Source organism: Kryptolebias marmoratus, linkage group LG4 (genome assembly GCF_001649575.2).
Source record: "Kryptolebias marmoratus isolate JLee-2015 linkage group LG4, ASM164957v2, whole genome shotgun sequence".
Taxonomy (NCBI): domain Eukaryota; kingdom Metazoa; phylum Chordata; class Actinopteri; order Cyprinodontiformes; family Rivulidae; genus Kryptolebias; species Kryptolebias marmoratus.
The window spans coordinates 6,125,994-6,267,689 of record NC_051433.1 but is presented as its reverse complement, the minus strand read 5'-3'; the positions used below and the strand labels follow the sequence as shown (position 1 = coordinate 6,267,689).

General features: G+C 37.1%; 7 protein-coding genes across 31 annotated transcripts in view; 3 read left to right on the top strand and 4 right to left on the bottom strand.

Moving 5' to 3' along the window:
* Positions 1–29,150, top strand: part of nav1b (neuron navigator 1b) — a 63,663-nt gene extending 34,513 nt beyond the window's left edge. For 2 of the 14 annotated variants that reach the window (XM_037975412.1, XM_017408712.2), the window contains 29 exons: positions 9,869–9,946; positions 11,211–11,361; positions 12,326–12,626; positions 13,240–13,999; positions 14,215–14,628; positions 15,407–15,448; positions 15,538–15,698; positions 16,168–16,341; positions 16,790–16,842; positions 17,198–17,221; positions 17,716–17,793; positions 18,536–18,544; positions 19,532–19,615; positions 20,031–20,142; positions 20,239–20,360; positions 20,783–20,791; positions 21,355–21,530; positions 21,725–21,881; positions 22,091–22,289; positions 22,661–22,761; positions 22,846–22,941; positions 23,152–23,320; positions 23,946–24,181; positions 24,301–24,455; positions 24,557–24,628; positions 24,813–25,009; positions 25,105–25,223; positions 25,698–25,895; positions 25,983–29,150. In XM_037975412.1, coding sequence (XP_037831340.1) covers positions 9,869–9,946; positions 11,211–11,361; positions 12,326–12,626; positions 13,240–13,999; positions 14,215–14,628; positions 15,407–15,448; positions 15,538–15,698; positions 16,168–16,341; positions 16,790–16,842; positions 17,198–17,221; positions 17,716–17,793; positions 18,536–18,544; positions 19,532–19,615; positions 20,031–20,142; positions 20,239–20,360; positions 20,783–20,791; positions 21,355–21,530; positions 21,725–21,881; positions 22,091–22,289; positions 22,661–22,761; positions 22,846–22,941; positions 23,152–23,320; positions 23,946–24,181; positions 24,301–24,455; positions 24,557–24,628; positions 24,813–25,009; positions 25,105–25,223; positions 25,698–25,895; positions 25,983–26,078 — 4,543 coding nt within the window. In that variant the 3' untranslated portion in view covers positions 26,079–29,150. Of the gene's footprint in view, positions 1–8,429; positions 8,664–9,868; positions 9,947–11,210; positions 11,362–12,325; positions 12,627–13,239; positions 14,000–14,214; positions 14,629–15,406; positions 15,449–15,537; positions 15,699–16,167; positions 16,342–16,789; positions 16,843–17,197; positions 17,222–17,715; positions 17,794–18,535; positions 18,545–19,531; positions 19,616–20,030; positions 20,143–20,238; positions 20,361–20,782; positions 20,792–21,354; positions 21,531–21,724; positions 21,882–22,090; positions 22,290–22,660; positions 22,762–22,845; positions 22,942–23,151; positions 23,321–23,945; positions 24,182–24,300; positions 24,456–24,556; positions 24,629–24,812; positions 25,010–25,104; positions 25,224–25,697; positions 25,896–25,982 lie in introns of those variants that run through there. The other 12 variants (XM_037975419.1, XM_017408719.2, XM_017408721.3 and 9 more) reach the window with 11 other exon arrangements.
* Positions 29,151–29,703: 553 nt separating this feature from the next.
* mybphb (myosin binding protein Hb) lies at positions 29,704–41,330 on the top strand. Of its 5 annotated transcripts, none has more exons than XR_001808422.3 (14): positions 29,704–29,975; positions 30,973–31,035; positions 31,192–31,248; positions 31,336–31,470; positions 33,037–33,204; positions 36,420–36,508; positions 36,591–36,786; positions 36,862–37,001; positions 37,140–37,299; positions 38,924–39,060; positions 39,954–40,140; positions 40,259–40,323; positions 40,855–40,886; positions 40,973–41,330. XR_001808422.3 is itself a non-coding variant. In XM_017408785.3 (13 exons), exons 1-12 carry the CDS (start codon positions 29,774–29,776, stop codon positions 40,288–40,290), a joined length of 1,566 nt encoding a protein of 521 aa, XP_017264274.1. In that variant the 5' UTR covers positions 29,704–29,773; the 3' UTR covers positions 40,291–40,312; positions 40,973–41,330. The 5 variants fall into 5 exon arrangements, 2 of the variants coding, with proteins under 2 accessions (XP_017264274.1, XP_017264275.1); XR_001808421.3 differs by having other exon boundaries at positions 29,705–29,975; positions 40,259–40,312; XM_017408785.3 differs by lacking the exon at positions 40,855–40,886 and having other exon boundaries at positions 40,259–40,312.
* Positions 41,331–44,671: 3,341 nt separating this feature from the next.
* Positions 44,672–66,838, top strand: LOC108231660 (synaptotagmin-2). 5 transcript variants are annotated; one of them, XM_017408874.3, is made up of 10 exons: positions 44,672–44,753; positions 44,926–45,028; positions 56,945–57,173; positions 57,282–57,442; positions 61,025–61,159; positions 61,321–61,488; positions 61,871–62,038; positions 62,154–62,271; positions 62,519–62,652; positions 63,362–66,838. In XM_017408874.3, exons 3-10 carry the CDS (start codon positions 56,969–56,971, stop codon positions 63,575–63,577), a joined length of 1,305 nt encoding a protein of 434 aa, XP_017264363.1. In that variant the 5' UTR covers positions 44,672–44,753; positions 44,926–45,028; positions 56,945–56,968; the 3' UTR covers positions 63,578–66,838. The 5 variants fall into 5 exon arrangements, with proteins under 5 accessions (XP_017264363.1, XP_017264361.1, XP_037831401.1 ...); XM_017408872.3 differs by having other exon boundaries at positions 44,675–44,827; XM_017408876.3 differs by having other exon boundaries at positions 44,676–44,827; positions 61,034–61,159.
* A 581-nt stretch (positions 66,839–67,419) lies between these two features.
* Positions 67,420–73,173, bottom strand: LOC108231545 (protein phosphatase 1 regulatory subunit 12B-like). Of its 2 annotated transcripts, XM_017408631.3 has the most exons (7): positions 72,854–73,170; positions 69,894–69,910; positions 69,619–69,757; positions 69,221–69,322; positions 69,078–69,128; positions 68,953–69,003; positions 67,423–67,821 (listed from the first exon to the last, which is right to left on the bottom strand). In XM_017408631.3, the coding sequence occupies exons 1-7, from the start codon at positions 72,953–72,955 to the stop codon at positions 67,735–67,737; spliced, it is 549 nt and encodes a 182-aa protein (XP_017264120.1). In that variant the 5' UTR covers positions 72,956–73,170; the 3' UTR covers positions 67,423–67,734. The 2 variants fall into 2 exon arrangements, with proteins under 2 accessions (XP_017264121.1, XP_017264120.1); XM_017408632.3 differs by lacking the exon at positions 68,953–69,003 and having other exon boundaries at positions 67,420–67,821; positions 72,854–73,173.
* Positions 73,174–76,215: 3,042 nt separating this feature from the next.
* LOC108231471 (immunoglobulin-like and fibronectin type III domain-containing protein 1) lies at positions 76,216–90,824 on the bottom strand. Its single transcript, XM_017408533.3, has 24 exons — positions 90,691–90,824; positions 88,668–88,756; positions 86,149–86,271; positions 85,906–86,045; positions 85,620–85,719; positions 85,495–85,521; positions 85,199–85,244; positions 84,896–85,091; positions 84,440–84,553; positions 84,189–84,351; positions 83,830–84,102; positions 83,216–83,671; positions 82,023–82,147; positions 81,759–81,900; positions 81,383–81,676; positions 80,988–81,284; positions 80,524–80,700; positions 80,286–80,414; positions 79,852–80,160; positions 78,828–78,913; positions 78,514–78,706; positions 77,925–78,221; positions 76,518–76,844; positions 76,216–76,407 (listed from the first exon to the last, which is right to left on the bottom strand). Exons 2-24 carry the CDS (start codon positions 88,702–88,704, stop codon positions 76,403–76,405), a joined length of 4,056 nt encoding a protein of 1,351 aa, XP_017264022.1. The 5' UTR covers positions 88,705–88,756; positions 90,691–90,824; the 3' UTR covers positions 76,216–76,402.
* Positions 90,825–95,019: 4,195 nt separating this feature from the next.
* On the bottom strand, positions 95,020–107,895 carry LOC108231589 (immunoglobulin-like and fibronectin type III domain-containing protein 1). Its single transcript, XM_017408676.3, has 24 exons — positions 107,210–107,895; positions 105,368–105,435; positions 105,109–105,231; positions 104,880–105,016; positions 104,687–104,786; positions 104,559–104,600; positions 104,425–104,470; positions 104,136–104,319; positions 103,924–104,037; positions 103,617–103,779; positions 103,203–103,475; positions 102,529–103,041; positions 102,280–102,404; positions 102,054–102,195; positions 101,219–101,512; positions 100,822–101,118; positions 100,556–100,735; positions 100,333–100,461; positions 99,931–100,239; positions 99,765–99,850; positions 98,985–99,177; positions 98,414–98,710; positions 97,488–97,814; positions 95,020–97,400 (listed from the first exon to the last, which is right to left on the bottom strand). Exons 2-24 carry the CDS (start codon positions 105,417–105,419, stop codon positions 97,396–97,398), a joined length of 4,131 nt encoding a protein of 1,376 aa, XP_017264165.1. The 5' UTR covers positions 105,420–105,435; positions 107,210–107,895; the 3' UTR covers positions 95,020–97,395.
* Positions 107,896–108,027: 132 nt separating this feature from the next.
* Positions 108,028–133,193, bottom strand: LOC108231588 (immunoglobulin-like and fibronectin type III domain-containing protein 1). Of its 3 annotated transcripts, XM_017408673.3 has the most exons (24): positions 133,006–133,190; positions 126,559–126,641; positions 121,361–121,480; positions 120,141–120,283; positions 119,929–120,028; positions 119,762–119,806; positions 119,586–119,619; positions 119,257–119,440; positions 118,984–119,097; positions 118,723–118,891; positions 118,120–118,392; positions 116,822–118,003; positions 114,428–114,552; positions 114,178–114,319; positions 113,718–114,011; positions 113,284–113,580; positions 112,592–112,771; positions 112,372–112,500; positions 111,961–112,269; positions 111,566–111,651; positions 111,267–111,459; positions 110,885–111,181; positions 109,187–109,513; positions 108,028–109,075 (listed from the first exon to the last, which is right to left on the bottom strand). In XM_017408673.3, the coding sequence occupies exons 2-24, from the start codon at positions 126,605–126,607 to the stop codon at positions 109,071–109,073; spliced, it is 4,797 nt and encodes a 1,598-aa protein (XP_017264162.1). In that variant the 5' UTR covers positions 126,608–126,641; positions 133,006–133,190; the 3' UTR covers positions 108,028–109,070. The 3 variants fall into 3 exon arrangements, with proteins under 3 accessions (XP_017264162.1, XP_017264163.1, XP_037831029.1); XM_017408674.3 differs by lacking the exons at positions 126,559–126,641; positions 133,006–133,190 and adding an exon at positions 125,384–126,547; XM_037975101.1 differs by lacking the exon at positions 108,028–109,075 and having other exon boundaries at positions 109,268–109,515; positions 110,886–111,181; positions 133,006–133,193.
* Positions 133,194–141,696: the final 8,503 nt, after the last annotated feature.

Below are 141,696 nucleotides of genomic sequence, written 5' to 3'. Positions count from 1 at the left end.
TGAAAGCCAAGCAAGAATCCAAGTGCTTAAAGAGTATGAAACGTTGGAAGATGACAGAGGTAGTCACGTGTCAGTGCAAAAATCAATAAGTGGAAACATAAAGAAGGAAAGAGTTAGCATGTCGCTACCGCAACATGCTACAATGAATGTTCATGCACCAAGACAAGTGCAGCGTACACAAATACCACACCTAGCATCGCCAGTTTCAAACCAAACTTCTAGAACACAAACAGGGAATGATATTGTGTCAGTCATGCAGAAGCAGAACGCAATAACTGAATTGTTAGTAAAGCAACAACAGCTTTCGCAGCTACCAACAAAGGACATTTCTGTGTTCAAAGGTGATGCGCTGCAGTTCAAGTCTTTCATGAGAGCATTTGAACATGCCATAGAGCAGAAAACAGACAATGACCAAGATAAACTATATTTCTTGGAACAGTTCACAGATGGTGAGCCGCAAGAGCTCGTTCGTAGTTGCGCTCACATGACACCATGCAAGGGCTACAAAGAAGCCAAGCGACTTCTGCATAAGCATTATGGAGATGAGCTTCGGATCGCCAGTGCGTACGTGGAGAAAGCTCTCAAATGGCCACAAGTGAAAGCAGAGGATGGGAAGGCATTAAATGCTTACGCAATGTTCCTGATAGGATGTCGTAACTCTATGGAAGATATTGAGTTCTTGGAAGAGATGGATAATCCTACCAATCTGCGCGCATTGATATCCAAACTGCCCTACAAAATGAAAGAACGTTGGCGAACAGAAGCTTTCAACCTCAAAGAACAACGTGGTCACAGGGCCAGATTTACTGATTTGGTGAACTTCATAGACCGCCAAGCTAAAATAGCAATTGATCCTCTCTTTGGTGACATATCAGATAGTCGCTCACCCATAGCTGCTAAGATGAACCAAAAGGGAAAGCAAGCGGTGAAAAAGGAGTTTCGTGGAAGCAGTTTTGCAACCAATGTAGTTCCTGAATCCAAAGAGCCTCAAGAAAGAACTGCCAAGGTCAAGCCTGCGAGCAATGGAAAAGCGGTGAACGCCTTTGATAAACCCTGTCTGTACTGTCAGCAGTCACATGCTCTTGCTTCATGCAGTAAGATCAAAGGCCAGTCTCATCAAGAACGAGTGGAATTCCTAAAATCAAAGGGTCTATGTTTTGGTTGCTTGATCCCTGGACATCTCAGTAAAACCTGTAAACGAAAAATGGAGTGCAAGGAATGTGGATTTAAGCACCCTGATATTCTGCACAAAGAAAAAGATTGCAGTTCCGCCTCATTAAGAAAGAATGATGGCGTTACTGGTGAAGAGTTGCTAGTTGCTGAGGTTCCCATCACACAGGAGTCTTGCGCCCTCACAGGGGCCGGAGAAGCTGATTGTGTGCTGTGGATAGTACCGGTGAAAGTCAAGTCGAAAAACAGTGAACAGTATGTAGAAACGTACGCCTTTCTAGACCCGGGAAGCACGGCAACATTCTGCACGGAAGACCTGCAAAAGAAATTGAATGTGCAAGGGAAACCAACCAAAATACGTCTCAGCACCATGGGTCAAGATGCACCAGAAAACCAGAAGCTTATGGATAGTCTGGTTCTATCAGAGCTCAAAGTGTGTGGGCTGGAGGACAGTATGTACGTAGAGTTGCCCAAGGTTTTTACTCACAGCAGCATACCTGTTCATGCCGGAAACATACCCAAGCAGTCTGATATCCAACAGTGGCCTTACCTAAGTGAAGTGAACTTGCCAGAGTTAAAAGCTGATGTAGGCCTACTTATTGGAGCAAACTGTTCAAAAGCGATGAAGCCCTGGCGCATCATTAACGGCCAGGATGGAGGTCCTTATGCCATCAAGACAACCATAGGCTGGGTTGTGAGTGGACCTGTAAGGAGAAATGAAGTGGAGAGTGAAACACCTCACTCATTCGTGAACAGAATCTCATTGGTGGAGATAGAGAATCTGTTGATCCAACAGTACAACACTGACTTCCCGGAACGCAATTATGAGGACAAGGAAGAGCTGTCTCAAGAAGACAAAGCTTTTTTGCAGTATGTGGAAAAGACAACAGTTTTTAAGAATGGGCATTACTGTGTCGGATTGCCACTCCGTAATGAGAAGCTCCAGATGCCTAACAATCGTAGTGTGGCGGAGCAACGCATTGCGTCTTTGGAAAGGAAGTTCAGGAAGAGTCCTGAGTTCTTTGAAGATTACAAGAACTTCATGGAAACAATCATTACCAAGGGCTACGCAGTCCGGGTTCCAACAAACCAACTGACCCGAGAGGACAACAGGGTGTTCTATATACCGCACCATGGAGTCTATCACCCGAAAAAGAAGAAGCTTCGGGTGGTATTTGACTGCACATCCTCCTACCAGGATCGGTGTCTGAATAGTGAGTTGCTCCAGGGGCCCGATCTTACCAACACATTGGTTGGTGTTCTCCTCAGATTCCGGGAGGAGCCTGTAGCAATAATGGCAGACATTGAGTCAATGTTCTACCAAGTTAATGTGCCAGAACAAGATGCAGACTTACTCCGCTTTCTTTGGTGGCCCAACGGCAGATTAGATGAGCCAGTGGAGGAATTCCGAATGGCAGTGCATCTTTTTGGAGCCACTTCTTCTCCAAGTGTGGCCTCATATGCACTGAGAAGAACTGCGGAGGATCACAAGGACACTGTATCTCCAGACGCAGTTCAGACAGTCCTGCGCCATTTCTATGTAGACGACTGCCTGAAAAGTGTAGCTACAGAAAACGATGCAGTGAGACTGGTCAAGGAACTTCAAGCTTTGTGTAGCAGAGGAGGGTTTACCTTAACAAAATGGATGAGCAACAGCAGAAAGGTGCTAACGTCAATCCCTGCAGAGCACAGAGCCACTGAAGTCAGTGACCTGGATTTACGACACGACACTTTACCAGTGGAAAGAACACTTGGTGTGCAGTGGGACACAGAATCGGATACCTTCCTGTACAAAATAGAGCTGCAAAACAAGCCAGTGACCAGAAGAGGTATCTTGTCAATCGTCAACTCCATCTACGATCCTCTTGGCTTTCTGTCGCCGGTTATTTTGCCTGCTAAACTTTTGTTGAAAAATCTCTGTAAGGAACATCTCGACTGGGATGAAAAACTGGATGGAAAGCATGATGAAGAGTGGAGCAGATGGCTTGAAGATGTCACCTACCTCTCCAATTTCCATGTGAGTAGATGTTTGAAACCCATCAACTTCGGATGCACTACTTCAGCGCAGTTGCATCATTTTTCGGATGCCTCAGAATACGCCTACGGCACTGTGTCTTATCTACTGCTGGAGAATGAACATGGCGAGAAACACTGTGCTTTCCTTATGGGAAAAGCAAGAGTGTCCCCACTGAAGAAAGTCACAATCCCTAGGCTTGAGTTGACCGCGGCGGTTGTAGCAGTAAAGGTCGACAAGATGTTGCACGAAGAATTGCAAATACTACTGCAACAATCTGTCTTCTGGACAGACAGCATTACGGTGCTTAGATACATCGACAGTGACACGGCACGTTTTAAAACGTTTGTTGCTAACAGAGTTTCAATGATCCGAGAAGCAACCAAGCCCTCACAATGGATGTATGTCAGAACAAATGAGAATCCTGCAGATCAAGCCAGCAGAGGCCTGAAGGCAAAGAGCTTGGTCGAAGGAGGAATGTGGTTAAGTGGACCAGACTTTCTGCTGAATGAAAAGGATTGGCCAGAACAGCCTGTGCGAAAGAAGGAAAGTCTAGAAGATGACCCGGAGGTCAAGAATACAGTCGCTGTTCACATGGTCAAAGTTGAAGAAGGTATGGCACCAATGAACCAGCTACTTACCTATCACTCGGATTGGAACAAACTGAAACGATCAGTGGCTTGGATTGTAAAGGTAAAGGATGCTTTGAGGGAGCATAAAGAAGAACGCAAAGAGGCATTAAGAACAATCAGCCAGACTGAACTTGACCCTGAAAAACAAAGAAAAAGGTTAGAACAACATATGAAGAAATTTCAAACTAAAAAGACAATACTCACCTTGGATGATCTGGACGCTGCTGAAACAGAAATAATACAGTTCAGTCAAAGACAACACTTTGAGGAAGAAATCAAGGTCCTGAGAAATGGAAGCCAACTCAGCCGCAACAGTGTGCTGTATAAACTTGACCCGATCCTTCAAGATGACACCTTAAGAGTAGGTGGAAGACTTAACAAGTCTGCTATGCCAGAAAGTGCCAAACACCCAGTGATTCTTTCTAAACATAGCAAAGTTGCCACTTTGATCTTGAGAGACGTACATCAAAGAACAGGCCACTGTGGACGCAATTATGTGTTGGCACAAATAAGAAAGAAATATTGGATTCCACAAGCCAATTCCGCAATCAGGAAAATCATTGGTCAATGCGTGGTGTGCCGTCGGATGACTGGCAAGGTTGGTGAGCAAAAGATGGCAAGCTTACCTGAAGATCGCCTTCTTCCAGACCAACCTCCTTTCACGAACACTGGTGTTGATTACTTCGGCCCGTTTGAGGTTAAACGGGGCCGGGGTACTGTCAAGAGATATGGGGTAATGTTTACATGTCTCACTCTCCGAGCTGTGCACATTGAAATTGCTGACAGCCTAGATACGGACTCCTGCATAAATGCCATCCGCCGTTTTGTATGTAGGAGAGGTCAAGTTACCACCATGAGGTCAGACAATGGCACAAATTTTGTGGCGGCAGAACGAGAGCTAAGGGAAGCCATCCAACAATTGGATAATGAAAGGATTGAGAGAATCCTACAACCAAAGGGGATAAAGTGGATATTCAACAGCCCAGCTGCCTCTCATCAAGGTGGGGTTTGGGAGAGGCAAATCCGCACTGCACGAAGAATCCTCAATTCCCTACTGAAAGATCAGTCAGTGAATGACGACGGTCTACATACAGTAATGTGTGAAGTCGAGAGTATAATCAATGGCAGGCCGCTCACAAGTGTTTCAGACGATGCCAATGATATTGAGCCTTTAACCCCGAACCATTTGCTACTTCTGAAGGCTCAACCAAACCTGCCTCCAGGTGTCTTCAGCAAAGATGACATCTATACCAAAAGAAGGTGGAAGCAAGTCCAATATCTCGCAGACTTATTCTGGGCTCGTTGGACACGCGAGTATCTTCCACTTCTTCAGGAGCGGCAGAAATGGCTGACGCCCAGAAGAAACTTCATGGCAGGCGATGTAGTGCTTTTGGTGGACAATTCCTCCCCCCGCAACTCCTGGGTCATGGGAAGAGTAGTTGAAACACTGCCAGACTCAAATGGAACAGTGAGAAGAGTAAAGTTGAAGACCAATACCAGCACGCTGGAGCGACCAGTGAACAAGCTATGCCTGCTTCAGGGAGCTACGCTAGAGGACTAATAAGGAAGACATGTTAATGTGTGGACATTCTTTTGTTTAAGGATTTTGGCTCTTGATGTTTTAAGTTTATAATTGCTTAGTTTTCCAACCTAACCAATTAGGGGCCGGGTAATGTAAGAGCCAGTTAATGGGGAGTTCATATAGAATAATAATTTAGATTAAAAATGTATAAATATGCTTAATTTAATTTTGAGAAATTCATGATGAGTATATTTTCTAGAATGTATAACTTAGTTAATGTAAAAGGATGCTTTTATTGTGAAAAGTAATTTGGCTTCCACTACGTAATGCGTAACATTAATATTGGCCGTATGCACGTTTGAGTTCAGATTGCAGTTGGATACGGTGGAAGCAGCACAATTTTTTGACCGATCTGTACCGAGCCTTTCATTTTTTTTTTGTAAGTGTACTTTTTTGAATTCCTTAAGTAAACATCATAAAAGAAGACTTGGTTTCAGTCGAGTGATTCAAATATTGGTTGTTAGACAAACTGCAAAGGTGGTACAACGAACTATTGGGACGCAGAGTGCCACTATATTCTGCATTTAGAGCTTCTAAGTATCCCACAATGCAGTGGGGCAGCTCAGATCATACAGTACATAAACAAATATACAGAGGATGTCTCCTACATGAACCTTTTGCTTATCAGTGTGGTTCACTTGTTACTGTACAACACAAACAGGACTTGAAAGGTGTTTGGAGGACCTCTGACTTTGTAGCAGTGGGGTCTGGTTGAGGTAAACAGGATGTGTGAACGCCACAGCTCAGTTTTTGTTTTGTAAACATTCCAGGCAAGAAATTACACACATACATTGAAATTTGACTAAATCTTTATGTTTTTTGGTGTAATTTGTAAGCAAAACAAAACATTTGCAACAGAACTCACTGACAGCTATAGGAACTTGTTCATTTTATCAAACAGCTCTGAAGCTACAGACACTGGGTGAACTAATCCTGACTGATGATGTGGACGAGGTGTGGGGCAGCCTTGGCCCGGAGCGTTGACCTCCTGGAGTGTTTTACTGAGCTGAGATCACCAGAACTCACAGCGAAACTGTTCCACTGCTAATGGCAGGGGGAGGGAGACTTTCCAAGGCTACTCATGCACCACAGGAGATCCTTGTCTCATCTGTGGCTTTGTGGGTTCTCTTGCAGTAATTTAGATTTTTACTTTGGACTGTGTTTTCTTTCCAGCCAAGGCACAGATGATAATTAATAAAAGTAGAAAAGGCTTTTTTTCTTTACCCAGTTCATTATGACAAACTACTTCCTAGACAAAATTAACCTGCAATGACACCATGTTTTTTTTTTATGCAAGACTTTAACATTCTTTGTTCTTTTCTGGTCTATTTATAACATTTATCTAGCCTTAAATTAAGGTTTTAAATCATTATTGTTTGTTTTACAGTAATATTTAAAATAAAAATGTAGCTGAGACCAATAATTAGATCTTTTTTTTTAAGTAATTTTGGACAACTGAGAAAAGAGAGAACTGGCACAGAAAAAAAAAAAAAAACATGGAGTAGAAATCTTTTTTTATTATTATTTTATCTTAGAGCAATGATTCAGAATGTATCTAAATACATCAAATATTTGACAACTTTCTGATAACCCAACAGAGATTTTTAATGAAAATTATTATCACTAATGTTCCAGTCTTACTCCAAAGAGGTTAAGAACAGGAAACAAATGTGAAATAATTAATCTAATTGGAATAAACGCCTAACATGGCAAAAACCTCTGCTCCCCGCAGATTGTTATGAAGGTAAATAATTGTTTTTTATATTGCACACTGTTTTGTAATATAACTTTATTTAGATGAGTGAGTCTCGTAGGCGAAGACTAATTTTCTCTAAAGAAGAGAAAGATTGTAAACATGTTGCCTAATGTGACCAGAGTTTGGGACAAAGTGAAAGAGACTTCTCTGTGATTAATGGTTAGGGTAGGTTGTGCATTTGTGGCAACAACAAATACAATCTAGTACCAGCCACAAATATGGTTTCAACCAAAACCTACAATTTTGGGTTTCGTTTGGTTCTCAACAACAAAATAAATAAAATAAAAAAATATAAAACACCAATGCTGGGAAAACTGTCTTCACATCAAATACCCTCTTTCAGAATGCTGATTTGTTAAAACAACTTACTGCAGCTACAAGACATAGTTCTGACTTGCAGAGGAGTTGATCTTCAGATGATCTTTATCTCACACATGCTGCAAACATGCAGGTACCGTCAAGGCAGGAGAAAACGTCAAAACAGATGTAAATCTAGTGTTTACAAAGGGCGCTGTATCTCAGGATTTATTGTAATTTAAGTAAATCATGCAAGTGTTTTATCATGATTTTTTCTCTCTACATAAAAATAAAGCATAAAACATACTAAAGTCCTTCATTTTTGTATGTTGTAACCCAAAAGATATTGTAGGGAACACTGCTAATATTTGTATTATTAAGCTATTATTTATAATCATTTGTTTAAAATGGAAAATGGCATTTTTGCAATATATGTAACGATCCCCTTAGGTTTTACTTTCATGTAAAGTAAACCTTGTTAAAAAAGTGATTATTTTAAAATCCTATTCCTATTTTCTACTGATATTTATAAAAATAAAAATGCTCTCTTCTGATGGCAGCTATGTCCATTTTTCATGGGGCTTGTAGGCACATATTTTGAGACTGTGGTCTAGCTATGAAAGACAAAGAAGCTTTAAAATGCTGTTTTGTTCTGTTATTAAAAGAAAGCTGTAAACATATATCAATTAAAGTAAAATGATATAGGTTTTGCTCAGACATCAAGTGATCTCAAAGTGTCATCGGTTGTTTCATTAAAATTTATTAAATGAAACTAATAAAACGCCGTTTGTTTATATAATTGCTGATAAAACCGACTGCAAAGCTTTTTAAACACCTTTTCAGTCAGCTGGTATGAGCCTGTTGATTACGTCACTCGGCAGCGGAGTGATACGTGTTGCCATGGTTACCACGCAGCTCAGCGTCACAGCTCTCAGCGTCTCGTCCCTTCGTCCTTTCCTCCCTCGTCTTCCTCCTGGGATGGGAGCAGAGAGGCAGACGGTTTCCTCTCCTCCGGCTGAATAGGTGGTGAAAAGGAGTCCTCGCTCGTGGCGGATTTAAATGCCTCCCTCGCGCGGATAACCACAGGAAGTTGCGTTCAAATCAAGCCAAAAAAAACGGGGAAAAGTCCGAAATGAGCGGCCGGGTTTTAATTGGGAAAGTGTCTCCGCTTCAGTCGAGGACGCGACGGACTTTACGTTTTACACCACAGAGGTACATCTGTTTGTTGACTGTTAACCTTTGGACTTTCTTCTGTCTTAGTTTAGACTCTAATTTGTAATTTAGTTGATTTCAAAACTTTCCGTATAGCTTACTTTATAATCCAGTTATTCACTGACGTTTCCAGGATTAATTTCTCAGTTTTCTTTATTTAAACTTGAATAGTGAAAGTTTATTAAGAACAAAAGGCATGCTTTTCCATTGTAACTTTTTCTAGAGGTAAAGAGTGTGAGAAAAATGAAGACTTTGGAGACACTTTGGAGACTCTGTTATCTTAATAATAAAGTTTGTCTTCATTATTCAGCTGCAGGGATTCACTCCCAAAAGCTAAATTGTCTTTCAAGCAGAAAATACAATCTGAACTTCAAGATGCATTATTTTATTGTGCGAATAACCTGGTTTTAAAATGAACAATAACACATTTAGTACAGGGACATGCTTGGCAAACCATAACGTGGTGCCTTGTGTTTCTGTTAAATTCATTTTTGCTTTGCTTGGTCCGTTTCTCTGCGGTGCCTTTCAGGGCTTTTGGTCTCGCCATTAAAAAGAGTGTGTTCAGTAACAACCAAGTCTACAAAAAATAGAAAAAACTCTGTAAGCCCACACCTTAGCCTACTCCTAACCTACACCTAACCCCTCAAACTTCTTAAATCAGAAGGAAGTTGGAGGTGTGCCATAAAAAATAAAACAATAAAGCACTCAAAAAAAGTTAATTGCCACTCTATAGAAGAGGTATGGACTTCGTTGTTGTACTCCCACACTTGCTCTGTCTGGATTTTACCTCTGAGAGCAGACAGGCTTGTAATATCAGCAGCCCACAAACCTTCCCGACTCCTAGGCTGACATTGCTGTGGGGGTTATTCATGTCGCCTCTGACAGAGAAGATATTGTTTGGGAACACCGCAAACATCTGCACTTAGTAAATATTGCGAAACTACACTGATCGTGTTGCTGGTATTCGGGAACTTTTGTACAGATTAACTGAAGTCTGCGTTTGAATTGACGGGACTTCTACAGATCAGAAAGCTGAAAATCAGCACTTTAGGCCAGCGTTACAAAGAAGTAACTTTCTGTTTTACAGCTTCAGCTGCCCCTCAGTTGGAGCCATGCGATTACACCCAGTTCAGAGCGTTTCTAAGCCATTTTCGTCCCTGTCTTTTCCTGTGCTCTTCCATGTTCCGTGCCTTGGCTAATTGCAGTCTTCAGACCCACAAAGAGGATGTTCAGCTCAGTGGGGAAAACCAAAGAAAGGGAAAAGAACTGATTCAACTCAGGCAGTGAGTCAGCTTTAAAGCTTTACATTAATTTACCTTTTCCACTGCGTTATATCTTTACGTGCCAATGCAAATGTAACAGCACCTGTGGTTGCCGGTGGTAATGATGGGGAGCATAATTACACAAAATCTGAGCTGGACATCCTTTCAGCTCTTGAAACCCAACAAGACATTATTGCTCCTTTAAAGCACATATAAATGTTTATTCTTCTATTTTAAAATGGTATTAGGTGGAATAGTTTTGTACTTCTGTGTTGTTTTAGGTGAGTTACCAGCTTTAAAGTGTATTTAGTAATGAATAGTTCTGGAAATTTGATGCCCAGCAAAGACGTTTCTCCTGGCTGTGCTGGGTTTGCCCGTCCCTGCCATCCTCCCAAGAGGGTTTTTTTTTTAAGCAGCAGTGGTTTCAGAGAATGAAGGGTTTTTAGACTCTGTCGCGCTGCCTTTTCCTCATCTTACTGCGATAAAACAGAACAGAGCACAATGCATTTCCTGTCAGATGTCAGAGTTTTTGTTGAAGATAATTTAGCAGCACATTTTGCCAAGCTTCCCTTGAGGCTACAGTTTAAGATCAGGGTGGGTTGTTCTTTGTTAAAAGAAAAAACTTTCTCCGCTGTCGTTGTGATTTATTAAGACATGAGGGATGTATTTTCATATTGTAAAATTAGCTTTCCAAATTGACCATATTATTATGACTGCAAGAAGGGAGTTTCCCACAATTTACAGCGGTTCGCTAAATGACATTTCCTTTTTGGAAGGTCTGTAAATGATTGGGTTTACGTGGTGAAAACTTTCCAAGCGAGCATTAATTTTATGAAAAAGCGAAGAAAGGAAAGGGGATAAGTTATGATGAAACAAAAAAAAGCTGTGCTTTTGAAAACCCTGGATTTGTCATGATATGTAAATCACACCGTCTTTTCCACGTGCATTTAACTGCAAATCCTGTTTTCAAGCTTAAAACTTCAAAGATTTACAAAACACGAAGGGAAGAAAAAAAAATGGCCCCGTTCCTGAGGATTTGACCGTTATGCAGCTCTCTGCTCTGATGTATTAGCTGTTTCAAAGCAGCTGCTGCCAAATTTGAATTAGCTGCTGGTTTGACTCCAGAAACAGTCAAAACCATCCATATGGAGATTACCACTGTCACTTTCTGCCTTAACCCCCACAATTTAATACTCTGACTTGTAAATGTTTTCGTGGTATGCGTTCAGAGGGTGGATCGTTAATGAAACATGTTTTACAAAGTGAGCGTGTTTTGTTGTTTCAGTTGGGATGAGAGCAGCTCCATCAGCAGCGGGCTCAGCGATGGAGATGGTGACGGCTCAGAAAATCTCAGCTCAGAGGAGTTTAACGCCAGCTCGTCTCTTAACTCGCTCCAGAGCACACCTTTGGGATCAAGACGGAGCTCTTCTGTTATGGTATGCTGAAAAACCCGAACAATCTGGCATATTCTTATCTTTAGCTGATTTATGTGTATTTTTGTACAATTTAAACTTGCATCTTCTGATTATTAAACTGTGGATGAATTTTACTTTCACTCAAAGACATATTTTGCTTCCATTTTTACTGGATGTGAAGTTTTGCCAGGAATAATTAGAAACTGTAGGTGTGGAGTTTGTTAGTTGGATTGTACCTTAAGGCTTAGTTTATGACAAATATAAAATATATAATGTTGTTTGTCACATTAACTGTTTGCATGCAAACTTCCTCTTGATAAATGATGTATGAAACTAGTCAAAAAAGGATTATTAGGGGTATTTTGTGTATTACATGTATAGGAACATTGTTTTTATTATTATGTATGATTAAAACCATACATTGTTTTGTATATATTTAAATTTGATCAAATGTGTTTATTTTTTCACTTTGCTTAAGTGACTGCTACATCTACCTTTTTCTGTACATGAACCCTATATCTTGTTTTTACTCACCAAAATGCTCTCCTGGATGAAATGAACATTTGTGGTACACAATGAGCCATCTGTCGCTCTATATTACTTTAATAATGTGCCAAGAAACAGCATGCTCAATTTTGTCTTTAGTGCCACCTCCACACGCACTGCATGACATCTATTAATTTGTAACTGTCAGGACTTTCTCTGCAACACTTCTATATATTACATTATACCACTTTCTTCATCATTATTTGCTAATTTAAAACAGAAAGTGTAAAACATGTAAGCATTAAACTTTCTTCTTTTGTCTTTCCGTCTGTTCTTCTTTTATGCTCTTGGGGCATATCAGTTTATCTCTTTCTCCTTCCGGCTGGAATGCAGCTCCGATGGAACAAAGATTACACAGAGCAGTCACCTTCATAGATAATGAAGACTGCATCTGATGCTTACCCACGATGTGCCTCTCCTCCCTCCTTTTTCTCTGCAGCTCCGCACCGATGCAGAGAAGCGCTCCCTGGTGGAAAGTGGCCTTTCTTGGTACAGCGAGGATGGCAAAGTCAGCCACAAACTCAATAGCTGCAGCTATGACTCAGGAAGTCTCAAGACAGAAGCTCCAAGCAAGTGGAGAAAAAAGCCTCCGAGCCTCAGTGAAGACTTGGGGATGAAAGGAGAAATAAAGAAGCCTCAAAGTTTGGGTCAGCCAGGTAGTTTCAAGAAAGGCAGAAATCCTCCAATCGGCGTGACCTCCCCCATCACCCATACCTCACAAAGTGTGCTCAAAGTTGCAGGTAAGATCTGATGGAAAATGTTTGTTCTTATCAAGATTTTATTTTTTGTTAGTTTTATTTTTTTGCTTTTTATCATCTAAGAAAATTGTGACATTTAAACTTTCTTTAACTTTTCTGTAAACTTGAATAAATTGAAGTAAAGGTTTTAGTATTATACAGCTGCAACATTCATTATGATTTAATAGCATGAATGATTGAAAAACATTTTTTGTTGAAACAAGACAATCATCTTTAACATTACTGAACCCATGATTAGGCTGTGGTTTTCTAAGCAGTTTGTCATGTTTTAGCATCATCATATAATGAAAAAATGTCATGAAAACCTATTATTTTCTGTGTTTAAGTTTCATTTTGTAAGTCGTTGTTTCCTATAGCAACAGGGTTTTAAAAAATGGTAACACGTAGGTAGTGGGAGGAGAATACATTATGAAGTGTGTTGCCAGTGACAGTCTTATACAACAACCCTACATAATACTGACACTTTAACACGTTTGTTAAACATCTAAAAAGACACAGTCAGCAAGGCCAACGGCAAAACAAAAATGAAGCATCATATGCACATCTAGGTTGCTTGAAATGATCTCTTATAATGTTCTTTCTTTTTTTTCCGTAGCTCCAAAAATTGAGAAGCCTCTGGACAAAACCAAAATGTCTGTGAAATCTGCTGGTCTGCAGCGGAGTCGTTCTGATGCTGGCAGGGATTATCATGGAGAGCATCGCAAACCCCCATCAGGTTTGGTCAAACCATCTGCAGGGGGCACCTTTGGATACAAGAGACCGCCAACAGCCACCGGTACTGCAACAGTTCTGACAGCAGGGGGCACCACCATCTCCAGTGGCTCTGCTACTGTGGGAAAAACCCCCAAGTCATCTGGCATCCCCGTGAAGCCTGTGGGGGGAGGAACAGCTTTGGGTAGGAAGAACAGTTTTGACGCCAGCAGTGAGCAGGGCTTCCTGGGGCCAAACGCCCGGAACAGCATTCAGTATCGCAGCCTGCCTCGACCAGCCAAGTCGAGCACACTCAGTGTCATTGGCCGCCCAGCAACTCGACCTGTCAGCAGCACCATTGACTCAAGTCTGTTGAGCTTAAAACCTGTACCCCTGGCCTCTACAGGGCCCAGGATTAAAGAGCCTGGTAGCTGCAGCATTAAAATGACTAACAGGACCTGTACAGGCCCAGTGAACCAAACAGACAGAGAGAAGGAAAAGGAACGAGCCAAGGCCAAGGCTGTAGGCGCTGACTTGGACTGTGCCACTCTGAAAGGAGAGAGCAGTCAGTCTGAGTCCACAGGAGAGCCTGCTATGAAACTGCACGGCCTGAGACGGACCAGCAGCAGCAAATACCCCGAACTGTCCTCTCCCACAACACCAAGGTCTCTCTTTAAAATAGTGCTAAATAAATTACAAAAAGAAATTATTTCTGACTTGTAGTACCACAGTATGTTAAATTAATTGTAACTGAAGCACCTACAGTATTAAAAGATTCATAGTTATTTCCAGAAACAGTGTATCAATTACGTTTTGTAAACAACAGAGTTGGGTTTTCCTCCTATTTTTTGATATGTTGTGTTTTCTGCTTGGTTTCTAGGATGCTCAACACTAAATCTCTTGGCCGTCCACCCAGCTTGGCCCACCTGGACAAGGTCAATTCTAACAGCCTTGACTCCTGTGTGACCATCCATGATCTTCCACCCAAAGTACCCCCATATTCTAAGCTCCAGGACCTAGCAGGTTCCCCCACAGGAACCCGTCTCACCCCGAGCCCAGCACCTGTCCTCCACATCGATTCTCACAGTTACACCAGTGACAGCCTGAGCCTGAGCGGATCTCCCATGCTCTACCCTAAACTGTCTGGCATGCATCGCAGCATGGAGTCCCTTCCACTCCAAATGAGTGTGCCCTCCAGTGCCAGGTTTGCCCCAGCAGACCTGTGCAACAAGGACGAGCGGGGTGCAGGAACCTGGGGCGGGGGGACCAGAACGTCTCTCAATCTCTCAGAGGGGCAAGTGTTATACATATGTCATTTACAGAATAAGTCAAGTTTTGTATTTTAGGCAAAATTGCAAATGTTACTTTGTATTTTCAGTTTATTTTGTCAGAGAATTATTATAGGGGCAAGACACATACAGTATGAAGTGTTGCTGTGTCAGTTAATGTACAGCCAGGTGATGAAATGAATTGAAAATGTAAAACCTTCACTCAGTCTCTCTTAAAAACTGCCCCGAATATGTTTTAAACAACTCAGATACCGATGTGCAATAAAAACTAAAAGCAAATATAAAAGGCAAAACAAAGAACTATGACAAATTTACTGATTTAAAACAAATCTGTTTTGCTTTGTGGAAAAAAAACTGCTTGTCTAAGCAGCAGCTAGTTTGTAACACAATGTTTAGTTTAGTCAGCATGAATACTGGGTCTGTTGGCAGCTGACATACCATCCACTCATATTTTAGGTGGCTTTTCTGGGAACGAGAAGTGTGAGCTGTCGTTTTGAATAAGTTCTGATGGGCTGGAGTCATTACAGATTTCCTGTTTACCTCGGTGGAGATGATCCAGAGCCAAAGAGCTGCACACTTCGGAAATCCCATGCTGTGTTTTCCAAAGTGCTTTGTGTAACAAAATGAAGAAAAAGATTGAAATACAAACACAAAGATTAAATATAGATATGACAAAACCAAAACCTAATGTAATGATGGCAAATCTGTAAGACCTTCACAAAACTGTTGTATTTTAAATAAATGAATGAAAACCAGTAATCTTTTTTTTCCTAATCTGTACAGCTTGCAAACAGATCGGAATACTTTGCCGAAGAAAGGCTTGGAGTGAGTTTGAGCAATTTTTGCATTTTATTTAGAGTGTATCATTTATTGTAACCTCACAGCTTTCAGTTAAATCAGTTTGTCGTTTTCAGACGCTATGGCTCAAGCCTCTCAGAGAGTGATGGAAGCAAACCGGGAAGGCGCCACTCCCACAATGTAGTGAGCATGACAGACAGCGATAGCCCCCCTCAGCTGCCTTCGCCCACTCGCACTCTTCATCCTTCCTCCTGCAAAACTCCTCTCACTAACGTGGGTGAGTGTGATTATTCCACATGGCTACCAGGTTCTAAATGCTCTCACTGCCGGAGCTTCAAAGGTAATGAGGATAGATCAATCTCTAATACTTTTGAGTTTCTGAGGGAACAGAGATATTGAGTTATTGAGAGAAAAGTCCAATTAAGAGTTTGCGTTTTAAGAATCCTAATACAAATGATCAATAATAGATTCAACTGAGTGAAAAAAGTAAGACTTTTCCATGTGAATATAAACTTATATTAATTTAGACTTGTGTTCAGGGCTGAAATTTGTAGAAAATGGTGGAAATAGGAAAACAAGTCCGACTATATTTGTCACTTTGTTGTGAAACTGTAGTGTTACCTTTTCATCCATTCATCAGAACAAGTGCTTTGCATTCTGAGGGTAGATCTGCTGGGTGCTTGTCTGTGTGTATACAGTATGTGGTACTGAAGTTTACTGATTTATTTGTGTTTTTTGTATGATAGTTGCCCCAATTTCTTGTGGCACCCCGAGGATCTCGCGCTCCAACAGCACAGGCCCCTCCAGTGACACAGCCTGCGATCTGTATGGATCCTCCCCCCTGGGCAGCAGTATGTCCCTGGCTGACCGGCCAAAAAGCATGATGCGCTCCGGGTCTTTCCGTGAACCAGGGGATGATGGTAAGCATTCTCTCTTCTTCTTTAAGCTGGGCAAGTCTTCCATTAGAACCTCAAATGAAAAACAGCTGTGTGTTTGTACAACACAAAGTCCTTTTTAGTAAAATGTTACAGGCATTTGGTTTCATGCTCAAGCAAAGTGTAGAGGTGTCTCGCTGCTTCTGTTTTATGCTGATAGTGAGCTAAATAAGAAATCAAAGTCATATCTATAATTGAAGTTTGAACTTTCTGTCCTTCAGACTATAGGCAAGCAGAAAAACTTCATGCTTTTATGGGTTGTTGTGAGTGGCTTTGGCTTACAAGGGCAGAAATGGCTCATTGATCATTAAGACCATTAATATTTCCTAAGTGTCTTGTGTCTGTGTGAAATAAATCAACATTTATTTTAGTAAAACACAGCTGCTGGTCCTTAATGAGTTGTGCCTTTACCGTTTTTTTGTTTTTTTTTCAGTGCATGGCTCTGTTCTCTCTTTGGCATCCAACGCTTCATCCAACTACTCAGGGGTGAGTCTCAACAGCTTTTAGTGCAAAAATAATACTGTTTTATTATAGATGTTTTCTGAAGTTTAGTGCTTTAGGCTTACAGTTTACAGACACTTCATTGGATTTTTTTTTTTTTTACTGTGAACGATTAGTTTCCACTTTACAAAATTAACAAAGTTACATAATTATAATAACAGATAGAGCTTTGTCCATTTCATTGCAATATATCCACCTTACTACTTGGTTAGTAAGGTGGATTATAAAAAATTAAACCTTTGATGCTCTTTATACTGTGGAGAAATATATTTTTTAAATATAAATGCTATTAGAGTTGATCCTGTACCCTATCCCTCTTGCTGTCTCCATGCTTCATAAGAATGAGGAGAGGATACAAGGAGAGGTAAGGCCAGTGTGCCATAAATCTTAAACTGACATTTTTCCTGTCTTCTGTCTGTTAAACTCGTTGAAATGTGTCCAGTCATCAGCTGAAGTTTTCAGTACCCCGGGAAGACCAAAGATCTTTGTCTTAAGGGCTCATAACCCATTTCATTTTGTTTTATCTCTCATAGTGTGTGTTTTTCAGCAATCCTGTCCAACATTTAATAAAGGCAGTCAGACCTCATAACATTCTCAGTGCATGAGAAACATGGCAAACATTGAAACTCCTCCATACTCTTGTCTTGTGGTTTGGAATGCATTCACTGTGATTGTTGATTTTTACTATTATTGTGGAGCAGTAACCTTCATGTTTCGTTGCTTGCGTATTCTGGTTGTAAATAAACCAAAGCAATGCATTTAACACAGTCCATCACTGCATTATCATAGTGGGAATCTGATTTGTCTCAGGAGCAGTGTGTCAAAACCTCTCAAATCTGATTTGCAATTTGTCTGCAGCAAATTCGCAAGCTGAGAAGAGAGCTGGAATCCTCCCAGGAAAAAGTCGCCAACCTGACCATCCAGCTTTCTGCCAATGTATGTATATTTCCTATTCACTTTTAGCATTTTGCTTATGTGTTTTTGGCTTAGACACATTTTAAACATATGGTCTTGATGATTACTGCAATATGTAAATATAACTGACTCCAAGTTATCAAACAGTTGTCCCAGAAAACAATATTGTGGAAAACTTGTATGTCTAATATGTTTAATTGGTGTTTGAGAATGAAATATAAGATGTATGAATGGTAAAAATCCTTTCAACATTTAAAATTAAAAAGCACACTAGTCAATTTTAGTTTCTGATAAACATTAAACATCAAGTAAAAACACCAAAGGCCTTTTAACCTTAAACCTATTTATGGACTTGCTGCCCCTCGCTTTTACTGTCTGAGGATGTTTTATTATTTATCCCTGCTTCTTCGAGTTTATTTCATTGTAAAGCTCGTGATGCATGAATCTGGCAGGTTAAAGTGTCACAAACTCAGAACTTTATCTGGCTCACCATGTACAGATCTAATAGAAAAAAGTCTTTTTTGCACATTTACTAACTTGTTTTGCTGTTGGTGTCATTCTAAACGTGTGTATGAAATCCATGTGTGTTTGTTTGTTTCTAACTGTGCAATTTTTGATTTACCGACTCTTCTTTATATGATTGCATAAGTTTTTTCCCCCAAACCTAACACCACTGTCCCTCTCTTTGCACTCTTGGCTGGACTCACTGCTGCCCCCTGCCTGCTTCCTACTGTCTCACACCTCTGGATGCTGGGTGTAGCAGCTAGGCCAGGTTTGTTAGTGTGACTTCAGGGTATTTTGTGACAAACAGTAACACTCGTGTTGGTGTTGTGATGTGGTAGAGCTCAGTGAAGACCTTCAGTATCAGTAGTTTTTAGAATGTAAGTTTGGCTTTATTTTCTTTTAGTGAAGCTCATGTTGTCCAAAATATAGCAGTAAAATACAAATTCTCAGCATTTTTGTTTTGCAGCCAAAGTGGCTTCTGACCTTATTAAAAAAGCAAAACAGTTTACTGATATTGTAGAGTTTGCTAGAAAATATGGCACGTTTTACTTTGTGAATTTCTAAGTTTTTTGACCACTCAAAACTATTTATTTTAGCTCTAAGATTTGAGTAGTTAAAGTTAGAATGCGTACCACATGAGCCCACATGCTCTGAGGACTTGCTCCTTGTAACAGTTTCCACATGGTCTGACTCTTGTTCCATTTCTTCCCATCGTTCTCTTTCCACATTTCCTGTCTTGTTTCCATTGTTACTGTCTATGTGTTGTCATTGATCTACACTACAGAGGAATCTTAAAGTACAGAAAAAAAATAGCTGTCAAATTGACATTGCCTGGTTAGAATGATCTCCTGAAGTAACTACTTGTTGTAAGACCCCCTCTTCTAAACAAATTAATTTTTATAGGATTCCCTTGGTGTCTCTGAAATGTCCTTGTTGCGCTTCAGGAATCATTAGAAATCTCCTCGCCTAAAAGTTGAAACATGCTACATGAGACTGATGATATTGGCTCCATGCTGCTGCTCTATCTCACCACCATTACTCTAATTTTCATTTTCCACTCTGACATCATCCGCAGCTGTTGACGACTCCATCCTTTCCTTTTTTCTCCCAGCTGACACAGACTTGTTTTATGTGTTGTGAGTGAGTCTCCAGACCAGTTTGATTCATTGTGACTCAAAGCTGTTTCCTGTCCCCCTCCACCAAACCCTAAGTCACTTTTTTTGCAGTTTACCTCTGTTTCTTTTCTCTCCTTTAGGCTAATCTGGTAGCTGCGTTTGAACAGAGTCTGGCTCTGATGACTGCACGCCTGCAGACACTGTCAGTTTCCTCAGATCAAAAGGTATCTTGTTGTTGTAATGATGCTAGTTCTTTACTCTGCCTCTGAAATTGTTGAAAGTTGAACTTGCATAAAAGAATGTAAAAAGAAATGTTTCTGTCACTGAAGAACAAACCCTGAACAAATCAGTGCTGCTACATATTTTACAATTATTGACAAAGATAGTACTTTATTATTTTGACTGCTCACAGTTGTTTTTTTTAGCAAACAAGAGACTTTCTAATGACATATTGTTGCTATCCTATGAATGAGATGTGGGTCAAAGGTTTACATGGTGACATTTTCTGTTTTGTCATTAGAACTTTATCACAACCTAACATCCTTAATGAAAGCTAATAGACATTTCATATTCCACAGAAAAAGAAATTATAGTTCAGCACCTCAGCCAATATAAACACACATCGTTTTCCTTCTGCAGGACTCTGAGCTCACTGATCTGAAGGACACCATTGAGATTTTGAAAGTCAAAAATACAGAAGCCCAGGAAATCATTCAGGGTGCTTTGAGTAATCCCGACATCACACCTAAAGGTACAGAAAGTGACATGGATGTGTGATGTGATTTAGGTCCACAGCAGGCTTTTCTCTTGACATTGTAGCTGTTCTGTTTTTGCTTTTGGTATTCAGAGCTGCTGATCAATCGCCAGAATTCCTCAGAGAGCATCTCCAGTCTCACCAGCACAACGAGCCACTCAAGTATGGGAAGTCTCAAGGAGCAGGAGGCCAAGAAGAAGAAAAAGAAGAGCTGGGTAAGAAAAATATAGGCACCTTGTACCTTGATTCCTTAAGGAATGTCAATAAGTTCACAAAAAGTGTGAAAATTACACCATCAAGAATCTTGATATCTATAACAAGGAAAAGTAAAACAAATGAATTCAGAAAACTATTTTCCTACTAAATTGTTAGATTTATTCTTCAATTTCTGCTTGTCTAGAGTTATTTAAGTATGACAGAGTGTACTTTAACTGCTTGACTGATAAGAAAAAATGAATCGCTGCTGTGGAAACCTCAGGAAAACCTGAACTTACAAAACAAAAATCCAAAAACCCAAACCAGTCACTTTTCCCTCTGTACCCTCTTGCATGTTTGTGATTCTCCATGTCTGTTGTTCCACATGTGTTATTAAGTATGACTCTATTCTCTCCTTTATGCTCCCATCCTTTAAATTTAGGTGTATGAGGTGAGTGGTGTCGCTCTAGTCAACCTTGATTCTTCCTGAGTCTCCACCCTGTTTGCTTTAAATGAGTCATAGTGCTGAAATGTTTGTAAATTTTCTATCATACATGTGTTTGTAAACTCATCTGAAGGGTCTGTATCATGTTCTGAACTAATTATTATACTCATGAGAATAGTGTGATATTAGGACGAGAAACTAATCTGAATATCTAAATTGTTTAAGACCATATTTAATTTTTTTTTTGTTTAAACAGACTTTTTCAGGAAGTTTATTTTATTTTTTTTTGTTTTTAAATTTAAAAAAATCTAACTTCTACATTGCATCAACCTTACATTTTATGTTCACTCAGTATTTACTCATAATTTACTTATATATGTAAAATAAATTTAACAATACATTTCTTGTCATACATTCACCATAAAACAAGCATGGCTCATCTAATTTAAGTCGTTTAACACATTGTTTTGGGGGTTTTGTTCACTTATTTTGTTATAATAAGTGTATATGCTCACTTAGTTTTGAAAGCTTTTGCCTATTCTGACCTGGATTCTGTCTCCTCTGAACAGCTGCGTAGCTCCTTCAACAAAGCTTTCAGCAAGAAGGGCACCAAGTCTGGGCCATATGCAGACATCGAAGAGATTGCCACTCCAGAGTCTTCAGCACCTTCTTCTCCCAAGGTCACCATTGTTGGAGATAACCCTCAACAGTCAATACAATCCTCAACCTCTGCATCATCATCAGGGTAAACCTTCCAAACACTGAGCTTTTTACAGTACCATAAATGATCGAATCACAACTTAGATTTTAATATAACATGAATTAAGTTCTGTTGTCAAAAGGAGAGGTTACGATAGATCAATACAAAACCTTACGGTGCAGTTTCATTGTAACTGTTTCATTTTTTAATACTGTCTTGTTTGATCTGATGGTTCCCAGACTTTGTGAAGGAGATGAGGAAGGAGATGATAAGGTTGTAACAGACCTGCGTTCAGAGCTGTGGGAGAAGGAGCGTAAATTAACAGATATTCGTCTGGAGGCTCTGAACTCTGCACATCAGCTGGAGCAGTTACAGGAGGCCATGATCAATATGCAGGTTTGTGTTTTTATGTTTCTGAGAACAAACCAGGTTTAATGTACTGTATGTATAAATGTAGGCATGTGATGTTTTTATTCTCCAATTCAATCTCTCTGGATTTGTTTTTCAGATCACTTGTTTTTATCTTCATAGTTTAAAAAAAGCTTCATTATTTCAAGCCATTTTACCTTCAGTACCAGCAATGTGTTTTGTGGTTTTGTTTACAGAGAACAGTGGAGAGTCTGAAGGCTGAGAACGATCATCTGAAGACAGGTAGTGTGTCTCCCTGCCCTTCTCCTGGACCTTCCAGCTCTGCCTCCCAGTCCTCAGGTCTCACAGCTCTGGCAAGTTCATCACCTCGACAGTCTGTAGCCATGCACATGCCCAAAAGCTACAGCAGAGGGCTGAGTGAGGGGAGCAGCTCAGGTACAGTCCAATCTCTGACACTCTGAAAATCAAGAGTAAAAATAGAACAGTGTGGAGAACAGCTAAACTTAGCAGATGCAGAGAATTATAAACTACACATCAGTTAAAAATGCATCTGTTTTAAAATAAAAGCAACCATTTATTATTGAAATGGCAAGTCACATCACTTTTTTTCAAGTTATGCTCTTGAAACACAGTTTTTATTTTGAAGTTTAGAGTCCTCAGTAAGATTGCAAATAAATTTAACTAAACTCCGACTGTGAGTCACTAATCTGTTTAATATTATAACATTTTAAGGAAGGTAAATAACACAATTTAACCAACTTGTCACATATGCTCATGTGTTGTATTTGTATTTATTTGCTTCTCAGCAGATGTCCACTCTGCAGATTCCCTCAGCCTTTCTTCACAGAGAGATGATCATCGCGTTAGAGTGGTAGTTTGTGTTGCAGATTTACGCGTTTTTAAAGATGTGAGTGGGGTTGGTTTTTTTTGTCCTAGTTATGTGTTTTGGAACCTTCCATTTCAAACTGATAATTTCCTTTTGTCTCTGCAGGAGGTCAAACAGCAGGATTTCTTTATCGGCACTGTGAGGGTGAATGGTAGGATGGATTGGGTCATGCTGGATTCTGCTGTCAGCCAAGCTTTCAAAGTGAGCTATCATCCTGAAGAAACACAAGTTAACAGTAGTCATTCAGTCATTATGTTAAGTTTATCACGTTAATCCTCTAAATGATATAGTTGGTGGAATAAGGCTATGAATGTTACTAGTTTAATGAGTAGGGGCAGGTGTTATCCTTTTAATGTATTTTCTACCTGCAAACAGCATCGTGTTTTCACAGTTCTGTGTTCTTCTATCCAGGTCTACATAACCAAGGTGGACCCCACCTCCAGTCTAGGTCTTTCTACAGACTCAATCTACAGCTACAGTATGGGCCACATAAAGAGAGTGCTGGGTGGTGAAGCTCCTGAGACACAGCCATCTCGCTGCATGTCTCGAGGCCCCAGCGGCATCACCGTGGCTCTGAAAGGTCTGAATAAAAGCTCCAGTGCATTAAATTATACAAAAAAAAGGAATTTGTTGTACATTAACTTAATTCTTGATAGCAAGAATCCATCAAGTCAGTGTTTATTTCAAACCTTGAATACAAATCCTCATTTAGTTTGTTTATCAGAACTACATTTGGGCATTATATGTAGTTTTCCTCCTCTCATCACCTTTGCATGCAGGGTGCAAGGAGAGATGGAAAGTAGCAGCAGCCCAGGCAGAGCTCTGAGCAACATGATCTGAGCGCTGTCAGGACCAGCTGGTCAACCAACCTCAGAAACATGGGCCCCATAGATGTTAAGGCAGACTGTACTTTTGCAGCCTGGGGGTTGGGTGTACACTGACTTCCCACACTTGAAGCAAAGTTATTTTCAGAGTGAAGTGCTTGAGCTTAGTGTTGCTTCGGAGGTACATACGGGGCGATAAGACTATGTTTGCAAAACATCTCTCACAAGCACATCCTGTTTGTAACCTGTATTCTCTCAGAAGTCTAATCAAACACTTAATTCTTAAGTATCAAACCAAACTTTACCACTTTTCTGATATGTTCCACATAATAATCTACTTTGATTTTTATCACAGCAGTTCTTTCTTTTCAATATGTTCAGGTTTGAAAGAAAAGTGTGTGGACAGCCTGGTATTTGAAACTCTCATACCCAAACCCATGATGCAGCATTATATCAGTCTTCTACTCAAACACCGCCGTCTCATCCTGGCTGGTCCAAGCGGGACAGGTAAGTCCTACCTTGCATCCCACCTGGCTGAGTACCTGGTGGACCGCAGTGCCCGTGAAGTCACAGACGGCATCGTGATCACATTCAACATGCACCGCCAGTCATGCAAGGTGACAGAAACTGATGCTTTGTTAAAATCAGTGCCTCACTGAGTTGATTTAATCTGTCATAATATCTGATTTATTTTATCCTTTTGTGCCAATTTTTGTCTTTGCCTCTTTTCCCCCAGGATCTGCAACTTTATCTATCAAATTTGGCCAATCAAATCGACCGGGAAACTAGCGCATCAGAAATTCCGCTGGTGGTTATTCTAGACGATATTCATGATCCAGTTTCCATCAGCGAACTTGTTAATGGTGCTCTTACATGCAAATACCACAAATGGTAAAAACGCCCCACATAAACTGAAACTACATGCACAGATGTGTAATTTATCTGAATGATAAAAAGTAGTCTAAAGTATGTAATGTTGTGTCTACATTCAGTCCTTACATTATTGGAACAAGCAATCAGCCGGTGAAGATGACAGCAAACCACAGCTTACATCTCAGCTTCAGGTTGGTGATAAGTGAAGGTTCTGACTGTGAATCTGTCTCAGCAATTATGTCATAATGTAGATCTTTTTGTAAAATAGTTATGACAGAGTGCTGTAGAAAGGATTTTAGCATAAACATTCCAGTATGTGGCTTTGAACAAGGCCTACTTGTGATGTGATTTCATCTGTATCTTCTTTCTTCTCAGGATGGTGACCTTCTCTAACAACGTGGAACCAGCCAATGGCTTCCTTGTACGGTATTTGCACAGGAAGCTGATGGAGTCAGAAGATGAGAAAAACTTGACCAATGAGGACCTCATCAGGGTGTTAGACTGGGTTCCCAAACTGTGGTATCATTTGCACACCTTCCTTGAGAAGCACAGCACATCAGACTTTCTTATTGGTATGAAAAAGGAAGAATAGGACACCACTGTAAGGTTAAAAACTCTATATTTGTGTGATTTTATGTAATGTTTATTTTCCCCTCATACTTCGCAGGCCCTTGCTTTTTTCTGTCCTGCCCAGTCACAGTTGATGAGTTTCGATCTTGGTTCATTGATCTTTGGAACCACTCTATTATTCCATATCTGCAGGAAGGTGCCAAAGATGGCATCAAGGTGAGATCAAACGTTCTTCAAGGATTTTACTGTGAAGTATTGACATTAAAATGTAAAGTGCATTGAGAGTATTTATTTTAGGTTTGGTAAATGGCAACTAAATTTAAGTAAAATAAATATTTAATGATAATATCAGATATTTAAACATGATTATAATTAAATAAACAAAAGAACAAAAAGTTGCTTTTTGAGGACAATTTTTCTTGCTGCTGACTGGAATATCAGCCAGAAAGAACCTTATGAAAATGTTTTGTTGGTAAATATTCTGGCGAGAACATGGTGTCAGAGCAGCAAACAAAAATCTGGTGTTCTAGCATTTGTTTATTCTCACTTTGTTTTCAAAGGTTTTATAGGTCAATTTGATTTTATTGCATTCTTCACTGCTATCCAGAGCTAATGTGTAAACAACACAGCTGGAAAAAGAGCAAGAATTGTTTCTGTTTTTTTCATTGCTGCCATGTCATGACTCTTCAGGTCCATGGTCAGAAGGCAGTATGGGAGGACCCGGTGGAGTGGGTGAGGGGCACTCTGCCGTGGCCGTCTGCACAGCAGGACCAGGCGAAGCTATTCCATCTTCCTCCTCCGAGCATCAGCTCGAGCAGCCCATGTCAGGCCAGTGAGGAGAAGCCTCACAAGGAAACTCCACCCAGCTCCATGGAGTCTGATCCTCTGGTAAGAAAAAAAGACTGTCATTACTTTCTTTCTGTTTTTTCTGTGGGATTTGAATTGCTTTTCTCAACTCGTTTTTCTTTTTTGTAGATGGCAATGCTTCTGAAACTCCAAGAGGCTGCCAATTACATTGAATCTCCAGACAAAGAAGACTGTCTAAACTTTGAAAGCAAAACTCACATTTAACACTCGGCACTTCTGATTGAGCAGTGCACAATCTAAAAGCGATACGCCCTTATAAATGATTGTGGGGTGACTTTAATTGTCATTATCTACAGTGGGGGGTTGTGAGTATGACCACTGAGTTCCAAATTATTGTAACACATACAGTATTAATATTAACAAAGTTCACAAGAATTAAATGAAAAGCCGTATTATGCTACTTAATTATAGTTCACTTTATCACCATATTAGCACTCAGTACTCTTAGATTGGTGCTAACAGTTTACAATGAAATCCATTGTTTGAGCACTTTGACTTCAGGGGATTTCTGCAAAAACATGCACCGTCCATCCTGTTTTCTCCTCAAGTGCATCATGGGATGTTGAGTCCTTATCAAATAGCGCTATTCTTGATGATGTGAACTTGTTTTGGAAAAGAGTATGACAGCATCACAGACACTGTTTACACGTATCCAGTGTATAAATCTTTGAAGCCTAAATGTTACACATATGCAATCCTTAACTTTACAACTCAAGCAGGTAAAATATGCCTTAACAGTAAAGACATCCTTGTCAACTCAAGCTAAGCAGAATTTACTGGTGCTTTCATTAATTTCATCTGAGCTACTCACTCAGAATCTACTTATTTCTTCAGCTCTCTATTTTATTTAAAGTAGTTCATGGTTATTCTTTAAAACAAAAGTATTGAACTCTGCAAGATCATTTTTTTTTCACTTTGTTTTTTCACAGTTGACAATTTCCAGCTTTTATAAGTTTAAGGGCATAATTTGCTGTCATACTCTTTTTGGATAAAACAATTTATCAGTTTTGATTTGATCACTTTGTGATTTTCAAAGTATTTAACTTAGTTTTATTTTATATAAGGCAAGTGGCGCCACCGATGCTGCCATATATTTCAGGTATTAGATACTTACTATACAGGGATATTATATCTAACACCCTCTTATAAAAAACAAACTGAGCAAATGCTTACCTAATCCAATTCAGATTGTGATTTCATCATATTTATCTAAGAAAGAGCACATTAGTTTCAAATCTTTCCCATAACCATTCTGTATATAGTTTGTACATACAGTCAGACTACATTGCAGTTACTTTTATCTGCATTAGTTGGTGCAAATATCTGAAATACTAAACCAAATATTTTAAGTTAGCATTTTGACTGTCAAGTTAGGAATTTAATTTCATCTATGAATGTATATAGAACACTTTAAAACTGTATAACAGTAACATGTAGTAGGTGCTTTTAAAAAAAGCCTTATCAAAGTACCACTGCTAAACACTTAACTTTGGGTGGGCAGAGGGACTCTAAAGCTATGTGTGACAGTTTTACTGGCTACAGCTCATTCATGCCACAAACTAACTGAACAGTCTCTCAATAGTCATTGTTTAGATATGTATGGTGCTCTTTAAAAAAATGCTGTTTTAGGATTGAGCAAAAGTCACATAGCTGTTCAAAGTAGGTTAGAAAAGAGTATGGTGTCATTTCTGTGAAACACAAAAGAAATATGGCATAGATGTGACATAGAATGTTATTTAGAGACAGTAAAGTCATGTGAGATGTGTGTGGAGTGTGTACCCATGTTAATGTCGTACAGTATTCATTTAGAAAACTATTTGGGTACACGACGCAAAACAAACAGCTATAAGTGAGAAGTAAAAAAAAAAAAAAAAAGCAACACATTTAAATACTTTATAAAGTGCTCTGTGGAGATTTTTTGTAAAGAAGTCTTTGTGGAGTAAATGAAAGATAAGGTACGTGGTTGTGCAATATCCCAAACTGGTCATCAACACTCAGACAAAACTTTACATTAAGTAAATGTTATAAATGAATGTCTGACCACTTTAATAGCAACTAGATAAGGAATTATAACCTTTTAGATTGTTTTTTTGTTTAGTTTTGTTTTTTGCATCAGCAGATGTTATTGCTCCATGTGCATAGGACTAATATACAGCTCTGACTGGTATTCTAAAAACATTTAAAAACAAGGTGAATGAATGAAAGACGTTCAGGAGAAAACTAATGTTAAATGGCTTCATTGCTGTAAATATTCCCGGTTTCAGATGGTATGACTGGCCACAGTCCGATCCATTCTGCAGGTTAACTAAAGCCATCAGGTCCAGCTTCTCATCTCATTTACTGGTGTTTGTGCCTGTTGCTCTGTATTCACTGTGACTTGTGTTTGCTTACTAGTGTATCAGGACTATGCAGCAACTTTTACTGGTGTCAGCAATTGGCAGATGTTACTGCACTGTTTTCGCTTGGTCTTAAGTGATTGATCTGGACCAAAATGCACCACAAGATTAACGTGTAAGCTGTTTCAGCCAGTGAGACTTAGCCTTAAAGGACAAAAGATTTGAAGACAGGGTTTATAAATGTAGTCAAAGCACCTAAAGTGTTTGATGTGTTTTGAGTTTATGAATGGAAACAGTAGAAATGTAACTTGAGTTGTATGTGGTCAAATAACTTTGAAAAAGGAAATTTAAAAAGCCTCATATTTGGCATAAATTTGTTTTTCATTTCCATTGTTGGTGTAGTTGGTTTAGGACTAGAATAAGAGATAATTCTGATAACTTTGGCCAATACAGGTTGCTGAATAGTCATATTTTTGCAAAGCTTGTTGTGGACTAAACTAAGATAAAAAAACAAACTGTTATGCTGTATCTAATGTCACATGATGTGCAAATGTTAAGGGTTTGTAAGTGTTGTAAATGCATGTAAACTTGCTGTGTGATGAGAAAAATGTTCACATCAACATATTGTTTAGGAAAATCATTCTAGATAATGTTCTCATTTTTAATACGCAGATATTTGATATTTCTTTTTTCTAAAAAAAATCCTTTGTAAAACTTAATTTCTCTACTTTGTACAGAACATCACTGTAAAGACTGTAAATACAGCTGGGCAGCATTCTGGATGCGGCAACAATCATTGGTGGAAGGGAAAAAGCAGCATCTTTGGGAAAAAGATATATTTCATTAAAGTTGGGCCGGATACACAGAGAAGATGAGTTTATGGAGGCTTTCATCCCACTTATCACTGTTTGTTGGAAATAATAAAATACATGTCATCTTATTTAGTTATTCTTTTGCTTTTTGTGTTCAGATTTACTGTTAACCTCTTACAAATGTGGCAGTTCATTGTTAAGCTGACGTCTAAAGGGATATGATTAAAGGTACTCATTGCAAAATATGGAATCAAACATAAGAGGTCATCGTGAACTATATCAAATGGTGCTGTTTGAAGGAGCAGGAACACGCTCAATGTAAACAAAAAACTTTTATCTGCATACTTTACACTCAGATTTGTTGAGTAAATATGTATTAATACATCAATATTGTTGAGCTTCTCAGTCCCACACAGCCCTTTTTAAAGTAACACACATCTAACATGGAATGACAATTAACGTCCTTTTAAGTACATTAATTGGAATTACTTACTTGCCAAATTGGATGAAATGGCTATTAGCAAAGATGAAGTCAAAGAAGCATTTCTAATGTTACTTCAGTCTGTGTTAATGAGACAGATATGATGGTTGGAGTCATCCATGGTGTTTAGTATCTATTACATGTTGTTCATTCAGGGGCGGTGTCTGTCCCTGCTGAGCCGTATATAAGCCTGGTACTCCCTCAGGAATGATGGCATTGGATGCAGTTTGAAGGACTTAACTGAGTTGGGAATTAGCTGCGACCTCCAACATGCCGTCCAAGCCTGCCCCGATCAAGAAGGCGGCCAAGAAGGAACCAGCCAAGAAAGAGGAGAAGGCGCCGGAGCCGGCTCCCCAACCCGCCCCGGAGCCCGCTCCTCCCGCCGAGCCCGCGCCTGCTGAGGCGGCCCCGGCTGAAGCGGAGGCCCCCGCGGCTCCAGCCGCTGATGACGCTGCTGCTCCGCCCGCAGAGGGTAAAGTCCGGCGCGCAGCTGCGCCAGAGCCCCCAATTAACAGGGAATGAAGGTTTATGTTAATCAAAGCCTGGTTTGTTGGTTGGTGTCAGGGGAAGCACGCGGTTACCTTTACGCACGTGCGCGTGGGGGGCCCTAATTATTTGTGTGAAGTTTTAGAATTAAAGTCAGGTTTGAAAACTGCTTGATAGACGCACTAACTCCCTGCTTTCAGATAATCACGCTTCAGTAATGACCTTTAACCTTTAACATCTCACAATGCGACTCCTGGAGGCTACTAAACTTTACATTAACGGACCAAAAACTTCTTTCACTTTTTCCTGATGGGTGACATCATTTTTACTACTTATGGCTTTATAACAGTTTAGTTTCTAATATTTAACATATTTGATGCACCTATCATTGTAACAACTATAAATTTTAACTCATAACTTTATTTTTACATTTTAACATTTCTTTTAAAAGATCTCTTGATATTTCTAATAACAACTGCTGCACATACCACTGAGATCTCTAATAACAATAATTAATTTAACATTTTGTGAATTTTCCAAATCTTCTCTAAGATTTGATCATTAAGAATATCTAATAAATAATTTCCTAATTATTATCCTCTAACTTAAAGCATCAGATGCTGCACCCGTTACTGACAAATCAGCAACAGTTGTTGCTGAAGTCTAAACTTCTCATCCAAACTGTCCTTTTCTTTCAGAAAAACTAGTGTTTTATTATCTTCTCTAAGATATAAGATCTTATTCTGTAACGTCAGCTGCCTCTTCTACTGTAGATGAAACATCATTTGCTGCTGCTGAAGTCTCTGCTGGTGGTAAAAATAAAAAAAAGATTTGTAACTTCACTATCTTTTAGTAAAACTTTTAGTGCAAACTGACTTTTTATGATACTTTGTAGAGACTGCAGTCCCAACAAACACATTTTTATGTGTAAGAACATCTGCTTCATCTGCTTTTAATCATTAATATCTAACATTCAATAATAGCTGCTGCCGCTCCAGCCACAGAGGAAGGTGCTCCTGCTGCAGACTCCGAAGCACCCGCTGATGGTAAACCAACCTGCAAAAGTTGAAATTGCTTCCTTTTCTTTTTGGGATAACATTTGTATTACAGTTTAATAAGAGTTCCTCTGTGCTGTGAATTACAAATTTGCTCAGTGATAATATTTTATTCTAGTGATAATATATCTGTCTGTATGACATCAGGTGAAGCTGCACCTGCACCAGAAGAACCTAAACCACCCACTCCTCCACCACCCAAAGGTAACCATTTCTCCTAAATGAAAAAAATAAACAACTTTTGTTTGTTTCATTTCTAGTAACTGACTCAAATGTTAACGGTTATTCTAGAGCCTACAAGTGCTCCTGTGGATCTGTTTGTTGAGGACAAAAATGACACTTCAGTCACCATCATCTGGAGCCAGCCTACGAACGTCGGGGCCTGCGGTCTGGACGGATACACAATTGAAGTCTGCAAGGATGGAAGTGAGTCCTGAATTGTGTGCAGCGTATAACAGCATGAGCACGAAAGGGGTCAAGTAGAAGTATTAATACACCGTGACAAGCAAGCTGACCTTTAAATTCTTTGTTGAAAGATTTCCCGTTGACGGCTGCTTTTAGGTCTTGACATGTGCAGCTCTAACCATATGTTTGTTTTCAGGCCGATAGCTAATAGTTTTTGTTTTAAAATATCTCAGGGAAATGTGAAATTGCTGTTCCAATGTGGGTCAGCCGTATCAGTTGCAGCTGTCCCTGAAGTGTCAGTCGGAGAGTTATATCTTCAGCTGCCTAACTTCTCCCTAGAAGGAAAGAGGCATTTCAGGAGCTGCTCTAGTCCTGCTGGAGGTCCTGCTTTTAGACTTACAGTGCTAAGCTAATCTCAGCAGTGTTTAACTGCAGGCTTGTTTGAACAAATGTTCACCTAGCAACTTTATGTCAAATACACAATATGTTTTCTATTTTACTATTTTCATTACAAACCTGCAAAATACAACATGTACAGTTCTAGTCTATTCATATTGGGTCCTAAATTCACTCTGAAAACAGGTCCTAATAGATGGCTACATGAGATTTATGGCATGTTCTTGAAGTGCAGGAATGCTCATGATGGTGCTCCTGAAATAGTGAATTTCATCTTCTCGTAAAATGAAAGCATGAGTCAGATGTTCCTCATCACCAAAAGAAAACAGTGGGGTGTTTCCCATAAAAGGGCACAAGACTGCAGTGCTACTCAAACACAGATATGAGTTACATTTAGAAAATTAGTCTAAAAATCAAGGAAGAAGTCAAGATTGCCTTAATAAAAATAAAGAAAAAAGAAGATGGCGGCTCAGATCACCTCTGTGTCAGTTGTGGTTTCTGTCACACTCAAGATATGTAAATCGGCTTTAATTATTCAACAGTTTTTAGTTTTCTCCCACTAAAAATCTAACATTAAGTTAGTAAATACACAGAAACTAACTAATTACTTAAAGATGCAACTAGCTTTGCATTTGCAGCAGCTTAACAAATGTGGTCATGTGTGTTGTAAAGTGTGCTATCTTTGTGGAAAACAGAACACCATGTTGTGGCATGAGGATTGTGCTGATAAAAAGTGTTATTTATGTGGGTGGGATAAAATGAGGCGTTAATATGAAGATGCTGATGAAGCAGCAAAAAAATATGTCATTGTGCAAGAAGATGCCTGATATTTGCTCTAGCATTGTTGTGTTTTTTAAATAATCTAGAATGATGATAATTTTATGAGATGAAGCAAATAAAAATGTGACTTTATTATACAAATAACATTTGAATTACAATGTCATTTACAATTCTGGAACTAAAGTAAAAACATAATAATCATTTTGCATGTTAGCACTGTTTCAAGTTTCTGTGTTTAGTTAAATAGTAGAACTCTAATCAGAAAACTATGATGGCATATTTTGAATTAGTGGGTTTAGGAACTCTGATCACTAGAATGGTGGGTGAAAAAGGATCAACATCTTTCCAAATCCGTGTTTAGATCTCTGCAAAAGCTCTGTAAAGTTGACCATGTGTCATGTTCCCATCCAGCTGAGGACTGGAAGGCAGTTAATGAGACTCTGCAGAAGTCCAGTCGCTTTGTTATCAAGAACCTGACCACCGGTGACCGCCTGAAGATTCGTGTAGTGGCTGTGAACGAAGGAGGTCGCAGCCCCCCTGTTACCCTTCCCGAGCCTATTCTGGTCAAGGAGGTTGCTGGTAAGACATGACATTATCACCATTTTTCAATCCAGATTTGATGTGTAACAACAGTTTACTGCATGATAAGAGTAAACAACAAGAAAATAATATGTACACAAATATAGTAAAACTAAATAAATAAATAAAATTGATGGGTTGAGACTTTTTGTCAGATGCTGAAGTATTTAATTACCTCAACCTATTCCAAAGTCAGGTTAAAAAAATATAGAGTGTAACTATTTGGTCTTAATGTTTTAAAGTCATTAAATGTAAGTAGGGGGGTTGTAAAGTGGAGGAGTTAAACAGAAAAAGCTTAGCAGTGTTTTCTTCTCAGCTTTCCCTGTCCTGTTGGCACATACCTGCAGCAGTAATGGTATAAAAACTGTGGTCCACCCACTTGTTTCCACTTGGACGTGAGACAGCAGTCCACCCAGTCCAAGTGTGATAAGTAGGTGGATGGTGATGCTCCACACCTGACGGTGTTAATCACTAACAGTATAACTCAAGTGATTTGTGGTAAAATGATGATTGGACCCTGAGGGCTTTAAAAGGAGGAGCAGTGTAACTCTCAGATCATCGTTATTTGGAAGGAAAGAGAAGGGAGGGAGGAAAGGCAACTTGATCCCAGCTTGACTTGCAGTCTTTCAATAGCTGCGTCCATGTTCAGGGTTCAACCGCAGCAAGTGGTCCACGTTTAAAAACAATCCGTGAAGGGTTTCTGATGGAATGTCTGAATCTTTGGAAAACAGTGACGATGTTCCTGCTTCACAAATACTTTTGTGAGAGATCCCTGCTAAGAGTCATGCTGAAGGAAGGGTTAATTTCTGCAAGTTAGATGGTGTCAAGTGATCCGACTGCAAGCAGGTGGGGGCTGTGAAGAAGCGAAGAGAGGGGGCAGGTGGTGAATTCCAGTGGGTCCTGTCTCCGAAAGAGGGGGTGGCAGTTCTGAGTTCTCAGATGACACCCAAATCTAATGACAGCTCCTAAAACTCGCTGTTTATTTTCCAACATATAACAGACTTTACAGGGAGAGTGCTTATCTGAATGAAGTGGTAAACCACTTAACATGTAACATATATTCTACATGTAATACAAACAATATAAGCCTTTTTTATAGCTAAGAATTTACTTTAAACTCCTTGTTATGCCTATAAATTAGCCTTTAATAAGACTCAAACTGATTCATTCCAGCTTAATTCATGTATGATTGTGATGCATTTTGATGTAACTGAATCCTGCAAATCTCATGTCATGCAGAGAGCTGACATAGTGAAAGCTACAGTATGCCTTCTTTATTTAGAGTCCTGACAAATGTTGCCATGCTGCTCTCAGCAGGTGGCGAGCTGCAGGAAGATGCTTCCAAGTCCTTAACAGAGGCTTCAGTATCACGTCCAAAGCCACAGTGGCTAACTATCTGTGACATTTTAATTAGAATTATGAAGTACTTTGAGATTTTCTTGGTAGTCTTGAAATGATCCTTGGTAGAGTGAAGAAGTAAGCATTAAGGGAATACATAGTCGTTTCCAGCTAATATTTCTATTTTTCTGGTTTCTCTAAAAAGCTCACTTTGTGGCGCTGCTCTGTCGTGTCTGTATCTGCAGTCACTCTTCTTTTTTCACTCTCATTTCCAAATGTGTTTTTGTTTCGTCACTGTCGAGCAAAAACCTTCTATCTCCAAAAATACAACTCAAAGGAGTCCTTCTTTTCAATTAAATCAACTGTGGTCACAGGTTCACAATCTTCTGGACACTTTTTATTGATTAGTTTTCCACAAAACCACAAACAGATGTAAAGGATGACCAATAGATAGATTTATGCAAAACCATGAAAACGATGAGAAATGAAGATTCAAGGTATTTGTTTGACTGTGATTGTTTGTTCTTCTGTGTGGAAAATCAAATGTTTGGTACATTGGCTGTAAATCTATCAAGAAGTTGGCTCAACCTTTTGTTAAAAAAGAACAATAACTTAATCAAATGTGTCAGGAATCAAATCTTAATGTAGCCGTTTGCATTTCACCGTGTTTTCCTGTAATGATGAGCATTTGTTGACGTGTATTTGAAGCGTATACCCCTTTTGTCTTGAATAAAGAATAAAACTGCACTTGAACTCTAAACAACAAAAAAAATTGAACTCAAGGGAACCGTTTGTTCCAAATGTCCAGATTTGTCCACCATGTCCCGATCAATCATACACCACCTAAAACTGGATGCAGACTTGGTGTGTGTCTTCATCTACTGGAACCAGAAAGGGTGTAGCCTTTTTTTCAGTAGCATATTTATGTGAGGTTTAGTTTTTTTCACTGAGTAACAGATACAAGTTTTTTGTAGACAGTCACAGCTGTCATTTTTTAACAATGATTACATTTCAGGACACAAGATTTAAAATAAGCTGTGTACTCTGTAGCATCAAGCTGAACTGATTAAAACCAACATCAAGTAAAATGTCGAGTCCAACAATTTATTGCTGAGCCAAGTTTCTGTCATTTGAAAGTACAGTATGTGCTTGTGTTTGATTGTGTGCTCCGTTTCAGCGAGAAAAGGACTCATTTGTAATCCAGTGGATGAAAGTTGGCCAATAAAAGTGAAGAATTAAGCTGTCTGGTTGTGCCAGCCTGACTTGGTTGGATTTCTTTCCGCTTTCTGACTCCACTGACAGATCTTGTGGCTGTGTCCTCGCTGTTTCAAAACTCTGCCAAGCATGCTCAAAAATAAAGTTCTCCTCTAGCCAAGAAACACAGTGGCAGGACAGTCATTGCATTATGGAAGGTAGAGTGTGTGCAGTATCTGTCGTCCAAGGACAAATCTGTGTACTATCAACATAATTTTGAGTCTGTCTAAAATAAAACTGCCTAGAGTTTGCTAAGAATTTCCAAACCCTGTGTTTGTGCAAAGGTGGTGCTATTAAATCTTTAGATGCGTTAGTCTTTAATGTACTGGTTTGGGATGAACTAGACAATAAAATTGAAGTAAAAATTAACCCTCCTGAAGCCCTCCAAAGAGTTAATTTGCACTGAAACGAAAAGGGGGAAAATGTGCAGACATGTACTGCATTTTATTAATCTTTACAAGAAGTAATCTAACTTGCTTTTATGTCCTGTTTGCAGTCACAGCACCACAAGATGTGGAGAAATAAAAATTTGCAGGGAAAAGGGGATAAGAAAACTTTAGAAAGAGCAAAATCACCCTGAAATAGATCCCTCAGAAATTGACACATTCTTTTTCATTGTTTAGACCGTCCCAAGATCCGTTTGCCTCGTTTTCTCAGACAGAGGTTTGTCGCTCGTGTTGGGGACAAGATCAACTTGACCATCCCTTTCTCAGTAAGCAGAATACAGCTGCATGTTTGTCACCATGTAAAATAAACACAAGTAACTCATTATATGACCTTTTTTCCCCTCTCAGGGCAAACCTAAACCTGAGGTCATTTGGACAAAGAACGGTCAGGCCTTGGACATAAAGAGGGTCAACATCCGCAGCACCGACAAAGACAGCATCCTGTTCATCCGTGCAGCCGAGAGAGATGACTCCGGAGTGTACGACATGTCCGTGAAGGTGGAGGGCTTTGAAGACAAGGCCTCGGTCACTCTTCAAATTGTTGGTGAGCAAAATGTTCACACAAAGAGGTAACATTTAAAGTGTATCTGATACCTAATTTGTTTATGTTGACTCACAGAGCTGCCAGGGGCTCCTTCCAGCGTGAAGATTGTGGATACCTGGGGCTTCAATGTTGCTCTGGAGTGGACTCCTCCCACAGACAATGGAAACACTGAGATCACAGGATACACAGTCCAGAAGGCCGACAAAAAGACTGGAGTAAGATCCTCATGTTAAACAGGGGTTACTTACTGTGGATTATTTTCCATGAGTATCAACAGAAAGGTGAATTATGTCTTTACAATGCTTTGTCAGATGACCCTTCTTGTCGTTGTTGTGTGTGTTGTGTGTTTGCAGGACTGGTTCACTGTGTTAGAGCATTACCACAGGCTGAACGCCACCATCTCTGACCTCATTATGGGCAACACCTACAAGTTCAGAGTCTTTTCTGAAAACAAATGTGGGATGAGCGAGAATGCTGCTATTACAAAGGGAGAGGCCAAGATCTCGAAGACAGGTAACTTTTCTTATTTTATAAAATTATTTTTGTTATGAAAAAATGATTTAAAAAAAATCAAGTTCTTTTGCAAAATACCAATCCGATTTAAATTTATGTTATCCGCCAATTTTACACCCTCTGATTGGAGCGTACAAGTTGTTTCTGGAATTGTTTTATCCTAACTAAGATGAGATCTGGTTTTTCAGAGGTATTTGAGAGTGTTACTTCATTGATTAATATGCCAGGGGTTCTCTCAGCTTTTCTTTTTGACATCTTCCTCTCCTTTTCCAGCATCACACTATAGATGGAGGGGTTGTGAGGCTTAAGGCATTTAGACAAAAAAAAACATAAAACTAAATAACAAAATCTTTACTTTGAGCCTATTACTTTAAGTCAACATACTAAAAGTTAAAAAAAAAACAAACAGGCTACACAATGAAACAGTGAGTTAGCACTTTTACCTCACAGCCAGCAGGGTGCCACCACGGAGTGGCCGGGATGTAATTAATAATATTAACTGTAAAATAAATATTGGAGTAAGAATTTTTTAACTTCACTATTCCAGTTTTCATCTGGGACCTCTCTGTGTGGAGTTTAAATGTTCTCCCTGTGCATGTGGGGCCCACAGTCCAAAAACATGCATTTTAGTTTTATTGACGATTCTAAAATCCCGTGGTGAACTGGCAGCCTGTTCAGGGTAGACTCTGCCTTTTGCTGTTTACTGCTGGGGATAGCCACCAGCTCCCTGTGACCCTGAGCCAGATCAAGTGGGTGTAGAAAAGGAATAATTAGATGAATGTATAGAAATTAAAAGGCTGAGTCATCTGTGCGCTGTTATGTTATGGCTTCTTGTTGTATTTTGTGAATTGTGTCACTTAACGGTTCTCATAAATTGTATACTGTATTTTGTTCATGTATTTATCAGTGCATGTTTATTTTTTTAAATTTATTTCAGATACATAAACAACCTTTCAGTTTTAGAAGATTTGAAGGATGATGGATAAAAAAGTCATACATAAACAAAAATAATTAAACAAATAGAATAACATATTCAGCTGTAACACAAAATAAGAGTAGCAGTAACTCAGTGTGTGAAAACAAGAGTTCATAGACCAAAGGATTATGTGTCAGTCATTATGTTTGTGGAAATGCACCATGGCACAAGGTAAGGAAATTTCTGGGAACAAAGATAAAAGAGCCTTTAAAGACTTTTGTCTCCACTAGTCTGCAGTAAGACGGGTATTAAAGGACAAACAAGAACAGGTTGGCCGTCTTTAGGAATGTTTAAGCACTGAAGATCAGTAAAAGATGGCTTTCCCTAAAAATACTTACAGCTTGTAAAGTTTCAGAGGCATCAGGTAACTTCTGAGCACTTCTAACTGTTAGAAGAAACTTAAACATGATATGGAAAGTAGTTCTGGAAAAAGAAAATCATTCCAAAAACATTATAGCTGCCGGATAAAAGTCAACTGGAAAAGCCAGAATTCTGATAGATAAAGATAATTTGTGGATGGATGAGAGCAAAGTAGAACTTTTTGATTGAAAGTATACTGTTTGGAGTCAGGAAACCACTGAACTTCTTCTCATCTGTGAAACAAAACAGTCAAAGTCCTGGGTTGTCTGTTTTGACACCAATCTTCAGGTATCGAGTACAAACCTCCTGAGTACAAGGAACATGACTTCAGTGAGGCACCCAAGTTCACCACAAATCTGTCCGACAGATCCACCACCGTCGGCTACAACACCAAGCTGTTATGCTCCGTCAGGGGATCCCCTAAGGTACAGTACCGACTCGTCATGATGCATGTCTGAGCTGACAGTTTCAACAGAAAGGTGGCACCAAACTTTTACAGTTTTTACTACTGTTGCTTTAGTTTTATCACAATATTTGACCTATATTTTATAGCACAAAAAAGCACTTTAATTTATTTTAAGAAATTTAATCTCAACTACTTTTATCGATGTTTAATACTGCATCTGTCACTTTGCTTGATATATTTAATACTGCATTTTCAGCCACTGACTGTATTTACTGAATATAAGTGTGTTTGAATAGATTATCCAGTCACTGGAGAATAGACATTAGCTACTGTTTATAATCTGAATAAAAGTTATTCTCAGTACATAACCAAATATGTTGTTCAAACACATTTCTACATTAGGTCACTGGACATAATTTGTACGTTTTGAAACAGAAATGTGCCTTCAGAAATTGATTCGACTCAAAGATTAATAGGGCAAACTGCAGAGCTACCTGTCAGCAGCAACACATTCCCCTCGTCGTTCATGCTGTGCTGCCGGTGTGGCGGCTTTGAGCTGACAACATGGAGGATCTTCACCTGCCTCTACTGGACTCTCACCTTCTCTCCTGGCTCACAAGCAGCCCGGTCACCAACCGGACAGAACGTCAACAGAATTCTTTTTTGAGGCATGGGAAGACGAGACGTCTGTGATGGGGAAGCTGGGTCGCATGTGTAACATTCTGTGTGGGGGCCCAAGGGCTTCTCACCATGTCGCTGGCATTAAAACTCCCATACCAGGACACTACCGTGTGTCTTCTTCTACCAACATGTGTTTGTGTTGGAAAGAATGGGGCTTCTCATTTGTTTTATTGTTTGTTTTCTTTAACTGACATTGCGCTTACTTGTTTGTTTGTTTGTTTTTTCCTACAGCCTAAGATTCAGTGGATGAAGAACCAGATGATTATCGGAGACGACCCCAAGTTCAGGCAGATCTGCGTCCAGGGAATCTGTTCTCTGGAGATCCGAAAACCCGGTAACTTTGACGGTGGCGTGTACTCCTGCAAAGCCATGAACGATCTCGGAGAAGCCACTGTCAGCTGCAAGCTGGAGGTCAAACGTAAGTTTGGTTCTTTAAATTTGTAACATCTTAAGTTTGCTTATTAGTGAAGTATTTGCTTTGTTTGCCAGTTTTTGAGCTTTTGATGTAACTCGTGACTAAACGTTCTGTTTAACAGAGCCTGTGAATCCAGACGGGGACAAGAAATAGGTGAACATCTTCTCATTCACAGGTGAACAAAAAGTATGTACTTTAAATACACGCAGTGCATTGTGTTTCAACTCTGATTTTGCACAAGATGAATTTATTTAATTAAATTTAAAACAGTCAAAAACCTTTACTTGGGCCTACTCATGTCTTTCAAGTAAAAACGTTATTTCATGGGGTTACATATAAATGAGCTCTGAGTCAACAGTGGTTCCTCCATGACTTACATGGTGGGGCTGCCCATACATGGAGGTGACTAAACTTGGAAAGGTGGCCTCCACTGCTGAAAGGGTCCAAGTAGTAGCAGCCATAAATTAAATCTGAAATAACTCCTGCTGCACACAGTCAGGTGACTTAATCACATTTCCTCAACTCAGCAGCAGCTAATTCTCTAGAACATCATTTTAACATTAGAGTACTTTCTTATTATTAACACAATATAAATTATTAGGAACTATTATTTGTGTATGGGATATTTAATGAGTTTTATTGTAATTCTGAACTGCTGTAATTGTTTTGATTTATTTTTTGTAAACATCTATTAATCTGTTGCAATCCCAAAATTAGGAGCAGAAGGTATGGGATGTTTGTTGAATAAGGTGTGTGACACTTTGTTTTTCTGAAACATTTGACCACAATAACTGAACAAAGCTTTAAAGTCCTAACAATTTTTCTGCCACCACAGGAAGGTGTTTGATTCCTGGAAGAACATGTAAATATGGCTGGTGATCGCACTACAAACGGTTGTAGCCTGTGACCTCTTAACAAGTTGGAAGATCTGTTAAGATGAACAATTGTTGCCGTGGCTTCACGCTGAAAACAACATTAAGTCCAACTCCATGCCCACAAATTTCTTTTTTTTTCCTTTTTAGGTTTTGTTTTCCTGAAACACCCTCAATAATTACTCGACTGTCACATGTTCAAATCTTGTTCTCGCCGACTTAAACATCTTGTTAGTCTTACTCGAATGAATGTACTGTTCCTCATAAGAGAGCTACATGTAACATCTATGTGTTTATATCAATAAACAGTTTATTTCTGGTTTTGTTTTGTTTTTAATGCAGTAAATTTATATCACTGTTGGTTTACTTTCAAAAGGTGAGTGCATACAAAGAATTAAAAAACTTTCTTCAACATGTCTGCATGGCGTTACACTAAAAATCTATCAGTTGGGTCAGTCATTTCACTTTATTGTTAGTTTATAGTTTAAGTGCATGAAGATTTTGTATATTGTAGGATAAAATTGAAGTTGTGTGATGGGTGCAGCAAAGTAAAAAGAGCTGAGGATAAAAATACGCACCCATCATGCCTGGTGCCGATGGTAGAAGCCTGAGGGGGCAGTGTTTCAATCTGTGGTTTCTTCATTCTAACAAGATCAGCAACAATATTGGTTAAAAATGAGATGACTATTTGAATGATGAGTTTTTCTACTGTGTTATATTTCTTTTTCCCAATTTCATTAAAAGTTTGCAGCATTTCCTCTGAAATGGTTCAGTATGATAAGTTAAAAAACTGAAAAATTTAAAAAATGGCCAACGTCTGCTCATGACCACTCTAAAAGACTATGAGTCAATCTAGCTTCTAGAAAGCAATATATATATATATATATATATATATATATATATATATATATATAACACAGTGCTGCCAAAATCTTCATTTAATTATAGAATTTGAACGGGAATCTTTGAAAACCCAAGTGTATAAAACACTGTTTCCGAAAATGTATTTAAACAGAGCAGACAAGCTAACAGCAGCTGTATCTTCAGACTGGTTTTACTGTATCTGCAGAATCCCTGAAGCGTTTTGGCAGAAGATCAAGTTTAAACTGGAGATGGCAGCACTATTCATTTGGCTCTTACAAACTCAAGAGCCCATCGCAGTATGCCAGGACTTCCATAATAATAATACCAGTCTAAAGTACTGATCTTGTAACTATTTCTTCTTAGAGTTACTTGCATAGTGATAGGGGCAGGATGCCAGGGATATCCAGGTTAAAGAGACACATGGGTTCGCCCAGAGGCTGACAAAATTAGCCCTGCTGCTCCATCTTGTTCAGGTTATTTTAGGAACAAGTGGCTCAACCAATAAGATGAGCTTCTCCAGTGTTTGTTACCTTAACCGATTTTGGAAATGAAAATCAAAGATGAAAATGAAAACAAAATTGGAAGCATGATGTAGTTATGGTCATAATTTAGGATAATTAAAACCCTGTTCTCTCAAAGCTTGTGCCAAAGTAATCATGAGTAAATAATTCAAATTTTTTTGGTGCTGAAAGAGTTCAGATGAGCGTTGACAGGCCTAATGCAGAAAGGGTTGCCTACATCTGCAGACTGAACTAAAGAAAGTCAAAAGTCTGTTTTTGAAAAGGTCAAACCTTTTGGTTGTGGTGACCTCTTGTGGTCTAATCAAATAATGACAGTTGCCTACACAAAAATCCTTATTGGTTGATAAACATACATTTTCTGATCTAAAAGGTGTAAAGATGCATTTATCAAAAGTATGAGGATAAAACCAGCAGCTAATAGCCCATTTATTTTTTATGTTTTTTGTAAATATCCCACACTGCTCCTTCCTTCTGTAAGCACCTCTAACCTGTGGAATATGAGCAATATTGGATCTCAGCCCTACTTCCAGTGGGTCCCTGAGTGCTGACACGCTGAAAGGGGTCATGAAGTGAGACACTTTCTATTTTAGATCCTGCTCAAAAGAAGACTAAAACCCCACATTAAACCCATTAATAAATGAATGAAATACAACAAAAACTTTGAAGTTATATTTGAATGTATTTTCAGTGCCTTTCAGTTATTATAGTTCTTAGTCTTTCAAATATCTACTATAGATGAAGAAAGAACCAAATTCTCCTGAAGAGGCTGGTTTAGAGAATCTGGGAATTATAAGTTGATAAATTGTTGATAAATTTCTCCTGAGTGGTTGAAGGACTGCAGGAGTTTTATTGAAGTGAAACAGATTAAATTAGACAAACATAATTTGTTCTCCATGATCAAGTCAAGGATGACACTTTTGTTTAGGATTACTTACTGGAAGGATCAGCAGCTCAAAGTTTTTGACTGTTAGGTGAAATATCTCAGCATCTAGTTGAAGCACACAGTCTTCACAATGAAGTTGTCAAGTCATTTAGCTTCGTTACTGTAATGAAGCTGTGAAAATTATTAAAATTATAATATATAAGAAACTCAAACTTTTAATGTCCTACCACATGTTCTGTTTGTCTAATTTATCTCAACATTCAGCTGTGTCTGAGTTGCCACAAGCCTGTTTTTCCTCTCAACATAGATTCAAAGAAATCAATCAATCAATCAAGATGATTCAAAGTTCACATAAAAGCAGGTTATCTCGTGACGCAGCGTCTGACTCATCTGGTGGTGTAGCTGTTGTTGTTGGCGGTGCATCGAGCGCTGCCCAGTCACTGATTCATCAGGGTGACTCCAAAGGCAATGAAATGGTGTCTGTCTCTCTCTCCTAAAAGGAGCCTGGTTGCCTTTTTGCTGCAGAGTTTTGGCAACTCTCCCAAAACTTCTAATAAGTGTAATGGTGAAACTGGCACTCACCCCAGTGTCCTGTTGTTGTTTTCCATTAACAAATGTTCCACTTCTAAATCAGTTGGATAGACTGTCAAAACACACTTATTTGCCTCATATTTGCCTTAATATTCCCTTGGTTTTCTAAAACATTTACTGCTGTAAACAGATAGTTGTAACTTGTGATATTAGATAACAGGGTGAATGTTTTACCTGCATAGCTCTTAGGTTTTCAGATGTCTTTGATTGATTGAAGTAACTAATAATGATGCAGCAGAAATGATCTGTGTCACTCCAGCAGGTTTATCCCATCCTATCATATAAATTATTTGCAAGGTATATGCTGAATGTGCACCAACAGGAGAGAAAAAGATATCATTCTCACTGGACTTAATAATCAGGAAAAAGAAAGAGAGAGAGAAGAAACTTTCCATCTTCCTGCTTTAATACTGCAGCAAAAGCAGCCGGGTTCTCTGCTCCTCGTGCCTCCCTGTACCTCAGAGCTGCAGAGTTCAGGTAACCAGGAGGTGTGGGACCTCAGAGAACCGCTGCAGACTGCTGCTCACCATCTTTACCTCTCTTTTCATCACTCATTGATTCCTCCTGCTTTTACACCTCCCTCCTTTTTCTCCTGCGTCTAATTCTCAGAGCTCAGCACTCGTCTCGGCCTGTGCTGAGAGAGGGGGAAAAAAAAGAAGTGATAGTGCAATGGAAGAAAAGAGGAGGAGCGCCGTTGTTGGTGCACCAAAGAAAACCCGGTCCCCTCCCTATACCCAGTTGATGACACAGAGGTTTTTTTTTTTTTTTTTCTCAGTGAGCAGCTCCTCAGCCAATCAGAGAACAGTGCCGGGAAATACAGCAGTGGAACTCCAGCGGTCCTGATGCTTGCACTGATTTCAGTGCTGGAACTATATGTTAATCTGCGTGAGTGTTTCCTGTCCTCCCTGCCTCATTTCAGCTCACGTCAGCAGCACCTTGAGCCAAGACATTCTGTTTGTGTGCGTCTGTTTGGAACAACTTCCTAAGTGATAACTGGGACCTGTCACTACTGAGATTTACTTATTTATTTTTTCTCAATTTTTAAATATCTTTTCAGGGAGCGATGCAAGGAGCAGATTGTTGACATTTCCTTTCTCCTATCAAGAGCTTATTCGACTGCTTTCACTTTTGGCTGAGAAAGCAGAACATTTCTCCTTAAGGTAAGCAGCTTTTTTGTTTTCTCTTCCTCTCTGTCTATGACAGTAACATCTATTACAGCAGCTCTGCTGTGTGGTGGGTCATAACAGAGCCTAGTTTCATTACATCCTGCCTGGTTGAGGGTTAAAAAAAAAGCTCTGCAGAGAGAAACAGAGAGAATAATTGGTCCAGGGATAATGAGAGCAGGCAGTGTTTCCCTTTATTTTAATGCAGGCAATCTTTCTGTGGGAATTCTGCCAAAGTGGAACTTTGAAAACCTGCTGGTCAGCCCTATAGCTCTATGCGTAGCCTCATGTAGTACTGCAGTATATTGTTACATAATAAAAACAAAGATATCTGAGTATGGTTACAACTTCAAATGGAAAAATCTAAATACCAACACAAAACTATCCCTCACTGGCTGAAAACGAAGATGGAACATTGTAAAAGTGAAAGCTCATCATCTTTCTCATGAAAATGTAGCTGCTTATAGATGGAAGAGAATGATTTTCACTGCTTTTATTCTTGAATTATTTACAGTGTGTAGATGGATGAGAGAGAATTAGCTCAGTTTTAAAAGGCAGAACGTGAATGCAAAGTCAAAATTGCTGAGCCAGCAGGGTTGGCCAACATGAGCCTGCAGAGCTCTCAGTGGTCAAATAAATCCCTGTTGTCCTGTTAAACAAGTCCAGTGAAACCTCAAACCTTTTACACTTTGGTAAAATATCCATTTCACACATTTAATCAAAAACAAACAGTATTATGCATCATTTTGTTCCTGATTTACTTGGTTATTTACAGCCTTTAATGTAGGTTAAACTGCAGAAATTGAGCTAAAACACCAGAATTAGTTTGTCCCTGTTGTCAGATACATCTGGAGTTTTAATCTGATAGAAAACAATTTTTTTTTCTCTACCATAGTTTTGGGGAATGGTCAGCTTTTGTTCTGTTTCAGTAATTATAATCCAAGTCAGGTGATGCAATAGTGATTTTGTTTTTAATCCTGGGGGTTTATGAGTAGGTGACTGGGACACTCCAGACCGCCCTCTTGGCATCAACAAAGGTGAATTTGGAGGCGAATAGCTGCAAGATGTGTTTTCTTACTCAAATACGCACATACAAAACACACACTGGTGCATTTTTGGCTGCAGCAGATATTCAAATATTGGACACATCTTCATATATCTGGCACTGAAAATGAAAAGTTTGGATTTAATCTATGTGCTTTATTAGACAGCTTGCTTTTATTTGTTCTTTGTTTTATTGTATTTATTTTTGGCCATTTAAAATTCCTCATGAAGTAGAGTTGTATTTAATTAAAATAATTACAGATGAATCAAAATTTAATTGGAACAAACTGAACTGGATTACAATAAAACTGAATTAAGATGTAATTTATTGGACTAAATGCAGCTGCAGTATATATTTTTTATGTAGAATTCTATAAAAGGACTACTACTGTGAAATTTACCTTTAGACATCAACTGATTTGAGCTGAACTGATATATAATGAACTAAATTCAAAAACAGCAATGAAATGCATCAATAGACATAAATTTGGCTCCATATTTCCATTAATTAACACTACCATGATTGAGCACGGTTTACTTTTAAATCATGTCACATGAATATTTTTCAAGCAAATCAAAAGATTGTTGCACTGACAAGAAAAAAGAGAAAGAAAGAAAAAAAAGCCACACCTCAGGCTGTGTGTTTTCTGCTGAATTTGCATTTGTCTGCACACTCAGAGAAGATTATTCATACGGTTTTGCAAGGAGTAATAGCTTTCCTGGTGATGAAGTCAGCACTACATCTTTTAGATCTGATTATATAGTTTAGTGTCGCTTTTTAAATGGAGCAATGTCTGTGAGCCAGTCAACTTGAGCTGTGCAGCTGCTTCACATCACTCAACATGCAGTACATCAAATGTACATTGGCAATCTGTGAGCTCTGTGTACGCTGGATTTATTATTATTATTATTTTACTCGGCTGCTGTCTGCTTTCCTTCACCCCTCCAATGCAGCAGTGACATTTAGATTCTGGGGCAGAGATAATCTCAAACACCATGATTTATAGAGGAAATATGTTAACAAGAGACGAAGAGATTGAACTTTAGACATCAAACACTAACTGTATTCTGTGTTAAACATTTGTAAGCTTTTTGAGCATTTTCTAATCGAAATAACCATTCAGCAGCTCAAACATTTACACATTTGATAGACTGCATAGCAATTGTCTGGATGAAGGACATCGCAACCCCAATGTGTCAAATATTACTCATTTTATGAAAAATTTCAGTTTTATGTTGGTTGGTAAGAAAGCAACTGGACTTCTTTTGCTTCTTGAAAATGTTTCACCTCTCATTCAGAAGAACTGAATATGCTTTTTAAATGAGAGATGAAACATCTTTAAGAAATAAGAGAAGAAGTCTTGTCTGACCACTTAAGATTAACATTTATATGCTAATGTTGGTGATTCAGTGGTGTACAAGCTTTATGTTTGCAGTTTAGAGTAAAACGTTAAGAAGCTTTTAAGTGGCTGGCCATGTGGTTTCATACAAGCATTTGGTTGTTTTCTCTGCAGTGAGTCTTTGTAATATTTTAATTGTAATCTGACACCAGTGTTGGTCCAAAACGTCACCTTAAACTTGCATTAGGACTCTGCCACCATGTGTTTTTGATGCTAGTAACAGTTTCACATGCTAACTAGCTAAATGATGACATTAGTGAAAACAATTTTGTTTTACACATTTCTATTTCTTGGTCTAATTGTTCACGGTCACAACTGTGTCCTGTTTTCGTGAGTTAATCAGGATTAACTCATTCTCAGAACTGCTAGCATGTCTGCAGATTTGTTGGTTTTGTTCTGCAGACAAAAGAGCCTACATCAATCAGTGTCCTGTCTCAAATACCTATAGTAGATTTATGTGGGACCCCCTTGCTCGTAATGTACTGATACATGTTCAGTAAATGTGAACAGAGATATAGTAGATGTTCAGCTGGGGAGGGATGTTTCAGCATCTGCAGGGAAACATCTCTTCAGCCTCTCCTAAGGAAAGCTTTGCATGTTCGGATCGCTTCTGCTGCTTAATGGTTCATGAAATGGGAGGCTTCACTGCTGCCCATATTTCTATCCTCACCATCCTCATTCACAAACTGCTGAGAGCATCAGTTTAGCCTACATAGACACTGGTCAAAATGATGTTCAGACTCTCCACACGTTCACGTTTGAAACTTTTACCACTGCGTCGAAAGCCAATTCAAAAAATGAACATTTGATGATGTTTCTGAGCTGATGTTTGAACAGCTACTGGAGAAGTCATGTGAAGGTTTCTTCAGACGTTGATGTTCGGCTTGTGGAAGCTGGTAAATTGATGGCCTTGCTTTTTTGGTTAGATGAAATCTGAGCCGCTCGTCTCTCCCAGAGGACACAGTACAACAGATTTTTTATATATGGCTGGCCTGTCAGGAGGATTGCATCAATACCTGTAGCTCAAATAATGATTTTCAGACCTCTTTTTTTTCTGAACTTCATTCAGTCCTTGTGCAACACAATCAAAAAAACCATTAAATTTTGAACAAGAGTGAGATTTTTTGTGGTCAGCTGGGGGATAGGAGGAGATAGTAAATCTTTTTTCAGTGCACAAATAGGATAATTAAAATGTGTTAATCTAAATTACAACACAAAAAGGTGAAGTATCTGTAGAAGACAAAAGGAGCTACAACAGTCATAAAAAAATCATCATATTCAGTAAAAACTATATAAATAAAAAGAGCAATTTTGATATTTTAGGAATGTATTAACAGTTGTTTTCCTTCAAGATGTATTTAGATTTGATTGTCTTCAGTAAACAAGTCTAAGAAATTTGGTTTTGGTTAACACGATGAGCCACAAGAATCATTATGTATGATCAGGGAGATGCAGCTCTGATAAACATACTGAACACACAAACAAGTAATACCACATGGAGTTGGTAATTAATGAACACAGATAAGTGTTTAACCTTTAATTCATCACTTTAAATATATTTCTGTGTAAGTTTTTTTTGCTTCGTGTATAATCTTTCTGCATGATTTAGTGACTGTTTTATTCCATCCTGAGCAGTGTGATGTAGGAAAAGTCGTATTTTTCAGCAGATCAATTCTGAGTTCTTCAGGGACAGATTAATACGCTCCAGGGCTTGATTAACTCTCAGCAATCAGCCGGTCAGTTTGTGTTGGGAATGGGTGGGTTTGTTCACGTCAATTGAGATCTAATTTCTGTGATGGTCAACTGAATGTTATTAGCTTGAACAAAAATGGATATCAAAGGAGGTAAAAGGTTTTTGCATTTTAAGAGAATTAATCAGAAAAAAAACTTGTATTGTTTAATAGCAGTAAAATCTTCCTTGTGGTGCATATTGGTACAACTTACATACTTTTAATTAGGAAATGTCATCGATATTTAAAATGTCTGACCAACAATATAAAATTTTACTTTATATGAAATAAAATTGATTATCGTAGAAAATATATTCCCATTTGAGGGATAGGACACTGATGAGTTACTAATAGTTGAATGAGCCAGATAAAGAATTAAAATAGATTATAATGTGAATAAACCCTCCTTTAGACTAAAAGCAGGAGTGCTTTAAATTCTTATCAGAATATTTTGATGCCTAGGGGTAGAAAAAAAAGATGGTTTTGTAACAATTGCAGTTGGTTGTTAGTGGTGAACTTAAAGGTGCAGGTGAGAGGCAGGTGGAAATTAAAGAAAATGTTATTTAACTGATAACCAAATAAACAGATGACCAGGTGTGACAAAACCAAGTCTGATTAGGTAAGTTATGTATGAAAATCTGACAATGATCAGGAAAAAAACAAAACAAAAAGACAACAGTATAAATACTGAGCAGGGTGATGAGTGAATGGGAACAGCTGGGATGATTACAAACTAACTGCAGGTGTGTGACACAGGCTGAAGGGAAACTATGGCAGGAAAACAGAAACCTATTACTGCCAGGCTGGACAGGTAACAGAAACAGAATAACTAGGAAACAAAAACACTGGCAGAAAAAAAACTGATGTTTCTGACCCCCAGACTTTTAAATCAACCTTTCTGAGAAGTTATAAAGTAGAATTAGTAAAATCTTAATATTCTGTTGAAGTATCTCATAAACATTTTGATTTACATTCTCAAAGCTAACAAGTAATTATTGCTGTCTTACAGGCAGTGGGTACAAAGACATAAAATAAAAATCTTCAAATGAATTCTAGCTTAACATTTAAACTAGATTTACAACTTAAGATAGTCATAGGATTCAGAACTTAATATTAATATTAAACCTAATCCATATTAAATGAAAAATATATTAGACAACTATGAGCTTCAACTCGCAGCAATCAGGACTTACCTGCTTTCTAACAGTTTGAGTACACCTCTGTTTGTCAGGATTTGAGGACAAATATCTTTCATAATTACATCACTTTATATTTTCCTGTCACATCATTGAATACTTGACTGATTTCAAATGCTAAATAGATGGGATAGAGATGGAAGTAGTTAGTTTCTTGCCAGCCTTTTGATTTGGTACTTCATTTAAAGTTATTCCCATAAAGTATGGAGTAACATCTGTGATTCAGTGAAGCACAGAAAGTCTTTAGAGAGCTCTTTTTGTTTATTTAGCTAAAGTCTCCAGGAAAGTCTAGCCAAAAAGTGTTTTGGGGCTATAGAAAAAACTTCAGGACAGACCAGATTATTACTTATGGAGCTGCTGCTCCCAATGGCTTCTCTTTTCTTTGTAATACTTTGTCAAGTTGTCCCAGATGAGCACAAAGGGACAGTCCATCCATCCAGTATCCTCTCCTTGTCTCGTCACCCTCCCTCCTCTTTACTTGCACCACAAATGCAACAATATGTTTCTTAGCCAGGTTTTTTCAGCTCTTTTAGGTTCTAAATAGTATTTTTTTATACATTTGTCATCATCTACAACATTATTGTGTGTAAAGACCGTAATGGAGTGGTTGGCAAAATGTTGTTTAACATTTACACATTTTATATAAAATCTGTGTTGCTAACCAGGAGGCTACAGAGACTATGGTTGAATTATTAAATACATTTGAATGTCATCTACCAATGAAAAGCTGTGTGCTTGATTCATGTAAACATCATTGTTTTTCTTATTTTACCGTCTTGATAAAAAGTTGTTTCTGAATGCAAAATTAATCCAAAAAAATATAATCAGTAAAAGTGTGCCTAAGATTGTAATAGAGATTGTGTGTGTGTGTGCTATGAACAATAAAGGAAACTGAACATTGAAGTAAAAGTAGAAATCAAAAAACATTATACTGTGAATCACAAAGTTGATTGTTAAAATTGACAATCAATTTCCTATTTTGTAATGAACAAGTGATCATTTTATGAACAAATGATCAGGTAATAGATTATACTTTACCTTTTAATCTTATGTGTTTAAGTTGACTATGGAAATCAGATATGGTGGTGAAATAGTTCAGACGTCCTGCACCAGACAGAAGTATTTTAGTACAAGTTATAATCAGTATTAAGTGAATGTTGTGTGATTGATGATCAATTATATGTTATGATTCTCACTGAGTGATTGTTATAAAACGTGCACTTTAAAAAAGTGCAAGACTACAAATGAAAAGTAAGTGACAAAATTGGAAAATTTCAAGTTACTGTAAGAAGGGATGGTTGGAAAATAGAGAAGTCACTGGCTGTCTCCAGGCAGGTTACTGAGGTAACTAGGAAAATGCAATCCATTTTGGGAGACAAATGACATTCTCAGTTGATTTTTATAAATGCACGCAGTCATGTTGTCGCTGACCTTGTTTGTATAGCTTTTTGTTTCTTCACTTAGAAGATTGATTTTGTCCTACATTCCATCATGCCAGAGAGTGAAAAAACTGTCAGAACACAGAAATACTTTTAAATAAATCATAAAACGCTCCATAAAAAAATCTTCCTGTGTTCAAAATCAAAACTAAGCTAAAAAGTATCCTAATCTCTGCAAGTGATAGGCTTATATGAAGCCGACTGAAAGCATGGAGAGCGTTTTGTTTACTGCTCTTTATGCTGCAGTAATGAGCGACCAGAGAACAACCACTGACTTAACTGTGCATGGAAGTGTGCTCCGTGTGGCTGCTGTGGGTGTGAAAAGTACCCCCAAAAAAGAGAAATGGCTGGGAGAAAAGGGTTAAAACAATAAAAGTAAAGAATCAGGAATAAAAGAAGGACACAAAGAAACAAATAGTAGTGGGAGTCTGAGTGAGTGACTTGTGGACAAACTGCCTCCCAGCTTTGTATTTCTCTGATGCTCCCCTGCATTGCAGCACTCCCTGCAGGAGCAGTGAGAGGTGCAGTATTTTCCACATGCCTTTCTGCTGCCTCAGAGGAGACATGCCATCCCAACCAAATGTCCCAGCACAATTCAGTGCAGGCGCTCGCTGGCTGTTCTCTGTGCAGATTTGTTAAACGGGGGCTGTGACAGCGGCGGTTTGTTATTTTCTATGGCGGCTGGGAGGAATCTCTTTCCCTTTCCTTTTTTTTTCTTTCCTGATGCATTTCAGAAAGTGATAACGCCTCAAAAGGCACAAACTTGGTGGGACCATTAACGAAACTTGCAACTAAAATATGTAATTTTTCAAAAGGTTCCACAAAGCAAAATGCAAACTTTGTGTTCATCTGCAAGAGAAACATGTTTTTCCAGTTGTTTTGACCACCTTCAGAATAATCATGAATATTTTTGTCTGACGCAGCAGCTGATTGTTTTATTTTAATGTTGTAGGCTGCGTCATTTAAAGCCCTGCTAAATGTTTCCAGAGGGTGAAAGCAGACTGGGGATAAACATGGAAGATAAATGTCTTCAACTTTCCGCCTGTCCATGAAGGTAGTGCAAAGGGACTGCTCTGTGATGCAGCAGTTTTGTGGGACATTACTGCCTTCCTCTGGCAGAAGGAGCACGCTGCACTGTAATCTAACATGACGCAAGCCACCTCAGAGGTGTCTGCCAGCTGTCAGCTGAACCTGAGCACACAGCTTGGAATTTCCCAAAGGAGAGCAGGGAACAGAGAGGAGTTTTAGAAAAGAAGGACAGGAAATAGATTGAATGTTTGAACTGAAAAAAAAGGATCCAAATATGTACAAAGTGACTAGGCTGGGGATGCTGGACATTTGTTCATATTTTATTAGGTGGAAAAGATGCAAGACTAAACAAGGATAATTTAAAATTATATCCAAATTGTTATATTTCAGCTTCATTTACTGATTATTCATTCTATGTTATATGGTAATGTTTTAGCACGACACTGTGGGATAAATTTTGTGTATGTAGGGTTTTCAATCAGCTCACTTTCAGTCATCATGACAAGTTGATTTATTGGTTTGATTTATTCATTTTCTTTCCTTTATTTCAGTTGCTTATAATGACTGGATTGACACAGAGGATTCTCTACAGAGGGTTAGATCTCATTTTATCCATCCTTTGTTAGGATCTAATGAGCTTAGTTTAATACCATTTGCTGAACTAATGTAAAAAAGTCATCAGGGCCTAAAGAGTTTACCAGCCTTCCCTGCTCAAATCTTACTTGTTTATGTGCGAACTGTGGCTGCATTCAGAAACCCCTCAAGCTGGGAGCTTGTGCCTATTGATCTTTCACAACTGCTCTCCAATTTGAGGCAGAAGTGGCGTGCTGCAATCAGCTGTGTGAGCAGCATCCCAAATGAGGCTGGGGGAAACAGAGATGGATGCAAAGAAAGGCGTAAAGAGGTTGCATGCGTGAGTACACTGTGGGAATAAACGGAGTGGAGGTATAGCGAGGTGTGTGACGGGCGGGTGGAAGATGGGGGAGATGGTGGAGCACTGGAAAGAGGAGGGGGGTTGGGGGGGGGGGTGTAGTGCTGCAGTGGAGAGAAGTGAGAGGAGACTGCAGTCTCTGGTAATGGGAGAGCTCAGACTATGTAACTACAGCTCTGAGGAACTGTATCTCAAACAGTCATTGAATGGGCCACCTCACAGAGGGGAATACCTCGTCTGACTGGTGAGTTCTTCTTTCAGTATCTTTGCAGATTTACAAACAAAAAGCGTCCTCTGACATGACTGTCACCAAAATGCATGACAGCAGGGTTATCTTACAGCATCTTCTCTGCATTTTTAAAGTAACTGAGCCATAAGAAACGATTCCAGTCTCGGTAAACCTGAACATACTTGTTAATGAGGATGTTTCAGAGCCTTTTTGTTTTCTGAGTGACGCTGGCCAGTGATGAGCTGCAGAAATCAAAAGCAGATATGGACTCAGTGTTATCTAGCACGCAGGTAAAATTAGGCTAAAACAAGAGAGGAGGACATTAGGTTATTTAACTCTATTTGCTGCCTTTTTATCAAAAAGCAGACAATTTAAGTGATAGAAGTTAGAATATACTGGATTGTTATTGCACTAGATTATTTAAACAGATGTTGTCTTCACTTGTATTTTTACAGCTGACATTATGTGACAAAGATGGTATTCCTGTAGTAGCTAACAAGAAAAATATACAACAAGTTTAGAAAAAACCACAATCGTATTGAAAACTTTATTCAGAGCATCATGCAGAACAGCTCAGAGATGGCAGTCTGTGTTCGTTTCGTCTCCATGCTTTGGTTATTTACAGGCTGGTCACCTCAGATATAGACAGGTTGTGGACAGTTGTGGACTGCTGATGGAAACTGACAGGATTGCTTAGCAACAATGATCTGTGGAGCCAAAGTAGAGGCCTTTACTGTATCAAAACAACACGTATCAGACCTCAAGTCCTGTGCTACAGTGTGGGAAACTCTGCAGGGGAAACACATGTTGGAAATGCTCCACTCATTGATCTTTGGTCTGTGAATCAATGAAGACAAAGTTGCATCATGCTTGTGTCTGTCACATGTTCATTTTGTGTTACAGGTATCCCCTCACAAAGTACAGTTTTTGTGATCAGGTATATTATAACACTGTTTTAGTGATGTCCTCTGTGAAAACCCAACACAGTTGTTATTGTATTTCAAATGAAAATAAATAGTTTTTCAGCTTAATACAGGTTATTTCTGTTAGGAATACAAAAATTAGGTGTTAAAAAGTCAACATTTGACTTTTATAACTGAAATGATGCACTCACAATCGTGTTCTTAAAATCAGCCACATCCACAGAACATGTTATGTTTTTTTTATTACAGTTTAGTTCATTTTCTTTGTTTTTAAATAATTCTCCTACCTGAACTCAGCAGAAAGCTTCGCATCCATACTAATTACATTAAACAAATTACTTTGAAATGAAATAGGGTAATCCAGATTCTATATTGTTTTGTTTTGTTCAAAATTCATTTTATTTTATTTTGTTTTGTTGAAATACTGTTTTAACTTCAATTATTCACTCTAAAGCAGAAAATAACCAGCAAACATGTACTGACTGTAAAACAAACCACCTAAATACTCTTTAGCACTATGTTGAACCAATGCTTTAAACAAAAGCTTAAAAGGTGACAATCAGACTGTTTAATTAGACTGTTGGGATTATGTTTCATATGACAGGAAAATAAATAAATTTCTAAAAGTGAACCATCAAACTGTAATATCATTGCTGTCTGTTTGAATGTGTTCACCAAGAAAGAAAAAGAAAAATTCTCCTCAACATCACATTATTATGCATTAATTTTAGTTTTAATTAAAGTGAAGGGATAACACCAGATGCTTTTAGTTATGCTTAGCAACAATTCAACAATCATTAATTAGAGTGGAACTTGGGCACCTTCATGCCCAGCTGTAAATATTATTAGGTGATGCTGCCACGTACAGACATGATCAAAGAGAGTAAATATTATCACAGTCGACAGGAAGCTGGGTGGTAAATTGATTTTTGTCAGCTTTTAGGAAGTAGCAGTAAGTCCACTGTTATTATATCAATCTCTGACCAATTTGGACAGCAACTTTGTTCCAATTTATTCCTCTTTAGGCTCAGACTGGGTAAATAACTTGGAAGACCATTAAACATAAAGAATATATGAGACAGGAGACAATCTTTAATTCTTGGACAACTCTGTTAGGAAGCTTTTTTTTTTTTCACAGCAGCTCATCGTGTTCAGTGTAAGGGGAGTAATTTCCCTCTGCTTCTGCTTATCTTTAATTTTCATAACATACTGTGGCTTTAGATTTCTTTATTGGTGATTGAAAACTAACGTCTGTTGAATCTCTTACATAAAAAGGAAACATATTGATTGTGATCACTCCAAGAGCAAGAGCTTGTGTGCTTATCAGTTATCATGGAAACCACCTTTATCTTTTAGTTCTTTAGTAAAAGAGGAAATCCTCTTGATCCGGTAGTTTTCAATGTAGCAAAAGCAAATAAATAAATACAATTAAAAACAGTGACAACTCAACAAAAGATCCATCCATCCGTCTTCAACTCCTTGATCCTATTCAGGGTCTTTGGGAGCTGCTGCCTGTTTCCAGCGGTCAATGCACGAGGGGCGGACATGTTGCTAGTCCATCACAGACAAAAGATCCATTTACTAGATTTCCAAGTATGCAGCCTAAGTGACCATGTAGATCAATACTCGCTACTGCACTTAAAAAAAAAGACAATGTTCATCCTAGAAATGTAGATAGAAGAAGAGTGAAATGAGGTTTTGGATCTGAATATCTGAATTAGTAAAGGCTAGACTGCACGTGTTGTGGTGACAAACACAACCTGAAAAAGATCAATAAATCTTTGTATTTGACTCCAAAATCTCTACATAACACCAAGAAGCACATTTCGTTTCCTTTGTTAAGCAGAAGTATCTGTTTTATTTGCTATTCAGAGTAAAAAAGGTGCAAAAATATTTGGTTAGGATGAGAAAAATGAATGGCTGGACTTATATAAAACTCACCTTTTATTCATTTACAAAGCAGTTGTTTGTTGTGTTTCCTTTGGGTTTCAGGGACCAAGCCCCTAGTCTTTGACAATGAAGTTCAACTTGTTCAAAAAGCCTCAGGCTGTTGCGGCTGCTGAGCCCACCAGTGCCACCACTGTGACCATGGCTCCCACCTCCCCTTCGATGTCCACCTCTGCCCCGGACACTTCAGGCTCCAACAACACAGAGATCAGCAAGAATGACATGTTTGAGGAGATCAAAAGCAAATTCTTGAATGAAATCGATAAGATCCCTCGTGAGTAACTCTGCAGTGAAATGATCTTTGTTTGATTAAAAAAAAAAAGAAAAAGGTTTCAAGTCATTTTAATGTAAATATTTTATAATTTTCTTTTGAAACTGACAGTTCCTCCATGGGCTTTGATTGCTATTGCTGTGGTGGCTGCGTTGCTCGTCCTCACGTGCTGCTTCTGCATTATCAAAAAGTGCTGCTGCAAGAAAAAGAAGAACAAAAAAGGAAAGAAGGGCAAGGATGGCTTCAACATGAAGAACATGCAGGGAGGCGAGGTAAGGCTTCCTAAAAGTCTGAGTAACAGTATGTTTACTAGAATTCTGACCTCTCCTTTTTAATAACACTTCATAATTCAGTTTTATTATCATTTCTGAACACCTTTTTGCTCAGATTCAATGACTGTGGCTAAATAAGTTTTGATCTTTCACCAGCAGCTCCTTTAGCCCTGGCTGTAGAGGACACAAGGAGAGCTTTCTTCCCCTCCTTTTATTCGATGTTACTGTTTAAATGTGTGACATATTCCATTGTGGCCCGTTTTGAAAAATGACACACGTTGTTATGAGGTGGCAAGGAGTAATGAGCACTATGCGTTATTAGTTAGAAACGATTCTGAAGTAAATTGATGAAGGTGAGAAGCCTTGAAGAGCAACTGAATGCAAAGTAAATAAGATATTCAGTCCCTGCCCTCAGCCTGAGTGTGTCATTTCTCCTCATGACTGTAGTTGTGGTGGTGTTGATCGCCTCTCTTTTTGTCGTGTGTTTGGTGTCTCGTGAGTTGAATCTCTTCCTCTCTCTGCTCTCCTCTTGTTTCCTGCCTTGTGTTTGTCTTGTGTGTGCCTCGTGTTTCTTGACTGTGGTGGACCCCTGCTCTACGGTAGGTGGATAGCTACCCTCTGCCCCCCCGCAGGGCGGAGGGGGGTTTCATGGAATGAAAGTCGTAGCTTCCTTTGCTTTCTTTTTTGTTTTTTTTTGTTAATTTTGTTATGATAGCTTGAGAATGTTACAATGGGAAAGCTATGATGTCCTCCATAAACCCAGGAGAGGAGAGTCTAACCATCTAACACATTGTTCCTTGGACAATATCACTGTCCCTTACACCAATATGGAAAGTATTGGATAACAAAATGATATGCAAGACACTGTTAACACTAGTTATCTATGCATGTGATAAAGGGCATGGTTGGTTGTTTGGGAGACATGGAAATGGTTATGACTAAACTGCATGACAAGAAAACATAAAACAAAACTTTGCTTTTGGGTTGCGGTACACAAAGAAGAGGTAGAATGTGAAAACATCTGGGCCTAACAAACATTACAAAACCTATATTATTTTTCATAGGGAGGCTCCTAATAAATGACAAAAAATAAGTCTGAAACTACAAGACTTTTCATTATTCAAATAGCTGGCTGTGCCCTTTATTTCCAAATATTTATTGGGATAATGATGAGCTCAAAAGCAGGCATTTTTAAAACTGGTTATGTAGGATTTTCATGATTTATCCTCAATCATAAAAGAGTGAGTGTTGAGTTTACTTCTGCTTAATGTAATACTTAACCCTCTCAGGCTCAAATTAAGTTTGAGTAATCTACTTACAAAAACCTAGTCTATAATCACAGTCCAGCTGCCTGAGTAAAACATTGTCACTCTACATTAGTAGAAACTAGGGCTGTGCGATATATCAAAAATCTATCGTGATTGCAGGATCAATATCACAAAGAGACTGCTTGGACTACAATAAATCATAGGTTGTTGTAATTCAACTGCTGTGTACGCATGCTCTGCATTTTAATAATATATTTGGCCAATCCAATTGACTCTCACTGCCCTTGATGCCCACACTTGATTTAGATAATAAGGTTGTGAGCATCATGATGACAGAACAGAAGATGAGGGGGGAGGAAATTATGGATTAATTACTGCTACCACATTGCAATAATCAACAACAACATTCAAGTGGTGTTTTTTTCTGAAGTTGTACAACCCTTATATTCATAAACCATGAATCTGTAAATGGTCCACGTTGCCATTAGTACATTAGAGGCAGGATGCTGTGGGTCAAAGTTGAACTGAGTCGATAAGAGACATGTCAACACAGCAGGGAGTGAATTACAGCTGTTAATGTAAGGCAGATATGGAAGGCCATCTTAACATCTAAATAAACCACCCTTCCATCCCTTTTTTATGTCAGTAATGTCATTCCTTTCAATCCAAAATAATATTCTTACTGATACAAAATAACATTCAGACAAAAAAATGTGTCATGGTCTTCACAGGGAAAACAAAGTTCAAGATATTTCAACATTTCTACAAGTTTTAGGTGGCTGCTTTAACATTTAGATTAATCTTGAATTAAATTAAAGTTTTATGTGGCACACAGAACAATGATCTTTTAAATATTCAGTCACAGCCGGAATAATAATATGTCTGTGGGAATATACAGTAGGTTTATGCTGTCTCTAGAAACTCCTAAAGGCAACGTTTCCTCCGACAGCTAGACTGTTAATTTATCATAGGAGTTTATTATTTGAAATATATTTCTTCTTTATTGTCTTTTTTTGCATTTTATTTTTAAATATTAATGGGGATATGCTGTTATCAGTTTCTTAGGGGTTCTATTCTAAAATATATCTCCTTGTTCATCTGGTGAAATCTAACATTTAACCATTTGACAAAGAGGAGAAGTATTTTATTTTCTGATTTCATTGGAAGGTTGTGACATTTATCAGCCCTTTTAAGGGAACTAGCATGCAATGCCTCCACTGACTCTGGCTGCCACTGCACTGCTCAAGCATGTCGAAGGAATTGCCCACTGATCCGAAAAGAGGATGAGGACTGTCAAATGTTTAAAACGTAGGAGCAACTATTTATGTGAAACCAGAATAAACTTTATTTCCTTTTAAGTTTGAAATCCCTGGTTTTGATCATGAGGGGGTATTCCAGAAAGGAGGTTAAACAAACTCTGAGTTTATTCATAAACTCTGAGTTTCCAGTTCCAGAATGGCCGATAACAATGAGTTCAATCAACTCTGATTATATCTGCATATTATTTATATAATAACAACTAAACAAAAATGAAAAATTCCACTCACTCAAAAATATTTAGTTTTTTATCATTATCAGAAATATAGAACTGATGCTATAATCACATCTACAGTAAAGCAGTTATACAGGCAGAGACTAAGATATTAAAAAAACATAGGAAATTATCGTTTTGCACTCCATAATCAATCAGGAAAGTGGACTTAGAAACTATATTAGAGGAGCGTTAAAGTGGGTAGATTTTCACAGATGAAGCATGTTAACTGTGGAAAAAATTAACAAATCTTGTTGCACTTGTAGGGAATAAAGAAAAGCAAATTAATGTAAATTATTTGTCCTTATTTATAAATAAATGATTGAATTTGAAAAAAAAATTATCTGAGAATGAGAGCACATCCTGTCCTGATGTCAGTCATGAAGTAAAATCTGCTTTAATATCCGTCAGATTGTTTAAAAATGAACTCATGTCAGACAGTTTGCTTCAGGTTGTGAAGGACTGAGAGAAACTCAAGGTTTCTTAGAGAAAACGTGTCAGTTCATCAAGTCTGTTACCATGGTGATAGACTCAGAGTTTTGCTTTTTTTTTTTTCTGGAACGATAAACAGAAAGTTTCCCTAAACTCAGGGGTGACTTTCACATAACTGGCTTTCTGGAATACCCCCCAGGTCCTGCAGGTAAGCAGCAACCAAAACATGTGACTCCCGTGTAAAAACCATCTGGAGCTCCAGTGTTTGTGGCATGTTATTAGAAGTCCTGGAGTGCAATTTGGAATCACGCAACCTGTTATTTAATTCGTTTTGTTACGTTTGCACTACAGAAACAACAGGATGATGATGATGATGATGAAGGAGAGACTGGAATGACAGAAGAGGAGAAAGAGGAGGAGGAGAAAGAACAAGAAAAACTGGGGAAGCTGCAATACTCTATAGATTATGACTTTGAGAACACTAAGGTCTGTTGGTGTTACTTTTAAATACATTGACAGCTATCAAATATTAATAAAAAATATATTGCTTTGTGTGGAAACTAGTAACAATTCATTTGATCAGTCTGACACAAATTTTTTCTTATCACTCCTGTTTTACTGATGCTTTGATGTTCCTCTGATCGCAGCTGACGGTCGGCATCCTCCAAGCCGCAGACCTCATGTCCATGGACTCGGGTGGAACCTCTGATCCTTACGTCAGAGTCCTGCTGCACCCTGACAAGAAAAAGAAGTTTGACACCAAAGTTCACAAGAAAACGCTGAACCCTGTCTTCAATGAGACGTTCGTTTTCAAGGTAAGCTTTTCATGATCACCATCTGTGTCAGGAGCTACAGCCATTGACACGACAGACACTCAGAGCAACTTTTCTGTTTTTATATACATGTGCTGCAAATTTTCAGCTGAGAAAAACCAAAAAACCAACTAAAAACATAAATTCTGTTTGATTTCTGTTTGCTTGTTTGTTTTCTCAGACAAAGACAAGACTGTCTTGTGTCAGTGTTTCTTGGAAGTTTGCAACAGAGAAATTTATCATGTAAAACATGTTATTATCTTAGGATTTGGATTATTTTTTTTCCTTTTCATGTAGTTTTTCTTCATCTTGTTAGTGGTTGCTCAGCTGTGAGATCAGTTCTTCTCAGGTCACAGGTTTTGTGAATCTTTACTTCCATCATCAGGTGCCCTACGAGGAGCTGGGGGGGAAAACGTTGATGATGTCTGTGTATGACTATGACCGATTCTCCAAACACGACGTCATCGGAGAAGTGAAGCTGCCCATGAACACCATTGACCTTGGACGTCCCATCGAAGAATGGCGGGACCTGGAAAGCGCCGACCAAGAGGAGGTGCTGCTCAGGATCACACTGATCAAAGCCATATTTCCAAAGCTTTGGCTCTCAATATAATAAATTCTGTCTATTATCTGATGAGCATGTCTGCTTGTCGTTTTTTTCTGCTCAGCCTGAGAAACTCGGAGACATCTGCATCTCTCTGCGTTACGTCCCCACTGCTGGAAAACTCACTGTCTGCATCCTGGAGGCAAAGAATCTAAAGAAGATGGATGCCTGTGGCTTATCTGGTATAAAACATTTTACATTAACTATAAAAGTTGTGCACATTCATCAATAAGAGTGTTTAATATTAATTGAAGGCTGAAAAAGAAAAAAAACAGTCACATATAAATAAGATTTTTAAAGAAGCTTCAGTTATTTCAGCATGAATAAATCCAAACATTGCATATACACACTTCACATCTGAAAATCAAAGTAGTGCAATCTAAGCAGAAAATAAAAACGTCCTGATGGCTGTTTTGATGTTTCCTTCAGATCCGTATGTGAAGATCCAGCTGCTGCAGGGAGGAAAGCGTCTGAAGAAAAAGAAGACAACTGTGAAGAAGAACACGCTCAACCCATATTACAATGAATCATTCAGCTTTGAAATCCCACTGGAACAGATGCAGGTATGACATGTTTTATACTCTGTTTTCAACAAATCTGCACTTAGATTTTAATGATGGGCTGCCTAAAAATAAAAGATTTTTCTTTTTAAAGTGACACAAATCAATAGCCTCAAATCATCAGCATCATCAGTATCAAACTTGCAAGTGTTTTCTTTTACCTTACATAGATGTATTAGTTTTTTTTCTCATATTGAAACAAATAATAAAATTTACTTTGCTAAAATATGGTAGACACTAGGTGTTTCCAGTAAATAAAACAACAAATCGTCCAACCAAAAATCAAAGAAACCTACCAGTTTTCAGCTGCTCTCAGTGCACCGAGCTCCTTTTGCTGCAGAAGTAACTTTAACCCTTTACTCCTTTTTGCTTTTTTTTTTTTATAGTCATGTTATAATGAGCTTGAGCTATGTTTTTTTTTTGTTGTTGTTTTGTTCGTTTGTTTTGAACATAAAAATCTTGCTGATAATTTTATTTCATTTTAAAATCCTACAAAAAGTTAATCAGTAAGGATTGTATATTTAAAAAGGTCCCTTTCACGATTTATGGAAAGTCTTTAAAACCATTTTGCGTTTTTGTTGTTGCTCTTTTATTTGTTTTGTTTTAAGTTTTTTTTTCCCCAGAACTTAGGAACCCAAACATGATGATGTATTAGGATAAATGGCATAAAAAGAAAAGAAAATAACACCATTTTCTTCTGCTTCCTTCCCAGAAAATCTTGGTGGTCGTCACAGTGTTTGATTATGACAAGATAGGTAAGAACGACGCCATCGGGAAGATCTTTGTTGGCAGCAAGGCCACTGGTTTAGGTTTAAAGCACTGGTCAGACATGCTGTCTAATCCCCGTCGCCCCATCGCCCAGTGGCACGCGTTGCAGCCAGAGGAGGATATTGACGGTCAGCTCGCAGCCTTGAATGCAAAAAAATAACAAGCTCCATCCACCAGCTTTGTGTCTACCCTGAAAATGAACCTCCCTGATCCTGTTTTGCATGAATCCCATGACTTAACAAATGACTCATAAATCCTGCTCAGCAAAAAAACAAACATGTTAGAATATCTTCTCATTCAAGTTGAATCTGAAGAAATCTTTTTAAGCATCAGATCTCAGCGTATTCTGTGAAGAGGGTTGTTGACGTATTCGGTGAGCAGTTCATAAATGATCAATTTTTGGTCTTTTTGATTTGAGGAAACTGATTTACAGGGTGCTTTAACTGGATGAAATTCTTAGTGAAGACAAAGCTGAGTAAAGAGCTTTAGTTTAGTTTATAGAGCATGCTTTTCTTAATTCCTCAATGCTCTGCGCACACCTCACCCAGTATTATAGCTTGCTGTCAGTGTGCTATAACCTGCAATAGAAAGTGCTGAGCAAAGAGTCTGTTTACATCTATAACAGTTAGCAGCTTTACCTAAAAAGTGAATCAGGTTTAAGTCACTCAATGCAGCAGTTATTGTTGCAAAAATATTTTCAAGAAAAATATCTTTGTTTTCTCAGCAGTTAAGTAGGGCTGATCTTTGTTGTCTCGTCTTGCCACATAGGCACGTCTATGGATTTAAGGTTCAACGCAAATTTCTTCTGTCAGCTCTAATTTAGGACAAGTATAAAAAAGGGTGCCTTTTTGAAATGACACTTTGAGATGTATGCTCGGTTTCACTGTTCAGCTCAGAAGCTGTCGGGGAAACTGTGAATGTGCCATTGGGTTGATGTTACACCAGTTAAATTCTAGGCAACTATTTTACATCAAATGTAACTTTTGTCATTTGGTTTGCCGTACTTTTGCCAGAAACTGGTTTTATGTTGTCCAACAGCCAAAACATTACTTTTAGTACAGTTGATTTCAGTTCATCTTGCTTAGATTTTGAGGTTAATCTCATTAAAATATCAAAATTCAACACAGAACAACAGGATGTAGGTGAATAAAAAAACATTTTGTGATGAACTTATAAGCAGGAATCTGCTTCAGCCCAATGAAGGAATGAATTAATGAATAAAAGCCACATCCATTAAATGAATTCCAGGAAAGGCATTTTTATTTAACATAATTACTATTGTAGTTTATAGAGAAGATACTGTGGGTTAATTTTTTCGTTTTGGAGTTTTAGTGAAAAGAAAACAAACAATCCCAGAATATTTTGATGGTATAAGTACATTTACTGGCAAAACAAGCCCCGCAAACAACAAAGAATTACATTTCGTTAAAAGACAAATGTTTGAATTGCTTGGCTACTTTTGCTCCGAGTGGTAGTTTGACCACATCTATCGATCATTATGGCAGGATTCATACTTCTGTGATTTCATTTTAACAGCTGATCGATTGTAATGGCAGTCGTGCTTTCAGTCTGTAATTTGATTAACTGCTCAAACTGCCACTTTTCTTAACTTTCCCCTGCAAATAAAGCTAGCAAAGACCCTGCCTAACCGTATTAGACAACATAAATAATCTAAACTCTCACTAACAACAAATCTCCAGAAAAATAAAAAAAAATTAACAAAGACATTGAAACTGGTTTGCGATTTTCAGTGTAAGTTTTCAGTAACAGAAACATTTTAAACTACGAATCATTCATTTTCCTCTGAAAAGTGCTGAAGAATTTTTGTGCTTTCATGCCATTAGAGGTGTCTAAGTGAAGCTGAACGGCAGCATGCAGACAGCTTCATCCACAGTCTTTCGTCCCGTTGTTCAACTTATGCATTGCGCCGACTTGTTCATAGGCTACAGCATGTAATTACAAGATGATGTAAATAGAAGCATGTTTGAAAGAGATACTATTATTCTGTTGTGTATGTGTGTTTGTGTTTTGTGTCATTTTGTATAATAAAACAGAGTGAAAAAGAAATTTGCACTGACTGAGAAGTGTATGTATTTTTTCAGACTGAAAATAAATGTATGATTAAGAAGTCCAAGTTACGATTCAAACTAACTGATTAACAGACGAGTTGCTCCAAAAATCCACTTAGTTTTCAAAATCTTGCATGACTGTATTGTTTTGTTGTTTGTCTGTTTGTTTTCTCATTGTTTGCGTGTTGATATGTTGCATAATTGTCTGGCTGAAAGTCAGATAATTATTGTTTATTCCTGACTGTAGGAGACTGTGTACATGTCTCAGTGTAACTCTGAGTGTTTCCTTTATTTATTCCTGCCAAATGGGTGTTGACTTATAGAGACTTGAACCCCACAGCCCCCCCCCCCTTTTTTTTGGTCCACCATATATTTTATATTTCAATAATATACAAACCTGACTGACTTTTTATTCTTTACACAATATTTTTTGTGAATTATTACATCATATTGATGCTGTTCTCTTCTTCCTTGATCTGAAAATCACAACTATTTTCATTAAGAATGTCACTTTCTGAAAGAACCCATGAGCTGTTGGTGAGATACTTGTGCATGTTTTAATCTAGGGTTGTCTTTCCCCTCATCTCTTTTTTAGATACATATTTCTTTTAACTTGCACTGCATACAGAACAACTCTACACTTCATTGTTGTCTGTGTTTTTGATACTTTAGTAATTTTTCTGCATTTCAGAGGCTAAGAGGTACAAAAAAAAATTATATTTCACAGTCTGTCAGAATTAGGATCTCTGTGTAAAGCACCTGATTAAAATGTTCTGTATAATATATGTCAATGCATCTTTTGCTGAAGTAATTGAATTTAACCTCACTGTTTGTGCATTAGCAATAAGAACCAGTTAGTTTATGTTCTGTTAGGGAATTGAATGAGTTTTTTTTCCTGCAGTGCAGACAACAGAATCTGTCTTCCTGGGTTTGTCAAGCAAAGTGCGTCTTAAACCGTACAAAAATCAACGTTTGTGATGCAGCGTTGCCAGCCCCCTTTTTACATCATGGTTTCTCTGTAGTCCTGATGCTCTTCTGTCAACAAGGTCACGGTGCAGAACATCCACAAACATTAACATCACTCTCTTCACTACATTATTCATTGACCAAGCAGCATAAACAAGGCCAACGCTTTCCCCTTTTTGACCCTGATTTTGATCTGCCGTGTAGGTGTGTCACTAGTTGTGCCTTTTTGTGAAATGCATGATTTATGTCCTTTCAAAGTTTGTTTTCCTGCAACAAAAGACCAAAAACATGTACACATACATAAGTCTGTGTAGAAATTAGATACTCAAGGGAGCATATCTGTGTTGTCAAACTGTAATCATAGAAAATAAAGACATTTTCAAGTAGCCAAGTCTTGTGTTGTTTTATAGAGGAGGCATTTCCTCTTGTGGTCAGTAGGTGGCAGTGCTGAATAACCTAAGTTTGTAATAAACTCAAAAAGGCACTTGGATGCCAAAATAACCAAGATGCTCCACTTAATGAATGTGATGTGATTAACAGCAACTTCTCTTAATTTGCTTCGACACCATCTTCTCTTGCAACATACGTGGAATTAGTCTCAACGATCATGTGACTTTATATCAGAGGATCATGTGACTTTATATCAGAGGATCATGTGACTTTATATCAGAGGATCATGTGACTTCTCTATCTTTGCTTTAAATGCCAGAGATGCTCCCTGTTTGTTCTCACAACTGCTGATTGTGATTGGATGAACCTCAGAATGTCCTGTAACCCTTTTCCTATTTTTTAAAAGTTTTATAAACAGGTTTATATTTTTTTTAAAGAAATTTACTATCACCTACATGACTAAATAAACTTTCATAGACACATTTGCATTTATGTGACAGCTTTTTAGTTTTAACGGTATGATGGAGTTGAGTTTTTTTTCAATAACTAACAAATGTATGTTCTCAAAAATGAAGTAAAGACAAACCTGTTAACTTAAATTAATTTATTTTGTGAATGTACAGTACATTTCAAACTTCTTTAGTGTAAAAAATATATATTAAGCATTCTAAAATGTGTCTTCATGTCACTGAATAGCTAATACAAAAGCAGAATGAAAGTCTCACCTTTAATTGTTATTTTTCACATTAACAACAACTAGAAGAAATCAAGAGTTTGTGGAGAGCTAGTGCTATCACAGAACCTATTTCAAAAAAATTAATGATTTCCTTGTACAAAAACAGATATAAATATGGCTTTTCATTGTCTTCCTCTCATCCTTTTGCTACCTGGTTTACTTGGAGAGTTTAGTGATGACACGAATTAAAGCTCCGTTTTCATCCTTTAGTCTCTGGTTCTCCTGCTTGAGCTCTGCTTTAACCTGAGGAGGAAAACAAAAAAAAAAAAACTAAAAATCTACAGACTTTAAAGCCATCTGAAATGTTTGTTGTTCCACTCAGATTCATTCTAATAATTGTAAGTTTTAAGCAATGACTACAACAATAAACTGTTTTCCCCCTGAGATCCAGTTTCATAGAAAAAAAGACAACTTCCCAGGATTATAACAAGAGAGTTTAACAGGAAACACATAAATGGACTTTCACATTTATTGATTTTCTTGCATAAGTCAGAATCATGAAACATGAAAAAAAAAGTTTAAAGTACTTCTAAAATAAAAATGAAGTCTTAAGACCAAAACTTTCAACCTAAACCCTAAAAGAGTAAAAGTTCTCAAGTCTCAAATGAATCAACAGACATGGGGACATAAAATAAATTACATGCAAGATTATAATTTCTGTTTCTCCCAAAACTCCTATCAGCCTTGTGCTAAGCACACCATACATTCTGAATAATAAAAAAGGAAGAGTGTTCCCAATCAGCAGTGCCTTGGTTAAATCTCTTGAGTATTCATTTTTTAAATTATTCTGTTCATAGTTCTCCGACCCTTTAAGCACCTCGGTGTGAAAAGAAACCCAAATACATGGATTCATTTATTTATTCTTGCTATTTGTATAACCAAAAGCTAACTTGTCTCATAAAAGCAGGGCACCCTGATCTGAATACATCTGGGTGATTTATTATAGTAACACAATCACTCATTTATAAACACATAATTCCTCACACACTCTGTGTTTCTCTGTTGATGTCCATTTTCAGACCAGCATCTCATCTTTTTTTCCTCTTGCTCACAGAAAACAAGAGGTTTTTGTTTGTATTCTCTTGAACATGGCTCGGCAGACAGCTGTGAGCTAACACTGAATCCTTACTGCTCGGTGTAGCTGCACTGTCAGAGCGTTCACACAATCCACACACAAAACAGCATAATGGTGACAAATGATGTCAGCTACATCCTCTGCAGACAAACAGCTCAGAGAGCAGCACCACATTTCACAAACACTTCACGCAGTTCAGACTGACCAACGAGATTCTGCTCCACTTTTATCACAAGTTAATGTTATTCTTATTTATATAAGCTGAATGTGAAAAAAGGAAGGAAGTGAATAACAGTTACCTTCAGCTGTTCTTCCATATCTGATACTTTCTTTTTAAGGCTCAAACTTTCCTGCGAAGACCATTTAATAAATATATTTATGGTAAATGAATGAAATGCATGAAAAGAACTTGATGCGTCCATACCTTTTTTTCTGATTCAAGCACGTTAGAGCCACAGTCGTTTGGTTTTCCATTCTGACGCAGAGAGAAATTAGTATTAAAAACTTTGACTGTGACATTTCATTTTTATTTTGTGCATTTGGATCAGAACCTGCGCAGTAAAGTACCTGAGCTTTCTGCAGCTGGTCCTGAATTACAGCGAGCTCCTGTTTACTTGTTTCCAGCCGAGACTTGAGCCTTTCGTTCGTGGCCAGTGCCTTTTCATACATCTGTAAAATACGGATTTGTCAGGACTTCTCAACAAATATTTTAACAGTATTCAGATTTAAACTAAATACATAAAGCAACACATTTTATGGTTGCTTTAGTTCTCATTTGCTATTAAAAGATCTAGATATCTTGCAGTTTGTCAGGAAAGTTTCTGTTTGCCCTTAAAACACATTGAAATTCTTTCACTAAAATGTCAAGTTATTAAATCTATTCTTTTGTTATGTGAGGTGAACATTGCTGCCGAAATAGCACATAAAGGAAGATAAAATACATCAACATTTAGTGCATCACCTGCCTTTTTATAATCACTGTTCATCTTTTCTTCCTCTGCCTTTTTCTTTGCAGACAGTCTGTTCTCCCTCCGCAGGAAGTAGGACTCTGCATGGTTTGTTGATGTGTCATTAGAGACATCAGACGACCCCGATGAGCCCAATCTAAAGACAGAAGAAAGCTTGGCGCAGTTTTTATCTGAGCTACATTTCAGATATTCACTGCGTCTTTCTGCCACATCAGCGACATGTTGATGTCGTTCCTGTTTAAGTCATTTAAAATAAATCAGAGGAAACTTACCTCAGCGGTCTTTCATGCTGGAAAAGAGGAGAAATGTTTGAGAACTTGGTGTCATTTGTTCTAAAAAAGGATGCAACATAAACTGTAAATGTTTTAAAGTCAGTTGTTTATATATTTCCACACACTTTTCAGCTGCAATTTTCCAACTCAGACCTTGGAAAACAAAACAAAGCAGTTTCCTTTGCATAATTCTGTAAACATGGACAGATAATCACATATTTGTATTCACTCAATTTTTTTTCAAGTTCTTTTAATTTGTTTTTTTAAATTTAATTATTTAATTTGACTTTTCTATTCAAAATTGAATGACGGTCTGACTTACCAAAGTAAGCCAAAGGAGGAGAGAGAGGAAATGATCCCTTAAATAAACCGACGAGCACAGATAACTAAACACATCCAAAAATGGTAATAACTCCGGCAACGACCCTCTCAGTTTCTGCACTGTTGCCTGCTAAGGTTGGAAGGGTTGTGTGGGATGTGTCCCAGGAGTTTCAGAAACTAAAATAGAAAGTTTTCTCTAAATGTTACACTCACAGTTTAAATGTACTGAACTTTCTGTTTTACACAGAAAGGCAAATACCAAATCAAAGGTTAGTATTTAAAGTTTTCTTGAGAGGAATGTCGGAGAAGACTTATTAATAAATGAACTGAATCAATGAAAAACTAAACATTTAAAAAGTGTCTTTTACAAATTGCTGAACATAACATAAACACTAATACAAGAGTTTATAATGCAAAGTCCACCATATTGCATTATTATATTAGACATTAGTTAAATGTACTTGATTAAATAAGTTTTGAACATGTGTCTGACATCAGATCAGAACAGGTTATCTTTTTCTCAGTAGGTTTATGATGAAACTGTTTGAAAACTAAAATCTTTGTTGTGTTAATAACACCTTGAACATGGATGTCAGCATGAACTGTAAAGCACTGCAGTGCAGCTTTAGTTTATAAAGTTTTAAGAGATTAGAAAGCATTAAAGTCAAATACAACAAAATCCCTCATTTGATCATTCTATGGCATTACCCTGCAAGACCTGGAACTAAATACCAGTAAATGTAATTACCTGCATGTATAAATGTAAATGCACGGACTTATTTATTCTTCTTTATATAGCTTCTAATACAGTGCAGTTTCATTTGCTTTATGTTTTAATCTTTTCGACACAAGGCACTTTTTCAACAAGCCGCCTCATAAACCTAAACATAAAAGCAGACTCGTGAGCGGAGTTTAGAGAGATTAACGTCAAACAAGAGGAGCTGAGGCTGTAAGTGGATTCCTGTTGAAAGGAGACAGACTTCATGTTACAGACACTGATTGTAAACACTGATGTGCCTGAGTTTAGACATTTACAGGACTTCTGGATCTTCACCAGACCTGAAGTCATCTCCTTCAAAGATCTCTCCAGGCATTTGCTTGTTTAATAATTATAGGCTGAACTTTTGGAAAAACGTCTGGTTTACATTAGGCGACATCTCATATAAACAGATACTGATGGAAAAAATGTGTTACTTTGCCCCATCTGTCCCCCCACAGTGAGTCTTCATCTCTGAACTGCGCTTCGGTCCTTTTACATCCCATGACGGAGTGTTTTTTGGCCAGCTGACCAGCAATTCCCGAGTGGAAAATATGAGTTTCCCGTAGGACTAGCAGAGATAAACATCCATAAATACCGTGAGTTCCCACAATCACAGCCTCTCTGTCCCTCGTTCTTTTCTGTTCCTCGTCATCCAGTCTTCCATGAGTCTCTCCTCTTGTTCTCTCTCTCTTTCTTTCATGTTTTCTGTATCACTCCATCTTTCTTCCCAAGTGAATTCTTGTTTTACAATAACAGATTAGATCAAATCTGCTTATTATGTTTCCTTAGAGTCATTTTCAAGCTTTCTTAAATGTCACAGTAAAGATCTACAACACATTTCATGTTAGTCACTGTGGGCTTTTAAAGACTGAGAAAAGAAAAAAAAAACAGTCCTTACTGGATATTAAGATCATTTAAAGACATGTCACATGCTGTGTGTGTTATCAGTTTTCAGTAGCCTTTATGCACTGTTGTTTAGTGATTTTTATTTTTTTTTCCTCATCTTTGTACTGTTTTTGAGAGAGGGTGCAGGAAGTTATCACTGTATACAAACCAGACAATGACACTAAAGCTTCATCTATTCTATTCTATTCTATTCTATTCTATTCTATTCTATTCTATTCTGTTCTATTCTATTCTATTCTAACTCTAAACTGTGACTGTAAGCGCTTTATAAAAGTAAATTGGAAATAATCCTCATTATTAGGTCCATGTAGCTTGTAACCTGACAAATGACACACAGAATATTGCAAACTATCAGCCTCTTTAAATGAATAAAGTTCTACTAAAACAAATAAACACTTGGAGTCATTAATATAGTGAGAGTATCCTTACTTACTGTATGAAACTTGTTTTTATTTCTTATTAGGCATAAATTGGAAACTGTTCCATTAGAAATAATGTCTCATAGTTTGACTTGTTAGAACCAAACAACTATATTGTGACATGTGATGTTCTGAAACACTGGATTTTAATTCAGTTAAATGTAGAAATGATCATTTTGATTCAGGCAAATGACGCTCTCTGAATGAGCGTTTATATATATTTCTGTCAAACACCAATAAGCGTGTTATGATCAACAAACCAGTTTTTATTTAATGTTTCCAGATCCAGATTTAAATATAACTATGTTTGGGTTTTGTTGTGACTGCCTATAAAAATAAAATATTTTACTCCTTCGTATCTCTTATACTGCAGACATTTTCCAAAATCTGTTCAAGACTCATCTCTTTTTGTTCAGCTTTCAACCTAGAGCATGAGGATTTAATAGATGCTTTGTATTTTGTCTGTTCTAATCTATTCTCTTTGAGTTAAATACACTAAATTATTTCCTCTAACTAAGCAGGCAAAGAAAAGATGAAAGCCGCTCAGGCCTTACCCTCAGGCTCTTGCTGTTGGCGGTGGATGAAGCTGGACAAGAGTCAGAGAGCGTTTTCCTGATGTACGGCGGCTCTTTGTTGTGAGAAAGCTGAGATGACATTGTTCCTAAAGTGCAGAAACCACTGCATGCAGCTGCACAGTGCTTCAAATTACATCCAAAAACTTTTTCTTCTTAAAAGCAAAAACAGCTGCCGTGAGGTCAACTTCAGGCTTTGTTGTCTCAGTGTGAACAATGCAAGTGTGCTCTTCATGGGATGGAAAAATGCAGCATATCAGAATGAGAGTGAAAGAACGGCACAAGTGTGAGGATGTCGAGGAAGTGGTGGGCGGGCTGTACAGTGTGTGTGTGTGTGTGTGTGTGTGTGTCCACAAGGATAGAAAGGCAGGACTGTACACAGCATCTTGAAAGTGATTCAGGACAATAACAATAAAATAAAATAAAATAATAATAAGGAAATATTAACAGTAGTCCCAGTGTTAGCATTAGATGAAGCTGCAATTAAAAAAAAATAAATAAATAAATAAATAAACTTTGTCTATGTTAAGTTTCTCAAACTGAAATCTATGCTATGTGGGGAAGGGATGCACTTTCTTTGGGCATAAAGAAAAAATGTTAGTTTATTTATCTATTTTTTATATAATTGCATGGTTATTGGTCCCTTTTATTTATTTATTGAAAATGTAAAGAACATGTTTGGGGAGAAGGCTAAATGTTTACACGTTGTTAATTCAGCCTACATGATTTCTTGTTGAACTACTTATCATTATTTTATCTATTATCCTATCCTTTGCCATCAAGCGTCAGCATGTTTGTTGTTTTTACTGCTTGAAATAGTTGTTTTTGCTTAACTATATTTTAGTTCCAGTAATCTGGAAATAAAGTCACATATTTGTTCTGTCTTTCTTTTTTCTTCTTTAACTAACAATAAATTAATTGATGCTAAATTAACAAATTAATGCTGTAATAAAAATTGTTGGCCTTTAATTTTACTGTGTGATTATTTACTTGTTAGTATAGGCTCTAAAAAAGTTTCATCCAATTAAATAAACTAAACGCAACAGCTGGAAGTTTTACCAAATTATCCATTAATATTAGCACCAACATTTTATTGTCCAAAACAAAGTTTAATACTAAAGAAAAGTTCACTGTTTCCTTTTCACACCCATTTGTGAAATCATCCTAGAAATGCCACAGTAACCAAAGTAAAATGAAAAGGCACCATTGTTTGCAATATTTTATACATATAAAACCCAATGAAAGACACAAAGAGATGTTTTTTTTAGGTCTTTTTCTCACAATTCTAACTTTTTCTTCCTCATTATATCAGAAACCAAGCACCACCTGCTGGTGGAAAAAGGTACTTTTTACAATTGAACTATAAGCACTGCCTTATCTATTTGATAGGATGCTGTAAAATATCACATAAACATATATATTTTTTATTATTATTATGAGTTAAATCCATATATATATTTAATGGCTGATACATAACTTGCAGCATGAATGTCACACGAACCATTTTATTTATAAAAAAACTAAACAAAAATTTCTGTAATCTGAGGTTTTGATTTGCAGCACACATAAACTGAACCAGGCTTCTCTCTGCTGGTTAAATAACACATTTTTAACTTAATTTGTTCATTTGATTGTTTAATGGCTGGACTTTTTATTTGTAAAGTGCTCATAAAACCAAAAGGAGTAAGTCTCAGAATAAAGCCAACTTTTAAAAAGAGGAAGTGTAACTTCAGCTTTTCAAAATAAGCTTCATCAGACGACTTATTTTATAAATACTGACATATTGTTCAAATAATGACAACAACATATAATTTCCTAAAAGACATATGTTTATTTATTTGTTTGTGGATCAGGTTTCTATTCATGTATTTATTTCTATTTAGCTTTAAATTAAGTATAATGTTTTTATTTATGAAGGCGAGTCGCAAACTTCCGGGATGTAATATGTATTTTTGCCTAACTTGACGCAGACTCACGTGAAGTGGTAAATTTTATTCCCTCACGTGTATGAAAGTGTGACTGAGTTCATAACCTTCTTAAAAATTAACAAAAAACAAGACTGTCTGTTTGGAAAACCGACACGAAGTATCGTCGTAACTATTAGGAAACTTCTTATATTTGACGGTAACGAGGCCGGTTCAGCAGCTGCTGCTCACAGGTGAAACTCACCTGGAATCCGCACACACGCTGCAGGCGCCGCAGTGAAAAGCTTTAAATCTAAATAACTGAAGAAGTAAAAAAGTTGAACCTCCTGCTCCAGTTTGGAGGCGTCTTCCTGCAGCAGAAGGACCTGCAAAGGTATGTAACTTCCAATAAATAATATCAACCATGAGCTAGGAAACTAAAGTAGGCCTGTATGAGAAGGTGATTCCATAACTCCTGTATTATTGTGTTTTTCATATATATAGGTCAATATAATAGCCTATACATGGCACCAGTAAAATAAAATTGATAAAATTCTGTTTTTGATGAGCCACCACAACATTATAAGGGCCTCCATCTCTTAAAAAATTTCTTGGAGGCTCCCCTGCTTTTGTTTTCAGTGTCAGGGCCACTGGATATCTTTTTTTTATTAATTGATAAATACTTGGAAAAACCCTTGAATTTCCTCGAGAAGACAGTACTCAATGGTTACAAGGACACTCATATTATAAGGTTTGTTCCAAACAATGACCTCAAAAATACCCAACAGGCCGTGTTGTGAAATTTGCATTCACAATAAGTTTTGACCTCCTAGTAAACTTAGTTTTGGGGATGATTGCTTTGACAGTAGCAGCACTGGGAGAGACAATCAAATTACCACAGGATGTTGGCTCCTGAAGCTGTGAGGATAATTGACTCATCTGAGGGTTAGTTGCCAATCGATTCTCTCTCTCGCTGTTTTATTGGAACAAATACAAGTACGCTAAACTATAAGACTTAATTTACTTCCCAGTTCTGGAGACTCTTTATGCTGCACACTTGACAAAGTGACTTCTAACTCTTTTCCAGACTTTGTCTCATAAATGACACTGCAGATTCATCTATTAAAAGTCAGGTTGCTTGGTTTGTTGAATGAAATAACCGCCTGATATCTGTAATTTTAGCAAACTCTGATGGGAATTGTAATCACAACGTTTGTGAGCGGGGTTTGATCTGTTTAGTTCACATTATTCCAACTTGTCTTGGTTTTATTTGTGCAACATTCTTTGAGTTGCTTCCCAGGAAAATTCAAAACAGTTTGTGCAAAACTTAACAAAGACTTTGAGTTAACCTTTGGGTTTATGCACCGCTGCTCACTTGAATAAGAATGTGTGTTGTTTACTTGAGCTTTGCCTTCTGAAAGAAAACAAAGAAAAACAATAGATGTTTGACATGTTTTCAACCAATAAATGGAAGCACCTCTGTGTTTATTTGTATTGTTTTTTTAAATACAGAAGTAACAGCAGTAGGGATCAGACTAATTTAAATGAATACAAGTTTGTATAATTGATTTGAAATATAGTTAGATCTCTGCTGGTTCAGGTTGAGTCTGGCTGTCTCAGATCCGCTTCACTCTGCAAAGAAACATGGTTTTATTTTTAGCTTGTTTCATTTGCAAACTATAAATGTTTCATTATGCAGGTTGTTTATCCAAAACTTTAGGAACTCTTAGCCTTTTTCTTACCTCTGACATTCAGAGTCATAGAAGACTCTGCAGCTCCCAGTTTGTTCTCTATCACCACTTTGTATTCTCCGCAGTCTCTGGGTCCCACCCGCAGTATGAGCAGGGAGCAGACTCCACATACATTTGTGATGAGATAGTTTGTGTTTGTGTTGAGGCTGATGTTGTTGCGGCACCATGTCACGTGTGGCGCTGGATCACCCCTTACCGCACAGCTCATGTAGCATTCGTATCCTTCAGGAGCTGAGCGCCTCTTCAGGGGAATAATGAATGATGGAGGCGACTCCAAATCCGAAGATTTAATCTCCGGCATGTTTACTTTGAACCTTTCTGAAGCATAAAGAAATACATAAAGTTTACTGTCATATAGAAATATTATTTTTTAAGTAAAAAGGTTATTTAGAACCAGCCTAAAAGTACATTTTTTTCACAATTTATAATAAACTATTCACACTTAAAATTAGAGTCAAGTATCTCACAATCTAGCTTTGCTGTTTCTTCTAACATCTGTACCTGCATAAGGAAGCTTCATTCTGAAATTGTCAGATACTTTTACATGTTGAATTGAGGATATATATAGATACCATGTTCAGGTGAAACTCAATAATTTTCTTTTATTTCTTTTTATGTAGCTCAGTAATCTTTGGCTTTTCTTAATGAAACCAGTCGGTTGGCTTTGGATTCCTTAGAGGAAGCACAGATTTCCTAAAGCTGCCTTTTGCACATGATGTTGTGCAGATTTCTTCTTAGGTGTTTTATGCTTTGTGCGTCTGAATACTGATGTCCCTCTTAAGTATTATTAGTTGATGATGGACTGTGAACTGACTGTTTTACATTTCCACAGACCTCTTAGTGTCTAGGCATTCACTTAAGCGTTTGGTGATCTGATTATAAGAGGACAGCTTGGTATTTCATGCCTGACATTAAAAATGCACCTAGAATACCAATTCTTCTCGTCTCATCTCTATAGAAATAAGCACAAGCATTATTTTTGTTTACACTAAGGTCAATGCAGAGGAAAACCGTTGTATAGGCAGACCTTTTTTTGCATCATACTCTGAACCGTTTGGCTACATGAGGCCCAGACCACTTCCTAAAGTGATGAATCTGTTTTCACTCTAGTAGAAACTCTTTCTGTGTTCACATTCCAGCCACTCTAGTTTGTTGCTTGTTTGCTTACATTTCACCTTCTTATATAACTCAGTTTTTTAACATTTAACAAGGTCTAATTTGATGCCAGAGTGACAACCTGTTTTTTTAACTCAAAGCTTTCTGTAAAACAACCCGCTGAACCTCTCAGAAATTTAGACATAAATTAATCCTCAGTTCTAGTTTTTTTTTTTTTACTCAGGAGTTTGATGTTTAGATTAAGTGTGAGTGTACCCAATAGTACCTGAATTTTGCACAAACCTTTTTCCTTTTTGATCGCAAACACAGGAGACTCAGATGGTGGTGACAGACCAATGTCATTTTTGGCAAACACCCTAAAGTAGTACTCCCGTCCAGGCATAATGTTGACAACTGTGAACTTATTGTTAAAGAGGTTGTCGGCCACTGTCCTCCATTTAAGTTTGAAGGAGTCTCTCTTGGAAACCATGTAATGTAGTCTGTCATCTCTCTTCTCATCTGGAGAGGGAGCCCAGCACAGAGTGACTGTTCCTGGGACGTTCTGTTCCAGCTCAGTGGGACCTGGAGGCTTGGGGTCATCTATAAACAAGATTTAGATGCAGAAACAGAGATTATTGACATTCAAAATCAGTAATATGAATTTTATGTTCTATAATCTGAGTGGAAACCAAAAGGCTGGTCTGGTTCAGCCATCTGGAGAGTTCAAAGGCTGCAGAAACATATGTAAGTGTATTCCAGCAGCTCAACATGCTGTTAAAAATATGTGATGCTTTTTGCTTCTGGCAATGATTTTAATGTTATGTTTTACACACTAAAATTATTATTATAATCAAAGCAGTTAAACTTTATTACTGTGAACGCTGACATGTACCTGTAACTCTGATTTCAACATTGAAGCTTTCCTGGCCAACAATGTTCTTCACAGTAATGGTGTAGATGCCACTGTCGGACCTCTCAGATATGGGAATCAGCAGCTGAGATCCTTTGTCAGAGTTAGTTATGGTTACATGTTTGGCCACTGGGATTCCATCCTTTACCCAAAAAATGTCAGGCATTGGGGATGCCTTTAGGCAATAAAAGAAAACAAAGGGAGGTTATTTAAAATGTTTAAATGCTTGCTTAGTAAAACAGATTCTTATTAGCCCTCCTGGAGAAAAGGCTCTGGCACAAAACAACAGGATGTACCTCAAAGTTGATGTTGAGACGAACAGTGTTTCCAGATCTCACCACCACTAAAGTCTTCATGTTGCGACCTTTAAATTTTGGCCTTACTGTAGGTTAAATTTAAAGGACAAAAGAGGGATGATTCTTAAATATTTACTTTTTTTTTTACCCACAGAACTGTAAAATGAAGAAATGAAATTGTCATACTGACAGGACTTGAACGAGTACATTTACTAGTCAGATGGATGCTTTGTTTATTATTGTTGTTATTCATTGCACTCTGGGTGCATCAGCTGTCAAATATTGCATTGCTGTCTTCTGTTCTGTGTGATTAGAGCTTATTTGTTTCCCACAGTGTTGCAAGTGAATGAACAATAGAGTGGCATGACCAAATTAACAAAAGGCAGCAGTCTCGGTACAAAATCACAAACAAACAGGCTGTCTGTGTCAGTGAAAGTCTGGCTAAAAATGAACAAAACCAAAGTACTTAAAAAGTACAGTGGTATCTAAAATTTTATGGTGGGTGCAGTTGCATATTTGCAAAAGTGTGCTGATTTTAGACCATTTGAAGTCCTTTTTTCATATTTTTTGTCATTACTTGTCTGTATTCTACATTTTAACTTCAAGATCCAATATAAATAAATCAGATTGTAGGGCACAAGAGAGAAAAACTTATAAAAATGAAAGTGGCACTGAAGGAATGCGTACCACCCGCTGCCATACATGCCAACATTTTAAACAAAGATTTTTTCACAAATTGCAAGCTCTCAATGTTTTGTAACTCACTCTCAGCTACTACCACACCAACATTTTGCACAAACATCATTGCCTTTCACCTTCAGTGGCGGGCAACAAAGAGAAAAGCAAACTAATTTGGCGAGATTTGATGCAGAACTAAGCAGTATTTTTGATACCTGTCTGTTTTAGAGGGAAAAGAATACACTGAACATAAAACACATTTTGAGAAACAAAAGAAAATTACTTTTTTTCATCCAGTTTCTCTTTTCATGCAGCATCATTAACTTTTAACAAACCAAGTTCTTACCAGGAGGTGGCATAGCAGTGAAATAATTATCAAAGCCCTGAGGTTCTCCATCACCGCCATAATTTGTGGCAATTACTCTCACCCAGTATGTGGCCATCGCCTTGAGGCCCAACACAGTGTAGGAAGTTAAACTAATTGGAATGGCATTACATCGGATCCATTCTAGACTGTCTATTGGTCTGATCTCCACGTAGTACCCCTGGGCTTCATCTTCTACTCCTTTTACTTCCTTTGGTTTATTCCATCCCAGGGAAAATGTTGTGTAACTGGAAGATGTTAATTTAAGGTCTGTCACTTTGCCTGGGGCTTCTGAAATTATGACAATGAAAGGTACACAAAACAACAGACATTACTGGATCCTTTTCAAGGAACAAAACAAGCTATTTTGTAAGAGCAAATGAAACTTTGACAAATGTAGAAGCACTGCGGCTCACTCATCGGATCTCTTGCAGTAACTGTGTCACATGGAAAACTGGGATCTCCAGCTCCAGACAGATTGATAGCAGACACTCTAAATCGATATGCAGCGCCCTCGAAGACATCTTTCACTGCATACTTTGTGTCTGAGCAGAAAAAATGAAGTGGATGTGATATTGCTCACAATCTTCACTGATGTAGGCATATGTATTTCACCTCATACTGTAATACTATCACACTGTCATCCCCTCATACCTGTTATCGGCCCCTTTTGGTTTACAAGACTCCAGTAATTGGTGCCTGTCTTGTTCTTTTCCAAATTATATCCCACTATTTTGGTTCCTCCTGTGTCACATGGAGCACACCATGACAGGTTAATGCAGTCTTTAAAGGCACTGACCACTTTAGGTGTTGTTGGTTGTCCAGGATAACCTATGGAAAAAAAAGACATTATAGATTGAAAGGCAAACATTATATACACTTTTTCACCACATTCCTTTTTTAGTCCAGTTGCAATCTTGAGACCACAAGAGAGACTAAAATGAAATCTTTTTTCAATTAATATGTTGAAGCTCTTTTTTTAAAAACTGATTTGATCTTATATACTTAACTTTATTTTCAGTTTGAGGGTTTCTACATTATTTCCACATTTTTATCATGGACTACCTTACACTATAAGCCACATAGTCATGTAAATTAGACCCCAGCAAAATACTTACGTAATACACCAGCTGATATGTCTTCTGACTGCAGGTAATCACTAATGCCCTCCGCATTCTTGGCTCTGATTCGATAAGAGTATCTCCTTCCAGGGTCCACATCAGTATCTCTGTAATGTGGGGTACCAGGAATCTCTCCAAGATTTGACCATTTATTTCGCCCAACTTGTTGCCGTTCTATAATATAGTTTGTAATAGGGCAACCGCCGCTGTCTTTTGGTGGTTTCCACTTGAATTCAACTGATGTTACAGCACTTTCCACAATGTCCACAGGACCTTGTGGAGGTGTTGGCTTGTCTGTTTACAAAATGAGAAGAAGAGACCATAGCTTGCTAATAGCAAAAAAGCAGTTATTGATTTACACAGTAAATATCCACCTGAAATTTCTTACCCACCTAATACAATAAGCTTTGAAGTAGCTTCTGTTGTGCCAAACTCATTTTTTATTTTGATTTTGACTTCTCCACTATCTTTCCTTTGACACTTAGTAAGGCGCAGTTGGCTTTCAGTGTCTGAGGTCTCAATTTTCACATTGATGGCAGGTAAAAGCTCGTAATCATTCTTGTACCACTGAATGTTCATTGGTGCTCCACCTGAAAATGGCAGCTTCCATTCAGCATTTTCACCTGCTTTTATAACGATCGGATTTGTAAAATTTCCTAAAGCATCGGGGTCAAGTTTTGGTGGGTCTGTAGTGTCATAGAAATAAGAAAAAATTTAAAAAACCTTGGACCTTGGAATTTTTATCAGTGTTGTTGATTTTATTCTGACCTTGAACATTAATTGTTGCCTCTGATTTGCGCCCTTCAGATTCAAAGCGGTACACAGCCCCATCTTCATTTTTACAACATTCAATTATCAAAGTGTGACAAGCTCCCTCTTTGATTATCTTTACCCCATCCTTATCTGTTAGCTTATCAAACCAAAGGACATAAAGTTTAGTTCATTTTTTTAAAGAAAAATACATTCAAGCGTAAATCTGTCAAATAAAACCGACTGTATTACTTCACTTCTTTTCTGACATAGTTGACTTACCAGCTTTCCGTTTTTGTACCACTGTCCCTCTGAAGTGTCGCTGCTCAGTTTACAGGACAGCTCTGCTTGACAACCAACATTGGCATTCAAATCTGACAGTCCTCTGACAAACTGAACACCTCGATCTGCATTTGAAAATGTTACAACCATTTTAAGTGTTTTATTTATTATCAGTTACATATATATTTAATCTCTTGCTTCAATCTTTAATATGCTAAAATGACAGACACAAAGTTGAACATGCATGTGCAGTTTTATTAAATTAATTTACTAAAGGACACAAAGTCAAACTTCTCTTTTGCTTGTTCTCCTCATTACAGCATGTCTCTCTTGTGGTTACATGAATATTCATAGTTTGTCATTTTGAAGATGCCTGCTCCAAATATTCATCGCACTTTTCCATTCATCTTTGCAAATAGGCATGCTGTTTCAGCTGTCTGTAGTTTAAATGTTTTCCTGTAAACAATATTATCTTGCAAATACTGAGACTTGGGGTTTCAGAACAAGAAAAAGCTCCTTAATCTTAAGATGTTTATGTTAAGTGACTTGTGCACTTCTGAGCCTGAATTATTCTTTTACCAAATATTTTTCAAAAATAATCATATAATTTAAAAATTAGTCCAAGCCCACAGTTTATTTGTCTTTAATAAACATCTAAAACTGCAAAGGATTAACATCTCATGTCATATGGTTTTTACACTGCTTCTTCTTTAAAGCTGAAATATATTTTACTGTCAGCTGGAAAGAGACATGTTTCTACTCAGTTTCAGGGCATTTGCTGTAATTCTTAAACAGATGATGTTTTATCAGACACTGAAGAACAGTAAAGTAGAACAAACACTATAACATCATGCTGGATTCATACTCCGCAAGAAGTGAAGAAATTGTCTCTGTCACATGACTGTGAGATGCTCTTTTTTGCATGGAGATTTTATACTCACAACAAATACCCAACAAAGTTCTGACCAATCACACAATAGATGATGCATACGCATGCAAGAAAACAATTCTGCCCGGACTTTATGCACAGAATGGGCTCTCGGAGCTCATGTTAGAACAAAAATAGATTATTTTTATCTGCAAGAGCAGATTTCTTCACTTCTCACAATATGAATCCAGCTTCTATTAGTACTTTGATTTCAGAGTTTTCAGTCTTCACAATGCTGTAAAAAAAAAAAAAAAAAAAGTCTTACCTATGACAGTTTCAGGAAGCAAGGGACCATCTCGTAATCGCTTCTTTTTGTTGTCACCAGCATCATCTGATGTATTTATATCATCTCCATCTCCTAGGAGGTTCTTAAACTCACCATCCCCATCACCGTTGCCTCCATCACGTTTGTCTTTCCCTTCCCCAGTTCCTGCACCTGTCCTTTCACCGCTGCCATCACCAAAACCATCTCTTCCATCACCTCCATCACCTCCGTCTCTTCCATCTCTTCCATCTCTTCCATCACCTCCATCTTTTCCATCATCTCCATCATCTCCATTTCTCTGTGCAGCTTTGACTGCTGCATCTGCAGCATCTTTTCCAATTTTTGCATGTTTTGATGTGTCCACTTCAATCGTTTCTTTTTGAATCTCCTTACACTGCTCTGAAGTGTGTTTAGACCGGTTATCATGATCACCAGCTTTGGTGCCCTTTTGACCAGCTGAGTGAGTTAGCACACACAAGTTGGGCAAATTATACATTAGGTATCTTCAATGCATTTTTAAACACTCTAGGAATTTTATAGCAGTTGTCAGCCACATATATCAGATTAGTATTTTATTTATTAATTTCAATATTAAGATGAAAAAGATTTCTCACCTTCCACCTTGAGAGAGGCACCGCTGGACATAATGCCAGCGATTGCATAATAATCTCCATTATCTGCAATCTGACAATCTTTTATTCTCAGTGTGTGAGTCAGTTTGTCCTCTGAGACAGTGATCTCATATTTGTCACTATGTTCAAGTGATGAATCCACTTTTGCCCAAGTAATTCGGTTCAGGGGTGTTGACAAAACACACTGAAAGATGGCGTCATCATTTTTAGTGACTTTAACATCCTCGATCTTTGCTACAAACTCCACATCTGGAACTAAGAGAAGTTAAAAAGACAGGTTTTTAAATCTTTCTCAGCGGCTTCCATGATGACCACCTTGTTTCATTATAGCCATGTTTTACCTTGAAAATCAGTTGTAAGGACATTTGTCTCTTCAACATCAACCTGATATAATCCAGCATCGTCAGGCTGAGGGTCTTTAATGCTGAAAAGATAGTTTATCCCTTTTTTCTCAAGACTGTGCTTTGAGTTTTTATTTCCATTATATGAAACCATCGTTCCATCCTTGTAAGACAAAAACCATCACATTAGTTTTCAAAATTATTATGTAACTGTTGTTTTGGTTTGGTTTAAGGAATGCATTTTGATTCACCTTGTATAAATTAACTGCGCTGTTGGGATCCTTTAGTTTCATGTCAAAGCTGAATTCAGCTCTCCCACTTGGTTTTACTTCAATTTGTTTCACGTTTTCCAGCTTCTCTACAACCTACAACAGAAACACTCAAAATCCAGTGCATGTCTGCAGATTTTGCTCTGTGGTTGTTGCTGCAACCTTTGTACCATTATTAGTTTTTAGCATAGCATGCACACACGTCATGAGGTTGTTTAGCCCTGGGGCAAAGTAAGCCTTCATGTGAAAAAAGGGGGGAAAACACAATCTAAACAAATTTTTTTTTTTTTTTTTTAAATCTGAAACAACCAGGTGTTCTGGCAAATGTTGTATCTCAAAATGCAAATAGATTTTTGTCCTCGTTTAAAAATTATTCTTGCAATTTCAAAATGCATCATTCTGAATTCTTGCGCGACTCTTATAAATTTCAAACAGTACCTGCGCTTGTTCATCTTCTCTCTCTTTTTTCATCTGTTTAAGTTGTTTCAATATCCAGCGGAAGTCAGTGACTCCAAACTCCCGACAGACTTTTTCATAGTCTTTCTTTGGTGCACTTAAAAGCAGCTCCAAGAGCTTTGGGTCTATTTCTCCTTCTTTCTGCAGTGGGGGTGGTTTTTTCTTGGTCACAATAGTTCTGAAAATGGAAAAGGGTGATAAATAGAACTAATTTTAGCTTGTTTAAACTTTTAGGGTGTACAATGAAGACATTTTAAACAGACCATAACTTTGACTTCAACTTACGTCTTCTTAAGCATTGCTCTGAAGTCTTGTGTCCCCTGCCCATTTGCTTAAAAAAAGAAAGATTAAAGTTGGAAAAGTAATTTTGTCATCATCGTATTTGAGATTTTATGCAAGATTTTGAAAGTAAAGAAAAATCACAGGAATTTGTGTCCCTGCAAGTACAGTGTGAATGTCAATAATGTGTTACCAGAATCACTAGCTGTATTTTTTATTTTTATTTTTTTTCAGAAAATGAAAACAAAAGAGGAAGTCATTGAATGATGCATGCTTGATTGACCAAACACACAGTTTCATACCTTCTTGTGATTTCTTTTTATGGCCGCCTGAAAAGACACCACAACAACAAACAAAAATAATAATTTAATAGTTTCCCAGTAGTAAAATGTTCAAGTGGTTTTAAAAATGTGTGACTGAACATCACCTTCAATCACAGTCAGATTGACTGTGCAGACAGCGTTTCCGTACTCATTGGTTGCAAAGCACTTGTAGGTGTCAGCTTGGTCAAGTTTTGCATTTGGTATCTGAAAAATAAATTGACATACATTTGACAGGTGAAAACAGAATATTATGCAAATAGTCTGACTGAGACATTCACGTGTCAAACGTTCTAATCAATCAGATATCAGGTCACCCATCCTAATGGGTTTCATCAGATCTTAATGGGAAAAATACACAAAGCTTGTTCTTGCATTGCTTTTTTCTCTCACCTCAAGAATGTGTTCTCGAGTTCTTTCATCATATCTGGTTTTGTACTTCTCAGGATCATCCCCTTCCCCTTTGCTGCGACCCCATGTAACAGTTGGTGCTGGCTCTCCACTCACCATGGCTTTGAAAAAGGCTTTTTTCCCTGAAAAAGGAAAGAAAAAAAAAACACAACCAGAGAACAGTGAAAGAATGAACATTAGTGCATTATCTCATTGCTGTTTCACCAGATGTTCTTGGTTTTCTACCCTCTTGAACAGTCGAGGCCATCGGTTTCCGGGTGAAGTCGGGTGTTGATTTTCCTGCAGGAAGTATCTCCACAAACTGAGTGATCATAACTCCAGGGACTCTGGATCTTTTCTTGATAGCCACTGTTAAGATTAGAAGTAGTATTTAATAGTGCATAGACATGAGTGTGTATGTGGTTGTTAGGTTAAACATGGACAGGGAGCCTACAAGTAACTGGAAACACAAACATTGTAAACGATTAGTATGTTCTTGCAAAGTACAGATTTATTCAAAAGTCCAAACATTCCTAAGAAGTAAGACTGAACAAAAGAAAGTACAGAACAAGTTGAGCTGCAAGCAAACTGCAAAATTTATCCATAAAACTGTAGGGTGTCTGCATTCCTTATGAAGATAAATTATTTCTGAGTCAAACGTTTGGACTTGATATGATTTAAAATTCAGAAATCTAACTGCAACAGCTACATTCTGCATATATTAAAATTTCTTTTAATTTAAATCTCAATTTTTGTCATCCATGATTTGTGAAGTAAACGTCATAATGAGAACTTAATTCACCATAACATTATTGCATTTTACCAGAGTGCTCTGTTGGTTGAAGTTTCACATCAGAATGTCACCAGAGGTCACTCTTTCCTCTTTTTTTCCAACCTTTACAGTTCATAAACTGACAGGATTCTCCTTTTTTACGTGCATTGATAAAACAGGTTTTTGATTAAAGAATAGCATTCAGTTTATTTCTTAAAGTGCTTGAAGTTGAGCTCTTAATTGATTCTGAACCAATTTTTTTGTAAAGCTTCTAAACAAAATAGACATTCTCTTTCTCCCAATTATAACTGGTTATGTGAGGAAAAAAGTATGAAGTAATGCATTTTTTAGATTGCTGTTTTTCCTCTGACATTTTTACAATTTGATGACTTTGTAAGCAACAATGAGTTGACCCAACAGCTGCTGAAATCACAAGCGTGAACCAACCATCTGTTCCCCTTCCTTCTGTACAAGCATCATATGTTATAATGGCTCAGTCCTGCTTCTGTTATCCTGGGGTTTGTGTATTAAGTATGACTTTACTGATACCTTATATGAATAGGTCAAATATCTAATTATAATGCAGTGTTGCTGTGTGAAAAATCAGACCTGTCAACAAACATCTGCTCACCTGTGCCTCATATTTGACCCAACCAATATCCAGTGTAGATGCAAAATCACATACTAAAAGGTGGTTTCTTATGACTTACAACTAAATGCTCAGATAAAGATTTTAAAAGAAATAATTTAAATTACTTTAAACCAAATTTTTATTTACACAAACATGCCCTTAAATCCGGAGCTAACTTATTTCTGTATTTTGTCCTCTGAGAGTTGGTTTTTCGATGCTCCATTCTGAATAATTGTTTTCCAGCAGCCTTACTGCAGCTTAAGGGCATGCATTGAATATTCATCAAATTGTGTGCGTCATCTCTCTAGGGTTGGTTTATGTTTTTATATCATCTGAATGCAGCCAGGATTCTTGTAACCTTGTTCCTTAAGCATTGATTCCCACATTATCCAAGTCAGTTCAGATAGCACTCTTATTTTTCCTTCTGCATACCGATTGTTGCTGGAAGGAACGGCTGGATTTGGGCAGCAGCAAACTTGAGAACATCTTCAGGAAAAAAAATAATTTTTGGCTGTAAAAGCAGACATCCCTGCCATAAACCACTATGAACCACCCCCTTTCCCTTCAGAATGAGTGTGAATGGCTTTCAGACACTTGAAGTAGCGTTTCCTGCAGTAGAAAATGAAACGGTACACTTCTTGTTCTTTGTAAAATGTACATCACTTCAACCTTTTTTTCCATTTCAAGTGCGAAAAAAAAGTAGGATTTTAACTCAAACAATGCTATTTTGCTAACAGAAAAGTATTTAGTGAAGATAAAATAAGGTTCATGCAAATACAGTTATTTTATTCAGGTTGAGAACAACATAAATTTTGCAGCTCTGCATATATAATAGTCCCAAAAATACTCCAGGGTCTTTCCCTCTCTGCACATTTTGTTTTGATTGCAGCACCTTGTTGACTTAAATCTGATGTACTGATAAGAACATTTCTGTTAGTTGACAAACCATCAACATTTCACTGTGCACTTCCAAATAATAAACTGGTCCAGAGGGATCTGGGGGGGTCAGTGCTGGAGCTTAGGGAGGTGTGGTACACAGTTAGCACCCCCCATCAACTGCACACCATGTTGGCTCAGAGGTGTATCTGCAGCAGCTCAGCTTTAACTGCCTCATTCCTCCTCTCTTTTTTTTTCACAGACAGTTCAAATGTGCAATAAAAGTGAGCAAAGCCCAACTCAAAAAGTAATGGGCTTAAACGTACACGTGTTGCATCACTGATTCATTTAAAAGGTCATTTTGTTTTTATTTCCTAGGTTGTGGAGACTTGGCAGGTGCAAATGCAGTATGTCAAAGAAATGTGCAAAAAGTAAACAGGATCTTTGGACATATGACAAATAAAACATGCAAAATTTCAGACTTACCTGAAGGTGGCTTCTCCTGGGGAGGTTTTGAACTCATGGCAGCTTCTGTTTGTTGATCTTGTCAGTTCAGATTTGTAAAGGATTTGAAGCTAAATTTAGGGGGGAAAAAAAAATCACAATTTTGCAGCTGCAGTCATGACAAGGATTAATAGATTTTCATGCTGTCGGTACATTTTAACATTCCTTCATATGTTTTTAAATCTCCTGTACATCTTTTTTTTTGATTCCCTGACTTTTACTAGATCTAAACTGGTTTTTTTTTAACAATATAGAAAGTTTAAGCTTTGTTATGTAGCCTGTTTGAAATAGTTCTCAGAGAATTCAAAAAAAGAGTTGATTAATAAAGGAAAAAGAAGGATTATTATTTTCGGATCATTATTTCTACTCAATTTTTATAAATCAACAGATATCCGCTTTTAAGATAATGACAATATTAACTTTTTATGTATAAAAATGTAAAAAAAAGAGAGAAAATATTAATTTAGATAAATAATATTGTCAACTAATCATTGTTGTTCTTTTCTGTTTTAATCATTTTTACCAGTGAAGTCAGTGTCACGTAACTGATGCTGGTGTCATGAGAACCTGGAACACCTAAAAACGGGAAAGGTTAAGAAATACTGCCTTGGAGCTTCTCATGTCGCATACATTTCCATATGACATCAGTCTGTCAAACTGTCCTGCAGACACTTGGAGACATGCTTGGGACACTGTAAATGAGGAATGTGAAATCCCACCTAGCGGCTCACTCTTCCCAAACGCCTGTGGAGTCCATTGGCTGTGCCAGGATTTTAACTGCTCAGGATCCAAACATAGACACGGGACAAATATCTTTGCATCAAACTGCTGCCTAAGTCAATGTAAATCTTTTTATTTGTGTTTTTTAATTATCATGATGATGCAAGATTATATTTAAAATCTTAAATAATTCCTTGACTAGAATCGTGTTGGATGTTATTTATAATACTCAAAACTTGATCAACTTTAAAAAAATAAAAAGCTCTTTAAGCTAATTAATTTCAGGATTCATAATAAGCCATGAGTCATCAGCAGAAACTACAAAAATCTGTTGTCCACATGGATCAGACAAGGATCATAAAACTTAGCGTAAAGTTCAATTATTTTATGAGTTGAGTTTTTTTCTTATACAGAACATGAAGGTTTTCGTTTGATGAATTAAGAGCTTTGTATCAAGACATTGCCATCAGGATTATTTGTTTGTTTCTTTTGCACATAAAAAGGAAAACTAAAAATATTAGGGGCACATATTAATCTGCCCTTCAGCCTCTACCAAACTGAAAAACAAACAAACAAAAATAAAAAAAACAATATCAAGATTTAGTTGTCAAACATTTCTGCTCATTTGTAGAGGTCATATTCTGGAGTCTTCTGCATTTTTGGAGGTCTTTATTGTGCTAATTACAAAAAGTCCATTCATTTGTTCTTTTTCTAGACTTCCTACCAAACATAAAACCTTGAAGTCTTTTCTAAAGAAAAACAAAGTAATGGTTCAGGAGTATATTTTTCTTTTTGTCCATACTGTAGCTCTAATAACTAAAATTGCCACATGCAATTTTTCACAGGTGCATAAAAAAGTAAACTGTAAATATTTTGTTTAAATTTGTCAATATATTTGTATTGTTTATTTGTTTGTATTGTTTTTTGCAGCATCAAATATAATTATTTTATTGCTCATATATCCAACTTAAACTTTCCTGCAGACTGTTTATTAACAAATCTACCTAATTGTTAATACTAATGGCATTATGTGAGCTAAAATAGACTAGTGGGTGTCCAAAACAAGGAACATGACTTAAGTCATTTTCTGTCGTTATCGGTCTTTCTTACAGAATTATATGCTAATACTAAGCTACGTTTAAATAATCCAGATCAGTTTTTCTGTGCCACCAACAGTGGCTTCTAAAATTCTCATATATCAAGCATCATTACTTTTGTTACTTGATTAGTTTTTTTTTAATTTAATGAAACACAAAGTTAATGAAAGAAAATCAGTCATACTTACCAACAGTTATCCGTCAGCGTTGCTCAGATAAACGTCTTCTCACTGTGCAGTATTTCACATCTGACTCCTCTTTTTGTTCAGCGATAAAACTTTGGAATGCATAATAACCCCTTTCATGGGGAGTTGGTCAAATCCCATGTTACCACAGTGGTGAAGTGTAAAGGTTCCTCTTACGCATCTTTATGAAAGCGATCACTTTGCAGTTGGCACCGGAAATATTTTATGGCTGTTCATTCAATCTGGTATTAGACACATCGAGCCAACATTTTTTCTAACACTTATGTTGACGGTATAATAAGAAACCAGAGCATGATGTACCAATAATATAAAACTATGATGAAATCTAAATTATCATAAATGACATCAAGTTTGTGATGGATGTCCTTGTTTTTAAGGTTGTGAATCTGATTTATATGTTTAAAATAAATAAGTTTCACAGCCAAACTACCCAACCACAATCCTCATATAACAGCTTTCCAAGTTTTCAAGTAACATGACCACTCTAGTATGATTTTTTTTTATTGGTCAGTAAACATTATGTGAGACATTTTATGTAGTAAAATGATCCTGTATTGATATTAATGGATATACTGTTCCAATTAGCCTTCATATGTATCAGCTGAAATTCTCACAGCATGCCTGTGGGATTCGGTTTGTCACACTGGGCCTGCTGTTGCATTATAAAAAGATGGTTACTCATGGAGGCTGTGATGTGCTGGACACAGAGTACTAAGCAGGGTTTTTCAGTCTATATTGTCAAAGGTTAAATACACATGACATTTCTTGACAGTGTAAACAGTCACTCCAAGGTTGTTAAAGAAGGAGACACAGCTGCGAGAAAAGCCTTGTGACATTTCTGAAGATAAACACAGATATCACCTCTGACCTAGTTAAAAACATTAAATAAACACTGTTATACATCGCCAATGGACCATTTACTCATCAGAATGTTCAGTGCCATCAGTTAAAAAAATGCAATTTTGTCTTGGCTTTTGTAACGATTCAAAAACTATTTAAAATCTAGCTGCACAGGACCTGGTGATTTGGCTTCGTAGAAACAAGTCTGATGGACACAGAATACGGTTTATTATAAAAAGCAGGAAAAATAATCAATTGATATTATTTTGGAACCTTTTTTCTTTTAATTTTCCTGATATGGTGACTAAACTAATATGAATATCTATTTTTGTGGCATTACTCCACAGTACTAAATAATTTGAGGCCAGTTGTATAACATTTAACTAAACAAATCCGTTTATTTAATATATATCTGATCTCTGGAAAGAATAGCACATTTTAGTAAATTCATCTTTCGTTCAACACCAAAAGATTAGGAAATTAATATTCATATAATGTTGGCAGGCAGTAGTTACAAGAACAGAAATACTAATACCATTTCCACAACTTTTTCTTTTTAAATGCTAGTGTGTAAGGCTGTTACTTGTTTCCATCTGTGACTAATTGCTAAATCACGTCCGACTTCACCCACATAATGTTTTACCTTGGCAAAGAAATAAAAAGGTGAAATATTCCGTTTTTCTTCTGTTGTCACTATCATCTAAACCACGTGTGGGCATCAAGGCCAGTCAGAGTTTGTTGGATTGATTTGTTCTCTCAGTTGTAACTTAAATGTATTTCATGTCTGAATATGAGTTTAATAACTAACAATTAAAAAAAAATCTGGAGTGACTACTTTAAATTGTGACAGAGTTGGGTGATCAGAAGCAATCACACAAATTATCTATTGGCACAATAACAACCTGAGGGAAATAACATTTGCTGAAGAGTGCTTAATGAGATTTAATTTTCCTACAATCACTCATTATGTCAGCCGTAATGCTATCAGCGGGCTCCAGGGTGTCACTAATGCCCTCAGGATTTTCTGCATTAGTACTACAGTTGTATTTATTTCTGCGAGTCAGATGCCTTTCTCTGAAAGAGGGCATCAGAGACATCAGACTCTGTCCTGTTTGCTGTCATTTTATAATTTAGCTGGTTAGGGTTGAGCCCAGAGCAGCTTTGGGAGCATTAACACTTGATCTCTGTTCTTGAAGATGCAATTTTAATAATCTCCACTGGACCCTCTGGTGGACCTGGTTTATGTGTTTAAAAAATATGGTGAATTATTTCTGAAACATTCTTTTTGATGTTAAGTGATGTAAAAGTCATCTTTATGCTGAGGTTCAGAGGGCATCTATAAAGTGGGGTTTTGGCTCAACCTTACTGACTTAATGATGTTGGGGAACATGTAAAATTGTATTTGTCAACTTCAGGCATGTTTAGGACACACAAACCACACAACCGTTTTCTGCACCATCACATTTGTCTTTATCACACGAAGAAAGCATCACATTTATCTTCAACCGTGACCTTTACCTGTGTCCGTGTTCTCAGTTCTCCCGATGCAAATCTGTAAACTCTACAATTGTCATTTCTGTAACTTTGAACTGTCAGATTGAGAAGTTCCATTTTTTTTTTCTTTGCTGAGATTAGCTAAAAGTCAAACAACAATGCACACACACACACACACACATAAAATCATATCTCACATAGCTATTGTGACAGACAGATTCAGGATGGCTTCAATTCGAACCAGTTGTAAATGGTGCTCTATTAGTTGTTGGGGGTCAGGGGGTACTGTGTATCGTGTTGCTCCTTCAGTCACTGAAAGTAACTTGCAAAGCAAAATAATACGATTGAAGACAAAATGACCTTCATGTAATCCAACACCCTCTTTCCTCTGTGTTTAGAGGTTTTCAGTCTGAGCTATTTTTACGATACCACTTCCTATATAAGATTGTTGCTGTGATTTGATAGTCCCTATCACATTGATATTGGGATCGTGTTTGCCCAGGTTTTTGAGTGTTTCAGGCTCATCTCCATTATTTTTTCTTGATGGTTTCAAGTTGCAGTTTGTTTCGGATCCTCAATGACAATGACTTAAAAAAAAATCCTGTTTCAAAAGAAAGAAAAAGATGAGAAGCAAAACAGTGGCCATTACAAACAAGAAGAATGTACCAATGTGTGCATTAGTTCTCAGCCTGATTATTGATCTGTAATCTACACAGGGTATCAATACATACAGTAACTGGCTTTCAAGGCGGCAAATGCAGAACATTAGTTTTATCCCTGACATTTTAACCAATACTGTCATTTGTTCTGGTTTGAATCTTAATCTTCACACCTTTTATTTATTTATTTAGTTAAATTAAAAATAATTTATAAAGAAATTACTCTGTCTTTGTCTTAGCCTGTTTGGTGGTCAAAGAAACCAGCTTGCAGGTGAAATCTGGATCTCATTCCCTTTTGTCAGTGTCTTCATAACTTGTGTTGCCATCACCCCTGGGACTTTGGATCTTTTTATTTTTGTCTTTTGTATTCCTATTGTCAGCAAGAACGATGAACTATTAGTGGTGATACATTTGAATCAATGTCCAGAATTCATCCTGAGAACAGATATGTAGTGATGCTTTCCATATCTTAGGAATATTTACTTTCTCATTTTTTTTGTTCCGAATATGTTTTCTTGCCACCGCAGAAGTGAGACTAACAGCAGAGTGACATTATGGATTGTGTAGCTTTTTATAACCAATGGTGTGTTAGTTCATTACAAAAAGTGCTTTTTCTAATCTAACAGCAGGGTTGGGTGTAAGAGCTTCACAGCTGATATGGAAAACTGCAATATTCATATTCTTAAGTTGTAACCTTGTTTATACCCCAAGCTGAACAAGCAAAGCAACTGAATAATTAACTGTCTTCAGAAATTTGTGTTGCTAAAAAAAGCAAACTCTCAGCTTAAAGATAATTCAGACATGTTGACTACTCATATCCTCTCCTTCTAAAAGTTAGCATCACCTGATGTAAACGTGACATTCTACTGTTTCAGCGGCTCTCAGCTGCTGGAAGATGAGTAAACTGGATTGCCATATGATCGGTCACATGCAACTTAAAACTGTGAACTTTCCTTCTGAGAAATCTTAATATGCCTGTAAATCACAGCTGACATTATGACCAGGTCTTTGTAAGCGAGCCTTCCTCTATATGGTGACTTGAACTTATACATTACTTAATCTTAAGTTCTGATGAAAGCAATTTACACTTATGCTTCAACTTAATAACATTATTTTATGTTATTCTACTTATGTTCACTAATTTGTCAATATCACCAAGTCATTTTTCTGGATATGAATATTATAACAATATTTTAGCTCTAAATACACTGTAGCAGTTGTAAGAGGCTTCTCATTACTTGCCATTTATCTCACCCATCTGTAAAAATTAAGACATAATTGACTGAGTAGGAATATAATGGTGTTTGAAACCAAGAGGGAGCTTGTACAAGATTTATTCAAGGTTTCAACTGAGCAAAATTGACTAGACTTTGTCAAAAGTTTAAATGTAGCAGATTAGATTGTTTGGTAATGTCATGCATCCAAAGATCTGAATAGAATCAGAAGTATTGTTTCTGAAACCCGTCAATTCGCCAGCTTTTCACTGAAGTGGATTTGCAGTTCTAATAACTGCAAATCTCTTTGATTTTGATGTAGACAATGTTAGAAATTGCTTTATTTGACATGAATGTTTGAATGTGACATACTGGAAAATAAATCACTTACAGCATATTTGAGCTTTTGTTGTCTATTAAACAACACAAGAGTGGGGAATTACAGAAGTCTCAGTGATATCGTTGCTGGTTCCTTGCCGAGGCTCAGGGCCAGTTAAACATGTGAAATAACACCAAAGAAAGGTAGTCATTATCTTGCTTTCAAATACTGAACCACCCCACTCCTTTAGAAAAACACTATTTTTCTAGAATATGTGATCTGCAAAGCACACTTGGGATATTTAGCAGCCTGTTCATTTGTTGTAAAATTACTGTTATTATTATATTTCCCAGGAAGGTTTTACACTTTGTTTTTAACAAGTAATGCACTGTAAAATTCTTACAAATGTTTGATGTTTTAATTTGTTTCTTTTTATTATGAGAAATATAATAACTTCTATGTATTCTTAATTGTATGTAAGGGTAAAATAAGCCTTATTTGTGATTTGTTTTTATTACGGCCTGTGTGTAAGTGATACATAATAAACTCCCACTGAAAGGATAATAGCATGATGCCACGTAGATGTTAACATGTCCTCAGACTCACACAAGCTGGCATACAGTCATACATGTGAAATGTTTTCAGTTACAACTTTCTGCAACATCCCTGGACTATCATCTGGAAGCTAGCAAACACATATTGACGGTAGAAATGAAATTTGAAGCAATAGCACAGTTGTCAAGGCAGAAGCAGTGCATTGGCACAATAAATGGCTCATGATATGACAGCCTTATATGGGGAGCTGAAAGGGATTGTAAACAAGCCACCTTGTAATTGAATGTATAAAAAATGCATGCTATTGGTACTGAATTACAACACACATACAAACCCACACACACCACCAAGGATAGAGAAAGATTTGGTTAAATGTGCTAAGCTGGATTTATGTAAGGGTTTAAGTTGCTATTCTAGAGAGAGAAAATGCTTAAATTGTATCTTAATGCAACATTAAGAAACTGAGCCTACATCACTGTTTATACTTTTGTTTTTTTTTTGTTGAACAAAAATTATTTAAAAGAGGTGTTGTTTGTTTATAACTAAGTTAATTGAGTGGTACTAAAGTGCAAATAATATAACATCAATGGTTTAGCAGCTTGACTGTGAAAGAGAAATATAAAACCACCTGTTGGCTGTAGTGGATCATTTCTAATCACTTTATTTTGGTGAAATATTTGTAAAACATGTATTTCATTATTATTATTTTTTTACTTTGGTGATGCTGGATTTTAAATAAATAAATTAATAAATTAAAATAAAAATTAATACATTTTTCTTTTACATTACCATCATACAAATTTGTTTGTGGAGTCAAGTGTAATGTTTAAATAACTTTTAGATGGTATTGACTTATAAAATCATGTTTGTCTCAAAATTACTTATTATACATGTTTGTTTGTAATTTCAGGTCAATGTTTAAATTCATGTGGTATATCAATATATATGTATACTAATGGTATTTTCCAGAAGTTTTAAAAGAACTAAACATTGGGACATTATTATGTTGTTTTCTTAATGTCTTTTTATGTAATATTTCTTAATCGTGGTATCTTGGGACAATTGTAAAAGTGCTTCACTTCCAAACTATAGCCTTAGACAGCTGCATGTAGTGGTTAACATAAACCTTTTATTGGGGATTGGAGGGTGTGTACTGAAAAAAAATGGAAAAATATATTGTTGCTTGACTGTAACTTAGTACCTCTACAGTTCAACAAGTGGATGATAGCTACTAAGGGTAGAGAGTTGGCATATCAGGAAGTCTGAATCTCAGATATCTGTTCTTTTCATTAAGAAGTTTAATTTAGTTTTACTGAAAGCAGAATTTTTTGTTTGATTCTCTCCTGTTTTTATGTGTGCATACCTTCAAACTTAGATATATACTGTAGATATGATGATTTTTTTTAATGGTATTCCCTTTATTTGTCATCGTGCTTTATGTTTTTTCATTGACTCAATTTAAACCCAATGAAAAAAACAAAACAAAAAACAAAACAACCAAAGTAGCAATAAAATGAAATGAGACAAACAATTAGAACAGATAAATGTTGCTCCAATCATTTTGATGTAACAGGAGTCTTGAGGAGTTCAGCATCACTTCATCAGGTTAATCTAAATAAGAAAATGAGAGTGAGAAATATTAAATTTGATTTCCACCGCAGCAAACTTAAACACAACAAAATGTGAACTTATTTATACCTCCAACAACAAGTTTTGTTGAACACTCCTCTCGGCCCAGAGGATTTTCTGCAACAACAGTGTAATCCCCGTTGTCCTTGGGCCCCACGTTGAGTACGAGCATGGAACAGACGCCACATGTGTTGGTGATGTAGTAGTTCGTATTGGTGTTGAGGCTGATGTTGTTTTTGTACCAGGTAACATGTGGTCTGGGGTTTCCTGTCACAGCACAACTCATGTAGCACTCGTAGCTCTCAGGACTTTTGTGCATTTTTAGTGGAACAGAAAATGATGGAGGCATCTCAAAACTACAGCTCCTGGAGCTGGGAAGTGTCACAGAAAACTTCTCTGAAAGCATAAATAACAACCTTGTAAGACATAAAAATAATCTGGCCATCCAAAACATATTGATAATTATGTCTGTTATTGGAAACAAATGAATAAAACTTATTAGATTTATTTTTTTTTAGAAAGACTATATTTACATTGATTTTCATATATGTTGCAATGTCACCAAATGTTGATTTGCTGTAAACAAATTAACAATGTTTTTTTTGTTGTTTTTTTTAAAGAGGATGATCTTTAGGTAAAAAAAGATGGATGTGTCAAACACTTACATGTAATTTGTTTCTCCATAGTAATGCACATAGAGCACAGTGCTACACTTTGCATGTATTTATTTAAACAATTTGCCATTTTATCTCAATAAAGCAATAAAAATTCACTTTGTCTCCATTTGTAATGCATTTTTACATCATCCAAATGCCTTTTATGGCTTGAAATGGCTTAAAAGGTTGCATGTTAAATGATTGTCCTAAAGCTGTTGATGATAAATTTACACAGTTTTGTGTTAACCTTAAGCATTTTTTTTAAACAAAACTTTTATTTAGTCAATTTTAATTAAACCTCAAATAAATTCTAAAGATTTGTTTCATTTTGAAACTTACCTTTTTTCTTCTGCACTTCCCAGGTTGCTGATTCAGAGTGTTCAGAAAGACCCATGTCATTCTTGGCATATAGCCGGAACTTATACTGCCTTCCTGGCATGATATTTGGGGCAGTGAACCTGTTGTTGAAGAGATGGTCAGCCACAGTTTGCCAAGTGCACTTAAGAGAATCGTGTTTTGTGATCACGTAGTGCAATCTGTCATCTTTCTTCTCATCTGGTGAGGGAATCCAAGAAACTGTGACTGTTCCTGGCACATTCTCCTCCAGCTCTACGGGTCCTGGAGGCTTGGGGTCATCTACAAACAGGTAGGAAATTATTAAGTGTTTTGATGTCACATGACAAATACAGAGTCAATTCCAAAATTATGTTTGGCTTGAAATTGTTTGTAGTTTACTGGAATTGCTCATTTTCAAAGTTCTCTCAAATAAGTGCCATGGTAAATAGCTTCTTGTATTTGAATGTAAAAGTATGTTGTATCTCTTGAGTAACGATTTAAAAAAGCTTTTGGGTTGGCTCATAGTGTTCATTAATGGATTAATTTGATGGACAAGTCGTGATTTTTACTGTACCTGTAACTCTTATCTCAACACTGGAGGTCTCCTGACCAACAAGGTTCTTGACAATGATGGTGTAGATCCCTGTGTCATGGCGCTCTGAGGAGGCTATCATCAACTGTGATGATGTGTCTGTGTTGCTCACTGTCACATATTTAGGAACTGGCAATCCATCCTTTAGCCAAGTTATTGTTGGCATTGGAGACGCCTGTCAAAATAATGAAACTTACAGATTTAGGATAGGATATGTACTTAAACTTACTGTATATATATGTTTTTCAAGATGCAGAAAAAAGTTTGAACTGCTACTTTAAACCTAGGTTTGACAACTGACATAACATTTCTCCTCAAACAATTGACAGTAAATAAGTGGAAGTGCATGTTTTGATGCCTTTTTTTAGTTTCAGTTTAGTGTCTGAGCTGCTGATTATTATTCAGTTTATCTTCTGGTGCTCTTCAGTGGATATTAGAGACAACAGAAACATTTAGTTAATTATCGGGCTAGGCTTTATTTATAGTGTGAATTTGTTCAGCAAATTTAAGTGTTTGTGTTTATGCTTAGCTTGCTTAAAACTTAGTTTTGTTGTTAATTTTATGCACAAATTCATTAGAATAATGCATTGTTTTAATTACCAACTGTTGTTTTAAGAGTTAGGGCACTATTTAAAGATAGGTGCTACATCAAAAAATGTCACCTCAGCACCTAAAACACAGATAGTATTTACTTCAATTATAAAGAAAATTTGAACTGAAAACAGTTAAAAGTAAAATTTATTTCATGAGAACTTAACAAACCTTAAAGTTGAAGTTGATTCGAGCAGAATTCCCTGCTCTTATTACCATAAAGTTCTTCATTTTTCTGTCAGTGAATTGAGGTCTGACTGTAAAAATGAAGGAAGATTTTTAGAAATACATAATTAGAAAAATTATTGAAATGAAGTCTCAACTTTTACTGACTCACCTGGAGGAGGCATTGCAATGATGTAGTTGTCTAACTCTTGAGGCTCACCATTTCCACCCTCATTGGTGGCTATAACTCTTACCCAATATATTGCCATAGACTTCAGACCCACAATATTAAATGAGGTCATGGCGATGGGGCTGGAGGTGCAGCGATTCCATTCTGGGTTTTCTGCTGGTCTGAGTTCCACAAAGTAGCCTTTGGCCTCATCTTGGACACCTTCTTCTTCAGCGGGTTTTGTCCAGCTCAGTGATAAGGTAGTGTATGTGGAGTCTGTCACCTTCAGGTCAGTAACTTTACCAGGAGGTTCTGAAAGTGGAAACAGTGGGGAAGGTATACATTGAAACTGAAGCAACTAATCAGATGCAATAATAGCTTATCTTTTGTTAAATTGATTCTCACTTTTTGGATCTCTTGCAATCACAAATTCAGAGGGTACGCTTGGCTCACCAACACCAGATGTGTTGATAGCTGATACTCTGAATTCATACTCAATTCCTTCAACAACATCCTTTACTCCATACTGTTTTCCTGTTGGGGTGATAAACTTGGATATAATCTTATTTTTCTGACAGATCTCACCTCACTATTTCATATGTGTTAAATGGTAAATAAAACACCTAACCTTTGATGGGCTCATCAGGTGGGTTGACAATATTCCACAAATTACTGCCATTCTTGCGTTTCTCCACATTGTATCCCAAAATGTTTGTTCCTCCTGTATTAGCTGGTGCAGTCCAAGCGATGTTGATACAGTCTTTGAAAGCACTAACAATTTTTGGTGTAGATGGAGGTCCAGGGTATGCTAAAGACAGGATCAAATAGATAATAATGTCACAATTAAAAATGTTTTTCAGACCTACTGTGTTTTGCACTTCTGAGATAACTCACCCTTTGTTCCTGCCTGGATGTCGTCACTCTCCATTATTTCACTGATGCCTTGATCTGTTTCTGCTCTGATGTGGTAGCAGTATTTTCTGCCATGATCCACATCTGTGTCTCTGTATTTAGGCTCTGGGCCTATCTTGCCCAGTTTTGTCCAGCTGTTGCGACCAATTTGCTGGCGCTCGAGAATGTAGTTGGTCACAGAGCATCCACCACTGTCTTTGGAAGGTCTCCATTTGAATTCAATGCAAGAAGCAGAACTTTCAATTATATCCACTGGACCCAGAGGTGGTGTTGGTTTATCTGTTGTGTAGTCAAAAAAAGCAACTGTAATTATCCAATTTATTTGACTGTTTTATGAATTAGAACATTTTGTTAATAAAATGTAATTGCAAAACATTACCTAATACAGTGAGTTGTGTAATGGCCTCAATTGTTCCACATTCATTTTTAATTTTAATCTTAATTTCTCCACTGGTTCTACGTTGACATTTGGTTAGCAGCAGTCGGCTGTGTGAGGAAGACTTCTCAATCTTGATATTGGTTTCTTCTACAAGCTCTTCGCCATCATTGTACCACTGGATTTTCATGGGTTCACGGCCAACAAACGATAGCTTGAAGGCTGCATCTTTTCCGGATTTGATCCTAACGGGTTTCGAAAACTCAGCAAGGTCATCAGCATTGATTCGTGGAGGATCTAGTTGAAGAGTCAACAAAGCAACAAAAAAATAATCTGGAATATCCATCCATCCATCCATTTTCTTTAACCGCTTCTCCATTCCGGGTCGCGGGTAGCTGGTGCCTATCCCCAGCAGTCACTGTGCGAGAGGCGGGGGACACCCTGGACAGGTCGCAAGTCCATCGCAGGGGCACATATAGACGAACGAGACAAACAACCATTCACACTCTCACTCACACCTAGGGACAATTTTAGAGTCATCAATTAACCTAACATGCATGTTTTTTGGTCTGTGGGAGAAAACCGTAGTACCCGGAGTAAACCCACGTGTGCACAGGGAGAACATGCAAACTCCACCCAGAAAGGCCTCAGGCTGGGAAGCGAACCTGCAACCTTCTTGCTGGGAGGCAACAGCTCTAACCACTATTCCACTGTGCCACCCATAATCTGGAATATTTATAAGCTTAATTAATTTAAAAGAAGTGTCTAGCAGATTTTCATCTTGGCTACCCTCTTACAATGTTTGCGTGGGTTACTTTAATAATTATCATTACATTACCTTCAACATTTAGCACTGCTTCAGTTTTACGCCCATCAGCTTCACATTTATACTTTCCAGAATCATCCTCTTTGCAGTTTTTGATAAGTAGTTTGCGATAAGTTCCATCTTTAACAATATTAATATTGTCTGTTGCTGTTATCTGAAATGGAAATGTAGATATAAGCATCCAAACATTTCAGATGGTTAGAGGTGAGTTTATTTTTTTAACTCTTATATACTTTACCTCTTTTCCATCTTTGTACCATACAGCATCACCGCTCTCACTGCTGAGCTTGCAGAGCAGTTCCGCATCAGTGCCAATAATAGCTGAAACATCTGACAGACCACCGGTGAAGTAAATCCCTGGGTCTAAAAACAGAAAAATACAACCCTAATGTTTGTTGGGAATGTACAAGAGTATCCAGTACACACAACATTATCCAGAATAAAACTGATAATATCTACAAGAAATCTATGTCCTTTTGCATCTCACCAACAACAGTTTCTGGAACAAGAGGGCCTGTTCTCACTCTTTGTCTTTTTTCTTGAACAGGCTCCTCTTCTTTAGCAGCATCTTCTTCCTCATTTACTGGTGCAGGTTCTTCTGGTTTTGATACTTTCTCCTCTTCTTGTTTTACAACTGTAGGTTCTGGTATATCTGCTTTCCCTGAATCTGTTGCTGCTTCTACTTTTGGTTCTGCCTTTACTTGGGATGGTTCATTTGGTTGGACTTCAGGTTGAACTTCTGGTTGTGGTTTGGGTTCACATTTTGATGTTTTATCTCTTACTTCAGAGGCTGCTGCATCCTCCTTCTCCTCATTCTCTTCCTTCTCCTCGTACTCCTCCTCCTCTTCTCTTTCCTTCACTTTTGCAATAATCTCATCTCTCTCTTTTTGTAACTTTTCCTGTTGCTCCTGGGCAATCCTGAGAAGATCATCTCCACCACCACCTGCACGAGTTGTCTTACGAGCTTTCTTCTTTCCTACCATGTTTGGATCCTTGTCAGCTAATAATAAATACACAGTTTTACAAAAATGTTATTGTTGGACAGACTTTTCATATTTAAAATAAAGCTTGCATTGTGTCCTATTTTCATCTTCATTTAGGTATAAAATGTTTTAGACAGAAACTACGTGCAATAAAATACAAATAAAATCAGAACCATACCTTCTACTATAAGCCAGGCATTGCAGGATTTAATTCCAGCCACGGCTGCATAAATTCCTTTGTCCAGAAGCAGGCAGTCCTTAACCACCAAACTGTGGATCAGCAAGTCTTCTGATACAGTGATATCGTATTTGTCTCCTTGCTCCAGTGGGTTATTCTTCCCCATCCAGGAGATCTTTTTCATCGGATGTGAGAGGACACACTGAAACACAGCATCCTCTCGTTCTTGTGCTTTCACGTCCTGAATCTTAACCAAGAAGTCCACAACTGGAACTAAACAAAGCAACAACAAAAACAACAACAAAAAGTTTTCATTTATGATTTAGTGTCAAATCACACAGCACCAGTCTCACAACTTATCAGTTTAATGGTGCTGTGTGCAAGTTAAGTAGTTTGCTTTTTGTATGAAATTACTTTTTAATTCAGTTGAAAAGATTTTAATTCCATCAACTTCCAGTTGGTATAATCCTGCATCTTCGGGATTAACACCATTTATGCTGAAGACAAATCTCTTTCCCACTCGCTTAAGTCCATGTTTTACTTCTGTGTCCTCATCGAAAGGGATCATTACTCCATCCTGTTTAAACATTGGTTGCCATTAAATTTGTCAATATGAAAAGCATGATTTTCACATGTTAGCAAAGTATACGGTTTCACTCTCAGAGGTTTCAATTAATCATCTTAGAAAAATATGTCAATGTAAAAAAATTCGACATTTCACCTTAAACAAGAATATTTTGCTGTTGGGGTCTTTGAGTGACATTTCAAGTTCAAACTCTGCAGCACCAGTTGGTTTCAGCTCAACGGGCTTCAGGTTGCAGAGTTTTTCAACAACCTATAGTGATGAAATTAGGGGAAAAAGAGAATGTTGAGCTCATTTTAGACATGTTAAGCTGTGTAGCTGCTTTACACATACATATAAATGAAACAAACCTGCTCTTGTTCCTGCTCCCTCTGTAGCTTTTTTTCATTCAGTTTCTTTAGCATCCAACGGAAATCAGTGATACCGTATTGTGCACAAATGCTCTCATATTCTTTCTTCTCTGCACTCAGTAGCAGGTCCCAGAAATTCTCATCAATTTCTAGCTTTGCTTCTTCTTTAGACTCTCTGTTCGCCCTTAAAAAATATCAGAAAAAAATGGTAAACTCATAAAAACAAAATAAAGTTTATACTCAAAATTAAAATAAAAAGAGCTTGTTTTATTCATGAACTATGACTTACGTGCTTCTCAAAGTCTTTTTGAAGTCTTCGGGTAACTCTCTGATAGCTATAACACAACCAGCACCACAGTTAGGCTTTTTTTTTTACTTCTTAATTTACAGATTAACAGTTTATTGTGCAGGAAATAAATGTACCTGTTCTTGATTGTTGCATTGCTTTGTTCTTTTTATAGCCAACTAAATAAAGCAAATTTGAATTAAATTCAATATTTTTTTCTTAATACATTGATTTGACTCATAATAAAACGGAATAAGGATCTAACCTTCAATGACGTTGAGTGTCACAGTTACAACTGCTTTTCCGTACTCATTTCTTGCATAACACTTGTAGGTATCAGCTTGATCCACACAAACATCTGGTATCTGTCAAGAAATAAAGAATTCTCTGATTTTGCTAAACTTAATTTACACAGATTACGCAATGCTTTAAACATTTATGACACACACTGATTATACCTGCAGTTGATGTTCACCAGAAATTGTATCAAATACGGTTTTATATCTTCCATCATCAATTTCCCCATTATTCCTCACCCAGGTTATAGCTGGGGTAGGGTTACCAGTAATGATTGCTCTGAAGATGGCCAGTTTTCCTTCAAAAATAGCAGCAAAAATAGAGGGCATTGTCATTACCTTAGGTGACATCACTGTGAAAATGTGTGTGATCAGAAATTTGTTATGTTACCTTCTTGAATAGTGAGAGCGATAGGCTTCCGAGTGAAATCTGGAGTGGTCATTCCCTGCGGTAGTTCTTCCACATACTGAGTGATCATAACTCCAGGCACCCTTGATTTCTTCTTAATTTTTACTTTCATCACACAAACATATGGTTGTATTTTATAAATATCAAAAAATGGTGAATGAATTCAGTAAATGTATTGATTTAATACATTTTGACTTGGGTAGCTTGTCTTTAACAAACAGATATGTTTTTAGTGACTTACCCTGCCCGGAAGCAGTAGGTTGCTCATCCTTAGCTTTGCAAATCCTAAACATCTTGACATCAACTTTTCTGTTTATACAAAAAAAAAATATATATGTAATGCTTTTAAAGCTCTTACTGTGTCACTGTTTGCTCATATGCAACTTTAACTGTCTTTATTTTCTTCATGAGCTGATGGGGTCATTTGTTCCAGAGGCCGTGCGGAACAAGTTCAAGTCTATTTATAGTGCTGTACCTAAAACTGTAAGAAATACTCACAAAGCACAAAACACTGTTAAAACAAATAACTAAATAAGCACAAATATTTGTTTTATTGTTGACATCTTTGGTAAAATAAAATAAAATAAAGAACATGTCATTTAGTTTCAGTGTTGTGAAGCTTAAGGGTTTGCTTGACCAGTGTTGGTGATCATACACATTCCATCCGTCTTATAAGTAATTTATGTCCTCCAGATGGTTGGAATCTGCACTGAGTATCGCTTATCGTTTTGGAAACTTGAGGTTTAAGATTAGATGCATTTTTATCCTAAGGGATGTAGGTGGTAGCTCCTACCTCTTCATAACAAAAAAATTAAAATAAAAATTGATAATTTGAGTTGTAGTGTGAAAAGTTGATGTGCTGCATGAATACAGCTGTATTAGATGGAGCGTTATCATTCAATTTGTATTATACTGTAAGTAGAATAATTTATGGGTACATACCAAGTGCCAGAACTCTCTGAATGCAGATGTAAACTTGTTTACAGCCATTTTAGGAATTAGATGGTCCCACTTTGGTGGCCATTAGTTAAATAAATTAAATACATGATCACTGCGTAGTTAAAAAATTTGGCTTTTTTGTATAGTTGTTAAAATAATCCATCATACATTATGGTAATATTTTCTATAGGGCTGGAAGTGTCAGCATGTCAGCAGCCATGTCATACTGTTAGAGGTTAAACTTTATTTAGATTAATATTAAATGTACATACATGTCCAAACATGATATAAACAACTTCCTGTATGATAAATCTTAGGTAGACGACTCAGTTCTCACAATTTTTTACTTTTCTTTTTGTCTGATCACATTAGTCTAATGGCAGGATCCTTGTGGTCCTTAATTATACATAATAGGTACTTAAACTATTACAAGTGAATATAAATAAATAGAATCAAGCAGAGCTCTCACAGTGTCTGCGTATTTCAAAATTTTGTACACATGCCGAGCTGCTGTGAAGCTAAATTTGTCTGAGAGAGAAAATAGCTTTGCCCAGGGTGTTATGAGTGAACTGATTTATGAATGCCAGTTTTCTCACTTAAACTTCTCAGCTCCCTTTAATACAAGAGCATGCATTTTTACTTACCTTTTGTGTGTGATTAAATGCTTCACACTAATTTAAAATTTAGCTAGTTGCTGTTATCTTTTTCAGAAGGATAGTGTGGAGGAATTTTGATTGCGATAATTCGAATTAGTGTTTGAATGTGAGGTATGTAAAATTTGCCCAGTTACTGCAGTTTTTTTTCCAGTATCAGGGTATTACTATTCATTATGAATTTTGTGTTTTTAGCATTTTACAATCAGACTAAGGCTGTTTGATTCCTCTGAATCATTGGCATTTTTTTTTTCCATTCTTAGTATTCCAACTTAAAAACTTTAGAGATGAACTGACAAAGACAAAAAAAATTATAAATTTGATTTTAATATGCACTGTAATTTGAATTTTTCATACTTAATCAGTTAAATTTGAAGTAAATTTACAGAAACATGGAAAGAATGTCAAATACACAAAGCAAAAAGGGTTGGGTATAAAATAACAAACCACATTCTAGGAATTGCAAATCTTGCCTTTTTGAATGTACTTACTATTTTTCGAGTTAGCTGCTGTGCTCTGCTGTCTGTCAGCCAGGTTCCAGCTGATTTTTCAGTGTGGGTCTTGGTTTAAAGAGGCCATAAAGGCTTTCATGACACTCAGAGATACCCACCCACTGCTTTTTGACCGCAGCTTGTGGAGATAGGTTTACTGGCATGATCTGAGGCCCGAAAGTGTGATAGGGTCATAAAATGGAGGTCTTGTGAAATGCAAGATGAGCTGCTTCGGCACAAACTTAAACATGTAAGCTGTGTGATGTTTATCCCATCATATAACAAGATACAGTATGTGCTGATTATGTTCTTATTTTTTGTTTAAAATATCTTCCAACTCTTCTTGGTTTTGAATATTAGAAATTGTAAAAAAAGAACAAAAAAAAAATCAGATGAGAAATTCTAAGACTAGTTCAAAAACTGAGCACAACTTTGGACATTCCTGATGAAAAGCTAACATCACTTTTTAATCTCTTTTTAGATTGAACCAGAGAAATGACATCCTGTCCTCGTCAGTCACATTTTTGTTCAAGGTGTTCCTGTTTTTCCTTTGTAACATTAAACGTAGAATATTCTCTGAGACTCAAAAACATGCTCAGATTCTTAACTTAAGAGGTGCGGGGATAAATTACTAACATAAAATTTCATGAGGCTAAACAAGTAGTGAGGATTTTGAGCCTTGCTAAATCAAGACTTGCTACAGAGTTCATATTTCTGTTCCTTGATGAAGCATTTCAAAAGAATCCTTGTAGTTATTTATTAAGGGGTAACGTTTTCAAGCAGTTTGCAGATTAGCTGAAAGAAATTCACATCAAAAAGCAGTTTAAATATTTATTTACCAGTAACACACAGAAATTTGCATATATATGCCATACTGACAATGATGAATATCTTATTAGTTTCCAATTAGAATGTCTTCTGATTGAAGATATTGCATAAATAGTGAAAATCACAAATCTAGTTGTAAATCAAGAAGGATACTTTGAGAGCACAGAGACTCATGAGTGATTTTAATCAATCGTGTTTTCTAAAATGCAAAACACCTTCCATGCACAAACAACAGTACTTGGAAAAGCAAAGTAACATCTAATGTGAATTCTTGATAGAACTCTAACACACTTTCACAATCTAAATCTGCACCACAACCAAGTGGGGTCTCTTTTTCCCCTCTGAGATTTATTTGCAAACTGTCCATTGGATGTTTAAGATAAAGAGGTAAAGCTTCTCCACACTTAGAAACCAACTAAAAGCCTGGGGAGCCTGGCAAGCTTCTCATCATCTGCTGATGTGATTGAATTATAACAACATAAAGCTTCCTGGGTTAAGTTCTTGGAGCTGTATTTTCTTTCAGAGATGCTTTGCTGCTGGACTGGGTTTCATGACAGTCTTGTGTTATCCTGCTAATGGACAAAAACATAAATAAATAAAAGCAACAAAAACAACAGCTTTTGCAAAGACATTGAAAATAATAATACAGCTAGACATTTATCGTCCATGTACAATAACTAATAATTTAATAATTTCATCTAAAACCTAACTCATACACATGAGCAGGTTTGTGCACCAGCTCTATAATAAAACCTTGAAACAGCTTTTAAACTTCCGTTTTAATGAATTAGCACAATTTAAAATTAAGACAAGTTAGGGGAGAGCTAGTAGGTTTTAATATAAATACTGTAGGCCTAAGGTTTTATTGTAAGTGCACAGACAGCATCGTTTGTAAAACAAATATTTAATATCAGACGTTTGCACCAGTATCATTAATATTTCATTCTACAGATGTTAGGGTTTGCTCCGCTCTAAAAGACATGGTTTGTGGATTCCCAACATCCTGGTTTATGCTGCCATCCTATGTGTTTGTTTACTCTGCAAAAACAGACAACAGCAATCATTAGTTAAAAAAACAGATCATTGACGTGTATGTATGCTTATGCAAAACACAGTTTAAATCTCAGGTGCAACTTGAGAAAGACATACCTCTGACTCTGAGTTTAGTTGAACTCTCTGCCCTTCCCAAAGAGTTTTCTGCAACAACCTTGTATTCCCCGGTATCTTTCGTTCCAACCGTCAAAATGAGCAGAGAACAGACTCCGCAGGTGTTGGAGATTAAGTAGTTAGTGTTGGTATTTAGACTGATGTTGTTGCGGAGCCATGTTACGTGAGGTGCTGGGTCTCCTTTTACAGCACAAGTCATGTAGCATTCATATCCTTGAGGAGCGGTGTGCGTTTTCAGTGGAACAAAGAATTTGGGAGGACACTGTAGATTGCAGACCTTTGACTCTGGCATTTTCAGAATGAATTTTTCTGAAAGAAATATATGTATTGCAACAACATTATTCATCACTGGCTTAAATAACTTTTTAGAGCAAATTTGCAATATTATTGGAATGCAGAGTGTGAATTCTTAAAACTTGGAGCCCACCATTTTTTTAAATACACTTTCTTTGGTGGAGTGTTAATAAACCTCCATGTGATGGAGGTGTGCTTTACACTACTCTTGTGGTTAAAATGAGTATTACAGAAGTATCTTCATCTCTTTTTACAGCTGACCTAAAACGGATAAGATTTTGGGGGGATTTTAATTTTATTGTTATTTTATGTAAGCTAATTACCAGGGAGACTGAAAGGTGGAAAGGACAACTAATGGACTTTTTCTTTTGGTTAAACCACTGTTAAATCTTGTGAAGCAGCAGTGGAGCTTGACAGCCTGCCTTTTTGGAGGCACGGTGAGTCTCCCTAACTTTTGTTGAAAAGTGGTTACTATACTGTAATTGCTTATAGGGATAGTCCGGTCATTTTTGAGGTGATGCTGTGTCAGATAGTTATCAATAGTTTGTACCTCATGAGCCTTGACATCAGTCATAGAGCACAAAGTATGAAGATGACAAAAGTCTTCCTCCGGTCTTGCCTTAGCAATAAATTAGCAAAACATTGCTAAATTGCCAAACGGGGACTTGCTTTTTATGGTTTTTTATGCACAACTCTTTCTAGAAAAAATGTCATACCAGTGTAAAAGAACACAAGTTATTCCAATGTTACACTTTTGTATGACACTGTTTAGTTGTCACTGTGTCACTGTTTTCTCAGCTGAACTACATCCTTGTTACTATGCAAATGTATGTTTGCTGAGCACAGACCATGTATATCATGTTATTATTGCTGAGGCTGCTGAATGTATCTGTTTGCCTGATCAACTTGTCAGGACACCAATGGTCAGAACATTATGTAACACATTTGCATAGTAACACAAACATTGTTTGATTGAGAAAGCATCAATAGACTAAACAAACATGTCATGCAAAAGTGTCAACGTTTCATATTAGCTAACGTAGGTTTTTTTTTTTTTTTTTTTTTTTTTAGAACTTTGACATTTTTGAGAACTGAATGTTTTTCAGCCTGAAAAAAAACAACAAAAGATGGCCCCTTGTTTGGCTAGCCATTACCCTAGCCTGGAGGAAGACTTCTGCCCTTTTTTACATACTCCATGTTCTGTGACTGATGTCAAGGCTGATAAGGTTTTATCTATTGATAACTGTTTGACAGAACATACCTTTAAAAAATGACCAGACTGTTCCTTTAAGGCAGTGTCGGGATAAAACAGAAATGGCGTGCTTCTACAAATAAAAATATCAAACATTTTAGAAATTCCTGAAAATTCCAACCAGTTTTGAATACCTTTTTTGGCAGGAATCAGCCACTTTGGTGATTCTGAAGGTTTTGAGGAGCCCATGTCGTTCTTTGCATAAACTCTGAACCAGTACTCTCGACCCGGCATGATGTTGCAGGCTGTGAATTTATTGTTGAAGATTCGATCGCCAATAGTGTGCCAGGTTCTTTTGACTGAGTCTCGCTTAGTCACCATGTAGTGTAGCCTGTCATCTCGTTTCTCATCAGGAGACGCGGTCCATGAAATGGTCACAGTGCCAGGCACATTTTCATCAAGGTCCACAGGACCCGGAGGCTTTGGCTCATCTGGAGGTAAAACACATTTTTCTTTTAAACTAGGGGTCAAGTTAATACAGTAAGAAAGCACAGTGCTGCTGTCTATTCTAGTCACCTGTGACTCGAATTTCAACGCTGAATGTTTCTTGGCCTACAATGTTCTTGACAATGATGGTATAAATTCCAGTATCTGAACGCTCAGCTGAAGGAATCAGAAGCTGAGATGTACCCTCAGCATTGCTGATGGTCACTTTTTTAGACACAGGTACTCCGTCTTTCAGCCAGATTACATCTGGCCAAGGTGAAGCCTACAAAAAATAAAAAACAAGAAAACATTTTTTTTTTTTACTTTGTTATTATTACATATACATGCAAGGTCAGGGATTTTACTAATGCAAAACATTGCTTAATTACCTCAAAATTAATGGTGAATCGTGCAGAATTTCCTGCTCCCACAATCATAAAACTCTTGATTTTGGCGTCTGTGAATCGTGGCCGCACTGTGTAAACAACAAAACAAACGTTTTATTATCTTTGACAATCACAAAAACTCAAACATCCAAAAAAATGGTTAAACAAAAACAGCTGGACTTCTATTATGTAATTGAAGACGTTTTTGCTTCTCATCTGAGGAGCTTTACCATTTCAAAAAGCAGAGATTGTGGAGTTCAAGTTTTAAAGCTGGGATGTTATGTAAAATAGATTAACATGCAGATTACACTCACTCTCCTTACAGAAGAGGGTTTTTTAGAGTCATTTTAATCACAATTTTAGATTTACCAGCTTGGTTTAAGTGTAAATTTACTTACCAGGAGGGGGCATCACAACAATGTAATTGTCCAGCTCCTGAGGTGGTCCCTCTCCTCCATCATTAGTAGCAATGACTCTCACCCAGTACATGGCCAATGACTTCATGCGCTTTACTGTATATGTAGTCATGGCTATTGCATTAGAATTGCATCGATCCCATTCTGTATTTTCTGCAGGTCTGATCTCCACAAAATATCCCTTTGCTTCATCCTCAACCTTCTCAACATCCTTGGGTTTGTTCCAAGACAGGGATACGGTTGTGTAGGTGGAATCTGTCACTTTCAAGTCAAGGACTTTACCAGGAGGCTCTGTAACATGTAATTCAATGTCAGCTTTTATTATGTCACATTAATACCTCACACAGTTCAAAAATGACAACTGTGTCATGGTGTTTGTAAAAATCCACCTACTTTTAGGGTCTCTAGCAAACACAAACTCAGATGATGTACTAAATTCACCAGCTCCAGAGTTGTTGATTGCAGACACACGGAATTCATACTCCATGCCTTCAACCACATCCTTAACTGCAAATCTTTTTTCTGGATAGCAGAAATGCAAATATTTAATTAGGTCAACATAGAAACAGTTGTTATAACACAAAGTGAAATGGCAGATACGATTTAGAATAACCTTTGATCATATCATTTGGTGGGTTGACGAAGCCCCAGAGGTTGCTGCCCTTCTTGCGTTTCTCAAGGTTGTATCCCAGAATACTGGTTCCTCCAGTGTCAGCAGGAGGAGACCAGGTGAGATTGATGCAGTCTTTAAAGGCACTGACAACCTTTGGTGCTGATGGAGGTCCAGGGTATGCTGAATACACAGTAAATAAAACAGGAGACACAAGAAGAGGGAATTACATTCTCTTCCATTTTGCCAGTATTTGTTTTAGTATAACTAAGGTTCACCATTTGGTCAAACTAGAGGAAAGTCTACATCTGTTTATTTATAAGATGTGTAGTATTAATGTTTCCTTTAAAACTGCACACCATTTCTGGTCTAAAGCATTTTGGTTTTGTTCAACTTGTTTTGTCTTTATGACTTGGTTGTTTGTACATGGGTGTGACTTGTGGTAGATAACATAAAGACACTGCATCTGTATTTACTGTATATACCCATGTGCCATGTAAAGAATCACATTTTTAATTTTGGCCAAGTACTAATTTGTGTTATGAATTTGCTTAACAAAATTTACCAAATGTTTGTGAACAACTCATCTAATCATTTCAACTTCAAGCTGTCATTTTATTGTTGATGTGCAGAACCTTAAAGAAGAGATATTTCTAAGATGTCAGGAAAACTTGATCTGTTAGACCTGAGATTACCTTTTGTTCCTGCTTGAATGTCCTCTGTTTCCATCAGTTCACTCAAGCCTATTTCAGTCTCCACTCTGAGACGATAGCAGTATCTTCTGCCATGATCCACATCACTGTCTCTGTATTTGGCATCTGGACCAATTGGCCCCACCTTCTTCCAGGTGTTTCGTCCAACTTGTTGTCGTTCAAGGATATAGTTTTGGATCTTGCAGCCGCCACTGTCTTTTGGAGGTCTCCACTTGAATTCAATTGCAGAGGAGCCAGCTTCAACAATCTCAAGTGGTCCCATTGGAGGTGTGGGCTTATCTGTTAGAAAGCATTGTGGCACAAAGAGCATTCATTTAACCTGAACATAACACATTTTACTTTAGTTTTACATTAATGGTTAAAAGATATTTATATTAAAAATGCATAAGCTTTCTCAGAATCTTTCCATTACATACCCAGCACATTGAGCTGACTGATGGCCTCAACAGCACCAAACTCATTTTTGAGTTTGATCTTAATTTCTCCACTGTCTTTACGCTGCAGCTTCAATAGAAGCAGACGACTGCTTCCCTCTGAGGTCTCAATCTTAATGTTGCTTTCATCTGAAAGTTCTTCACCCTCACGGTACCACTGAACTTTTATAGGGTCTCGTCCAATAAAGGACATATTGAAAGTAGCCTTGTGTCCCTTTTTCACAGTTACATGAGTTTTAAAAGCTTGTAGTTCTTCAGCATCAAATCGGGGTGGATCTAAAATAACCAAAAAATACCATCATATTCAAGGTTTGTTTATGGTACAAATGCACTGTTGATTGCCAAAAGAGTAAAGATCAATATTTTTAAAAATGCATCCTCATTGTGTCTTACAGACACACTAGTATTTTATACAATTCTTTTTTAGGCATTTTTTTTTTACCCTCAACAACTATGTCAGCCTCAGTCTTTCTCCCATCTGCTTCAAATTTATATTTTCCAGCATTTTCCTCTGAAACTTTGAGAATTTTCAGCCTGTGGAAACATCCTTCTTTTGAAATTGTTAGGTTATCAGATGATTTAATCTGAGAAAAAAGCAAAACAAAGCAAACAACAGAACAAAAGCATTATTGTGCTTTACTGCTTCAGTAAAATCCAAGCAAATAAATTTGATAATGAGATTCTGCACTTACTTCGTCTCCATCTTTGTACCAGATTCCTGCACAGTCTTCACTGCTAACTTTACACTCCAGCACTGCTGCTTCTCCAATAATGGCTTTGCAGTCAGAAAGACCAGCTTGAAAGTGAACTCCGGGGTCTGAGAGGTTATTAACAAAAAAGTTAGGAAAATGATTCATCCCCACCCTCAATCCTACCCAGCTTACCATCCAAATAAGAGTTGGGAACTAACAGCCATAATAAATAAACACATGGATGTGTGTTGTGCATATTTACATCATTTTTTAAAAGCAATTATTTGCATGGAATTTCTATGTTTGTGGTAATGTGTTGTATTTAATAGAAATCAAATGTGAGGTCATCAAACATAGATCTGAAGAGAGTGTATACTACAAGTTGTTAAAAAGATGGAAAGGCATTTTGCCTTCACGTGTACGTCATAAAGACATCTTCTTTAATAAGATGGTATTAAAAGTCTTGTTTTTAGAAGGCGTTCTGTAACTTAACAATCCTGAACTCTTGATAACACTCAAAAGAAAGCCTCCAGTGGGATTCATTTGCCTCCATTCACTTAGCCTTGACAGAAAGACAGGCTATTAAGAAATGAAATCTCCGTCTCATGCTGGCAGTTCCTTGGCCAACTGAAGAATTTATTTCATATTGACATGGATTCAGTCTTCAGTAAAATTAAAAAAAGAAGAAAAAAAGTTTAGATTATAGAGATTCCTCAAGGTCAGCTCAAGTTGTCCTCCTCCTTCCAGGTCTGTAAGAGTGCATCTAACACTGAAACACAAGTGTCTTGTTGCAGTATTAAGAGCAGAATTTTATCCACTGCTCTACATAGAAATCATTTACCTCAATGCACCGATTCATCCTGGAGTAATGTTTAAAAAAGCAAGCAACAGTGTTAACATAGATGCACACAAAGCACAGATGGATCTGAGCATTACTCACACGAAACATATAAGTAGACATACAGCAAGTTTATGCTGATATCCAACCTGTAGGTCAAAGAAATAATTTTAAATAACAAATGTGACTGTTATTAACCAACATAAGTCATAAATATATAATTTGCAGTCAACAAATAAGTACATCAGATTTATTTGGCATCTCTCTCTGTCGCACTGTGGGTTAAATCAAAACAGTAAGAGGTTACACCTCTACCTTGTTAACCCTCAAATCACTGGAAAAAAACATCTACTCATGAAATGACTTTATGTAGTGATGAGGCCTTCCATGCAGCAGATGAACCATTGTTCTGAAGTCTTACCACTAACTGTCTCCTTGATCAACAGGCCAGGCCATGCATGGCCTGAACATTTGCCAGCTGCTGCTGGCTCACCTCCATCTGCACCCTCACCACTTTCAGGAGATTCGTCACAGCATGCTGCTGGCCCAGAGCCACTTTTACCCCTGGCATTACTTCTGTTACTGTTTTCTTTGCCTTTTTTCAGTTTTAGGGGTAATCATCATACATGCCAGCAATCCAGAGCTTCCATTTTGCTGTTACAAATAACATTCATAAAATCAGTAAGAATAACATTTCAAAACATCAATATTCAGAAGAACATAGTTGTGGGAAAGATGAAACCCAGCTTACATTGTGTCTATCTCTTGTTGTTCTAATACACTGTGTTGTATCAGATATTTATGCACTTCTACATGTTTAACCTACACCATATAACTCAAAATGCTTCTGTAGGTTTTTCACTTTTTCCATTTACACTCAACATTATTAATCCTCACAGGAAATCAAAGATTTCATGATCATCTAAAGGCAAACATGTCTTTAAATATAAAGTAACAATTACTCTGAACAAAATGGAAATATAGACAAATTTATATGTTTGATATCAGAGAGAAGAAAATGCTGTTCTGAATAGCATATACTGTCACCTACAAAAACAAAAAGAAGGAAACCGTGTTGGGGTAAAAAACTGATATAACTTTGGCAATAAACTTTATACCATAATTGTCAGGCAAATTACATTGTCACCAATGTAATTTATTAAAAGGTGAAACAGAACATGCAAATATCCTCAACGTTTGTAACTTGTAGGTTGATGATATGTAGTTTAACCTAATGACAAAAAAATCAAACAAAAACACTTGTATTTTCATATAAATGCATCAAAAATGTTTTACCTTCATTTTAGCTTGATGGAAACATGTTACAACCTTGTTACCTGTCCAATAATCTGACCATAAACACAAAATACGAACTTTAATCACATAGAGATTTTTTTTTTTCCCCCCAAAACAGTTTTCAGATATGAAAGGTTTCTGCCTGAGAGCATCTATATAGTGCATTGTGATGTATCCAAAGAAATATGAAGGAAAGCAAATGCTTACTCTCCTGTTAAGTATGTCAACACATAGTATTGCATAAATAATTGATTGCTTACCTATAACTGTGTCAGGAATCAATGGACCAGCCCTTATTCGCTTCTTGCGTTTCCCTCCTTTTCCTCCTTCTCCTTCATCTCCTTCAGCTTCTCCTTCTTCATTTCCTCTTTCTCCTCTCATACCATCTCCCCCTTCCTCCCCGTCTCCCTCTCCCTCAGTATCTTCATCTGAATCCTCAAATGAATCATCCTCATCTTCCTCTGAAAACTCTTCCAAATCTTCACCATCACCTCCAGCTGTAGCCCCAGTTGTGCCACCTACTACTCTACTGTTAGCTCCGGCTGCAGCACCACCTGCATCAGTAGCTCCACCAGCATCAATGGCACCACCGACACCAGCAGCTCCACCAGCACCTAGGGTACCACCGGCACCACCGGTACCAGCAGCTCCACCAGCACCTATGGCACCACCGGCACCAGAAGCTCCACCAGCACCAGCAACACCACTAGCGGCTCCACTGGCACCAGCAGTGCCACCAGCACCAGCAACTCCACTAGCACCAATGACACCACCGGCACCAGCAGCTCCACCAGCACCAATGACACCACCAACACCAGTAGCTCCACCAGCACCAATGGCAGCACCAGTAGCTCCACCAGCACCAATGGCAGCATCAGTAGCTCCACCAGCACCAATGGCAGCACCAGCAGCTCCACCAGAACCAGCAGCGCCACCGGCAGCACCAGCAGTGCCACCGGCACCAGCAGCTCCACCTGCACCAACAGCTGCACTACCTTTAGCACCAGCTGTGCCGATAGCTGCAGTACCACCTGCACCAATTCCTGTGCCATCACCAGCAGTGCCAGTTCCTCTGTCCCTATCTGTAGAAAAACCTGCCCCACTATCAGCACCAGCTCCTTTTTTCTTAGTTTTTCTTTTAGCTCCATCCTTTCCAGCTGCAGCCCTCTTTGACTTTGCAGCAGCTTTCGCAGCCGCCTTTGCTGCAGCTTTGGCCTCAGCCTCTGCCTTTTTAGCTGCTTCCTTCTCAGCTCGGGCAGCTGCTTCTGCAGCTTCTTTCTCTGCTTGAGCTTTTTTTGCAAGTTCCATTTTTTCCTCCATTTCTTTCTGATATCTTTCTTGCTGTTCCTTAGCTATTCTTAACAGGTCTTCATCATTGCCTGCACCAGCAATGATTGTTTTGCGTTCTCCTTTCTTGGCCTTTTTTGCAGGATCTTTGTCAGCTATAAAAGGAAAAAAAATGTTACATACATTCAAACTGTACTTTTCCTAATATTGCTTATTATCTCTATATGTAACATTCACAAACATACAAAATAGAAGAATAAATGTTTCTTACCTTCAACAATAAGCCAGGCATTGCAAGACTTGATTCCTGCCACAGCAGCATAGATACCAGCATCCAAAGGCATACAGTCTCGCACCATCAGCTTGTGGATGAGCTTATCTTCTGATACAATTATCTCATGTTTCTCACTATTGGACAGCAGACTGTTTTTGCCATACCATTTGATCTCATCTATTGGTGCAGTTAGGACACATTGTAAGAGTGCATCCTGTCTTTCTTCTGCTTTGACCTCTTTTATTTTGACAGCAAAGTCAACTTCAGATACTGCAAGATTGAAAATAATACAAAACAATAAAGTTTTACATGTTTTTCATCAGTCTTGTCAATTTACTTTCAGTAGTTCAAGGTCTCTTAAAGCTATTCAGTTTCATTGTGTGTAATTAGAACACGTAGTACATTTATTCTATTAAAAAAATGTTTTCAGTGAGGTAAAATCAAAGTTTTATTTTTTGAAACAAAGATACAGTAATTAAAGGGTCAAAAATGTAAAACTTCTTGTGGATTTTAATCTGCGCTATATACAGTATGCACTGTAAGTATAAATCTTTGAAACATTGCTGGATATTTAAATGTAATCTGTTTCTACAAACATACCTTTGAAATCTGTGGAGAATACATTGACTCCCTCAACATCCACTGAATAAAGCCCAGCATCTTCTTTACTCAGGTTTTTAATTGTGAATATATATTTTTTTCCAACTTGTTTTAAACTATGTCTCATTCCTTCACCATCTTCTTTGGTGAATGGAACCATGACACCATCCTGTAGAATATTAGGACACATAAACAGTTTTATACAGAATAAACAAAGAAACAACAACAGTAAAATATAAAACAAACAGCAAATTGTCTCACCTTGTACAAGAAAATTTTGCTGCCAGAATCCAAAAGGTCCATGTCCAACTCAATTGTTGCACAGTCCTCATCTTTGACCTCAATAGGTTTTAGTGTCCTTATATGTGTGATAAACTGTGAAAAAAGTAATGTGTTAAAATTTGAAATAACAATAAAGACCTGTGCATCAAAATCAGAGAAAGGAGTTTGACAAAATGATGAAATATACAAACAAATGGCTTTTTGGAGACAGTTATAACTCAATAAAACAAGTTTTTGCTGTAGGGCATGTACCTGTGCAATCTCCTCTTCCCGCTCTCTTTTCATTTGAGCAAGTTTTTTCAGCATCCCACGGAAGTCTGTGATACCATACTCAGTACAGATTCGCTCGTAGTCTTTCTTGTCTGCACTAAGCAGGATTTCCCAGACTTTTTCATCTGGTTCCATCGGCTTGTGCTCACGTGTTCCATCTGAATTACTGCAAAGTGAAGAACTGTGTGAAGCTCCTCAGAAACCATTGCTTTTATGTACTGCTAACATTATATGAATCACTGCCATGAACAATAATGTAACATTTTATTTTTGCTAGAAAATTAGTGAAATTAAAAAAAATATATATTTACCGTTTTTTAAGCTTTTTTCTTAGGTCTGTTGGATCTGAGAAAATATTAAAATAGCTGTTTTGAAATTTTAAGTATTTAACAATCAGAATTTGCCTATCATGGTTTCTGTTTCACTATAACAAAAGCAAACAAAAAAAAAAAACAGCCACATTGTTAACTTATTGCTGAAACCTCACCTTCGACTTGTATTTTTTGAAGTTCCTTTGTTTTGGAGAATCCCACTGTGAACAAACAAAGACATGTCTCGACTTCGCATACATTTATAGCTATGTCATGACAATATTTTAATTGCTTTTGTACAATTTTAGAAACAAACAGATTTAGAGAATGATACAAAGCTTACTCTCAATAACATTGAGCACAACAGTGCAAACTGCTTTTCCATATTCATTTGTTGCATAACACTTGTAGGTGTCTGCATCTTCTGCAGCCACTTTAGGGAACTGATGAAATGCAAACAGAATTAAAGTTAGTTTACTGTAAATGTTTTAATGTTGCTTCTTAAAGTTTTGTATTTCCTGCAGATAGCCATAGATGTGCTTTTGTAAAGCTTACCTCAAGGGTGTGTTCATGACTTGCTTCATCGTACTTTTGCATGCAGACATCAGAGTGAAAGAAAATTTCTCCATTTGCTCTGCTCCATGTCACTTTAGGTGTTGGATCGCCCACCACGATGGCTTTAAAGACTGCAAATTTACCTGCAACATAGCAAATTATGATAGTGACAAATTGTTCACACATAGATTTTTAGTGCACGTGGGTGTCGTTAGTGCATCATACATTTTCATACATTTTGTGTCACATCAGAATCTAACTCCAGAATTTACTAAGATAAACAAAACAAAACAAATGAAACTCTTGAACTCTGATCTCATCTTTCTTTTTTGAGTCTTTGTATTGTTCATTCTTTCAATGTTCCAATCTTTCAAGCTCAAAATTTACTATCTCCAAGAGAGACTTAGTGCTTTGTAGACAAAAAAAACAAAAACAAAAAGCAGATATGAGATGAACTGGAGAACAAAGCACAAGAAGGAGAAACATAAAATGCTGCAAAATCTTTGTGCAGAAAGTAGTTGTTTCTGTATATAAAGATTAAACAAGACTGGAACCTTCAGTGGAATTGAACAATTCAAATTTAAATGCCTTACTGACACATAGCACAACTTTCACTGGATAGCATTTTATTAAGTATCTTGTTTACCTACTCCAGTTTTTTTTTTTTTTTTGTTTTGTTTTTTTTGTAGATGAGGTATAACACCTGAGTGCTAAACATTATAAAGCAAAGCATGAAAACTTTTAACTATTTACTAATTTGTCATGAAAGGTAAGACCTTAACCCAGATGGGATGTTGTGATGTCAAAATGTAACTTTAAGAGTGAAAACAAAATTCAGTGGCTGGGTAATTAAAGACAAATCCATATTCTCTAGGTATTTATTTATTTATTTTTGCTTGTAACTGCTTATATTCTAACAACTTAGTCTAGACTATGAGGTTTAAAAATAATGTGTATTTATATACATGAACATATATGACTGAATTTATATGCAGTTACACAAATTAAGCACATAAATGAAGAACAGATCAATATTAAAATGAAAAATCTTGTATAAGCGGACCATTCTATCATTTACTTTCACCAAATTTTTTTATTCTTAAAGTATTGAGTTTAAATAGCATCATTCATCTGTTTTTAGGTGCATCCTTTAAAATGTAGGTTTCTGTTTATTTAGATTTTTGTGACAGCCTGCATCCATCATACAAACAGAAACTTACCCTCTTGAATAGTAAGAGCGATGGGCTTTCTGGTGAAATCTGGAGTCGTCTTTCCTTCTGGAAGTTCCTCCTTAAACTGCGTTATCATAACACCAGGCACTTTTGATTTCTTCCTGATGCCTAGTTGAATCAAAACATATCAATAATTAGAGCTGCATAAGTTTAGAGGACCAGGTAAAGACAAAGCTTATGAGCAAATTTTAGGATATTGAAATGTGAGTACACATTTAAACATATGCAGGAATTTATTTAGAAATCATAAATGCTTAAGCTATGAAAATTTTTAGAACTTTTATGAGCTTATCATGTTTAAAGAAGTGCTATTAGGGCTAAATAGATGAAAATAAACGAACAAAATTCAGTTATAATCAAGAAACACTGGCTCCTGTAAATATCAGATGTGTTTATCTGTAAAAGAAGCATAATGTTAACGTGAAAATGCCACTTTATCAAATCAAAACTGTGACCCATACACGTCTTAGCTCTTAAAATTAGCTTCTTTTTTCACATTTGTATTTGTATTGTGAAAGTGCACATTTTCTAAACTAAATGTTTGTCTTTCAGCCAGCTTGATTTTGAAATGAAACGATCTTTGGCTCATTGGGATTGTTTGACCCCGAGCGAGTTTGCTGAACTTGCTCACTCAGTTGAGCTCTGTTTTAGTTTTTCTTTTTTAACAAGAATAAAAAATTTGATCTGTTAATATGCATTCCCACCTACTTTGCTTCTCTTTTGCATTTGCTTTGTTCTGACCCTACTCCCTCACAGAACATTTAACACGGAGCACTCATAATGGGAAAGGGTTATTGTGAGAAATACAATAGGGTGAAGGTTTATTTATTTATATATATATACATATATATATGTGTATGTATGTATGTGTATATATATATATATATATATATATATATATATATATATATACATGTATGTTGATTGGATGATTGGACTTTCTTGAGCTTAACTAAGTAAAGTATATACCAAATGGTGTGTAATAATTTCTTATTGGGGGAAATGGCTAAATTTTTAATTGATGAATGAAAGAAAACATAATGCAAGTATTCTTTATCTAAATCAATTTAACTGGTTATTGGTGCATCCCTAAAGTTTGAAAACAGAATTACTCCTCAGCATTCTTCCCTGAAAACTGGTCACCGGGGTGTAGGTTTTTCCAAGGTTTTTGGTTTAATAATTTGCTCCTTATGAATTTACCCCTCATACTCCACCCTGGTAGTGTTAAGTACATATTTTATTGCATTAAAACTGACAAACCGAGCATCCCAGCATTATGCAGTCTAGAGCAGAATATGGGTAAACTGCTTTCAGCAGGAGCTACTGAAACAATTGTTAAAGGTAGCAGGATAATAATATTATGCTAGCTTTAACAACCTGAAGGTTCACATTTCAAGGAGGGTGGTGACATAATTTAAAGCAACATGTTTTCACAAAGATATTGATCTACATAATTTTTAAATGAAGAAAGGGAAATGGAATGCATGCCAGGCAATTATTTTATGAGTCAGTCAGCCAAAGCAGTTGTAATTATCAAATTCTTTGCCGAAGCATTCAATAAGGTTATTCTGGCACTGCTTTAACATGACCCATAATGTGGAGGAGGGAAACACTGTATCAATCTTTGTATATCATATATGTAAATGTTATGGCTATATTAGAGCAACTGACATTTAAGGAGATTTTAGTTCACAGCAGTAAGATCAGTAAGCTTGCTATCACTGGAGAGCAGAAGTTTTTTTTTTTTTTCAATCCTCAGGTCAAATGGCTGTAGGTGAAAAGATTTTAACTTTCTTCTGTTGGCTTGTGGGAATCAGCAGCACCTAAGCTGTTTAATATGCAGCTAAAAACATGGACACCAACTATTGCACTAATAGTTATCCCAGCGCAGACAGAGCTCCTCACTGGGGTGCTTTCCTAAAGGCAGGCTTATTGAAAACTAGTCTCTTAACTCTGTCTTTAAGAAATACCTAACAAACTTTGAGATTCTCTCCTGCTGAGCTGCCTGCTGTCTTTTCATTTCCTTCATGTCAAAGTGCATAAAACTGCACTTTCCCCTCCTTTTGTTCAGAGGTTTTGTTTAGAGAAAAAGATCTGAACCACAGTTGTCTAGCAGTCGTTTTATTCTTTCTCTGTTTTGACAGAAAACAGAGGGAAGTTTTTAATTCTTACTCAATAAATGCATTGTGCTTTGATTGAAAAGGTCACAACAACTGTTAGGTAGTTGGTTATTTCCTCTGCAGTAATGTATGTTGATCATACATGTCTGTCACACACTCACTATGAGGAAATCTTAAGAGTTGGTAGCTTCAGACATAACTCATATTTTGGTGATTATTTCTGAGCTTGAGATTAGTCACACTAATAGCTCTTTATTTATCAGCATGGTATAAGAAGCTATCTGTGTGACTGAGATTAGAGTTATAACCAAACTCAGTCTTTCTTTTTTGCTGTAAATAAGTTATGACAGCATTATTAACTCATTGTGTTAAAATCTGAGGTTACCAGTTCCCACATCTTAGTTTCCACCAACAGCTTCTCCCAAAGTAATTTCTAAAGATGTTGGGTAAATCCTGTTGGTCAGTTGATCATTTCCATCTCAGATCTGCAGCTTCACTTGTCAACGTGCCTTCTACACAGGTTGGCAGGGTGCTCTAGATGTCTAATACTGTACTGTTACAGCAACCTTTTCGTTTTTTATTATTACAACATATTTCACTCATCACAAGAAAGTGAGAATAATTATGCTCAGATGACTTAAAAAAATAATTCTTTACCAAGATAAAGTAGAGTTTATCTTGACATATTTAGATTAGTATAAGTAATCTTTATAAAAAAAACATGGAATATTTTAAGTATGTATGGTCACTTTGCTTAGAACTGTAGAATTTAATTTTTGATTTCTTCCTGTGATTGTTTTTCTTTTTTATGACTGCACTTAATACAGAGTGAATATAATCAGAATATCAGAATTGAACTCAATCAGCTGTTTGTGAAACCAACAGTTTTTCATCTCACCGTTTAGGATCAACGATTTTTATGCTTTCAATTCAGACCAAACTCCTGTTCCTCAGTGAATTATTCACTGTGTATGAATCTTAAGATTTATTAAACACCTAACTGTCTTTGACAGACCCAATAGTTGTGTTAAAAACAATCCAAAAAAAGAACAACAAATCTTATTTCTGAACATATTTGAGAGTTTGGTCCCTACAGAGCTCTGTGTACTTGTTTTATCCAGAGAACTTGTCATTGGTATACAAAAGATCAAGAGTTAGGCGAGGCTTCAGGGTTTCTAGATGGTATGTGTGTCTTTCAAGCTGGTTATCTTGAGACCTTAACGTTTTGAGTCAACATGACAGACACGGTTCTCTTAGAGCACGTTTGAGTCTCAGACATTGCAAATTTGTGACAGCTACATTCAAAAAAGCATGAAAAGGTCAAACCACAAAAAAGAAGGTAAATGTAAAATCTTTGTGTAATAATACAGCTCATATATAATTCATGTAAACTCAGATTTACAAGTTAGTTATGTTTCAGATTGTATTTTATTCATATATACATATATAGTATTTATATGTATTCTCATTTTTGTAACAATTGGCTTTTTTAAAATGATCATGTCATCTGTGTACAGCTGTTTCATTGAGGCAAGTCCACTTACTGATTTATCTGTGGCACTATCTCATATAGGGATAATCTACCTTTAAAATGGTTTGTGAAAAGTGGCATTTTCCCTTAAAATGACTATCCAAAATAGACATTTGGCAGTCATTCCCAGTGCCCTCTAGCAACAGCATGTAGTTTTCATACAGTATGGAGGTTGATGAAAATGTCTCAACAAATTGCATGGGTTGTGACACTGAAAGTTGTATCATCTGTCTTGGATGACACCTTTCAAGAAGCGATGAAGATCACATCATGCATCCAACTAAGCTCCCAACAAGGCATCATGCATATATAAAAAAATAAGTCTTTTGTGTGATTTGATTTCTTTTTCTGAACTCATACCTTTGTCATTGGGGTGAACTCCCTCAGAACCGTCGATTTAACACGTAACATGACACCAGGAGAGGGCACAGGACAGGTCAATATTAATCCTGACAAAAGCACCATGGCACCATGGAGCTTTGACAGGATTATGGACACATAATGAAGACAAAAGACCCAATAAACAGCATTTCCCCCAAGAGTGGGATGGACAAACAGAAATTTGCAGACCAAATACTTTGAATGACAGAACATGACAAAAATGTTAGTGACTGACAATATAATACAGCATGTTAGCAATGTGTTGTTGAAGCAGCTTGGAAAGAGATATGATGGCAACTGTTGAGACTGAACGTGAAGCTTGCTTACACATTTTCTCAAAGCAGACATCTCAGGATGATTTCTGCACGGTGCTTGAGAGAAATTCAGGAAATACTTGAGGAAAAAAAAAACAGTTTGCAGGAAAATGATTTTTAAAAATCTCTATTTTGCTTCTCCTATCAAACAAGAGCATTGTTTCATTTTCAATTTTTCTCACTTGTCACACTGTCAGGTTTGTGTTGCTGTAACCATCAGCTGCACGAGTGCCATATGTTGGATCCTCGTTCATTGTTCATTGTCTTTGCATTTCTTCAGAAAGAGGTTTCCCAAACATTATTTTGTCCAGTTCATAGAGCTCATTTTGATCCCATCTTCTGCCATCTTTGTTTTTCAGATTTTTCTCTCCAGCTAACATCCTCTTGATTCTGTTCTTAAAAATAAGAAGTATGACACTGCTTTTATGTTTGTTGGAAAAAACAAAACAAGGTCTTCACTGATGAGGTCTTCATAAATGATGGTGTAGAATTGTGTAAAATTATTATTTAGGATTCCTCCTCTTGTGGTTTTGTGTTTTTCTTCTTTTTGTTTCTTCAGACCTGTTCAGATGTCAAATTTATCTGAACAGTATTAATCAGATGCTTTGGTTCCCCATCTTCAAAGACAATAGTTGCACATCAGTGATATTGTTGTACTTGTTCCATTCTTTGTCCCAGGTTCCCACGTCTTGTAGGTTTTTGTGTGTGACTCGGGATTTGGTAAAGAGTTTGTCTATAAACTGTATATCAAAGGAATCCTGATGAAAACCATCTTTGGAATAAAGGAAAAGACAAATAGAGGCAGCTGGAATACCAACCTTTGACTGACTTCCCACTTACCCGCCTGCCCAGTGGCAGTTGGCTCAGCCTCCTTTGTCTTCCTCAACATCTTTATTTCCTCGTGTCTGCTGATTCAGAGGGCTCTGCACAAAAGACAGAAAATTAAACCATAAAAGAATGCATGGATTATATTCTCTTTACAGTTTGAGGTGATATTCCTAACTTTGGAATAAGTTGCACTTTCATTAGTTTTTCTCTTTGAAAATCTAAGCAGATGACACTTTATGATTTTCACAATGAAACCTAAATCCTTTAGAGGATTTTTAGCAACCCTGTGTTGCTCAGGTGGCTTTATTTAGTCACACTCTTCCTCTCCACCTCTGCAGTTACTCTGACCGGTCAGTAAGAGGCAGCAGCCAGTGTCACTTACAGTAACTGTTGGTCTTAACTTGATCTGGATTCCTCTCGTGAATCATCTGCAGGCATGTGTAAATAAAGCACAGATCTCACTGTGAAGCCTTATATAAACAGGAGGGAAAGTAAGGCTTATTAAAATACTGTGCACAGCAGCACTGCCTGGCCTTCCAGAACACATATCAGTAATTTATGGTTTAATCTGAAAAATATATAGCACTCTTCAAAGGTTTAGGCTCCAAAAGTAAAAAGTTAGATGACTTTGAAAAATACGATCTCTGTATTTAGCAGTTAGATTGTCTCAGGAGTCATTCAGAACACACAGTTCTGTCTCAGTGGTTTTTGTTTCTTCATGTAATCCCAAACTATGTGATGTCAGATTTCGAAAGTATAAATATAATACTTCCTGTTGCAGGAATCTTTGTTTCTCTGACTGCTTAAAATGGATCTTATGACTTTACTTGTAGGAATGGGTTGGTTTCCCACTTCAAAATGTAATATGACAGATTTCTGATTTTTAAAATGCTTAAACTCATTGAACAGTGCTTGTACGAAGTAATGTGCATTGATTATAAAGCACCATAAGATTTAGCAAACCTGTACACCACATAGGTTATTTCCATTCCTCAATGGATTTCTTCATGTTTCTATCTCATTATATGCAAGCCCTACAGTGACAGTAAAGATGATTATATTTTATTATTTTTCATCTGAACTGCTCTGGCATGCACTTGCTTGAAGTTTACACTCAAACGACATTTTCTTTTGAACACATGCACATAAAAAATAGTAATGTTCAGTTTTCTTTTCTTTTATAACACTGTCACTAAGATGTTTTTCTTCCTTCCATTGTTAAAATTGCTAAAAGACAACATTTCATGAAAAACAAAAGTGTTGAAGGTGTAGAGAAGAAATTTTGGAATAGCACACCATGACTGGCTAAAAAGTGTCTGTCTGGCACATAATCAGACTCTTGCAGCCATTTTGTTTCTAGTATAACTATTATGTCACTTAGTGCTGCAACTACAGTATATGGTTGTCAGAGTTTTTTAATGGTGATATGTGATGGGCTGGCACCCCATCCGGGTTGTGCCATCTCTCTCTCCCTCTCAATGACAGCTCTCCTCCATCACTCTCATGGATGGTGGTGGTGTTTTACTGGACCTTATAATGTTTCAGATACTCTCCTTTTCTCATCTTTGTAAGTGGATAAAATGTCCGGAACAAAACTCTGTTTAGTCAGGCACCTCTGTGCACTTCCTTTTCGTTCGACAAACTTTAATTATTATAAAATTTATGTATACAATTTGGATGAGAATTTAAATTGGTTTGCATCAGAGTTTACTCAAAGACATGGTCCGCTAAAGGTCTTTGAATTATACTCTTATTTAAATGCAAGCCAAGATTGTCAGTAGGAACAATAATTTATCTTTAGATTTGAGGTGTGTGTGTGTTACAGCTAGGCCATTTTCCGTTTTGATAAATGTTTAAATTAGAGATGCAGGTAAGGCTTGCTTATAGAAACTCTTGGAGCACTGCGACATTTGCAGTGATTGCTAACTGCCTTTTATGACCCCTAACTGCTATTTGAGTCACAGCTCTGCACACTTCTGAAAAGGCCACGTTCTTTAAGCCATTACTATATTTTGTTCTTGTAAAACTCGACCTAAAGCCTGTCATGTGAAATGGTCTTAAACACTTCATTGGGCAGGAGTTTGAAGTAGGTGTGGTTATGAAGAGAAATTTAGCATTATTGTCATTATTCCTTTGCTTCTGAACACAAGTGTGTCGAAGGATAGTGGGTAAGTTGTGTTTTCTACTGTTGTGGTGTCACAGCAGTTTATTTATGACACCTAGCATAATTTGGTGTATACTTGCTAAAATAAACTCTCAACTACTGATTATGTGATTTTTAAACTTGCATGTGTTAATTTACTAAAATAGATGAACACCTGCTGCATTATTCTGCCTTGTTTTGTAAATGGGTTTGAAATCTGTGACATCTGTGACACATGAAGTTACTCTAAAGTATAGTTAAAAAAAACAATCCCAAAAGAAGGGAAATTGTCAAAGTATTTCTGAATATTTAAAATGTCTCCTTAAAGATTATATGTGTCACTGAAGCCTCTCTGAACATCAAACCAAGCATCTTGGATTATATATATATATGTTCTGTACATGCTCCAGCATGTGTTTCAAAAGGTTCTGGACTCAAACAGCAATCTTGGCTCTTGAAAATGTGCTCTGCAACACATATGGTAAGAGCAAAACAATCTGCAAGTGATGAATATTAGCAACCGATTCTGTGCGTTTAAAAACAAACAAAAAAAAAATCACCCTACTTTGTATTCAGTGAATAGTTTTACTGTTTTAGTTCATTACATGTTGACTTTAATGTTTGGCTTTGGCTCGACGTTTTAATGAATTCTGGCATGTGGGGGAGAGGTACTGAAGACAAAATGGCTTTTAATACACCTTGCACATCTGCCTCTGTCACTCTGAGATTTGTGCTGCACGTGACATTTCAGTGGATATGTCTATTGCTTGAAGAAAAAAAAAATCATAACATCATTACATAAAACTATTAAATGGAAAAGGAGGTTGTCACTGCAGGCATTGTGACAAGTCGCTAAGATTAAAATAAGACTGGTTAGCTGAAATGTTGGACCACTTATAGAGTGCATTTTGCTCAGACTAAATTTGTGCTGCTGTTTGTGTTCACTAACATGATTATGTATTACTGTGTAAAGGTGTTGAGCTGCCTCGTTTAATTTCACATTTTGATTGGAAAATAAGAAGTGTGTGCAGCAATTTATTGAAGAATGTATATGTAAATCCCAATGCAAAGTGAAAGTAAAAAAAAATGTACTTTTTAAAAGCTACAAAATAAATATTTGTTCAGACTTATTTTATTCTTGAAATCCATTTTTGCATTTTTTTAAGCAGTCATAAGAAGTTTAAGGGTTTTTGAAGGACGTTGAAAAGTCCTCCTTTGGATGTTTCCTGCCTTTTGATCTGTTCTCAGATCCTTTGTATCTCACACCGTGTCTGGGCTCCTGGGGGGCCAATCCCAGACTTAAAGTGTTCCATTATGTATTTTTTTTTATTTTAAAATTCAGTGTGTTTGGAGGTCATCATCAAGAAAAATGAATTAGATGTTGTCCATACCATATTCTGTGTTTGATTTAAAATCTGAATGTAATGAGAATCAGTTCTGACAGGATTTCTTAAACCACTTGATAAAATGCAACCCCAAACAATAATCGCCACATAGTAGACACTCAGTTTTACTTGTCTCCTGACATAATTTACACTGACAAAAATGGAAAACAAGACTCTCAGGTTTTAAGTAATTACTACATGAGACCTGGTGCTAGTGAATTTTAGTCTTGTTCTTGTGTATCTCACATTTTCTTTCCCTTCTTTCAGAATGATTTTTTAAGTCGCTCTTTCTCCAGATCAATTTCTCATAAAAACTCAGTACACAGTAGATGAATTTGTTATTTTTTTTCTGACCTTTGTGCACATGACTTTCTGGTGTTCACCTTTTTTTTATTATTATTTTGTTTGTTTTTAAGCCTGCCACTAATTATTTTGTCCTTTTCTTGTCCAGTTTCCTCGTGTCCTCACTTTTAATGACCACACCGCCCACCATGCCAAGACATGCCAGACCTTCAGCTAATAGCTCAATAAGATGGAGACACACAACATGGTTTTTACAGTATTTTACCCATGATCCTTAGTTGGACAAAGTCTGCACCATCTGCACTAGTTAGAGACAGTAGGCATGGCTAGTTGTCACAAAATCTGTTCGCGTGTGAGGGGTAAAGATGCAAATCTGTTAGTGTGTGAGGAAAACGACCTCAGTTGCAGTCAGCCAAACATGTAAGAATGTGTGGAGCCGAATCTGGATGCAATCAGGTAGTGTGAAAGAGTTACTGACCCAACGCAAATACATGTTGCCAACAGACAATGAAAAAGAGAGGGTGGGCTACAAGCGATGGGATCAGAAGAGCAGATAACTGCACAGACGACAGCAGCAGTGAGTCGATTGCTGCCCATGTTTGTTTACTCTTTAAACCGTCGCCCTTTCAAAAGTTTGCACATTCAATAGTTCTCAGTTAGTTTGATAAATCATGTTGTTTTTGATAGCGCAGCAGCTGCAGTTGTTAGGTGTGTGATTTCCAGTTTTTCATTCGTCATAGAAAAATCTGCTGAAACTTATCTGTTAGTGTGTACACAGTCTTTTGAAAATCCGCCTAACCCAGACTCGTCCATCAGATTGCCAGAAAGAGAAGCGCGATTTGTCACTCCAGAGAACATGTCTCTACTGCTCTAGAGTCCAGCGGCAGCATACTTCACACCTCTGCATTCAACATTTTGCACTTGGTGATGGAAGGCTTGGATGCAGCCATTCAGCCATAGAAAACCATAACAAGTTCTCTCACACTGTTCCTGAGCTAATCTGAAGGCCATGTGAAGTTTGGAGGTCTGCAGAACGTTTGTGACCTCTGTGCACCATGCTGCTCAGCATCCTCTGAGCCCACTCTGTGGTTTTACGTTTTGCACAGGTGGCATCCTATCACAGTACCACGCTGGAATTCACTGAGCTCCTAAGGGCGACCCATTCTTTCACAAATGTTTGTAGAAGCAGTCTACATGCCCAGATGCTTGATTTTATCCACCTGTGGCCATGGAAGTGACTGGAATACCTGAATTCCATGATTTTTATGGATGAGTGAACACTTTTGGCAATACAGTGTATGTCACTCACACACATAGAAAAAGAAAATTACATTTAACAGATTACTGTTTTCGGATGTGATTACGTGCTTTTATCGTTTACAACACTGAATCACTTTGCCCTTTTTCTTGACAAAATGCGATACAATCATTTGGGAAAGAGAAGTTTGCAGAGAAGACCCTGGAGGGACTGCAGAACTCACAGGCTGCATTTACTTAATGTCTTGGTAGTACGTGACATGTTTCAGAGTCTTCAACGCACTGCAGATGACTGCACCACTGACCACATACTCTGAAAATGGCATCTGGTAGCTTCTCAAATGTCGCTCACTGCCTTTTTCCACACAACACGGACTGCAGCTGAGCGAACAAGACAGAAAGCGACTTCAGCAGTGTAACTCACACAAAACTGGGCTTGATGACAAGGTCTTTTGGTGTCAAATGAGTACTAATGGTGTTACATGAACTTCCCAGTGGATTTGCCAATGTGCTCGGTTTCTGTAACAGGGTTGACAATTTGATGCTTTTGTCATTTATAACAAGAACACCTAAAAATGCTGATCTGTGCATTTTGTGTTTTGTCTAGATTTTTTTTTGTGGAGATTTCCTGATTTCATCTCAAAAAAGTTAATTTTATTCTCATAACTGCAATCTAAATATATATGCCAACATGTGTGCACAATGTAGAGCATACAGCATTACCTTCAGAGTTCTTTAATGTAAAAATAAATTGATCTTCTGCCAAACTACATCCCACTCCCTTCTTGCAGATCCCTAAATCTCATGTTACATATTGATTTGATACCTCCATCTAAAGTTAGTAATCACCCGACAGCCTCACAGCTCTGACCCTACAGCTGTGAGCCAGCTTCCCAGATTTAAGTGTAAAATAAAAGTGTGAAGATGCATGCCTTGCAAAGGTGATTTCATGCACTATTGCCAAATCTGTCCTGTTTGTAAATAAATCATGTGTAATGCTTTACATATACCTTAATTATTAATGTGGTGACACACTGTAATTTAAGCAGCTAACATTAGATGCCAAAAAATAATTATATTTTCTGTAAATTTCTAAATTGCATTGCAACAGCAAGTTTAACCATTATAGAGAGAATAAACTTTTTTTCTGCAGTTGCATACAGAAGCAGGTTTTTTTTTATTTGTTTATTTGTTTGCACTATTTATGCACCTAGTACTGTATTTTTGTTTGATCAAATCATGATGGCACATACTGCATTTATTTAGGTTATGCTAGCAGGTGGAAACATAAATACATAGGTTTTCTAGCTCGTATTTTGCTGTGCTCAGTGCATTTTTATTCATCCAGCCTTCATTTTGAGGGCCACCTACCTGCTCTCAGTCCTCAGTGCTTTCAGCTCTCTTCCTTTCAGACAGGACTGTGGTCACTCTGTGCCGTCAACTAATTTTTGCAACGTAAGAGATCCTTCCAGCAGTATGCAAGTGTGTGCTTGATGCTTCTCTTCTGCTCAGCCTCAGCGACTGCCAAAAGCTGTTTAGACTTTTTTCACCTTACTGATGACTGCAAAGACATTGGAGGTTGAGTGGGCGGTGAAGCAGAGGGGGTGACTGTAAAGGGTGGGTCAAAGAGCAGGGTAAAGACCTTCTAAATGTTTGTTTGTCCTCATAAACTGAAGGAAGTGACATAAACAATTGTGAGGTTTGGGCTGTTTTTATGTCTGAAATTTAGATATTCTTGAGCCCAAGACTAAATCATGCATGAGAACAACCTGGAATAGATCACCTGAGCTGTTAGCTTTTAAGATTAACATCATGATTTGTATATTGTTCCTGGATTTGACTTTTCTAAAAAAAATAAAATAAAAAGCAAAGAGCCTTTTCTTAGGGATGACACTCTTACAGAATGTCATCCCTAACAGTGCTGTTGAGCATGAGAAAATACCAGTTTGAACATATGTATAACAAACTGCATTGAATGAATCTTGAAGAATATCAACACACACATCTGAGCAGGAATCACGTCCGTGTGGTGCCAAATGCATTTATAAATTCCCAGACTGATTTTCACATTCACCTCAAAAAATCAATTCTTGATGATTAGGACTTAGTAATTACTATCCTGCCAACTTTAATTAACAAAATAAGGAGTTTCTCAATGGCCAATATTGATTTGATTAACTGGAGTGGAAATAATGATGATAATGTTTATTAGATAAAGTTTGAAATCCAGGGCAAAGTGACTCATTTGACACTTAAAAACTGAGGGTTTGTTTATCATGTAGTAAGGGAAAAACAGTCCTAAAATGTCATTCTGTGTTTAAAGGGAACTTACAGAGGGTTGGATCTACATTTAAATAAAAGTTCAAGGCTGCTTTTATCTCCTGTCTTATGTTACACTGTCTGGTACTGCATTTGGATGTCTTGTGTGTGGTAGTTTTATTTTAAGAGAAGACAAATGTTGCCAGCCACTGTCCACAGAGACCTAAATAAAAGATGTCTCATATTGTTCTGACCTATTGGGAGTCTCTGTCAAATGTCAGGCAGCTCCAAGGTGTTTATTATATTTTGTGAGCTACTAAAATCTGATCAAGATTACTTTAAACAATAGTTATTTTAGCACAAGAACATAATTACTTGAAATGTACCTACAATAGAGGGTTATATCAATGCAATACCAGCATCTGATCCCCACCACTTACTTAGATTAAATTACATTTCAGTTCAGAGTATGTGCTTTTATTTTTGTAAATTTAAAAAATATATTTCCATAAATTTATCAGCATGCAAACCATTTGGTCCAAATTTTTTTACATATAAATGTTAGCAAACCAGGCCACAAATATTCCCCATTAACTGTCTACTAAGATGCAGAGTAAAACATGCCTTCTGAAATGTGTTTTGTTAACCACATGCCAGTCTAATTGCATACCAAAAACCTTTACAGCCTACGCTGTAAAGTTTGACTTCATTACACAACAACAACCATAAATCTGACACACTGTACATAAAGAATCCTACTTACAAGTGTCATCTTCCCAGGGGTGGCCCTACAGTCGGTCTGAAACTGTTTCAGGCTCTAGAATGTTATCGCATACCCATTACTGCAATTAAAATAAATAAAGGTAATGACTGCTTCCTCTTTATACAACTCTTTTACATGCTTATGTTTAGTTTAATGGGTCTAATTTTCCAAAATGTTGTTCCCAAGTTGAAAAGTTTGCTGTCCAACATGTGCAGTAATAAGAGGAATTCACATATACAGTATAAGTGGTTCTGTGCAAGACTGTGAGGACAGAAGTTTCTGGAAGTATTTTGCTATAAGAAGCGATTGTCCTGCCTCTGCCAGGAAATTTATCTGAGTTGAGCTCAGACAGCTTGCAAAATTGTCTCAACTCAAAAACAACATTGTCAGTTGTTTATACATATAGCTATAAACTTTATGCACTTGCGTATGGTGAGTTTCAGATCGTGTATTATATAAAGCATGTCTGTGCTGAGCTGCATTGGTTGAATGACACAGATGGATTCTAACCTAAAAATTCCCATTTATTCCCAGACATAGGTATTCGTTTAAGTTCCATCCTTTGCTTCTTTTTTCTTGTTTTAAGCTGATTTAACTGTTTTCACAGCTGATACATTCAGACGTGATGAACATAAACAGAAATGGTTTATTAAACAACATCTGAACTTACTTTTTACCAACGTTTCTTACTAATAGTTTGTGTCAAAATTCTCTCACGCCATCCCATTTAGCTTCTTTTCACCTTTTCCACCATCCAGATCTACCTTTTGGTATTTTGATTTTTGACATCCCAGTCCTTCCTGTATCTCTGTTCCCTCCAGCAGTAGTTTATATTCTTTCATTTATTCCTACTCAGGATTAATATCGCACCTTTGTAGGTGTTTTACTGCTTAGGTTGTTGGATCTTTTGTTTGTTTTTTAAACCTTCAACAGTTCATTATTTTGTTTGTATGTTTACAAGCTGCCTATTGAAACACTTGGAGTGTTCATTTTTGATTAAGACTAGCTTGACTTGAAGCGTTAAGTTTCCCAGGCAACAGTAAAGGTCACAAACTCTCCTTATGTGGGTCACAGCAGTTTTTCTTTTTCTTTTTTTTTATCAGGATAATTTTAATAGTGTCATAATCAGAGTGACATTTTTATCAACCGGGCATGTTTTTAAGCTTCAGGGAGTGCACTATGCGATCAGGAAAATTGATGCCCCCAATCCCTATGAGAGGCAAGTGGCTGATGAGGTCCCACCATGAGTTTGATTTACTGCTCTTCTAGCTTTGCTGTGCTGAAACAACCAGATCAGGACCAGGCCAGAGCAGCACGTGTTTAAATCAGGTCTTTTTGATTCCTTTAGTTGTTAAAGAAGATGTGCTGCATTGATGAATTCATTTTGAAACTGTGTTTGAGTTTATACATTTCCCCACATTTAGTTCTTTTTTTTATCTTTGCATATACTGTAAAAGGTGTAGGTGCAAAACATATCAATATATTCTTTCTAGGTTTAATGGAAAATATATACAGAAACAGGATGTTTAATCTCTAGTTGCACCTGCCCTCTGCCTCACCTCTGAACCAATACCCTCTTATAACACTTTTCCATCCTTTTACATCTTCAACCAGTGAGGAAGAAGAAGCTGTTAAATGCCCTACTTTAGATGCAGAATAATTTAATGCTTGTTTTTCACATCTCTCTGATCCTAAAGTAGCACTCATCATGTCCCTGTCATGGACTCGATAGCATGAAAGTCTTAAATTAGGAAAAAATGCTCTTAAAAGATTACTTTACTGAATATCTACCAGATGACATTTACCATCTAAATAAGCCGTTTGTCACACTCACAAAACATAGGGTTTGGACCTCATATCATGTGTGCTATTACCTCTGTTTGACTATGAAAACTCATAGTCAGAAACAGACACTGGTTGACATTTTCAGATCAGAATCCGAGTCTAGTTGGTCTTTGTGTGAAATCATTAAAATCAGTGGTGCAGAATGGAACATGATGTTCAATTTTAAATGAATGTAGTTGAATGAATGAGTTGAGTACCCACATTTTTTATATGCTAGATCTTTAAAACTAACATTTGTAGAAGAAGTGCACAGAGTCTTTTTTTTATTTTATTTTAAGACAAACATGTTCTGCTCACCCCTGGTACAATTTCTTCTCAATTTTATAATCAAAGAACCCAGTTTCACTAAAAATATCATTGGAAGTGAAAGTGAAAATACATGATGATAAAAACTATTTTTTCCTATGGTTAGATATTCCCATTTCCGGTTTGATGACAGCACTCGCAAAGCTTCTTTGGCACATGTGAACCAGAATGAGTTTTTGCCTCTTCCTCCAGCAGTTTGGACCGATCAGAGCATACTAAAATTGCCTCAAAATTAACTTCTAACCCTGCAGATGTGCAAGGTATGAGCTCTTTAAATTATGTTTTGTGTGGAAGATGCAAATCTGCTATGCAAATACTGGCTACAGTTGAACACCAAAGATCCCAGTTTGAGTAAAATTCATACTTAATAAAGCAAATGTAATGTAAATCCCTCAATACAGTAAACATTTCTGAGCAAAATTATTATATTGTGACAGCATTTGATGTTATGTTGCTTAATTTACCTCTACTTTTGTAAATTTGTGTCCTCTGTTGCTATACAAACTTGTGAACATTGCACTTTTTGACAATAGTTTTTAATTCTTTAACTGTTACTTTTTTGTCACCCAACAGTGTGAATTCTTTAACACAAACTAAACTGTGTTCAGTGAAAATGTAATGTCCTGGTCTATACGTTGCTCTTGTTTGTCAACAGATGAATGAACATACATGAGTTGGAACTTGATATGAGAGATGACACCACCTACATGCATGCTTACTGGCAACATAACAGGACTGTGAAGAGTCACATCTTGATGTGTTGCTGGTGCAAGAGAGAAACAAGTGTCAGACTGTCATTACATCACATTTAGCTTAAGTGTTTTTCATAGGCATCAATGTTTAAGCACAACATTGTCAGCATTAGATGCCAATTAGATTGGTTTAAGGTTTAAGTTGGTTTATTGCCCTGAAGCTGTACATGCTGTTCCGGGTGTGTTGCACTTATTAGTTAATCCTCCACATGGTTTGAGCTTAAGATAATTAACAATAAATATCCATGACGCCCATGGATTAGCTTAGACCTGCAGTTAAGAGGTGTTTGTGTTGGTTCTGTCTATTTTATTACAAACACGATCAAAGTTAATCTGTTCTGATGATGCAGTTCTTCAGCTGTTTTGTTTGGACTGAAACAGTTCCCTGTATTTCTGTTTCTTTGACTCATGCTGTCTGGCACTGATTGATGTCACACCAGCTAACTGAGTAGCTTAATGCAGCTGACAAGAATTTAGACTTGAAATTCTTCCGGCTTGAATCACAATCAGAGGCTGTTTTAGCTTTGCGGGTGTCAAAGGTCGAGGTCAGTGTGGCTTCTCTGGAATTTGCTGTTCATTACATGAAAACTCTAAAACTCTGGAAAATGTATTTCCGGATGTCTCTTTGTTCTCTTTTGTACTCATTTTTTGAGAACGCCTTTCCTGTCTCCTCCAAGAGAATTCTTCTTCTCCTCTGTGTCCCTTCATGGCAGTAAAGCCCTGGCTGTTTCTGTCATGCAACACTTAAGGCACTCGTAAAGGCGCCACCTGTTTCTGGTGCATGCCGAGACACTTAACTTGGGAATACTGCAAACTTGGCGCTGCTCATTTACTCCTCCCACTGCAGTATCCTTTTACAGGTGACATGAGTCCAATTAATGGTACTAAATCTACTGCTAACAGAAGACAGATTTAACTCCGAGAAATGGAGGTGTACATCTCACACACCTACTTTGCAAATATGGAGAAAAATCAAAGTATGAGTTCATTGCTCAAATTGATAATATGATATTTGTTCATTTCCTCCAAGGATCTTTGACTGTATAAATTATGATCATTGGTTGAATGAGTGAAATCATACTTTCCCTTCACTGACCTATAGTTTTTAAACAGCCAGTTATAAACTGATTAATCTTCAGCATCTCAATGTTTTATCAGCAGCTGGAATTGTGTCACCAGTTTCCCCTTGTCCTTCTCTGCCCAGCAGATGATGGATAACACTCTGCTTCAACGTGTGTGACCCATTTCAACTTAATTCCTCTGCAACAGTAAACAGAGGCGCCTTTTGACATTTGAGCTGCTGCCTGCAAACACTCACATCAACAGCTTTTTCTATTTTCTGCACTTAGTCTTCTTACAACCGTTTCCAAAATGTTTCCCAGCTAAAGACATAATCTTTACCCATTTCCGCCAACATAAACGACAGTATTATTTTTAGATTTTTGGTATTTTTTTAAGACTTTCATATGGAGGATGAGTTGGATACGTCATTTTTCTGCCAAAAGTAGCAAAATTACATATACAACTCTGCTTTTCTGCCAAAAGTATGTAGAAACAAATTATGCAATTGCAAAAGACAGACTTTAACAGTGATGTTATTCTAAGTACAAAACATTAGAAACTCAAAGTTGTTGATTTTTTGTATTCCCAAACTGATCTGTGAAGTATTTTTTCTTGTTGTTTTATAGCTTTTTTTATGCTTACCTGTCATTTACCGTCAAAAATCTTCTTTGCAAAATTGTATTTTTTGTACAAAAGCTTTTCTTTTCTGAACATCATATTTTTGATTGGGATTTAATTTGTCTTGTGATTTTCTAACATTGACTTACTTCCAGCAGTTACTGTAACTTTTCATAGATATCATAATAAACATTCTGTGACAGCCCCTTTTTGCAATTATTTCCCTCTTTATGTATTATATGCATTATGTAATGTATTTATATTCACTGACTTAATTAGGCAGAAAAAGAAAACAGAACTTTATTATAGATTATTTTGGTTGACAGAGTGTGGATGAACGGTTACAGAGAGAAAACAACACTAAATCACAAAAATGTTTGATGACAGGGAAATATGTAGTTAGATAAATAAGTAGTTCTAAAAAAATTAGAGGTGTTTTTTTAACAACAGATCTGGGTGATAATGTGGATCATATATTCAGGTTCTCAGTGCTGCAGACAATTAGAACCACATGAAGTCTTGAGGTTTATGTGTAGCCAGCAAGGTTTAAAATAGTCCTTTGGAAATTGATAGTCAGTGCTGAGCAGCAGCAAAAATCCCACCGATCAGATTCCCAATGAGTGCTGAGATGAGGCCCAGTCATAAAAGACCTTGTCAGCATTATGGAATCACATTAGGGACTAAAACTTGAAGAAAAGTAATTTCAGCTGATAAAATTTTGTTACTTTCAGGGAATATCTCATTATTCAGAAAACCAAACCTGACACTTTCTTAGGCTGAGCTGTGCTTTGTGTTTCATTGTGTGAGCTGCTGCCACTAGATGGCATTGTCACACTTTACAGTGTAGTACCTCCCTCCATAGACAGTCCACCCACTGAGCAGGGATAGGTTTAACGCTTTCAAAAATGTTGGGTTGAGGAGTCATCTAAAGCCTACCAGTCAGCATTTATAGCTCCTGACTTACATGCTACTTTTAAAACTCTGCTCTCGTTGTGTTAAAGCTTTCAGCGTGACCAAGGAAAATGGGTTACATTAGAAAATTCACTTACATAAATTTTATATTTAAATTTATCTCTATATTTCCTAAAACAGACCACCATCTCTTAATGACCACATTTTTCTTAACAGATTGAAATGTGTTAAATACTGAGACATGTAGTGTCTTTAACTTCTGCTGTTCTGGGCTTTTGTCAGGAAAATACCAAAATAATAACTGTAGGATTTCATATCTGTCACTCATTTCTTACACGGATAACTTAGAATAGATGGCATTGAGTTGTACAAACCATATTTGTATGAAATTAAAATTGGAGAACATCTGTTACTGAAAAGACAAATATTTTAACCATAAGGTTTAAAGTATCCTTGACAGACAAGACCAAATCTGTGATTAAATACAAATCCTTTAGGTTTGAACTTACATTCTGAACATTAATGTAACATAAAGTGGTAATATACACAATATAAACAGCCAGATTTAAGCTTGTTGTCATCTTTTATTTACATGGTCATCTTTTCTGGATCTGAACAATAATAAAGTCCAGTAAGCCTTTTCTTCTATGGTCTTTATCTGGTAACCAAACCTCAGCCAACAGAGCTTTAATCAAGTCTTAAATTATGCAATAAGCAGCTAATGGGTAAACTAACCAGATCCTTCTTAAACTTTTGTTGCTGATGATGTTCATGTCATCTTCTATAGTTCGCATTGCATTTGTACGTAAAGAGTTGAAGTAAAAATTGTGACAGGTACAGGTTTGTTTTCTTAGCTGTTTTTTATTTTTATTTTTACATATCTAGAGGATAAGACTGTTGTCCCAAATGTGGTTTCCACAAAGTTGACCAATAAGAAGAAAATGGGCTTCAAGGAAGGAGTTTTAAAGTCACAGAATCCCCAAAACGAACACATTTTCTGTCATTTTGTGACTAAAATGGGTTGTTCAAAAGTGGTGGTCTCCTGTATTTCAGAGTATATTTGGAGAAATTGGAAAACACAAAAATTAAAACTCTGTTTTTAATCAAATAAATGTCTGAAAAGCTCTTGGTAATTTACAATTTTGTTAAACATTTGTAGTTAAATGGAGAAGGTAAAACTAATTATTTGTTTTCTTTCTTCTTCAAAAATCCTAGTGAAGTATGGTCTAACCAGCATAAAACTTTACAATTTGTAGTTAACATATTCAATTATCAAACATCACAAAAGATGGGTGACATTTTAGACTCCCATAAAAACAGGTCAATATGGTTTATTTTCATCTACTGTTAACCTATTTTGTCCTCGTATAATGTGACATTATGTCAAGGTTTTCTGGGAATATTTGGCTTTTTTCTTCTTGTCGTAACATTTTAAAGCACAATGCTTCAAAGAGAGAAGTCAGTCATGGGTACAAGGTTTCTGCAGCAAATATGGTATGTAAAGTAGCTCAGGTGAAGTCATGCATTCACCTTAATATGTTATCT

Coding starts and splice junctions, on each gene's coding strand:
- mybphb (XM_017408785.3), top strand. CDS start 29,774: ATGCCGTCCAAGCCTGCCCCGATCAAGAAGGCGGCCAAGAAGGAACCA. Junction 29,976..30,972: donor TGCTGCTCCGCCCGCAGAGG/GTAAAGTCCGGC, acceptor ATTCAATAATAG/CTGCTGCCGCTCCAGCCACA. Junction 36,787..36,861: donor GGTCACTCTTCAAATTGTTG/GTGAGCAAAATG, acceptor GTTGACTCACAG/AGCTGCCAGGGGCTCCTTCC.
- LOC108231660 (XM_017408874.3), top strand. CDS start 56,969: ATGAAGTTCAACTTGTTCAAAAAGCCTCAGGCTGTTGCGGCTGCTGAG. Junction 57,174..57,281: donor TGAAATCGATAAGATCCCTC/GTGAGTAACTCT, acceptor TGAAACTGACAG/TTCCTCCATGGGCTTTGATT. Junction 61,489..61,870: donor ATGAGACGTTCGTTTTCAAG/GTAAGCTTTTCA, acceptor TTCCATCATCAG/GTGCCCTACGAGGAGCTGGG.
- LOC108231545 (XM_017408631.3), bottom strand. CDS start 72,955: ATGTCATCTCAGCTTTCTCACAACAAAGAGCCGCCGTACATCAGGAAA. Junction 69,129..69,220: donor ACCAGCTGCAGAAAGCTCAG/GTACTTTACTGC, acceptor TCTCTGCGTCAG/AATGGAAAACCAAACGACTG. Junction 69,004..69,077: donor TGCTTGAATCAGAAAAAAAG/GTATGGACGCAT, acceptor TGGTCTTCGCAG/GAAAGTTTGAGCCTTAAAAA.
- LOC108231471 (XM_017408533.3), bottom strand. CDS start 88,704: ATGAGTTCAAAACCTCCCCAGGAGAAGCCACCTTCAG. Junction 84,103..84,188: donor CCTTACAACTGATTTTCAAG/GTAAAACATGGC, acceptor AACTTCTCTTAG/TTCCAGATGTGGAGTTTGTA. Junction 80,161..80,285: donor TACTGCAAGAGATCCGATGA/GTGAGCCGCAGT, acceptor TCATAATTTCAG/AAGCCCCAGGCAAAGTGACA.
- LOC108231589 (XM_017408676.3), bottom strand. CDS start 105,419: ATGTTTAGGATTTGCAAAGCTAAGGATGAGCAACCTACTGCTTCCGGG. Junction 105,017..105,108: donor CGCTCTCACTATTCAAGAAG/GTAACATAACAA, acceptor CTATTTTTGAAG/GAAAACTGGCCATCTTCAGA. Junction 104,038..104,135: donor GGGAGCAGGAACAAGAGCAG/GTTTGTTTCATT, acceptor TCATCACTATAG/GTTGTTGAAAAACTCTGCAA.
- LOC108231588 (XM_017408673.3), bottom strand. CDS start 126,607: ATGTTGAGGAAGACAAAGGAGGCTGAGCCAACTGCCACTGGGCAGGCG. Junction 120,029..120,140: donor GTCATGAACACACCCTTGAG/GTAAGCTTTACA, acceptor GCATTTCATCAG/TTCCCTAAAGTGGCTGCAGA. Junction 111,460..111,565: donor GATTCACCATTAATTTTGAG/GTAATTAAGCAA, acceptor TATTTTTTGTAG/GCTTCACCTTGGCCAGATGT.